The sequence below is a fragment of the Melanotaenia boesemani genome, chromosome 22 (assembly GCF_017639745.1).
Source record: "Melanotaenia boesemani isolate fMelBoe1 chromosome 22, fMelBoe1.pri, whole genome shotgun sequence".
NCBI classification, from domain to species: domain Eukaryota; kingdom Metazoa; phylum Chordata; class Actinopteri; order Atheriniformes; family Melanotaeniidae; genus Melanotaenia; species Melanotaenia boesemani.
The window spans coordinates 17,372,480-17,515,576 of NC_055703.1; the positions used below are offsets into that span (position 1 = coordinate 17,372,480).

A 143,097-nucleotide genomic window follows, 5' to 3' on the forward strand; every position below is an offset into this window, starting at 1 on the left:
GTGCCACACCACTGTGCAGCCACAAAACATTTCATCACTGAACTTTAAAAAATGTTGTATTTTACATTACAATTAGAATAACTTTCCAATGGATAGGCGTTACTTTAAGTCTAAAAAGCTGTATATTTCTCCATCTGTGTAGTAACCTTGACCACCTGAACTAACTCACCTCACAATACAAACTGAAGCCAGTTTGATTAAGTAAGAAATAAATAAGAGATATAACAAGTTATCCCCCTGGCTTGTAAATGTATAATATTCATACATAAAAATAAAAAATGCAACCTCATGTGGACAAATTAGGAATTGTAGTTACTTTAAAAAATGCAGTTAATTACTTGTATGTCATTTTCAAATTTACTATATTCATCCTGCGGGCCATATTGGAGCCTCAGGCAGACTAGTTTTGGTCCCCTGGCTGAATATTTCAAGGATCCTTGGCCTCAACTGGTGATGAACTTTTGACCGTTTACTTCCACTGCCAGACACACCCCACAAAGGACCACATTATTAAAACAATTGGGATGTGTGCTTGTTCTACTTCAGCTATCAGCTGCTCGCAATGTAATGTTTCCTTGCAGCTGTCGCACTGCCAGGTTGTCTGTGTGTGTATGCAACAAAGAGAGAGTGATGGCAGCAGGAGCTCCCATCAGGCCCGTGGGACAGTGGGAGAGGAGCAGACGGTCGTGTCGTTTCACTGCAAACATATGGTGAAACTCAAGTGTGTAATTTACCTAGGACCACGGGTGGCCTGGAGCTACACGCATACTCATAAGTAAGTGCACATGTACACACACACACACCCAACAGGGTGTAATTTACCTGGGATCTATGGGTGGCCTAGTATCCTGTTGCACTTGTCATACATGCAGACAGCTCAAACACGACTCATACAAACACTAACACAGACAAGAGAGTGAAACTAATTTCCCAAGCCTGTAGTCAGAAGAGTAAGAAATCACACCATGACAGATATGTTAGAGAAAGTTAGATACACAATAAGGTGAAGACATTACCTCCAAAATCTTAAACTGTGGGAGTTACTTCTCACTCTGCATCACATCCTCTCCAATTCATCAACCTGGCTCCTTTTCAAAGCCTGAGCCAGACCCCCTGAGAAAGGGAAAGAGATGAAGGCTACAGAAGTGCCAGAGAAAGGGAGGAAGACAGATTAGAAGAGCATGTCCCTCCCTACATTCCTGCACTGACCTTCATAGTGGTGTGGTACTGAAGCTATCATCAGCCCTCCATGCTTTACTGTTGGGTGTTATTGAGGGGTGGGATTCTAGTCGCATCAAACCTGCATGCTCCACCCACAGCAACGGTGAATGGAGCGGATCTAGTTTCACATGAGGACTGACAGACAGGTTGCCCCAGACATTTACAGTTGGCAGTGTTTGAGATGTCTGGCTGTGGTGAAGGCTGATATGATAGCCTGTCTGCACAATGTGTGTGTGTGGAAAAGTCAGAGAGAACTGGTGTTTGATCTCTTTTCCCAGCCATGGGGCTTTAACTTCACTCCAGGTGCAGAAAAGTCAACCTGAGGGCATGGGAGGCATGTACAGATGAGATGACATGCCTGAAGTACACAGACACACACACACACACACATACACACACAGTAGTAGAAAGCTTCTTTGGAACAGTAACTCAGACTGTGTAACCTTGTGGTTTAAACTGGTTTACCAGTCCAGTGGTGTTGCTGTGGAATGCCTCTGAAGACCCAGTAATGTGCTGTAGGATAAACATTTCTATTACTGCCTCCGCATGAGAACATCAATCAGTCCCAAACAGAAATTCTGAGAGTAAGAAATGAAAAGGTGAAAGGGCCAGCTGGTTCAGTGGGTAGGGTAATGACAATGTGCAGGACAGCCACTAAGAAGCAGATGGAGTTAGTTTTCTTTGCTGCAGATCAGGTAGGAGGAAGCAGGGAGTAACTTATTGAGAATAAAGTCACTGCGTTGCAACACTGTAGTGAAGCAGAAACGTATTTGTTCAACAGGTGCATTAAATTCAGCATTTATCCTAACAAAATAAAAAAAAAGAAAAACTCTGGAGTATCAAGGTTTCTTCAATTCCCTGACCCTAGATGAAGCACAAATAATCATTCATGTTATTCCTCCATATCACCACATAGGAAATCTGTGTGGTCCATAATGAGCTCAACAAACATCTGCTACTCCTGTATTAAAGACCATTTTCTCCATGTCTTATCCTGTAATATGGAGAAATTAGAGTGCAGGGACTCATTCAGCGTGTTTACATACACACACATTCACAGAGAGCAGACATAATATAAGGCGTCCAAGTGTTTTTATACTACCCAACTGACGCTCTAACATACCATCTGAACACCACAATTTTCCATCCACAACAGTAAAACACTACCGGGTGTCTTTGGTGTTCACTCCCTGAATACCAGTCTTTTCTCTTTTTTGCAGGTCTACCAAATGAAACTCCCAAAGCTCCACTGAACAAGAAATGTTTTTTTTTTTGTTTGTTTAAATCAGAAAACTAAGTTAATGTTCTCCTTTTTGTAAGAGACCTGTAATTGCTTCTGAAATAATGTTCTTTTTATTTTTTGTCATTGCAGGAGTTTCCCCTCAAACACACTAGGTTACATAACCTGTGATGGGTGAGAGATTAATAGAGGAATGCTGCCACCTAGCGTCACAACTCCTATAAATATATGACGACATACAAGCTCGTCTATTCTGCTTCAGATACCCAAGATAGTAAACTGAATAAAAAGCAATCTGTCACAAACACTTTTAGTGCTCATCTGACAGTGTAAAATAAAGTGATAGGCTGTTTGAATACAACTATGCAAGCTGTCTTAGAGCCAGTTTAAACTGATTCTTAAGCAGGAATGTCTCATTTTGTTGTTTGCCTGTTAACTTTAATCTTCAACTTGCATGAGAAATTGAAGGGAATGAATAATATGAGAGTAAAATCAATCAAGAGACAAAGAAGACAATGAAAAGTAACTTAAAGCTTGGAAATTGATTTTATTATGTAAAATCCTTTATTTCTGCATAGCAGTGCTGCATTTAGCAAAGTGTCAGAAACAACATACAGGAGACAATCTTCAGCAGAATACCGGTGTCCACACTGCTTCCTCCTCATATACAGTGATGTGGCTGCAGTCAGCCGCTGGACTTAAAACAGGCAACACATCCACAGAAACTTGGTTTTTCAATAATTTCTCGTTCCTGGAAAAGTCTGCACCGAGGGTTAAACTGAAGCTTGTTTGCAACATTGGATGATTTTCCTCACTTGCTCATCTCCTGCTGGACTTCAGTGAAGATCTTCTCTTCCAGTTCAGAGGTGTCATACTCCTTCAGCATGTCATACTCCTGCCAAGGCTGTGCAAACTTCTGCTGGACGAATTCCATCTGTCTAGGTGTCATGCAGAGGTCAAACTGAATGCCTTGGATGTTGAACTTGGGCCGTTCCCAGCGTTTGGACCACGGCTTTGGGCGCATTCGTACTTTGATCTGTTGAACAAAGGAAAATGCTTTTCGTAGTAGTTTTGATGGACGAATAATAATACAAAAAGTTGCAATAAAGGTATAAATTATTAGTCAAGAGAAGCCTCGGCTGATGAGGCTGTTTGTGTGCATCTTCAGTTTCTCTCACCTTGTTTACAGGCACCTCTCCAGTAGGAGGGATTGACACAGGCTTCATTTCGGGATCCACAGTGCTGTACTCAGGCAGAGCGTCTCTCAGGTACATTAGGTTGTCATCCAGTCTTTTCTCCAGCTTCAGCACTTCGATTCTCTGTATACGAGGGTTGTACAGCTCATAACAGAGCTCTATACCTAGACCACACACACAGACAAGTTTTACCTGATGCTCACCTGGTTTACTTCCAGTAACAGAACAATCAATTAAGCTGATTATTTGTAATGTTCCGGTAATTAAATGAGCAATAGATTATTTCACAAAGCTGGTTTTTTCTTACTTTTCTTTATATCTGTTGAAAATTACAGTAGAAGTGTGACTTAAAAATTTGAGGAAAATGTGAAGTTTGTTTTATCTGAAGACACAAACACAGTAAAATGTGAGAGGATAAGCTCTCTAAGCTCTTTTAGAATTACAGTGTTCATTTTGACATAGGAATTCATATCATGCTAACAGAAACAGCATTGTCTTAAGATATCAGTGAATTGGAGCAGCTAAAATACTGGAATATTTTCAGATGGAAAAGCCTATGATGTTTATTTTAAAATGAATCATTTAATACTACAACCTTGAATAGGACTAAGCAAGTATAATAAATGGATGGATTGAAACATCTAGCATTGTGTTCCCTGCTCTCTAAATAATCAAGATTGAGTTTTCATCACTGAAATTGCTTTATATCATTGGAAAGTTTATTTTGATCCATCACCACGAAAAATACAAATATGGTGAATAAACACAGAAACATGACGTTTGGATAAATAACTATCAGTTAACTGAAATAAAGGAGTGAGGTAAAATATCCCTACTAACCATCTTATCATAAACTGAATGAACATATAAACTCCCCACAATTCTTTAATCTTTTCAGTTGGTATTTCTACATTTATATCACCATTGCAACAAATAGAATACTTGAGACTGCATTTATGCTAAAAATATTAAACTATTATGTAAATAATAATAATAAAAAAGTTTTTGTTCAATTAATCCTAATAATCTTTCACATTCAAGTCCTGCAGCATAGACATATAACTGTGTGGAGAGATTTCGGTACACATTTTAGTGAACAAATCTCACCTTGATTATCAATGATGTTCCTCAAGATGAATGTGGCCCCTAACCCTTTTCCACCTCTTTGTACACAGATACCAACAAAGCGGTTGGTTTTCCCACTGGCACTGGGATCGGCCATAGTCACTGCAAGGATGCTCCCTGAAACAAGTCAAAATAAGCAAATGTTAAATGGTAGTGCAGTGATGTGCAACTGTATTTACAAAAAGAGTAGGCCAACCTCTTCTTTAACAACTCTATGGGTGTAGGCCTGTCACAGTTACTTTTTCACCATAACTACACCACTAAAAACAATAATAAATGTGGCCTCCAAGTGTCTGTATACACTCCCTACAATGTCTGGGCATGCTCCTGATGAGATGATGGATGTTCTCCTGATGGATGTCCTAGAGATGCTGGATTAAATTTAGGTCTGGTGAACGGGCAGGCCAGTCCGCAGCATCAATGCCTTTGTCATGCAAGATCTGCTGACACACTTTAGCCACATGAGGCCAAACATTGTGATGCATCAGAAGGAAGCCATGTCTCACGGCAACAGCATGTGGTCTGACATTGGGGCTGAAGATCTCATCACGGTACCTAATGGCAATCAGGGTGCCTCTGGCTAGCACATGGAGGTCTGTGTGATTTTCGGATTGGATATCTGGCTGAATTCGCCAATCCACCTCACCAGTCCACAGAAGAGTTTTCGTGGTCCCATGCTTACAAATTGTAAGTACAAAACATAAAAATAATTAAATATTTTCATTAGAATTCGTGTATATATTAATATTTGTACATTATTTAGTTTTTTAACTCCAAATTTCTAGTTCAGATACAGCATTACTGTACATGCACTGACAAGTCTGATGAGAAATAACCTGCTTTGGTGCTTTTGTATGTCACTAAATTGGATATATTTTAGTCTGGAAACATGAAAAAGCAAGACAACAACTTAAAATGTGCGTACAACCAAGGTTTCTGAGGTAAAACATTCAGCTAAGAAGGGAAGAGAAAATAGTGCCCCAGACACTCCTGAAATGTTCAAGTGGAGCATTAAACGTCTCTCAGACAAAGTGAAAACTGAAGGGATTATCCCACAAAAAAAGTTGCTTCAATTCATCATTCTGGCCAGTCAGTCTCTGTCAAGGAAAATTCTGAATATATTCGCTGTCTAAAACGCTATAACACTGAGTGAGAATGTAAATCACAAGAAGTAGGTGAGGAAAACCGTGGAATTCTCCAGCTTGGATTGTTCTGCTCATATGCTGCAGCTTGCTGAGTATGATGGGCTTATTTTGAAGCGCAGTGTTAGCAACACTTTAACTAATGCATGTAAACCTGTGGAACCAGCAGCTTCTATGATCAGAAGTCCTCTTCAGCACAAATGAGCTGATACTCCAGACCAAAATCTGTCTGCAACGCTGTCAGATTATCCAGTGTTCCCAGATTATTCACATACATCCTACTTCCCTTTCAACACACTCTCTTGAACCTTAAAAATAAATAAAAAAAACAGTTGTACCTTTTTCATTAAGATTTTGAAGCAGCGACACACATTTTCTTTGATTTACTTTAGGGGGTTTTTTCTTACTATTTTGGAAAACATTTAAACTAGATTAATTTAGTTTATCAGTTGCTCTCTTGATGTATGGTTTACTACAGTCTAATGAAGCCTTACACAATAATAACAGGAGCAATAATGACTAAAATCACAATAACGTTCATGTAAACAGATTTGATATCCAAAAATACTGATATCGTCCGATGTCAAAATTTCAGATATCAGAATCAGATCCCCAAAAAGTGCATATTGGTGCATCTCTACTGATACAAACACCACTATATTTCTAAAACTTTTTCCACCATTTAATATAACTTTTGACAAATTTTTGGAATAGTTTTAACATCTGATAGAGATTTACAAATGGTTGTATTCTGTTTTTAAGTACATCTTACACAACATAACTTTTTGGGAATTGGGGTTGCATTTACAACTCCTCATTCATGGATTTATATAACTGCTCATGTGGAGGCGCCTTTCTTGTAGTTTGTTTACTAATCTGCTAAATGTTCTGAACTTTTTAGTCCATGCAGAATGTGGTTTAACATTTTCTTGTAGAAATAAACAAGACATTGCCTGAAAAATTATGTGTCAGTGGTAACAGATATTGCTTTGGAAGCATTTAGTATTTTTTGTACCTTCCATATTTGAATTATTTCAAGTACCATAGGTTATGCTATCTCCACAAATATTATATATATATTTTTTTTAACTATTTGTCCATGCACAGGGTTTTCGAAGTCCTCTCCAGTTTTTTTTTTCCTGAAAGTTTTTGGCTCTTCCCAATTTGTTTGCTCAAATCCAATCAAACATTTGCCATGGTTGTGTTCAGGACAATTAACTTATTACTTGTGAAATGTTCCATTAGGTGATTTTCCAGTTTTGATATGCCTCTGGATCAACTTTTTAAAGCTGTTTTACTGTAATCGATATCTAAATAAGCGTTAATGGATATCTCAAGTGTGTCCAAACAACTGCATTTCGTTTTAATTCTGGACAAACTGACTTTGCGCTGTCTTTATTTTAAACTCCATCAACACCTTTTTGAGAATGCATTTGCATAATACTGAATTTATTTTTAATACACCGGATCATTTAGTTTCTTACCGGCATAGAACTCGGGGATATCGAGCACTTTCCTTCTGCGAATCATGTCTTTCCTCTCAATGAAAAACTTTAAAGGATTTGTCCTCTGCCTGGGAGGAATGAACTCTGGGCTCAGAAACCTGAAAGGGATATGCAGGCAGGTTGGACTTTGAAAAGCTACTTTACACAAGAGCTAAGGGAAAATAGGTATGTGTGAATATAAAAAAAGATGACCGTGTTTCTTTTACATAAAAACTTACTTTCGCAGAGATGCTACAGTCTGCGTCTTATCTGTGATGACAGGTTTGGTCGGAGGGACAAATTTAGGTTGGTCCCCGTCAGCACGACAACACAGAGATGTTGAAAGATATCCTGAAAACATAATAATAATAATAATAATAATACATTGGTTTCATTCACTGTTACACCTGTCAGGATGCTCACTATTAGCATGAAATTTGCTAGCCATATCGTTAGCTCATAATGAATGTACATTAAAAGTTAGGCGCTTTTTCACATATTATAACATTTTACAGAAAGTTAAAAGCTTCTTCCTTGTACTTACGTTCATTTTTAAACTGCAAATTTCGACATAACCTCAACGAAATTATACATTTTTCGAGTCCTTTTGTGGAGGCTGCCATGTCTGACCTTCTGTTGTCACGATGTACGGAAGCCGTGAAAGCTTACTTATTTGAGATTCGCTTTTGGCTGAACTGTTGTTTCCACTAGATGGCGCAATTGTTCTTTTGGTTGCACACGAGTAACCTTGTATTTCTCAAGTGTACAATAAATAGAAAATGTAGTCATGTGTACTTTTTCAAAAGTATACAATAAATAGAAAATGTGCTATGAAAACAAGAAATGATTGCATTTAATTTAATTATATTTAATATAACTTGAATTAGCCTGTATTAAAAACCTTTATTTGTGTACAATTAAGTATTTTTAAAGACAGTTTAAATAACAACAAAATAATTAACTTGATGCCAATTTAATTTTGCTAGTACACAGGAGAGTCAGCTTTTAGATCTGTCTTTTAATTCCGTTGTCAAAGCAAAATAATCTCTTTTTGGTCGTATAGTCCTATATGTCAATAGGTCATCAAATGTAGAGTTTATATGTCTTTCTCTTATCTGGCTGTTTGCAGACTTATGTAGGCCTATTTACTCTTACTCTATCAAAGATTTAATATGGTGGAAATAACATCCCACATAAACATTTGCACTAGACGTATTTTGCGCGTGCGTTTGTCACTCCCAGTCTGCCACCAGCAGCGGAGCGTTGCGCCTGCAGGTGGACTGCCTCTTCAATACAACACACAGATGGAAGTGTGTGTACACGGCAGCAGTCCACAGGAACCTCGATGCCAGTCTCACAGCAGCTCTGTGGGAGGATGAGGGAAGACTATAGCGACATGGGACCTCACATCTCCTGAATCTGAAACTCGGTGCTGTAGCTGTTATTGGACTTTCTAATGATTCGGAGGAAATCAAAAAGTTGGCTTCAAGGATGTTCTTCTTAGATGGGACTCTCTCAGCCGTCAGTTTTGCGCTTCTATTCGGAATAACGTGTCTAATCGTCCAAAGCGACATCACCAAGGGCTCCTCGGAATTTTCAGGTTGGGAATTTATCTGTTTTGTGATGTGAAAAAGTAAAAAGAGCTTATTTATTTATTTTTATTTGTTTATTTATTTAGGTTTTTTACTTTAAACAAATCCTCAAATGACCACCACTTCATATGCGTATTTGCACTTGGGTTTCACCCCATTTTAAACTTGAAATATAGCATTTTCCCCTTAAGAGATGATGAACGGTACAACCACTAGTTCATACTATTTACCTTATTGAGCACGACACTCAGAAAAGCTGTGAGCCGTGATTTTAGTGTTGCGTCGCATCAAGTTCTCCTCTCCAGACGACCCGTACCTCTGGCGTGCTGTAGCATGCAGCCTCAAATGTTTGCCTCATAAACACACTGGGACAACTTGAACACGCGGAAAAGACCCATATTGTGCTTATCTTTTGGCCTATTTTGACACAGTTAGTAAGGAATGACCCACATAAGGCACTTCAAACAACAGTTTCTGCTTCACTTGAGCCGTCAGCATACAGATCATGAGTTCGTTTTTATCAGAACAGACATGCAACATATTCCACTGATGATGCAGCTGAAATAAATGAAATAATGTGATTAATATGTTACTGGGTGCAAACTACTGAATTATCTAGAGAAAATGCTGCCCTTTGCTGCAGATTTACAACTCAAAAACAAAAAGTCAATGCTGTACACAAAGTAACTTGATTTTCTGTGCTTCATATAGGCTGCCATTACATCAGTGCCTTGGACAGCCTGTTACATGTGGTTAGGTAACAGGCTGTGGTTTTATGTCTGCTTCCAGTACTTAGTATATCACTATGTTGATATGTTATAACTATGAAGTTTCCCATTGGAATGAATTAGGTAGTTTTAATTTAATTAAATTCATGTCCTGTGTTGTGTTATCGTCTGTTGAGCTTTGCTGGGCCCAAGGCAAGCCTGCAGGTTTTGTTTACAGTGCTATAAAACAGGAAGGGAGCTTTGTGTCAGTGTTAATTGGCCTCTAATGGGTCTAATGGTTGGAAACGGCAGACTAACACTATAGTGAAAGGTGCTAAAGAGCAGATGTATGTAACATGCCCCCTGTGTATGATTCTGTGTGCATGTGTCCTTGATGCTGCCTAATGAGGTGCTAAAGACTGTGGTCTTGTGAAGGCTGTTGAACTTTCATAGCTGTAATTGCCATGCATGTGTGTGCGGGTGTTGTTTTTGTCACAAATAGTTCAACTGAGTAGATTATGTGGTGGTTAATTAAGCAAGACAGGAAAACTATTAATACCAGATGATTCCAGATTTCTGCTGCTTGTACCAAGCTTATGCACAATTATGCAAATAATACCTCAGAGTTGATTTCTCAACTCTGCTGCACATTCTCTTGTTCTAAACTATCAGAATACATTGCTCAGGGGAGAAAGCAATGACACACTGCTGGCCTGGGAAGATCTTTCATTAAATTGTGTGGAACTCATATTTGTTCAGGCCCTTTCAGGAACGACATTGTTTTCCTTCCTTGATGTAATTTTGTTTGCTTGCTATGTACAAGATGCTATTAGTGAGAGGCTGACCAAGCATCCTAATGCAGTGAATGAAACAAGAAAGACACTGATGCAGAATTCCTCTGGGACAAAGACAGCTTTCAGTCTTTGCATTCTTGACTGGTTGGAGTCTCCCAGGAGACTGCAAGAAGCTCTTTGATTGACAGGTGGTCCCATCCTGCTGGGTGACAGCAGTGGTAGGTTTAAATCTAACATCTGTCAGTCCAATGTAAAGCAATCTGGTTACATCAATGAACTCATTTATTGAGGGGAAATAACCTGCTGAAGTCAGCAGCGAGTTTCCAAGTGAATGTGTGAAATTTTTTTGTGTGCATTTGCACATTTAGTTAATGGCAGTTAAACTATTTCATCAGCACCTTTGAGCTAAGTGTTGAAATATAAGAAACTACATGATGGTGGATAATTTAATTCTGCCTCTGCTTTGTTATCATTTCCTACTACAGCATACGCCACAGCTGCCAAAACAGATAATTAGAGACGCATAGTGAACCACTATACTTACAGCTGAATCAGCTTATTAATGCTTTGTTCTACAAGTTGTTGACTTTGTTGATTCAGTTCATAGATGTTACTCATGTATGCTTTCCTAACAGGAGGACACCACAAAAGTGATAACCCCTCATTATCAGAAAACACATAACCATCCTCCTGTTGGCAGAAACGCTGTTTTCTTCTCCAACTGGATGCCATTATCAGAGAGAGCAGAGCAGACTGTCAACAAAGTAGTTGTGAAACTGAAGAAAAAGTGATGAATGCGGGACTGTTTTACTAAAAAAGATCTAAACAATAACAGGAACAAGCTTTTGCTTCAGCTGTACTTCTGGATTGAGTCATTTTTACTTGGAAACAAACAAGCTACAGAACCTACAGAATGTGTCAGAAGCACCACATTGTTAATCAGATGTTACCAGACAGACCGCGATGTGGCCAAAGGGTTACAGTGAGGTCACTTTCGTTCTGTTTCTCCATCATAAAACCCCACAGGCAAACCCTATTTAATTGCAGTCAATGGGATGAGAGGCTGTTTAGGGGCCAAGGGGTCAACTGAGGTTAACCCATAGTAACTGGGAGTGTGTGGTTAAGGGGAATTATCATTCATCTTGTCCTTTGTTCCCTGCTGTCATCTTCATCAAACGTTCTGTGCAGATTAGAAAGGTAGTGGGAAAGTCAACATAACTCCCTTTTTTTATCAGTCATGAGTCTGAATTTAAAAGAGTAAGAAGATGTTTGGATCACTTTACATGAAAGTTTGTAGGTAAAGTCGTTTGTTAAATTGGATTGGAATTGGGATTTTTAGGGTAATTTGAATCATCATGTCTTTTATGGTTTACCTTTTGTTGACATTGCTAATTGTTTTGATGTGCAGATTTTAATCTCTGAAACAACTAACATGGATATAGAAAAGTGCTTTTAGCTTTAGCTCATCATTGCTAAATTTAATAGTTTAGCTTTAGTTAGTCGAATGCAGGATTTGTTACTTTCCCTTTCCTGTCTGAGTTTTGGTCCATCGTGCAGACAAAACAAGAAATATATATCTAGCTCTTCTCAGACATGCACTGAAGGTTTATTACATTGAGGGTTGATATATATAAATATATATATATATATATATATATATATATATATATATATATATATATATATATATATATATGTATATATATAAACTCAGACTGCTCATGCAATTTAATAACATTAAAAAGTTTTATTACATCCACTGCTTATATGTTTAAAGAAAACTTTGACTCTGGAATTTGGTTTGTCAAATAGCATTTATGTAAATTGGACTTTTTTCTGAGTGAACATCGATCGTGCAGTTAACTTGTAAAACCGGAAGCCGGTCTAGAGACATGCATCACTTGAATAAATCAATAAAACTATATTTTTAACTGCTGTTTATGTGTTGTAAAACTTGTTTGCTTGGCTCGTGATGCTGCTTTTAAAGATTGTAGAATTTCATCCATTCTCAGTGATGGATAAGCTGAGTGCTTCTTTATTGTCTAGTGCTCTTAACTTGCATTAAACTGCAGCCAGCACATACACAAATACACACAAATCCACCTCTGTCACCCCAGAAGTAAGTCTTGGATTAGGCTACTCCTAACCCTTACTCTGCCTACCCCCACACACAAACACACCCCTCCATCTATAACTGAGCCCCGCTTACGCCCCTTAAATCTTAATCTGCTTTGATTTCTCGAGTAGCAGTGGGTAGGATATTGAACCCCAGGCTCTGCCTTCTTAGCCTCTTACCTTCGCCCCCCTCACACTCAACATCTCGCTTCTCTTCTTTCCCCACCGTCATCGCCGCTTCTCCTCCTCCCCACCTTTTTGCTGCCTCGACTCCTCCCTAGGGCTTGCCTGATCACTGTTTCTGTGTCTGCATGTGTGCCAGGTGAGCTCTGTCTAAACAAATCCTGCCTCCCACTTGTTTTGTCTACTGCGGTGAAGGCAGGCGGCTAGGCGGACAGCAAAGGCCTGGCACAAGGCTCCTTTTCTTTCAAACTGAAAAGGGGGTGTTTTTCTTTAGAGAATGCTTCTTGTGAGTTCTGCTCAGAAAGAAGTGAATGCATGGATATCACAACTGTTTGGTTTGGTTTAGACTAAACCTTTTTCTAAATTTCCACCTATTCAACTCCACTTAAATGCTCGGAGCAGACTGGTTGCAAAAGGAAACGGCTGGATTTATGGCATTTTATGTGCTTTAATTGTTGTTCTGAATCCGATTATAGTATCCAAATCATTTCAAATCCCCTTAGGCTTTGTTTTCTTAACATCAATTTCAGCAGCAAAAGTTTTCAATACATTAACATGGTGCAGGAAAATATTTTATAAGATTTGGGAACTGAAAATGTTGCCAATATCCTTTTAAAATGATCCATACCGCCAGTATTTTACTAATTGTAGGGATACTTTACCAACAGTACAAGAGAGTATGGGAACTTAAAAAAACCTTTTTTTGGGTCCAGACAGCTCAAGGATGTAATAGATAACTTCTGCCCCTGTAAGGCACAGTGTGTGGGGTGTGTGCATGTAATTTAAGGTGGAAGTCTGCCCTGGCACAATATGATGGTGATGAAAGATGTGTAGGTTCCTCCCCCAGGATACAATGAGCACATAAACAAACACCCGCATAAAGCAAAGCTTGACATCATGCTGGGAAACAACAAAGTGATGTTAGTGATGAGAGGTGAATATTTACAACAGGAAGCCATGCTCATTTTAAGGTTGTCATGAGGAAATGAAATTATCGTCTATCATGATGCAGAGACGCTATAAAAACAATTTAGTTACAAAGTGATTCAAACATTAGTTGTTGAGACGTAAGCAATGCCTTTTTCTGGTTAAAGCTTTTCATTTTAGATAAACCAGTATCTCTTTATGGGGTATTAAAAGAAACAGAACCAGAATTTATGAAAAAAAGAAAAAAGCTACAGTGTTGTGGAAAATTCTTAAACCATCTTTAACAACCCCTCATTTATTTTGTCAGTAAAAGTGAGAATGGTGTAACGACTTACTGAAATGTGCATGCAGAAATGAAAATACGGTATATAAGGCAATAAACAGTGTTTTTTTCTTTTTCAAGACAACCTAAACACTCCTAGAAAAGGTTTCTTGTAATCTCTTCAACAATCTTTAGGAAGAGTTGTCCTGCTTTCTTGAATGGAAAACCAAAGTTTCTTTTAGATTGTTGGCTGCCTTTTTTTTCTGTTCTCTGTCAAAAAGAGCTCACACTGCTTCAGAAATGCTGTGGTGTGGGGTCTGGAGGGGATTCATAACTCCAAAAGACCTGTTTCTACTCATTTTCAACAGTTCTCACCCCCACTTTGCTGGATGTTTTCCTGTTTCTTAACAACAACATCACTTTCACATACTGCACTACTGTATATTAGGTTTTAGCCCATTATTATGATTTCTTCTTCTTCTTTTTCCTCTTCATCTTCTTCTTCTTCTTCTTCTTCTTCTTTTTCTCAGTCGGTATGCTAGGGACTAGTAGGTATGCAATATGCTGCAGGCTCTGCTTGTGTTGTGTTGTTGTGGTCAGCGGTGCTTCCACACTTCAACTTTACTCTTTACTAATTTAATCCCAGTTTTTATTGTTGTAATTCTTCCTTTGCAGTTTAAGCCAGACTAAGTTCTGTAATTCTGGCATACAAGGCACATCAATAATGTGATAAGTGTTGGTGATTGTGTTGTGTATTTCCATAATAATCTCTGGTATTGATTTTTACACAAGACAATCAATTTAAATGTAAATACATCCACAATTTTAAGGTATTTTAGTCAGAATGGTAAGTGGATGGATGTTGCACTTTCATAAAATGAAGACTGTGGCCTCCAGACAACCCTGAAGAAAAACGTTGAAATGACATAGCTCAGATTTTTGGCCAAACAAGAGAAAGAAATAGAAGATATTTTACTCTGGGCTCTTTGAAAGCAGCTGTCTGTGTTATTACTATAATTTTTGTAAGTGAAACAAATTTTGTCTCATCCCTACTGACAATTGAATTTCTTTGAAGATGGTATAGGCCCATGAAACATTATAATGTACTTCATGTATGGTAATCAAACAAGGATATATGATTAGAATCGGATTTTATTGTTCAAATAAAAAATTCTGCCCAAGGAGACTTCTTTTGTTTTCCAGTTTAATATTTTTAAGGATAGTTTTCTAAGATATAGTTTTCTTTTTAAGGTATTTTCTGTGTCTTATTGTATGCAACCATAAAGTGCAGACTGTTCTACGCCACCGAACTCTCAATGGGGCAAATTTCAGTGCTCTTTGCTCTTTTGATCTCCATGTTTTTGGGACAGATTGCCTCAGGGTTCATGAAATGCCTCTGGTTTCATACAGTTTATAAACCACTTAGAAATAAATGCAGACATTATTAACATTAGCAAGAAAAGGATATTCACAATCTGGATAGAAATGGTGATGGAAACATCACATTTCAATTAGTTTCTCCTAACTTTTGACATACAGTTGAGTGGAAACATTCAAGCAAAATAACTGCTGATCTAGTTCATTCCTAAATGTTATAAATCCTTTTCATCTTCTTCATATTTAAACGGTTTGCTTTGGGTCATATAGACACTGGTGCATGTTATAAGAAAATTTAAACATCAGACTCTAAAACAAGTGAAAAATAGAATTAGATAAATAGATCTTTATATGCAAACCACAGATTTGTGTGTTGCTTGTAGGGTCATGCACATATGTACTTAAGGTCATATTAATTGTTTCAGTACTAGTTTGTTATTAATTCTAACATAATACATAAAATATAATATAAATACTAAACAAAGCTCATAGAAGATACTTATTTTCAGGCACCCATGATTTCCATATGTTTATGTCATGTTGACGATAACTGTCACCATGTGGTTTAGGAGTTTTTCATAATCTGAGTCTAAAAAGTGAAACTAATTAGCATCTCAGCAATATACTATCTAGTAATGGACTGTTATCAGTGTGTTTACTGTCTCTGTGCTTACGTAGGCTGCTGTAAAAAAGAGAAAACTCACTATAATTTGAGTGAGAGTACAGTAGGTTTCAGGTTTTCAAACAGCATCTGTCTCATGCCTGATTTTGGGGTGAAACTTCAAAATTAAACCCCGGTTTTATCTTAAATTACCAACAAAGGCTGAGAAGACGCTTTAACTATCAACTAAGGTGCAACTTGATTTTAAATCAAGGCTTATTATCAGCAGAAAACTGCTCAAAAGTTAGCCTTTAATGTGATAATTATTATTTTGCATAGATTTCGTTCAATACATGAAACCACCTAAATCACCCAGTCAGATGTTGAGCTAGATGGTTTTTTAGTAATGACTGTTATTGAGGAGAAAAGAGGGAGTCTAATTCCTAAACCATTTACCTGCAACGATGTATATACACACATATAGGTGTGTGTTTGCACTTGCCCTCGATCGCATGCGGGGGAGTTAGAAGCCCCAAAGAAAACACAAGAAAACACGTGAAGAAAATTCTCTCGTGTCAGGCTGGTATTGCTGCACGCAGCTACGATAAGAATATCTTTACATCTTGGCTGTTTCTGTTTGGCTAACTCTTGATTGGCTATTAAAGAATGTCATCTCATTTCTCATATTTTAAACACAGACTTTATCTTTACCTTGTGAACTCAAAGAATAAAATAAATTGTGTCATCTGCTAGTACAGAAGGCTGTTAAAGGAAGAAGCTGAGCTGTAAATCACCAGAAACGCGTCTTAAAACACAGATTGGCAGTAATCTGCCCATGTACAGCCTCCTTATGTGCCTGCTTGTGAATTAGATTCTAGGCAGGCCCCATGACATGCACACATGCACATGCAAAAACCGGCACACACACACCTTTTTCTGCTACTTGGAGAATGTCAACCATGCTTTGATGCCCCTCCTCCCCTCCCTCTTTTCTGTCTTTCACTCAGTTTCCTGGGAGCTGATTTATGTTTGGTTTAGGAGTTGACACGTTCGCCTTGATCTGGCTTCCTTTTTAAATTTTTCTCCACCCCTTGATCCTTTATACCCTCTTCACCTTAGCTTTCTTTGGTATAGGAAGATAAAAAAAAAAAAAGAAAACTGATGGTTTTTCCCTTGAGGCAAACAGAGACAGCAAGAGAGATGCAGAGGTAGAGAGGTGGGGCGCAGAAGGGCCAGTCTGAACAAGGAGGCATTGTGTTGCCCCCCAACTGTGTTGGACTGACAGTCTGCATTACGGCATGCTACAGCAGCCTGCTCCCCAAAGCACTGCTAATCTGTTGCTTACTGGCCAGCTCAGGTAAGGGGGGAGTGAACCAATGAGAAGAGGACACAGTTTTCCTTCTTGTTTAAGCCAAATTCAAGTCTGCCACACAAAACCAGATTTTACTTGCTCTCCTTTTATCCCATCCCAGTCTCAGCAGTTCCATACCCACATCTTTAAAATGTTTAAAAAGTGCCACGATCCATGGTCGGAAAATGTAAGATGGCAACGTGGCAGCCTCCGAATACCATGATGGGAGCTGCAACTCATTAACAGTAACCCCTAAGCATGCATATTTTTCACTTTCAAGGGTGTATATGTTCATATACAGAGAAACTTAGTGAGATGTTAAGCATCAGTTCTAATGTCAGACAAAGACTGAGTAAAGCTAAATTCAATCTATTCACTGAATTTATCACATGACAGAGGAGTGGGTGTGTCCAGATAACACCTTAATAATAATACTTTTTTTGTATAGCCCTTTTCAAGGAAAACGTTAAAATGGCTTAGCTCAATTTTGTGGCCAGACAGGAGAAACAAATTTAAGATATTTACTCTGGGCTCTTTGAGTGCAGCTGTTTATGTCATTATTGTAATTATTTTAACTGAAAGAAAGTTGGACTTATTCATACTGAGAGTGATAATTAAACTGCATGATGAAACATTAGCAAGTACTTCATGTATTGTAGTCATACAAGGGTATATGACTAGTATCTGATTGCATTGTAGAAATTAAAAATGTTCTACCCAATGAGAGCCCAGGTACATGTTGTCATAAAAAAACAAACTCCACAAAACACAGAGAAAGGTAAGCGTTCACGTTTAATCTGTTTGTTCTTGCTGATCTGTTTGAGTTTGATCTGTTTGAGTTTGCTATAAATGGAAGAGGATCTCCCTTCTAAGTCCCATTGGACATGCTACAGGCTGCTTTTCATTCTCTCAGCTCCTCAGGAGTTTTTCTGTTGCTTGTTTTCACAGAACAGCCCCCGAGATAAGCTTGTTAATTCCCCCAAAAGCCCGGCCTCTCTGTGCCCACCCATATGCTTTTTTTTTTCTTCTTCAAGGAAATATTTCTCTTTTCTTCACTGCACATGCCTTAACCCCGCTAGAGGCATGCTGTCATGCTGTTAATGCATTAAAGTTGATTCTTTGTGGGGGGGCTTTGTGGGTATTTGATGAAAACAGAGATGGGCTAAAAGTGATAGAGCAATTTTGAGGTTACTAGATCACAATGTGATGAAAGCAGTTTTGCTAAATTGTTTTTTTTTTAACTTCATATGTGGTAAATATCAAAACAATTGCTCTTCATACATAAATTACAAATTAGTGCACATGAATCTGTTTTGTAACTTATATTTTAACAATCTTTTTTCTTTGTCAAAGACCAAAATCCATTATCGTGATGGTCCAACAGTTATATGTATAGGTTTGGTGTTAAGCTTACAGTTGCTTTTAGAAGTTTCCCTCACCAATATTTAGATCATTTACTACGAGTTAATGTTTATGTGATCTTTTTTAAAGTGGGAAAATCTTTTGTTCTAGCTCTAGTGCAATAATTTCCGGATAGAGCCACAATTAATTTTAAACACTTAAATATTGGTTGAAATTAGCCACTAGCGTCTCATCCACAGGTAAACAGAAAAATGATGAGTGACACCGGTTATCAAGAAAAATAAAGGATTCATTTAAAGTGATTTAACAGAATAGACCACATATGAATGAAAACCCTGACTAATAAAAACTAGGATGATCCTCTAATCCCTGTCTGTTTAGCAGTTTCTCCCTCTGATAATCAAAAATTATGTTTAACCTTTGAGCTTGGTGTGTATTCTGACCCATTTTATATTTTCCGTTAAGTGTTCTCATACAGTTTACATATATCATACAGCATGATCATCAGCAGAAATTTATCAAAATCAGCAACAATCATTCAAAAACCTGAAATTCAGTGACTCAACTTTTTGTTAGATTCAACATTATTATTATTATTTTTTATGAAACGTTAACACAAACCAGTTATTGGTAAGCATTTCACACAGGTTTAGTTAAAGAAAAAATTAAATTAAACGAGTAAAAACACATCAAATTTCAAAGGTCCTCAGTTCTTTTAATAATTGTTCGGTGTTGCTTTAAATCAAGTTTAGCATCTGTGTGTTATGCTGACTGATTTTTTCTTTACATGGACTGTTTTTGTTAATCCTAATGAGCAGTAATAACTCGTCCCAGATTTGGACTGTTCTTAAACAATAACAGTATCAGTACACCACTGCTACAGACACCACACAATCATGCAATGATTGGCATCCATTAGCCTGGATATGTTTCTTCTGTTTATGCAAGCCTCAGGCAGACCAGTGGTGCTTGCTGCTCTGTGGTTTTGGTCAGCTATTACACAGAGTAGACACATTACAAGCTTTTATCTGTGCTTTATGGGTGTGTCAGTGCATGTGGGGAATGAAAACAACTAGGCTTGAAACGATACATCCTAGTATTTTGGTAGGCAAGGGATTTTGCTTAAATGTATTTTATATTTTATTCTACATTTCAACATGCTTTGGGAAATTCAAACGAAACTCAGGATGACGTAAAGCAGAAAACTGCCGGAGGTGAAAGCATCCTTGTCAGGAAGGTGGTCAAGTTTTGTCAGTGTTTTGTTTTGGGCACAGATTTGTGTTGCAACGGCTGTAAAGGTTAAATCCAATCAGTTGTGGTAGAGATCACTGAAGAAGTCTGCATCTGTCGTTCTCTTTGCGACAATTAAGCTCACACACTGATGCATCTGTGTTGTGTCTGGTGGACTCTGGTTAGTGAAGCGCAGTCTGGCTGCCACCCCGCTCTCCCAGGCCATAAAAAGTGACCATTAAAATGACAGATGTGCCCTCCTCTGGTCCCCACTCTTTATCTCTCTGTCTTTCTCTGTCACACACCGGTGTGTGGGCGTCTGGGCATGCATACAGACATCATCAGTAAGGGTGTTCCCGGAACCTCTTTGGCCCTCTCTCTTTCACCTTTCAACCCCCGTATCCCATCTCATAAGATAAGAAACACACATGCTCAGAAACTTTGAGAAAAAGTGTCCTTTCCCTTAGTGCCCTTTGGCCTTCTGAGGTCACCAGGAAAGACACGTGCTAACAGAGGTCGTGGGAGGGCTTGGGTGGGACCAGTGTCTGGGTTTGGGCACTCCCTTGGGGAGTCTTAGTGGCCACTGTCAAACTGTGAGGACATCTCTAAGCTGGCAGATGTTTTATAGCCACTCATCCCCTCGGGATAAGTTCAGACAACAGACCCACAGGTGGACGTCCTCCCTGCGTTGTCTCCAGGGGTCAGCTAAAGTAGATAACCTGAAGTTAGAAGCCTGGCCTTGTGCTAAGATGACTGAGATAGCCTTTGAGTGTCAATGTAAGCTTTTCCTATTGCTTCATTTTAGTTTGACCACTTAGTGGGGATTTGTTTCCTTGGCTGAGTGCAGTTGTGAACAAGAAAGAGGAATTATTGTGTTCATGTGTCTTTCCACAGCAGGAACTCCTCGTCCCTCCTGATATGTGCCTGACTTAACATGTGACATTCCTTCCTTTTTTTTTTATATTTGATCCCTTGATCCTCTCTTTTTCTTGCTGTAAACAACTAAAGATACTTGATTTGGGTTCTCACTTTTATTTGCCACCTATACAAAGTTTACTCATCAATACATACCTTTAGTATGAAGATGCTTTGTTCGTTCTCCCACTGCCATATCTTTTTTTATGTCATCATTTAAAACAGCCTATTATAAGCCTCTGAGACTACTGCTTTTGGTTTAATACATGAAAAAGTAAATGAACTGTATTTAGGAAAGCAGGAACGAGAGGTTGGTCTAGAAGTTTGTCAGGTCCAACAGGTTTTTGTGTTCTTCTGCATGACCTTGTTGGCTTAATGTATGTGTGTTTCTGCTTGCATATGTGTTTAAATAGGGAGGAAAGGACTCTGCAAGAAGAGCTTTAGTGTTTGTGTCTGCAGGTTTAAGGATTTTAGTTGCTCAGGTTCCAATCTCTGCAGTCGGTTAAGGGGAAAAAGAGGGGCCATGCTCTAGTAACTCTGCCATTCAAGTTAAGCAACCATTGCCGTTGAGTATATTGATGCATCCAAAATTGGAGAGTCTTTGAAAATAAAAGTGATATTCTTGGTAGTACAAACTCTTTTGCTTCTGGATATCACACCACAGAATTTCAGTACATCAGTGGATTAAATCACAACATGAATTTATGGCTGTTTCTGTTGATAAGCTGTAAAAAGCTGAGAATAAATGCAGAGCATTCAAGCTGCACACACGCTTTTTCCTGCAATCCATCTCTGCATGATTGTGTCAAAACAAATGGACAGTTTTACCTCAATTTTGAATGAAGGAAAAACAGAAATAGATCCAGAGGTATCTAGATGGTAAATGTCAAATTCTCAATAATCACCAGAACCATTGTCTTTCCTTCTATTCTCAGTTTACACTACCTCCTACTGTTTTTGTTGCGCACACATTTGTTGTCATTTGATCAGTCATAAAATATGCATGTATCTTAAAAGAATGACTGAATAGACTATACACTTACTGTACTTCAGTAGTTCAGATGTGTTCAAAATACCCCTTCTGATATTTTGCAAAAGATCTTCTCCATGCTCTTTTTTCCCCCATAGTGGGATTAGCTAGAAAGTAGGCTAATCCAAGTTGTGACCATAATAGCAAGACTAATGTATTGTAAGCAGAGGAATGCAATGTATTTTAGGAATGCATTTTTTTAAAACTCTCAGACCTGAATGGCTTAACAGTAAGGACTGTACTTGGCATGTGCACAGAAGCAGTTACTCGTCTCTTTACTTTGACATCATGTCCATTGTGTTGCTCCATGTGATCCTTTGTGGCATCTATAGGGAATTATGTTCACTTTTGAAATATTTTGAGGTCTAATTTCATGTCAACACACTTTGTCAACCTGTCTCATTGAGATTTTAAAACAGAATGTTCACCTCAGGTCTAAAGAGTTGAATGCAGAGTTTTGACCGCATATGATTTATAACTAGCGGTAGTTTTATCTGAAAGTCATGCCCTGCTGCAGGCTTTTGCACTGCCTCTGTGGTTTCTAGAGAAAAGTAATTACTACAAGGCCTAAAGCCACCAGCTCTGGCCTTTGGACCTCTGCTGCCACATCCTGTAAGCTATGGCTTGCTTTTGAAAAAGATTTGTCTTCACCTCCCTTCTACAGATTTAAGTTTTGCTTGTCTGCTTAAAGCTAGTATATAAACATCTGATTTTTTAGAAATTCCATTAGATTATTAATATTTTGACCACTTTGCTTCTCCATCTTGTGTCTTTATCTTTGATTTTCTCAGTCTTTTCACCCCCTTTTCCCAAGTATTTCCAGAGTGTGTCTTGTGTCTTTGTGGGAAACCTCAACTCTTCCCTTAAATTACCACTTAAAGGGAATTCCAACTCCTGCAGAAGGCTTGCAGCTCTGAGTCTTTGAACATTTGATGGTTTTTGATGGCTATAATTTGCTTAAAATAACACCAATAAAGTTATGAAGCTGTAAATACCTAAATACATAATGTGCCTAGATGAAGGATAATATAGTCTTTGATTTTATAGTCATCAAAAATGCTGTGATTTCTTTGTTGTTATAAAAATTTATTGTGGTATTGTTACTAATATGTCTTGACTGTATCTGAATTAGCTTGCCATTTATAACCACTGCATGTTGATGATTATCCAAACTGCAATGTAAATAGGAACTTTTGTGGCATTAAGCTAAGGTTTAATCTTATAATATTCAGAAATATTATACATTCTTGCTCATGCAAGAGGCTTTACAAACATAAGTTTGCAATACAACTGAGTTTAAGGGAGTAAGCAGCTGAATAAGAAACAGCACTAAGCCAACACTGTAATAACGCGTCAGTTATACTTAACGCTATAGTGCTTTGTGCTTTCTGAAGGGCTGGCCAATAGGAAGAGGTTGCATCTTTCAAAAAGAGGGGAGAGCCTTGAGTATGAATAACACAGACTCTCCACCCGAGCAGCTTGCATAGTCAAACCCTGTCATGTTTCTCCGCCCTCTTATCATAAGTACCTGCCATACTCATTATGAGCAGACACCGAACACCACAGTTTAGTGGAACATGAGGAAAATTAGCTAGAGCTGACCTGAAAGGAGAGACAAGTAAGATTGCAACAGAGGCTCCAAGTCAGAGCTCATTCCCCTGAATCTTCATACCATAAAAACATATTTTTAAGCACATTTGCCAATACCCACAAGTAAACTGGCTTTGGTATGTAATGTGCATCAGTTTCTGACTATTCAGTGATTCCAGGGAATAAACCATCCACAACAGCCTGTTTCTGTGCCTTGTTGATACAACACTGTGGCTTGTTACTAATCTCCATCATATCTGACCTCTTTCTTCACTGGGTCAGGCTTAAGGGTCATCACATGATCACAAATGTGGAGCTAATAATCACCTGGGCTACTGATTTTTTTAGCTTTATGATTTGTGAGCGTTACTCCCTGTTGACAGGTTAAGTTGCATCATATGATAAGAGCCCATCTGTGTTGGACCATAAATACTGACAGCAGGTGCAGCTCGTCTGTGTCTATTTTTACAATATATATCTGTGCTGCTTGAGAAGAGATTAAAATGGACCTTTGAAGACAATTCATGACAAGAGGGAGCTGTTTGTACAAGAACAGCATCTCAACCGCAACCTCCTGTCTTTTAATGACCGAACAAACAAACCAGCAGACAAAATAATGCAACTGCTTTTGTTAAAGCAAAAAGGCCAGAGAGCTAGTTAAAAAAAAAAAGAAAGAAAAAGAAAGAGCCCCACATGAAAAGATATGGCTTGGAAAAGGGAGGAAGAGAGACGCCTGGGTGTTTCTCCAACATTGTTCAGCCTTCTGCCTTTGAGGGACACCTGTCATTGGTTGGGCGGTCTACACAGGTGCTTTAATGCTGTCTGATTTGTTGGCCTTGAAAGGAGGCCTCAGTCAACAGGTAGGATGAAGAGAACAATAGTGATGATCCTGAAGAAGAGAGAGAGAGAGAGGGAGAGAGGGAATGGGAGGAGGATGGGATGGTGGAAAAGAAGAAATAGATTCTTTAGAAAACACCTGAGGGTTTGTGTGAGATAATCTGTTTGCTTTTTACTTGCAGCCCCCCTTTATAGGGTGGAGTAAGGAGTGTCTGAGTGTTTGTGGTGCTCAAGCTGTTGCACAAGGAAGAGTGGCAAAATCTCTGTTTCTCCTTCTTCCTCGCCTTGTCTGTTTCCATGGTTACACAACCTTAAACGAGGCCTTGCTAACTGGGCAAACATGTGGTCTCTCATGGTACCAAGTATTTGCCAAGAACCAGCTTCAGTTTATCTGATACTATTACACCTACACTACACACTCTTGCTTCAAGAGCCAAACAGGCTTGTCTCAGCCACATTGTTTGTGTTGACGTTTTGTTTGTGTGTGTGTGTGTGTGTGTGTGGTCCCACTACCAGGGGGAATGCCAAGTTCCCTCTCACCCTGTGTGGAATGTAGCAGGCAAAGCAGACGGGGGTGTGTGCTAGCGTGAGATTACTGTGGAGGGGGGAAACTAGTTATTCCACACAAAGAATCAGAATTATACTAATGATGCCACAGTGCAGCTTATAAGCAAGACAGGAGTTGCTCAAAAGTTGCATGCTGACAAATCTCTATTCATGTTAAACACACACATGCTCATATTTAACTGATCTCTGTTATTTATTGCAACAGCTTGGCAAATACTAAATTTGAATAAATAAATAAATACTGGCAATAAATACAGTTGTAATCAAAGTGGTGTGATATATTTCATATACATAACCAAGGCACGTCTTTTGGCCTTTTTTGTTTGGCCTTTTTTGGTAAAATGGTATGTAGTATTTAAATGATTTCTAAATAAAGTTGGACTCTGTTTGCACCTGTTCTACATGTTCACATAACATCCACAGGTGGAGAACGGCTAGTGTAAGAAATGGTGGTTTGATAACCATTTCTATTTAGAGTGAGGCTGACCTTTTAAAGCCCTGTGAAAGTCTCTCATTTCCTTTCCTCCTTTTAACTGTGGCCATGGTGATAAGATGAGCTAATGTGTGTGTCCGGCAGCACTGTTTCTGTGTTGTTTCCCCTTTCTTAAAAAACACTAACCAAATAAGGGTAATTGAATCAAACTGTGTCCACTTTGTGAGTTTGTGTGTGTTGACTTTTCTATAAATGTGTTTGCAAAGCACTTACTGTAGGAGGAAGTTTGAGCTCACCCTAGGCATTTCAGCTGTAGAAGAACAGATCTGTAACATACCTTGTCAAAATTTATAACAAGAAGTCTGTTTCATTTGTTACACATGACAAACTATCTAACTTTGAACTGGAGAACCATTTTTATGGATATATCTTAGCAAATTATAGACATTGTGGAAGCATGGACTTGAATCCGTGCATTTCCTCTGTTGTAGTCGGCTCTTAAGTGAGCCAGAGAAGTTCAGAAAGACAGTTTATGACAGTGGCCAACGGATCAGTTCACTCCTTTATCAGGGTTTTGTTCTTTCAGACTGGAATGTTAATGGTGGCTTTGTAATGCGTTTAGTTCTCCTGAGCTGCAGCTCTCTAATACATATAGGATAGAGGAGTCAGCAAAGAGATTCTTCTTTTTTTTTTTTAAAAAAAAAGCTTTCATTTCTATTTGACACGCTGTGGCATGTTAAAAGACAGCTCAATCCATATAATGTTTCTATTCAGTGTTTAACCTATTTGTGTGAGGCAAGTAAACAAGGTAAGAGAAAGCAAAAAAGTGATAGTAGCTGGGTTAGTAAGAGATTCAATTAATTCATATTATGCTCATTAGCTGTTCACAGTTGTGTTTTATAGGTTATAATTGGTTTACTTTTCATTTTCAAAAGCATATGTATTTTCTCACCCTCCATAGCCCATGGATCTCAAGCTCTGGTCCTCGAGGGCCACTATCCTTCAGGTTTTAGATGCTTCATTGCTTCAACACACCTGATTCATGGATTGAAATGTTTGTTGCCAAGTTACGCAAACGACTCATTCATTTGAGTCAGGTGTGTTGAAGCAGGGAAACATCTAAAACCTGCAGGACAGTGGTCTGCAAGGACTGGAGTTTTTAGATGTCTGGCATAGCACCTTTAGCCACATTCTGTTTATAATGTTCAGTTTTGGCCGTTGTCTCTAAAGCTCCTGTGTGGTCAGCTAATTGTTCAACAATAGTGGGATAATTCTTTGTTGAAGGAGAGGAAAATTAACAACATTGCGGGTGTAATTCAAATGTTTATGATGTAAAAGCAGGGAGGTGATGATTGGACTTCAAACAAGGTGTTTTAGCTGCTGTAATGGATGAATACATAAGCTAATCTTTGCACACCAGTAAAAGTATTGACTGTATCTTTGTATAAACATTGCAAAAATGTAAGGCATTATAAATCACCTTTGTTAGTTTATTAACTGTCTGTTGACAGTTTCAGGTTTTTTTTTCTGTCACGATGGGTGGGCTAACACTAAAAGCCAAAGCTTTGCTTGTTGTGCTGTTGTAGTATTCTAGGTCTTGAAGCGTCTTGAAGATGCACACAGTTATCCGCCATTCATAGTAATATGCTCCTCTAGAAAATAACCGTGAAGCCCTTCGTCATACAAATAAGATCTTGCAGGATTTTGTACTAAGTCCAAAGCTGGTCTGGAGCCAGTATCTAATCTCGACCTACGTATTATTTGGGTTTTATCTGCCCAAGAACCAGGAGACTGCCAGGAAAAACGGTTTTAGAGTGAAACACAACTCTACTCTTGTTATAAAACCAAAGTCTGCTTATGTGAGAACAATGCTGAAATTAGAACATGGAAAGGCAGGGAAAATTTGACACTCTGCCGTGGTCCTAGCCAGCAGCTGTTTATGATTAAAAGGATGTGTTAATTGTAAATTATTCCATGTGAGACAATATGTAACCCGTAGCTTTGTTCTGTCTGGTTAAGAGAAAATAGATTGATTTATACACATTAAGAGTTCTTGTGATGTGCATGTAGTGCCTGTTATGTTGAGAAGTTGTAGATCAAAAGTAGATTTTGATATTTTGTGCATTCAGTGACAAATTTTTATTCTCTTACTGTGCCATAGGATACCTGTCCAAAGTGTTAAAGAACTACAGTGAGCAAGCCTGTGACGGAGACATCCTGTCTATTCGCTGTCCACCACGAACCACCATCACCGTTCAGTCAGCTTTCTACGGAAGAAGAGGTGCCTCTGACCCCCAACAGTGCCCCCGGACCTACCAGGCCCTCCTAGGTCCTAATCACATTCAAGAGGATGATCGACATTGTTCGGTGTCCACTGCACTACAGGTAAATAACCAACTCACACATGTTTTTTTTCCAATAGCAAACCAATATTAGTCATGACTTTAATCACTTAAAATGCTAGTATCAGTTTTAGTTTCTCAAGCCTGCACCTGTCAGACTCAATAAAGACCACAAAGTATTTCTATACCAGGATCTTATCCCACCTTTGGTATTCCTGTCTGTTAGTTCACACAAACAAGCCTCTCTGTCTGTGCTGCAAATCCCCCGGGAAGAATGTGTCCTGTAATATGGTCAAATTGGCCAAGGGTTAAATTTCAGAAGACCACTGATTATGTAATGCTTTGTGGGGATGTTTTCCGGCAAATTACACTTTCTAAAGAGGAAACAGGCTTGTATGTTCCCATGACACAATGCGATTTCATGGGGTTTTTACCTTAGCATCCTCTCCTAAATTGGGATGCGGCAGGACTCGAAGCCCTGTTTTGCAGGGCCAACACAAAGACATGCACAAATGCATCCTGTTCGCAGTCACTCAGTTGTTAGGTTTATTCTTAGTCCCTTCGCCTTTTAGAGTCAAACACCCTTCATTTCTATAATAGACAAGACATCCATGAATGCACAGACACAGAGGGCACATTGTGTTGAAGTGAGAGAGTGACTGACTGCTGTACCACCCACATGAACACAACCCTGAAGAATCCCATTATACCACCTGTTCATGACTCTTGGCTTGTTGGTACAGCAACATGTCTTCTTATAAAGATGCTCAGTTTTGAGATTCTTCAACTGGAGCAGCCTTTTCTTTAAAATATATTGTTAATCCTATTAAATGTACATAGGTTTGTCCTGTCAACCATTGAACAGTAGACAGATTCTATGCCTTTCTATTATTTTTTCAGTGACTAATTTATTTATTTACTTTGGGTAAATCTTTTAGTAAATTGAAAAACATATAAGGAGGTCCTGGTCAAGTTAACCATGGAGCTATGGAGATTCTCCAAATTGTAGGAATCCTTTATTTTTGGGGATTTTTTGACAATAAGAAAGTCACTATTTTTTTAGATTTGCTCCTCGAGGCTGCACACATCATTAAATCATTTGATAATGAGATTATTTACATTTTCTCATACAATACACAGTTTATATTTTTAACTTTACTGCAGTGGTACTTCTTGACCTGCTGTAACCAAACAATATCTTTTAAAGTGGATTTTTTTTGGGAAGGCTTTGAGGTGAATCCCACCAGTCATTCCTCCAGCAACTAGGATTTCACTCTGGGATAATGTTGTGTTGGAATGCTCTCACCTGGGTTACAGCAAGCTAAAAGATGATGAAACTAGAGAAGCAGAGCAATGCCAGGAAATGAGAAGAGTGGAGTTTCTTACTTACCTCGGCTTCCCGTGGAATTAAGCAGCCTGTTTGAAGTGGTTTTAAGTTTGCAGGATGCTGGTTTCATCGTTGTTGCTTTATTGTTCTACCTCACTTTGGTCTTTTCCTCCTCTCTGTGACTCTTTCCTTCTTTAGAAAATGCTGGACGAGTGCCAAGACAGAAGGAGCTGTCAAGTCCTTGTCAACAGCCGCGTGTTTGGGATGGACCAGTGTCCTGGCAGCAGTAAATACCTCATTGTCTGGTACAAATGCAGACCTAGTAAGTCCCTTATCGCCCCATTTTCTGATACCGACACACTAAAATTTTCTCTCCCTATGCTTGGACTGTTCTTTTGATAAATTTGGTCAGAAATTTTCCACAGTGGGGTCTGTTCATCTACACAGGGCCAAGTACAGCATATAAACTACAGGGAAAAGCAAAAATCCACATTCTGTAATATTACACACTATATAAACCGTCCTTCCTTGTTAGAACTGAACTGACCGCTGCTTGCTTGATTCACTGTGCACACATGCACTATACTTCGTTCTGCAGATGCCAGTCTAATGTAGGTATCCATGCCTGCAATGTGTGTGCCCACAACTTAGTATAAAAGGACCCTCACACATTAGAAATGCTTTGATTCAGGATGATGCTGCGCTAAACTCATTACCCATGTTTATCTTGAATTTACACCTGCTTTCACTTTGACTTGATCTAGGGCATGGAGTGACTTACTCTCTTGAGTCTGAACCAAGCCACACTGATCTGTGCAAAAACTTTTCACTAGAGTGACCACAAGTGAGCGTTGAACCACTGACCCCCCCACGCACCCCTTACTTTTTCTTTTTCCACTTGGACCTCAGAGCCAATCAACAGCTCTTTGTTCAATGTCCTTTAACCAATGATTTCCCAGGGGAAGACAGAAAGGCAGTGTGGGGTGTTAGTGAGGTGCAACGGCAGGTGTCACTGCCTGTGAAAGCAGAGGTGGATGGAGGATAGAGGAAGTGAAGAAAAACTGGGAGTGTGTGTGAGAGGGAGAACAAAAGTGAATCCATCACCAGGAAATATCCTTCCCTTTTTCTCTGCTCTCTCTTTATTCCGCATTCCTGTTCTACTCCCCACATGGACGGAGAATCGACTGCTGTTGTGTTTTGATTTGCAGGCCAGTGGAGCTGCTCCTTGCTGTCACAGGTCACTTTGGCTGGATGTGTGTGAGGAATGCCTCTGCATGGCTCTACATGTCCACCCTGCCTCTGTCTTCCATTGTTTATGCTGAAAGAAGCTCTGTTTTCACATGATAAGCTGCTGTAAATGTGATCAATAAGATTAAAAGATGCACTTAAATCTGTTTTAAAACATATGTTTTCATCATAATAGTTTCACCATGTAATCCAGCATCTGTCTCTTTGTATCAACAGATGAGTATAAGAGTAAGGTGGTCTGTCAGGAGGAGAGGATGAGGCTGAGCTGCAAGGGGGGTAAGCAGATTGCCGTTTATTCCGCCATGTTTGGACGAACTCAGCAAGGCACGCTGGAGTGTCCCCCTAACTACAGGAGGACCTCAGTAGGTAAGACCCTGTCGCTCTTTATGTCACACTGCGATTTGCAAGATTATTGATCATCTAAAGAAGCTGCGTGTACACTGTTCTAAAACAAAGTTTAACACATTTCAGATCCAAAACAATGTAATGTTGAGGGCAAAGCATTAGGTAAAAAAATGCTGAGTTTGGATGTTTCTGGATAGTTCACATTGTAGAGAAAACAAGAAAACACTAGTTTTTTGGAATATCTCCTACTCCATAGGATTAATATACAAGAACAACACTTAAAACCTACAAAATGATGCAGTAGCTTTGAGAAATAGTTTAGAAAAAAATGTAGGCAGAGATTTACAGACAGCTGTTGTTAATGATGATGATAATGTAAATACTGTAAAAACAATATTAATGGTGAGAAAAGTTAGTCTGAGGTTAAAGAGGAATTAGATTTTGTACATAAAGATGCATGAAGCTGGGAATGCAAATAAGATTTGTGTACTTATGTTTTAATGAGGTTAATATGAGTCTACTTTTCCTCCTAATGACCTGATACATGTCAATAATGTCAAAGAATGAAACTCAGTTGATCTTGTTTATAATTTATTTTTTTCTTCTTGTCTTGTTTGTTTTTGGATTTTATGTAAGAACATGCCAGGCATCATTAAACCAAGCAGATGAAATAAATGAGCAGTTTTATAGATGAGTTAAACATGTCTCGGATACCTCTGAACCATAAAATGAACATCAAATGTTGCCAGGTTCCTAATTTCTGCTAAATCTCTTCTTCATCATTTTTTTTACTTGGATTATATTTCCTGAAGATGTTGTTCTGTCTTTCTAAGGCTTCATTATTTCCTCTTTAGCTCCATTGCCTCAGAGGCTATGGAGGGAACACACACCTATCCATGATGCCAGCTCTTTTCCTATTGATCATTTAACTTTACGAAGCACATCACCACAAAGAACCTCTTCATCTTGTTCTGAAAGCATGTTCAGATATATAAAACCCCCCGTTCAAGGTTGGGGAAGGAAGACACACAAACATGAACACACTGCCAGAGGAATGAATTGGGTGGAATGTAGATCAGATGTCATCCAAAGCACAGACTTTGGCCTGTAGAAAAGGGACATATTGAGTTCCTTGTAAGTATGAATGTGTACGTATGTGCATGTGTGAGTGCATGGGCTCTCCAGATGTACACTTGTCCTTCTTTAGGGGAATGTTAATGACTCTAACTTGGATCTATGAGAAGCATTAGTGCTCCGTCTAGATGTAATTCATGTGTGTGTGTATGTGTGTAGTAGTAGCATCTCTTTGATAGAGATGTCAGGATGGGGTTTAAAGACGTCAGTCGCCAGGTAATCAGACAGATATTAAGAACAGCTTTGTGCAAGTATGTCAATGTCTCTGTTTCTTATTGTACTCTACATGAGCACTGAGGGATACTTTAAAGCAGTCTCCTCCTCCTACAGGAGGATCAGGAATGTGCAACAGGTAGAGGTAACAGGTGAGACTGGGATGGACTTGTATCTGGTTTCAGACTCAGAATTAATACAGCAGGTCTTATCGGGGTTGATATCAACCGTCCATTAGATGTGCACAAGTACCATGTTGTTCCCATTCATCCAGGATATAGTAAGGATTTTCTAGCTGCTTGTGTGTGTTTGTGTGTGCACACACACTCCAGCCACCCACAACCACCTCCCCAGGCTGTTCCAGACAGTCTTGTGGTTCAGCAGTGGGATTCCCCCTGTCAGCTCTGTCTTTGATGTGGCTCCCATGTCACCAGAAGCAGGAAGCGAGGGTGTCTTGAATGACAGCTTAAACACACTATTAATTATTTTTAAATGATTTTGCCCCACCAAGGTGGTACGGTACCTCATACATTTGTACATTTGCAAACTTGCATGTCTGAATAATCTCTTGCAGTCATGTTATGCACAAGTTTGTTTTGGAACTGTTGTGATTTTTGTGTTTTCTTAAATGTGTGTTTTAATCAAGATAAGTTACAGTAATCACCTGAACCACACTTCTTTGGCATGCTCACCGCTTCACTGAGTTGTGAGATCATTGGTTTCACACTCTGGCTGCACCTGCCCAGGTGCATTGTGCATAGTTTTATGTTGAGAGATATTACAGTGGTTTGCTTGTACACTGTTTCAACACTGTTCTGTCACATCAACAGACCCGGATTGCATCTTAACACCAGGCCTGGGAACTCTTCTCCAAAAACCAAACGGTCTACGCTCCCTTAAATTTAAATTTCGATTTGTACTATCTTGCACACTTTTTGAAAGCGGCTGTCTGGTTGCTTGTTGAAACCAGAGGCGCTAGAAAAATATACCAGAAAAAAAAAAAAAAAAAAAAAAACATGTATATAAGCATGTGCTCACAAAAGTATGACCTCTTTGATCTAGTCCTTTTTTTGTTGTTTTGTGGTGGGAGTGGTGGAGTTGGGCAGCTCTTGGCGGTGATGGAAAATCCTCAAAGTGAAGAGGCCTGCCACAGCCCTCCTCTCTCATCTGCCCCATTACCATCACACACACCTCTTGACATCTAAATAGCCCCCCATACTTGGCATGCAGGATCTTAGACTTTTTTTTTCCCCCCTCCCTTTGAGAAGGCCATAGTGCTTTCACTTTTGAATGTATACTTCAAACAAGATATTTCATACTTTTTATACAGGATGGTTGTTCTTAAATGATCCCGATAGCTTTTTAGAAACTGAAAATGTGCAGCTGCAGTTGAATGCTTCACTTTTAGATGCTTGTTCTGCTTGTATCTGCTTCACTGTCATTTCTGACATTGACATTGTCAGTGCTGGTGGTTTTGATTGTTGTAGCAGATCTTAATGAAATTACATTTGGCTTCTGAAGCAGTTATAATTGTCAGGCTTTGTAAAACAAAAGTTTGTTTATTTCTTACTGGGGGCTATTTAATTTTGCTATGGTAGAGCAACATTCCTGCCATTTGTTTTGTGGTTTCTAAGAATTTCACATTGCATCCTGGTTTGTTTTTCATTAAAACAGGTTAATGCAGGCCTTCAGTGATATCCATGAATCGGGTTGACAGTTTTCCTACTAAATGCCCCTGATTCTGTGGAATGATTGTGGCATAACCTGCTATTAGATATAAACACAGCTAAGGAAAAATCTTTACATGAATGTGCACATGTTTGATTGTATAAGGGGTTTTGGACACTTTATTTGTAATGCCATACCTTAGTTAACTGTGTCACAGTAAAACATATTTCCACAGAAGGGAGAAAAACATTTACAGTAAATGTGTGCCAGGGACTGGGGGTTTCAAATTCCCTAATGGCATCCACGGACAGCATTTGGTAGTTTGTCATACAATCACAGCATCTCGGCATCACATAGCTATGACTAAGATTTAATGGCTCAAACATCCCTATCAAGTAATACATACAGTATTGCGGGTGAGTCATAGGGAAAGGAGAGATGGGAACATGTGACAAGGTTGTCCAGCCATTGTCTTTGAATTCCAGGAAAGCTGTGCGTGGGTGGAAAACCAGAAGGAGTTGTTTGGGGGTTGCCGTGGTACTATTCTGTGTGTATTTTGCTAGAAAAAAAAAACATACCAGCATATGCTACACCCGCAACACACTCATTCTTTTAGTCTAACTATAAGGTCTCTGTGACCAGTGAAACTCAATGGTAGGCATCATGAGATTCTACTGGATTTGTTATTGTTATGCTACTTCATGTGAAATGATGGAACCATTTTAAATTGTCTGTGAAAATTGAGAAACCTACACACAATCCAGCATTGATACAAGCAACAATCAGGCAGAAAGGTAGAATTTGATGATGGATGACTGATGTGACAAAAGCTGTGAGCTGAGAAGCTGCTGGTACTTGGTATCATGTCAACACACTTCAAAACCATGCAAACCAGAGCAACAAACCGCTGGAAGTGACACGTTCTCTATCTTTTTTTTTTTTTCCTCATAAAGAAATGTGTGATCAGCTACTTATTAAAGAACAATATTCTCTACAGGTTTTCTTATGTGTGGTTCTCTGCATGTGCTGCAATCAGCCATTTGTAAGAATAATTGAGTGTATGTATGTGTTTGTCCAGGAAACTCCTCCCTTTCCTTAGTTGCTGCTTCTCCGGACAGACCCTCTTTTCTGAGCTATAGGGCTGTCCTTGTTGGGAGTAGGGAGGATGGAGGGGTAACTGCTCAGGCTTGGAAAATGGTTGAGGGTAAAGGTTAGAGGTAACAAGGGTTATTCATGCCTTAATGTGCGTGTGAGTGTGTGCATGCATGTGCATGAGTGTGTAAGGCTGAGGACCCTTGCCAAAGCCACAGGACGTCAGACCCTTGGGAATTCTCTTTAAAAAAAACAGCTGTGTGTGTGGTTGACCTAGGGGATATAGACTATATGTGTGTCTTTATCTGTTTTGTTAAACCTCACAGTCCCATCAGCATCAACCAATATTATATCAACTAGTTTCATAGAGCTGACTGTCAGTAGCCTCACTTGTCAGGGATGATGTTTTCAATGTGGTGTACTGCATCAAATAATCCCTAAGGGATGAAAAAGATAGGTGGGGAGAAAATAAAAGTACATCATGAAGCGTTGGAAGTCATTCTACAAAGTGTCTACACATGGACCCAAATATTATCACATAAATAGATTCAAGGTCATGAGTTAAGTTTAGAGTTTTGAATAAATGCTGCTGTTGCAGAAACATCTGAGTGTTAATTGAAATCCATTTTAGATAACTCTCAATTAATAAAAAGAAAACATACTTTTAAGCAAATTACCAAATACTTTTCTGCCCTCTTTATAATATAAGGCCTATATCTTGACTATTTTTTTTTATATATAATTTTTCCAATTTGTTTGGGCAAGAACATGGCTTTATCAGCTAATAGAGATAACCTTTTATATTCAATACTTTCTTGGTTTAGATTATACAATGCTGCTACTTCTGCCCTGTCCTCAGGATGCAGCTCTACATGTGATACCAGGCAGGGCTCACATGCTGCAGTCACCCTGTAGATTCTCTACTGTTTTAACGACTTCTTTCTGAGTAGAAAATGTCCTTGAAAGAAGCTGGAAACAAGCAAACAAACAAACAAAAAATGTATATGCTTAATTTAAACATGTACTGTAACATAAAAAATACCCTCTTTTAACTGTAAGATTTTGCATATCAGAACATTAAAATCATCTGGTTCTTACTGGGTTTTAAAATAAGTTAATTTAACCACAGATGAGCAACCCTATGACATATTACATCATGTTATTTATGTAACAAAAACCTAGCCAAAATCATAAATAATATTAAAAAAATTAAAGTACATCCTGTATTTAAGAGGAAACAACTTTGTCTGACTATAAAAGGACTTCAGTTCATTGTTGAGTCTTTTCTTTTTTGGCCATTCTGTTGCAGATGTGCTCCTAATTTTTGGGATTATTGACTTGTTACTGGACCCAATTTGGGTCAAGCTTTAGCTTCAGTCAGTTTCACATTTGACAGGGAAGTTCGTGTTTACGTCAGTGACTGCAAGGTGTCCACGTCCTGAAGCGTCAAAAGAAGCCCAAATCATGACCTCTCCACCACTGTGCTTGACAGTTGGTATAACATGCTGATATTGTGTTTGGTTTTTATTAAATGTGGAATCATCATTTTCATTTTGTTCTCGCCTGTCCAGAAGAGATTTTTTCCAAAACTCTTCAGTCCATGTGTTTGAACTGACAGTGGGAACTGTGTAACCTTTGAGGTGTGTTGCTTATTATCTAGTTTCACCCACTGGTTCCCGCAGACTTTCACCCCTCTACATTGTAACTGGGAATTCCAGAATTTCAGCTCCAACCGGGGAGCGTTCAGGTACCTTTATGAACCATGATCAAAAAGACAGACACCGGCACAATGCTCACATTGTCAGCTGGAATTATAGAAAATGTATTACATACATTTTCTTACAAATATTAACATGGACTAAAGTTTATTCTTTAAGTTAAGCATGTTTACACAATTTGGGACCATTTAAAGAGCTCAGTGTTGACACGATGCATGACCACTGGATTGCCCTCATACTCTTTCTGACTGTGTCATTTCACCTTTGACCTGTTCCATAATTTGTTGTGGCCCGTTGACGTGTGAGCCAAGTCTTAACCAGTCTCTTCCCTTTGCTATTTTTTCTAATTTTTCTCTCGGTGAGGCCCACCCGGGGAGACTGTGTGACAGCTCAGTGTCCACTTTCAAAGGCCCATCTCTTTGTGTTGTTTTTAGGAGTTTAGATGGACCGTGGAGCCCTAAAAGGCATCCATGCAAAACCAAGGCCCATACACATTCCCATAAGACACTGCAGGAGGTCCCTCTGTCTTTATTCATACCCCTCTGTATAGTTTTACTGAAGTTCATGTTAAACATGTAACTCAAAAGTCCAGATTGGGGGTGTTTAATATTGATCATACACTCCTGCATATTTTAATATATTTGTGGAGCATTTCCGCATGAGAGGCCCAGACATGTATGAGAGGTCCATCCATTACTACACAAATACACACACATATTGGATCGGGTATCCTTTCGACAATGTAGGGCCCCAGGAGGGTTTCTCTATGTAGGTCTGATGTGGACAGAGAGCTGAGAAAGAAAGAAGTGTGTGGGTGTCGGTGTGTCTGTTGTTGTTGTGCTAAGTAAATAAGTGCTATGATCAGGAAGGTGATATTGATAGCCTTATATATATACATATATATATATATATATATATATATATACTGATTTATTGATTGATTGGCTAATTAATGAAACATCTAATCATTCTAGTTAATTTTCATAGTGTGTAAGAATTCAAAGGAAGCTGATAACTGTACATCTTGCCATTTCAATTGACCAGAAAATGTGTTAAAGGTTAGCAGGGTACACTGTTATTTAGCAACAGCTGGTTGTCTAATAAAAACGAAAATGCACATATTTTCTTTTTTTTTTTTTTTTTGTTTTTTTTTTTTTTGTCAGAATGCCAGTCATCTGTGGCCCTGCAAGTTGTCACATCCCACTGCCAGGGAAAGAAAACCTGCCAGGTTCGAGCCTCCACCAGAGAGTTTGGAGATCCATGTTATGCTGGCACCAGGAAATACCTCAGCGTCATCTACACTTGTGGTGAGTTACAAAACACCTTTTGAAGGACTTAATTTTCCTGCCACCAGGGGGTGATATCTGATAACTGATTTTATGAAAAGGCTGAACTGGTTGCATGAAAGATTGTCCTATTACGCTCAAGGAAACGTCACATTTCTATATACAAAAGTTACAATAATGAGGTGCTCATGATGGTCTTGTGCTGTGCCATAATTACTTTTAAAATATTAAATGATGTATAAAAGAAAAATTAAACGTGTGTAAAAGAATATATTCTTTTTGCAAGAATTAAAGCTTTGCTCAGTAGGGGCAGTGTTAGAAATGTGCTTTTATTGGGTAAATAACCATATTTGTACACTTCATTAGACATACAAAATGAATCTGCACACTAGTCCATGAAATCATGATCAGGATGTTGAGATCGGTCTTCAGCATAAAATCAGAAAAAAACTTAGTACTGACCACTTACAACTTTATAATTTTTGTTATTTTAGAAAAAAGTATCCAAGTTTTAAAGTCTTGTTATATCCTCTAATATTAGGATAATGGTTTTTGTTCCTGTGGTTGAAAATTTAAATTTCCAAGTATTTCAATGAGTGCTCGATAAAGGGTTAATAACTTCTCACCACACAAATTTTTGTCTGTGTTACATCTTCTATTTTGACTTTACATCTAAAGAGGAGGGAGAATGATGGGCTTCTTTTATCTGTTTCCTACCCCTGGGTTAATCCTGAACTGACAACACTGCAATTCATTAACCACATGATAAAAAGTACACACACATACATGCTATCCAGACTCCTCAAGCACCAGGAATTGATCTATCATCACCATGGCATGGAGCCTCTTAAATCCACCAGAACCACTGGCTCAGAGAAGCAGAATCAGACAAGGCCTGCTCTAAGACTTGGCATGTCCATGGGATTTTTTTAACTTTTATCATTACCTCTTCCCCCTGGGCCTGAAAATCACTCATTTTCATTACTTAGGCTTGTAGATTCGTATGTGTGGATTGCTTTTCTGCTTCTCTCCTAAACTTATTTTTAATTCTTGATTCAGTGTGTAATCTGTATCCTGTTGTTCTCATTAGTTTATGGTTTGGTGTCTAGTTTCAAGAGCCTCCACCCTTCCATCATTAATCTCCAAATACTATCAGATATTTCTCCACAAATCCATCCAGCCTTTATCTTAGTGACAACCAGCCATTGCAGACAAACATACAAAGACCTTTCAGCTGTGTTTATGCAGTCGTTTGGCCTGAATCTCTGTCTGACCCCGCTTATCTGTGACTGATAACACAACAGACTGTCCTAACAAAGTTAGGTTGGTAGGTGTGTGAGTGTTTGCTGGGTTTGTGACACAGAGCTGAACAGAAAGTGGAAGGATGAGGGAGGGGGTTCTCGCTGTGAAGAAGAAGATGGGGTGGGGGTTCACTGTGGGTTGTGGTGGGAGTTAGGAGGTCAAAATGTGAGTAAATCAGTTTTTCTGCTGTAGACATGAAGTCATTGGTTGCTCTAGGCTTTAGCGAAGTGGTAATTTTGGGGGATCCTCTTTCATTGGTGGCAGAGAGTGTTGGAACAGGGGATGGGGGGATTTCTATCTGGTAATATATATGTATGTATATAAGTGGTTTAGAGTTTATATACCACTAAATGGTTTGTATGGGTCACGCTGCTCTAGGAAATGTTAGCCCACTGTAAATTTTAAACTATCCCAAAAGGACCCGTGTTCTGTTTTAGAGTTTTGTGAAACCTGCCATGATCATAATATCTAAAGAAACTGTGTTCTGTGAGTGTATGTAGTTGCATGTGAATATTAGTACTTGCTATATTTGCAATGCGAACTTGTTATCGGCCTCGGCTTGCCTGTGATTTATAAAGCTATCAGCTGCTGAGCTCCAGCTTTTTCTCCACACTGCCTCAGGGATGGACTCATTTCTCAGGAATAACACAGGGGCAAATGGCCCGGAACCTGCCATCAGTCTCCCAGTAGATTAAACACACTCCGCACAGTCTCCACTGTCAGGCTTCATTTACATTTCAGCCCAGGAGGAAGTCCCCCGTGGTTTATTTGACAAAACAATCCTGTCAAGACTCCTTAATATTTGACTTTGAGTATTTTTTAACATTGTGTAAAATACAGTTACAGCAGTTCTATGTGAATTGCAAATTGTTCATAATCTGAAATATTTACTGTAATTATGGCTACTAGGGACAGATGAGTAGATTTGCTTGGGGCTCTTTCTTCAGAAAACAAACCTTTTTTAGTGTCTTTTCCTCTTATGTATGGTAATTGTCAGAGGTTGACCTGTGCCAGAAGTTGTTGGAATGAGAAACGATTTCTGCAGCATGTTTTCTAAATGTCCAGTATTTGATTAAACCCAGTTCCTAAAAGTTTGCAGTCCCTCTATCATATTCTGCTACGATTTATATAATTTTTTAGCATCATAACTCGATTGGGAACAAAAAACTAGAGGTTATAAACTGCAATAAAATCTCAAGGCAGTCACTGGTGGTTTATTACTTGGTTAAATATTGATGCATACTGAATCATTAGTTGATGGTTATATTTAGTAGTCACTGCTGTTGTAATGATATGGGCTTAGTAATGTGCACAGTGTTTGTTGATTTGCTTTGATTCATTATGGCTAATAATATTTATGTTTTAAGAAAAATGGGAAATTATTCAGCATTTTAATCATAAATCAGTAGTTTAAAGTCAGAAAAAATGTTTTCTTTGCCCTTGAAAATGTTAATTAGGCATGTTATTGATGCCAGATTGTGTTTTTATATATCTAAATAAATCTGTGGTTCAAACTTTTGTTTGAAATGAGAGGACTTCTGGGTTTAGTCAAAATGTATTCAGACCACAAAATATAAATAGTTTGTAAATGTAGAAAAAAATAACAGATATACATTATGATTTTGCATAAAGAGCCTCTGGCTGAGGATATTTACATGATGGGAGGTTATAAAAGGGGCCTCTCTATGCCTGTACTGCAGCTTATTCTTTCTAAAGTATTTGCCGGCGGACCTCCTTATTTTGTGTTATTCAAGAGAAGACATGTCGCTGTTGCATACATTTGACTCATAACTTTAATCTAAATTTAACAAAACATGATTTTTGGAGATCTTTGCTAATCAGATTAAAGTCAAAAATATCTTTTCTTCTTCCATCTCCTTCTCACTATGCCAGTCCCTAACTAAGGCGCCACTTCCCAGAGCACATTTTCCTCCTTAGAGTGATATTAAAACTTTTTATTAAAACTTCTGAGTTTTTCTGATGGTGGTGGTGGAAGGAGGGGGGAGAGTTTACTGAACTGGTGTGATTGCTGGGCAGGAAATTGATTAATTGTGGCATTTAGCTGGTAACCATGGAATCTGTGGCTGTATCAGGGGGCTCCATAAAACAAAACATCCAACACCGAACTCACACTGGAAATAGGATCCCCAAAATATTATTTAACAGCTTGGAATAACTTTTGACAAAAATAAAAAAACAAAAAATTCTGTTGATTTCATGCACAGTTCTGCAAAATCTAGTCTGGGTGTTTTGCGATTCTTAAATTGTGACTGTAATATTATTTTACAGTAACCCATTCAACATAAAGTATATTGCCAAATACATTATTAAGAAGCCATAATAACATAACATTTTTTTTAAATTATGCCAGTTTCATGTAATACAAACACTTTGTAATATGTAAGCCTTTTACCATTTTAAAAGACAGATGTAGGCATATAATGTTGTCAACTAAAAAGCATAGCAATTTTACAGTTAATTTGTGAAACCATCATAGTTGCAATCCTTTGTAATATTTAGTATTTAAAAGAATACTGTACTTAGCACAAAAAGCAAGGGAATTTGGGTTTGGTAGATTATTTTTCCCCCTATAATAACAGAAATTTGTGTTGTCTGATTTATTGTGAGAAAGCCCTTTAATGTGCCAGCATCCCCTGCAATATTCTCCTGCTGGTTTTCACATGATTGCACTATCTCACAGTAATAAGTAAAAAACAACCCAACAAAAGATTTTTACACTTTATTTATTTGACACTGTCCGGTATCATGTGGAAGATCATGTGGTTAAACGACAGCTTGGTCACCAGCCTGGTCACATTTTGCTGTGGGATGGCATCCCGTTCCTCAACCAGGAGTTGTTGAAGGTCAGCCGGTGTGGTTGTGTTGATCATTCTAACACAAACAGCACATCCAAGCTGATCCTACAAGTTTTCTATTCTCCACTCCTAAATTCTGGAGATAGTCTGATGATCCTGGCTATGTGGAGAACAGTGTTGTTAGGATATGTATGTTTATCAATAAGATGCACATCATTTGCCAGTCATACACCTGTGTCTGGCATTCAATCTAAAAAAAGAGTGAATACCAATAAGGGATAATGGTAGGGGACTTTGGTACAATTTTGGGGGCTCTATTCACACATATTTATGAGTTTATGATCTTTATGAGTAATACCTTATTGTAAAGGTGAATAATCATGGTTTGTAACCATGTATAAGACAACACTAACTGGTAATATAATCAGGAATAATCAACCAAACACAAGTTCCCTCACAAGATTTAACTCAGATTTTTGGGAATCTGTCTTGTAGCTCTGCTTTGTATAACACTCATTTAACATAGTCATGTTTTCTGTTGCCTCTCAAACCACCAGTCATCCTGAGATGTCTTATTTATTTACCAAGATGAATACATTTGACCAAATTTATCATACATCTTCACAAGATGAATTCACAAACTCACTTTAATGGACAACCACAAGATAAGTCTAAAAGTTGGTTTCATAGGTGGTTTTGAACCAAATTTCTCCGATATATGTTTTTAACATTTGTTGCTGCTTCATCTGCAGTGCATGAAATGAAGAGTTATGTGATGGTAGGGATTGGCAGAATTGTGGCCACTGGAGTACACTGCTGGTGTTTTTAATGGACACAGTATAGTGGAGACTGTGGTTCTCTGCATCTGGCTCAGCAGGGCTGATTTATGTGTAACAGGGGAAAAGAGAGGAAGATAAAAAAAGATGTAATTCAGAAGCTTGAAGGGTTGAATGGGCCTGACTGGTTATGCAGATGCACACATAGATATACATGAACAATTACTTTTGAGCAGCAGAAGCGACTCACACACATTCATGTCGTGTCAGCAGAGGAGACTGTGGGGAAAATGTTTGTTTTGGCCCAGTTTTGTAGAGCTGCTGTCCAACCAGGCAGCCAGTAGTTGCTGATGGGCCCCTTGATCCCCCCTTATAGCTTATCCTATAGCTGTATGACTGGCAGACACATAACTTAAACACAGAAACATATTTTATAGTCAATGAAGCAAGAATTTTTTTTTCTGAGATCTGCAATCTGTGATACTCACAAGCTTGCAAACACAACTGATCTGTGATACAGAGTTTTACACAGTTATTTGTCAGAAGAGGACTTTCAGCTCTTAAACTCTAAACCACATATTAGTTTTCTAATATTTGTTTGTCTTTCTTGGACATGACCTGGATAGGCTTGTTTAAAATGTATGATGTTGAAAAATGAATTTATACGATTAAAAGCTCAGTTTGAGCTTCAAACATTTCTATACATTTTTCCTTTCCTTTTTTTTAGCATTACTTGTTTAAAATTCTCCATATTGAGCTATCTTAATCTTTAGTGTGAAACACCAATTTTAGGACGACGTTCCACAACCTTCCTTCTCAAGAATTATTATTAGAATAAATTTTAAACATGTGTAGCTTGTATGAGGAACAAATATTGCGCCAAATTTTTGATTAAGCTAAATTAAAGATGTGCTGAAGATGATACTTATCCTTTAACGAGATGTTTTAACTTTCTACCGTGTACTGAGACAGTATCATCAATGTCAGACCTCCTTTTTTTGTATATTTCTATCTGTGCATTTTTTATTTTTCTCACAGGAAAAGATTTAAAAACAGACAAAAACAGTTTTTTCTATATTGTTTGGAAACATTAAATTATTTAATTTAATTATTTGAGTACATTGCCAAATCTTAAACCAGCTAAATTTGTAATTATCTAACTGATCCCACATGTCGGGTTGTTTATTTGTTAATAAACTAAATTAAAGGTAGCGAAAGATAGTTTTTTTTTTTTCTTTTACTTAAAACTAATGTCTTTGACCCAAATTGTGAGAATAGCAACCATAGGGGAGCAGATACACTCACATAGCCGCTCCTAATGCTCCCTGGTCCCATAACACAAACCTGCCTGCAGAAGCGCTGTGATAACAGCCCCAGCTGGCACCCTCAGGAGCACCACTGCGAGAAAACACCAAGCACATGACCTGGGCTGACCTGTGTGCTGGTGTGGTTCCTTCACACTGGTTGTTGTGGGGTCAACCAATGCTCATTAAAAGGAGTAGATTTCTGATCTAACTTCATCTTTGCTTTCCCATCTTGTCCCTTCAACCATTTCAAACTTTTGTCTTCTGCAGTTTAGTGACATTAAAACTTCAGCTCTGGAGGGAGGGAACGTGAGAGTTTTGCTGAGTTGCTGACTTTTGGGATTCTGTACCACCTCACCAATCACCCGATCTGCCTGCTCTGTGGAGCGTTCAGACAACATGAAGTACACACACTTTTAAGCAAAAATAAAAATTAGGTCTAGAACTTCAGACAACTCTAATTTTGCAATTCTGTAATACAGTATGCGATGTGGTCATATGTTACAAATCAAGTTAATAACCCAGTCAGAGTGATCATGGCCACAAGAAAGTCTGTTAGAACTTTAATCAGATTAAACTAAATCCTGAACAAGGTGAAGGTGTTATATTTCATTTTAAGTTCTCACAGCTTCTGACTTTTCCTCCTCCTTCCTTTTTTACTGCCGACTAACACAAGCATGTTTTAATCATCTTCAAGCCAAAATAATTAAGCTCTTTCATAATGCATTGATAGTGTAGAATAATTTTCTCTCTTCCACTTCACAATCCGGATGATATATTTCTTAGTGTTTAATTGTGTGTTTTTTTTTTGTTGTTTTTTTTTTGAGGGGTGGGGGGTATCTGGGTAAAGACTGGAATTTGTAAACTGAAAATGAATTTCTTTATCTTTTGTGGGGAAGGAAGCAGCATATAGGAATACATTTTAATGGCTTACTGTACAACTGTCATGTAGAAAGTAACAGGTTAAAAAGTACAGGAAGGGATTGGTGGTGAAGTTGCATAAATGGCTGCCATTCAGGCTTCATGCTTTTCTTTTTACAAGTTTCAACTTTCAGTTTTGTTGTCAGCTTCTTTACTTCTGCTTTCAGTTGCACCTTTGTAAAGTTATGCATCAAGTCAAATTTATACCACATAGAAATCTTCCGGCCCAAACTACAAATGACACAAAGTATAAAATATTAATTTCCTTGTGTACTGGCTGGCAAAAACTTTTCTAAATAATTAGAATGTCACGACTATTGAATGTGGTGCCATGAGGTTGTGTTGGTGTGTGTGGGGCTGGTTCACTCATGTTAACTAGACTTTTTAAAAACACTCAGGATAAGAGTATATGTGAAAATGTAATTTAGTCTAACCTAGGTGAAGCAGATTTATCTGTATAAATGTAATTGGTTATGCTTAATTAGCTGTAATCAAAGAATATGAATAACTGACATGAATCATGTTTTTCCTAAACACATTTAAAAGAAGTAAAGTTTTTATTAGTAAATTAACTGCTTTAAAATAAACATGTTTAAAAAAAAATCTTATTTAATCTACAAAGAATCTAAACACATACAGTAGCACAAAGCCCAAGTAAGTAAAAAAAACTTGAAAAATTGCCTTGCTTTTCTTTTGACAACTTTTTTTTTTATTATTGTACACTGAAACCAGGCCTGAACACTACACACAGATTAGAATGAAGATGCAAAGCAGAAACTGGACTATGAGCCAGACAGACGTTTTTGATTCCTCTCCTCACAGACTTTTGGTAAACATGGACAGGAAGAAACAACAAGATACAGACAGATAACACAGGTGACCTGATAAGTGAGACAGGATGAGATCTAAGTCAGCACTACCTGGCTGTGAATGTAAATTAAAACATTTCAGGCTTGCAGCTGACTCATCAGCTCTGTTTGCAAAGGTCACAATGTGCATTATTATCACCTGCTAACCAGAACACAAAATAAACCCTTGCAGTGATAAAACTGCATTGTTTTTACATGATTTGCTCCAGTGTCCAATTTTTTTCTTTTGGATAAATGAGTGGTGGTCATCAAGCTATTCGAGAGACCCCCAAAACTCAGACAGAAGTATTAGATGATTACTCTTGATACTTAAAAGAACAGGAACATTTTACCTCTGCAAACTGGAAAGGTAGGGCCAAGGTAAGGAATTAGGATTGACACTAATTGATTACTGCTTATGCAGTATTTTTCATTAGTTTAGAGTGGAAAGTGGCCATTGTAATCCAAATAGCTTAAAAAAACACAAAACAGCTTTCTTTACATGATAATTATTATTTCATTTTTCATCATCAAGTTTGTGCAACTTCAACACATTGCCCAATGAATCACTGCTCTTACTTCAGCCCTCTATTGCCCACCCTTATGTATAGTTATCCTGCAGACAGTCTCATGACTTTGTAGATAATCAACATCCATCCTTCCTCCTATTTGTTTAAATAGTGGCCACTCTGTTTAAGACCTGGCATCTTTGCTGCACTTTTATTGAGGCTGCAGGCCATTTTAACAATGATGCCTGTTGGAACTGGTGACAGAGTGCCTCTCCGGTGAGTTTTCTAAGGTCTGCTAGTCAAAGCCACTTGTGTCCCCAGTAACTCTTGCAGCCCCCAGCAAAAGAAGCCATTTCCAGAGTAGAGGAATGTGCTGCATCCTTGCCTGTCTTAGAAAGGCAGGATAATAGAAGCATGCTGTCAAGTTAGCATTAATGCAGTTACATGTGTGCATGGACATACAAACAAATAGATTGCACAAACTGAGTGTGCAGATGCTGTGCAGACTAATACACTAACACAACCCTCCCACTCTATACTGTGGTTTTTGCTTGGCTTGTTTCCCCAAATAAGCGCTGCTTCTTTGTTGGGCTGGAAACTGTAAAATAAGCAAAGCTCAGGGTGAGAACTTGCTAATTATGCCAAATTTGTCAGCTTCAAAAACTGTGTACACTACTGTTTTTGTGTCACTCTGTGCTCACGACACAAACTAGCCCCTTCTCTCTCTGCCTTTCTCGTTTTATGTTTTCGTTTGTGTGCAGTGTTGAATCAGATGGAGGCGGCAGGCTAGTGCTTTCCTATGGCTGGTTTCAGTTTTCTTCTTGCGGTGGACGAGGACAGAGGGAGAGAGAGATTATGAAAGCATGGGTAGAATTTGTGTGTGTGAGTGTCTGTGTAAGTGTGTGTGATGAGGGGTAGTCTAGGGTGGGGGTGGGAGTCCAAGTGAGAAATTCCCACAGAATCTCAAGCTGGAAAGTGACTGTACTTCTGTACAATGCATGAAACATCCCTTGGAAACTGGAGTCTTAAAGATCCCCTTCAGTGAAAATCAAGTTTTAATGTTGTGAACATGAACAAAGATGCCAAAAGATATTCAAGCAGTCAACTTGGTTGAGTATTTCTGCCTCTGAACTGCAGCATACTAACATCCCTCTCAAGCTCTTGGATTCAGGCAGCCAAATAACTAACAGAAGGAGCCAATCCCATCAACTTGCGAGGTTGAACTTGACAGAGCCATCGATCAGGACCAAGTTTTATCTGACATTTTAAATGTAGAGGTCTAGGCTTTTACACACAGTAGTTTTGTGATTACTCAGAACCTTCAGGTTGGGACTTCCATTTGTTTGTTTCCTGCTTTTGTGTCACTCATTAAATTTGATTACTTTAAGCTGTACCACAGGAATACTTGTTGCTCTTTGTTCAACACAATAGTCAGTGCAGCCATTTATGTCTGCTTCCATTAGCTGGGTAGACACTGTCCAAAATGAGTGAGGAAAGATAACTAGGCTCATGACGAGAAAGCATTGAAGGGATTTTTTTTAACTTAATGTTGTGGTTCTAGTGGTTTAGAGCCTAAGTAAAACCTAAAACCAGTTCTTTCTGTTTCGACCACTAAAGTTCATTATAAGAAAAAGGTGTTTTAAAGTGATGTGAAGCGATTATTGTGATTCTCCTTCAGTAATTCTTGATGCAGAGCGAAGGGAGGAGGGTAATATTTTAAAAAGCTGGGTATGTTTGATTAAGTGCAGTATTAAAGCAAACTCGGACCGCCTGAATGTTGTAAACCCAAACTGAGCCATTTCCTGATTGTAGTAGACAATAGGTGTTAAAACGACCTTCATATAATAAGATATAAGTAAATGCAGCTGAAATGTTCTTCCTGGTGTGCCTGCCGTACAGGCAGCTGTGTGACCAGTGTGGCTACACTCCAGCAAAGACTATCTAGTTATAATGGTCACTTTTAACTGAACTCAAACTGTACTTCTCAAAGTGAAAGTCTTCATTCATTCACTACAACCTGCTCCTTGCAAGGTCTTTGTCTTTTTTCATATTACCTGATAACCAATCAGAAAATATCTGTTATTGTTCCAAGTCTCACTTCATCTCGGACATTTTCTAAAGCCTGAAAATAGAGGAGGAAGAGGAAGTTTAGAAGTCAGCCTTTCTCTCCTACCATATGAATTACAATGTGCTTAAATGTTATTGTGGAATATTCACCCAGTATTGCCAAAATAATGGTAGCCTCACCCAGTTTTAGGTAATTATTGCCTAGAAGCTACAAATGAGCACAACAGTATAGATGTCAATGTTTTATATTGTTTCATGAAATATATCTGGAGCAGCATGCCCACCTTTTCTCCATCACATTCCCAGATTTCCAGACTGAGTTGAATGAAATTCTCTATTCATTTTCTGAAGTTACCCTCTGACTTCTCATTGCTTTCTGTCTCATTCTCTCGTACTCGCTCTCACAGACTCATGCTCACATCCCCCTCCTCTTTCTCCTCCTCTTGCTCTTCGTCCTCTCCCACTCACTCTTTCCCTCCTCTTTGTACTTCTGACTACTCACACAGCAGTGGAGGTGGACACTACACATGTCCCACTTCTCTCTCTGTCCCTCCCTCATTCTCTCTCGCGCTCTCTCCTGCTGTCACATTCCAGTTGTCTAAAGCCGGGTTTAACTTTCCCTCTTACTGAGCACAGAAAAGAGAGCAAAGCTAAAAAAGGGAAGAAGCCTTTTTCTCTCTGGTTGAAAAGAAGAAAAGAAGAGGAAACCCAATTTATATTTCATTTGGCTTAAAAAGGGGGAGTCACCATAAAGGAGCATACCTTCTTAAAGGGGCTATTCTTCTTTATCCTCCCTCCCTCCTTGTGTTTCCTTTTTGGGCAACGCACTCTCGTTCTGGTCAGATCTACGGTGAACCGTTCACGTGAACACTTGTTTTTACGGCAAAGCTGGTTCCAGCTCTCCTGGCGGGACAGAGAGGAGGAAGAGGAGGAGGAGGAGGAAGAATCCGGGGAGTGTTGTGTTTGACAAGGCAGCCAGCCGAACACGCACGCTTAAAGAGAAAGTTAATGCGTGGACCCTGGAGGATTTTCTGTTCAGCAATGTGTGTGTAAGTGTCACCTCGTCTTCTGTCTGAACACGCTGTTGAGTCTCTCTGTCTTCTTTCTGTTTTTAGAACTTAAACCCTGCTTCTCTTCCATTTTACAAACTTTAAACATTTAAAAGTTGTTTTTGTACATGTTTACCCTGAAATGAGACTTTTCCTTTACCTTCTTCTTGTTTTAGAGTCACCTAGTGTTATCCACAGGACTTTTTTCTAAGATGTGAGACTGCATGAGAGGATAAAGTGGTTTGGAAGTCTGTGTTGTACCGTTTTTGCAAAACAGGAGGAAAGAAGCGTTTCAGAGCTTAGAGGGAGATTCATAACAGGGTCTTACATGTGGAGAGTGGAGATAAAGATCATTCAGTTGTGGCATATGTTGGAGGGCATATATTGAACATGTTAGTAGTGGTACCTTTTCATAGTGGCAGTGAAACTCCTTTGTTTGCATATTCTTCATTGTGTCCCTACTCTGTCAGCAGGTTTTCCTAATGAACAGGCTCTTTTGGCAGGAGTTTAACTCCACTGTAATCAGCCACAGGGTGCGTAATATGGGAAAAGCAACAGAAGCACTGAGTTGTTCACACACAGCAAATACTGAATGCTGAGTCAGAGCAGCGAGCTCCCAGAAAATGTGTCAATTTAAATGTGAAACTCTTCACCATTCAAGAGTAAAACAAACTGAATACCGCAGCCAATATGTTTTTCATGGTTGATAAATCTAATTCAGTTCAGTCCAAATCATGATGATTTATTTGTTGCTATTCCCCAGCCTTTAGCCTTGTTCAGAATTACTGGAGGGTTTTTTTTTGTTTGTTTGTTTGTTTGCTTTTTTGCTGATGAAGTTCACTCAATCATTTTTAGCTATGATTTTTTCTCTCTCTGAGAATACCTAAACACAAGATGATAAGGTGTTGATTATTGTTTACATCTCCATACATCATCACATGTATCTGTGATGATAATTTCTCAAATAAAAATACATCAAAAGATAAGTTTTTTTTTTTTTTTTTAACAGTTTACTTTGATTTTGTGTGGATTATCTTCAGTTCAAACATTTAAGATTGGACACATAGGTTGCAGAAGAAAAATTCCTAAGATTTCCGAGGTTAAAATTGACCTCGTTCCCGTGTCTTGTGAGCTGAATACTTTGTGTGTTTTGTACTGTACATCAGACAAGGCTGGCAGCCACAGTGCCAACTTTTGTCACCTGCAGCTATAAGAAATAAATCTTTTTATTCTATGTTTTCACAATTGATTTGTTTATAAAAAATCACACTCGACATGGTAATGGATGAAGATTAAACCTTGTTTGCTTGAACTAGTTCAGAACCTGCTGTCATAAACATGTTACAGTTATCAATGGTGCCATGCAGATTGTACAATATTTGCTTTTGAAGCTATTGACTGTGTTTCCCAAACTGGTGACATCATTGTGTGGTCACAGATCGGAGGAAGGCTCACCTGCTGGAAAACATCTGAATGATTTTACATCACCTGTCAAGTGTAATATATTCCCAAATGATGAAAACTAATTTTGTCTGTTTATTTTCTCGTACTGTAAGCTTTCCATTATTTACCTTGTGTTTTCTACAGAAGCCTGCCTTTAACTCCCAGTGTTGTGGGAGTAGCTTTTAGACTTCACGTCATCCCTCATAAAGAGGCTTGAGAAACTTAGTGAACCACTGAGAACAGACAAAGGCAAAGTCAGTTCCTGAGCTCCAAAATGACAAAATTGTTTAGATGGCTTGCAAATGGGCAAAAAACATGTGCACGCTGTAGGTTTATGTTCTTGAATCATGTTTGTGCAACCAAAGGTGTGCGACTCTGTTTGCATGCGCATGCATCCACACCTACCTCTCCCTGCCAGCCAGATTTCTCTCGAAGTGACACGCAGCCGTTCCCCTTTAACACCAGTTTGCAGTGCCGACCCAGTTCCTCCCAAACCACAAGAGACTCTTTGTAATTTAGTGTGTGGTTTATGTTAGGAGAAGAGGAGGGGAGGGGGCAAGCCAGAGTTTGAAGGAACAGGACTTAGCCCAGAAGCGCACTTTTTGATTAGCTGAATGTCGACTTGTCTCTGTTTGTTATTCCAGATTAGAACTCTGGACGTCTTTTGTAAATGTTCGGAGAGATTGAGATAACAGCAGAAATGATAAATGAGTTAAGTGAATGGACTTCTCTGTTTTTCTCCTTTTCTTTGTCTCTCTTTTGCACCCTATTTCCTCTGTGACTTTGAGTTTGACAATGCTGGGATAATCTTTGCTAACTTGTGTCCGGACTTCAGATAAGACTGACGGCTCAGTAGTTAAACAAAAAAAAAAAAAAGAAAAAGAAAAAAATAGATGCAGACCTTCTCTTCATCTTCTTAGTGCCTACAGCTTCATTCCCCTCCATGCTTGCTGTTTCCACCACACATTTACTTCCCTTTGCTCTTTTTCATCAAGTGGTTTCATTTACTTTGTCTAGTCTGAATGGAACCTGGCACTGTACTAAGCTTTGGTCTGGTTCTCTCACAGAAAAGTTAAGCCCCTTCTGACCCCCCTCTTTCTTTTCTACCCTTGATTTGATTTTTATCCTTTTCTTCTCTGTTCTGTGTTTTTGAAACTCAGCATGCATTCCTAATGGCTTCAGCTCTCCTAGAGAGGTGTTTTCTTTTGCCTTCCTTCCTGTACTAACTTTCCTTACACGCTTCATTCCCTCTTTCCAGAATAACTTTTCATTAAGAAAATATTTAAGATAACAAGAGAGGATGAGGAGTTTTGCTTCCTGTCGGTCTTCAGCACTAACATGCAGGTGCTTGCAGGTTGTACTGGGGTTCCTCTGTCCTTCATATATCACCTTATAATCCCCACCCCCACCCCCACCCAGTGAGTATCTGTATAGCCTTGGCCTGAGATTCCTCTTTTTTTTTTTTTTTTTTATTACAGCTTACTTAACCAGAATAAAATTTTAAAAAGTAGAACTTAACTCTTAACAAGAATGGTATTTTTTTTACAGACTTCCATGGTCTTCTCCTAAAGGACCAATATTTACTGCTCCTCTCATGTCTGGGTTATTGCCTGGACTGGTCGAGGATAGGTGGATTTGAGGAGCCTCATAGCTTTAGGGAATAAGTTGTCTCCCAGTAAAGATGGTGGGGGTAAGTCCTCTGGATCATGATAGAATTAAAAGGTCATTGAGGTAAGAGAGGGCGGGAAAGTGGCTGAGGCTTTTGGCGCATGGACAAGGGTGAGTGGAAATCAACACTTGAGGATCTAGAAAGCACATACTTAATTCAGTGTTGTGGTACCATGAAGATTCATACAGAAAATAAGTCAGAGCATTTGTTTGAGTTGTTTTAATTTAGCCTTAGTTGAGACTTCAGTTAAAAGCCTCAGTGTGAAGAACAATGTGCCTGAAACTCTAACGAATGTGTCCGCAGTCATCTACTGAACTTCCTTTTCTTTTTAAATCTGCAAATACTTACTTTGCGCAAAAAGCATGCACACGTAAATGGAAAGTGGCAAAAAGTCATTGTCCAGGAAAACATATATGCATGCTCTTGACACATGACAGTCTTTAAGAACTTCATTCTAAACTTTATTGTTTCTGCCTTTTGAGTTCCCCTTTTGCTAAATTAATTTTCTCTCCAGGACAGCCTGGTAAAGGTGAAGGAAACTGTTCCTCTTAGAGAGTGTATGTGTTGGCTGTAGAAGACCCTTCATAAAAGTCCAGTTAATTAAACCAGGGCATTGCACCGTGTGGGAAGCAGAAAAAGACCGGAGTTGAGGCGCATACCAGCTATGTGTGTTCATGTCAGTGTTTTGCCAAAGGTGTGTATATTTGCTTACTTTCCTGACTGGATAGATTTGTATGTTATAGATTGGTATCTGCCCTTAAGTCTGAATGTTTTAACCTGCTCACAGTAAAAGATGAATACAGCTTGACACTGCAGTTTATATTTGGATATGTTGCCTTTTCTATGTTAGTGGCTAGTTTCTAAACCAGTGGTTCTTAACCTTGTTGGAGGTACTGAACCACACCAGTTTCATATGTGCATCAAACCCTTCTTTATTGAAAATTAAAATATGATTTTATTTCAAATTCAGGACACAGGTATATGTTTTACTGATACACAAAATGTGGCGTGATCACCTGCAGCCAATGATGTACAAGCAGGGCGTGTCATCACGAATCATATGAATTGGGTGAGTGTCTTGACCTCACCGAACCCCTGAGACTGACTCACCGAACCCCTGGGGTTCGATCGAACCCAGGTTAAGAACCACTGTTCTAAACAGTTAAACATATAAAAAAAAAAAATCACTTTTGCTTTCTGAAAGACAGTGGCTACTCTTGTAAGACTAACTCTTTTAAAAATGCATTTTATTGCATAAAAACCAACCAGCAGTCAGAGAACAATGCTCTCATTTTACATTTCTAATATATCTATGTTTCTGAGCCAGATAATTCCAGTATTCCTCACACCATAAAGTGGTGCTTTGTGAAGGATGTGCAGATTTCTCAAGGTTATATTTTATGCTAAACCAGATATTTTACTAACTTTAAATAAATATAAACCTAACCACTTTGTTCCCTAGAACGAAGTGAAAAGTGAGAATTAAGCCTAGAGTTTACATGTTCTCCCTGTGCCTGTGGATCTCTCTGTTGGTTCAGGTTTCCACAGTCCAAATAAGTGCATGTTTGCTGATGTTTGGTGATCCTACAGCAAATGTTTTGATGGTTTGATTGTGCATTGTTGATTGTCTCTGTGCTTGTTAGTTTGTACCAGCTATTTCTAATGAAATTTAGTTAAAGTCGGCTGAAACAGTTGTTAAACATCATACCCTTTTATGTGACTGACTAGACATCATTGCCTATTTAAACTTAAAATATTACTCAGGCAATTATGCTATGAGGCCAATGATTTGCATTCTGCTTGGTTCCAGCCTTTTACATATTTTTTCTCCTCTTCTACTCTCTGCTCTCACTTACATTGTATGTTAATATAGCTAAATTCTAATTAAAATAGTTATAATCCACAAAATTTCCTATTTTCTTTTCTGTTTTCAGAAGGTAAAAAAAGTCAGAAACTGTTACTTAAAAGTTCTTTAAGATCAAGTGTTCGCATGCAGACTATTTGAAAGCATTGCAAGGATTAACCTCTGCTCAAACAGACTAGTCATTTTGTTAGCATAGAATTTAGCTGACAAAACAACTAACCAGCTAAGTTAAAGACCATGTCTGTGCAGTGATTATGGCTGTATTTATGCTTACTAGTATAGTTAAAAGACACACTTAAAATGTCAAATGTTCTCTCTAACTTACAGATGTCTGTCAGCTCCCATGTGCCAGATGTTGCTCTTTTTTCTACTTTTTCTGTCATGCTGTTGGCACTGAGGCTGCTTGAGCACAAGTCAGCCTCCCTGCTACTTTTCTGAAACTGATGCATAAATTAAGGCGTCTGCACCGCTCACATAGAGCAGACAGCAATATTGGAAAATCGTTTTCTGTGGAGTAGCTTTGGTTTAAAGGTGCAATACAGAACTTTTGCAATTTTCTTAGTGATGTGCCCCTATTGACGGCTAATTTTGGCATCCATCTGGCATTCTACCTGTGCTGTGAGCTCTGTCCAGCCAGTAAAAGACACTCTTTTCTTGACTCTTGTAATATCTCTTGTCTCTTTCTTCCATTCTTTTCCTCTATCCCTCCGATAATGTCTTCTTGCATTTTTTTGCTTAATGTGCTTTCAAAACAGTCGGTGTATTTATGTCTATTTGCTAGTGTGTGACACAGTGCATAAGGCAAAACTCGGCTGCAACGTCGTGCAGCGTCCTGGATGAAAAGGTTGTATAATGTAGTTTCTCAGCCTCGGAACGCTGCAAAACGGCTCCAAAATGCACATATTAGATGTCTATGTGCCATCAAATGAGTCCTGAACATGGAATTTTAAGGTTGCAAAGTTATGTAGTGCATCTTTCAACTAAAAGATGCTAGATTTTGGTTACTTTTTTTGAGAAAATGCTACGGATAAAGTCTTAAAAGTATCCAGATCCAGCAGATTTTTGCACTAAATGGCTGTTGAGAATCAAGTGGGTTTTTTTTTGTTTTTGTTTGGCAGCTTTGCCACCGATGCTGATTAACTGTTAACAGACCAAAAGTTTGGGAAATCATTTCTCAGCTGGTATGTAATTTGATATGGGAAATATCAGAAAAACAAATGTGCAGCCTGTAAAAGATTTATTTAAACTTAAAATGAATCAAACAGACATGAAAAGCTGACATGTCTTTGCACTGAAATCTTCACAATATTTTATACACAAAGATTACTTATTTAAGGCAACCACAAGTTGCTTCTTGGATCATCCTTTATTGACCTCAAAGTCTTTCATTTCATTCTTTGAAACAGGAAGCTGAATTCAAGTTTTTGAAAAATCCACGAGATATCACCTGAGCCAATCTTGGCAAAGACTCATGAAAGTAAAATGGCATCCTAAGGTGCTTTTTTCTTAGTTTCATCCAAGGATGCCACCTGTATTTTTTTTTTTTTTTTTTCAAAATTAGACATATAATTGAAAGTGTATGTGCTAAAACACATGTCCAAATTAAAGCAAAGCCATTGAACCTGGTGAAAAATATCAGGTGACTGTCCCTGATGTATGTGGCTAATTTCAAACAAACTTTGTTTTCCTGGTGGCATAAGATGAAAGACAACAAAAAAAGGGGGAAAAGCTTTCCTGCTTGGAGCCTCAGTGACATCTTAGAACTGTTTTGCCTTCTGCTATAAGTATTTATGCAAATGACCACTTGTTTCTTTTGGATCTGACATATGGAGTAATGTTTGCATGGACCGGCATCAATTCTGCTGTTCTCTCCATGTTTACTGCCGTGGAATAGCATGTGGTGTGTTTTTACAGCCCTCTCTTTGACTCCCCCCTCCCTTCCTCCCCCTTGGCTCACTCTGCCTCACCCCCATTAAACTCAATTTGTTTTGAGAGACGAGGATCATTTTGAGCCCAAAAACATGTGCTGCATGAGCGAAACAAGGCAGAGAAACTTGTTTTAGACAAGGATTTGGTAACTTAGTGGAGAAAAAGAAAAGTTTGTTGGGTAACAAAGTGGAGAGACATTCACAATATAAATATAGTTTAAATATATGGATTGTGGGTATGCCTATGCTAACATGCCAACAATTACACTGCATTTTATTAATTAGCTGAATGGAGAGGGAGAAAGAAAACAAGATATTAAAAAAAGGAGTGGAGACAGAGTGCTCTTTTAAGTTCAACAAAGTATTTATGTCTTTGCTTGGTTGACTTCTTATTAGAAGTCTGGAGACTTTCAAAAAGCCCAAAACACTCCTCAACAATCTACTGAGACTTCTAATAAAGGTTGAAATGTTATGCAGCAGGATTACAGGGAGCAAATTTAATGAAGATCTCAATGAAGAGGCTTTGAGAAGAGGTTTGTATCTGAGCATGTGCTTTAATTAAGGCCACGTTTTGCAGGTTTCGGTGCACAGTAAACATGTGTTTTGGGTTGTGTTGCCTTAGTAGTTTTATCACTGCTGCCTTTCAGGTTTTAGAAATTAGCAGACATGCTTAATGATGTCTGTAGATTTTACAGCCAAAGGTTTTCTGAATGAAGCATTAAATGACTATCTACAGATGTGTGGCAGGTTTTTAGACAGTTGAAGGGAGAACATCTGTTGTAATGCAAATTTGTGCAAATAATATATAATAAAGCACTAAGCTTTATGGATAAAGTTTATTGTAGTCCTACCCTAACTTTAAAATGTTAAAAAATATTAAAAAGTATTCTAAAAATGCACTTTCTTATAGATTGCAATCATTAAATTTGAGTTTAGCTCCATAATGTGCTGATTTAGATGGGTTTGATGTCAACCTTTAAAGGCTGCTTGAACATCACATGGTCTTGAGATGAGAGGTGTATAAAGATTAAGATCTGAGAAAAGCGATTCAGGAAAACACAGAGGACACAGAGTTGAAATAAACATGTGATGAATCATGACCTCAAACAGTCAGGGTCAGTCCACTTATCTGCATGTACTCTCTGGAGGGTGGCTCTACTCAACACAATATTTATCTTAAATAGTTGTTTTCGGGGTCAGAGGTTATCTGTAATCAGAAGCCTATGGGACACATCTGTGTTTTAGGCAAAGGTTAGGAGGTTGAGATGGAGGAAGTAAACTTCACACAATGTGTTTTGTTGTGTTTAGTCATTGTGTTCTAGTGAGTGATAGGGGATGCATATTCTTCCGGTCCAGTCTTTTTTTTTTTTTTTTTTTTTTTTGATTATTTAATATTTATTTTGTTGCAAGTGGCCAAATCCGTCTCAAAAAACTCTTAATTAAACTTGTAGTGTTTAGTGTCACATCATGCTTTGCTCGACAGCAATATTATTCCCTTAAGGCTTAAAATACATTTTCGCTCATTGGGATGTGTCCAAAAATCTGTCTTAAATAGCCTGCAGGCTCAGAGCCCTGGCCTAACCCAGTACAGTAGAACCATGCTGGGTTGTTATTTAAAAATCTCCCAGTGAACTCCATCACTCTGATCTTAAGCCAAAACCCACCGATCTGTGCTCCAAACACCACCACAGCCTCACTCCTTCCTTTCCCTCCAACAGAGCAGTAAGAAATGATGGAATAAGGGATAGAAAGAGAAAAAAAAGCCTTCACCATGGCCTTCTTTGGCATTTTTTCCCCCAACAGGCCATCTGTTTCCTGTCTGTAACATGACACCAGAGCCAGATTGGGTTCTGCTAATTTTGAGGTGTGTGTGTGTGTGTGTGCTATTGTAGGGTGTATGGTTAGTTGCTATACCAATACACCTAGTTATTTATGAATGTACAAAGTGGCCCATGTGGTTACATTGGATTCAAGTGTGATACAATAGACATGCTTTACCCAAAGTGCTGATTTCTGCATTACTGATTCATAATGAGTGTGATTTCATAAGTCTTTATTCTCTCTCTCAGATGTCAAGTCATTTAACAATTTTACTTATTTCACACTTGCTTTTGTGGATCAAGTTCAATAATGATCTTTTAATTTAATTTTAAGATAATAAAAAAAGTTCAAATCTTCACACTTGAATTGTTGTTTTGACATAGTTACCAGCTGTTAGACATTGGTTTTACTCCACTAATAACAGCATTAGATCTGGCAGGATGAAGCTGGATAATCCCCGCTCTTTTCTTATACTCATTCATGTTGGCAACAAAGTAAGAGAAGTAAAACATTGTTGAATCCTTTAGTGTCTATCCAGGTAGCCAGTAAGTTTGGATCTTGGCATTAGACGGTACATCAAATGAGAAATATTATACCACTTTGTTGAATAGACAAAAGTGGCTTCACTTTTCTTCATTGTCTTTCCCTTGTTCAGTTCCTGTCTAAAGCTGTCTGATGGGTATTTTCCACCCCTGGGCCCTCACTGCCCTCACTGAAAAGCTGGACACCTCTCTCGCAGCATGTTTGCTTTTAATCACTGCACAAAAAGGCACCCGTCAGCTAAAGCTAAAGTCAGACCTCCAAGTTGTGCTTGGCGAGGCCACAGTCTGTCCAGAGCTCAGTTGGGCTGGGTTTAGCCTCAGCCAAACTGTCTAGATGTAGGGACGGTGCTCTTATATTTATCAAGATTTTAGTACATATCAGGTCTCTGTTAGATGAACAATCATTCATGGTTAGCAACCCTGTAAAAGAAGAAGCAATCCTAACATTTCTGGAAGGTAATCCAGTAAGTTGACCAATGTCATTTGAAAAATCTATGAGATGGTGCTGTATGTAGGAACACAAATAGGTGCATTAGTTTTGTGCTCAAAGTCAGCACATCTGTAACTGAGGAGTTACAGATGTGCTCTACCCAGGCGTCACTGCTCACCTGCACCACACAAGGTTTCCAGCAGTGAGAACAAGATAGACAATCCTTTGTTTTGTGCTACTGGGAAGAAAAGGGCAAATTCAGCCAATGTCTTGACCCAATTCTCCTGATTTTGTCCACCATTCAGTCTTTAAGATTATGTTTTTTAGCATTGTGAAAAATCCTGAATGCAGATCTTTTCAGTGAACAAAATGTGGTTTTCATCAGGTTTTAAAAACATGAATAGCACATAGAAACTCTATACACGTCAGAATTACGCATGTGATTCCTTTTGTTGTAAAAATATAAGACCTCATTTAAAAGACCAACGCATGCTCTTTGTTTTGATCACAACATTTCTCCTCTGCCAGTGTTAATATGATAGTTGCTCTATAAAGGTCAGTGCTGGTGAATTCGTGGGTGGTCCTCTACCTCTTTTAAGAACCATATAAATCTAAATGCTGACTCTTTACAATGCAGTCAAATCTTTGAACCTGCATTTAACAACATTCTGAAAAAAAAAATGTTTCATGAGATGCTTTTGTGATTTTATTCAGATAATATCTATACTTGCTAAAACACTTGGAGGTTTAAAACTGATCATTAACAACACTCATGTCTGCAAGCTGGATATATTTTGAAGCACTGAAAACTTATTGAAATCACTGGAATGGCACACTTACCAACAGCACTAACACATGTATACAGTAGATCTTATATTCTAGATCTGAAATAAACAGTAATTCACAGCTTTACAGGATGTTATGAGCTAGACTGGTTCATGCACAGGGGAACTTTCTGGAGTCGTTCCCAATGTGCTAAGAAAGTACAAAAATCTCAAACCCTATCTTTAAACGCTTACTCCCACGTTCTGCATCTTGTTCCTTTTCCAAGTGTTATTTTTATTCCTCATTCTCTTCTTTTTCTTTACATGTCAGCTTAAAATAGTTTAGATTGTTTGTTTTGCAGCTAACTTGCCTTCATCACTCAAAGGGAAAGCCAACTTTTTCCCCAAGCCTCCTACTCCTGCTTCCTGTGACTCAGGCGTGGATGTAGGTGCCACAGTGGTTCCTCTGTAAAATGTGTCTTTGCAATACAGTGTCAAGTGTTGACCCATGTATCAGTGTTGGCTTGCAGGAGTCTGCTTTGTGTCATATCTGCACAAAACGTTGTAAGAAAAGTTAACTGTTATAGATCAAATGGCATTTTTCTAACACTATAAGCCACATCTGGCCCGTTGTTAGAGGAACCCTGCAGTTATTAGATACTAGTAAGATTTTCAGCACAGCTGGAATGAAAATATTGGAGGATCTCATGAAAATTGAGCAGAGAGGTCCTCTCACATGTGACACAGAGTTGATTGTTTTAAGTACAAGCATTTGGATTTGTTTTAGAAGGGATAAAGATAGATAAATAAGCTACTTTTTATCAGCTTCTACGTTAATCTGTCATTTAGTCACGCCGTGTTTTTATCATCTTCAATTTATGTGCCCCAAGAGGTCTTGTATTAGCTTAAAATATAAAAGAATTCTGTCTATTATTTTGAGTCAAAACTATGTTTATCAAAAAATATAAACAACCAATTAATACAGCCTCCTTCCCCAGTTTGGAAAATGTGACACATCTATTCTTTTGATTGTAATACAGTATCCAAACATGTGTGTCACCAAAGAGATTTAGATATTTGTAAGTTGAATGTTTCCTAGTACTCTAACAGGATATCCCATACAGATACCAAGTCTTGAGAAAGAGCTTGCAACCCCAGTTTCGTTGTCTAATCAGGCATGTAGCTACACATGCAGGATCTCTGCAGTCTGCTGGGTACTTCAGCCCCAGCAGCAGGTGTTTAATTTAAAGACTGTTGTAAAAGTGTCTATATCTGCCTCTGCGTCTCGCACTCTTGGATGGTCTCCCATGCTCTGTCTCTCCCCTCTGTTAACCCTGAGGACATTCTTCTCCATCTGTTGTGCCTCAAGCTGTTTTAAGACCATGGCTGAGTTGACTGGGGGAGATGGAGACAACCTATATTGGATATGTCAGGATATATACACAGCAGCACAGACAGGTAACCAGCTGTACACAGTAAGCCTCTGCAGAGGAGAATGGAAATACTTTGAATCGACATTTGAATCCTGGTAGCTGTATATCAGTTGCACATGTGTATGTGAAGGAAACTCACTTGGATTTGCCTTTATTTGCAATGAAAATGGGAAATGTGTATAGAGGTTCTCCTCTCTTTTTCCTGTTTCATCTGTCCTCCCTTCCACTTGATTACAAACAGCTGCTGAATGTACGCTGTGCCAGCACCTGCCTTTGCCTACAGCAATGTCTAATTTTGGTGTTGCTTCTAATAATAGCACAAAGTAGAGTAATGTTAAAACTGCTTTGATGGTCTGGCCATCCATTCTCTATGCATTTGGCACCATCCAAACTGCATGCAGTATCAAAACTCGACTGAATCAAATGCTTTCTCATTTTTTGTCCTATTTCCCCCCAAAATATATTGTATATATTGCTTTTGACAGGCCATTATCAAAAAGTGCCAACTGTAAGCAAAAGTTCAGTGTTTTAGTGGGAGACTAAACAAAAGGTGTACAGTGTTAACTATTTGTATGTGCAGTGTATATTTTCAATGATTAGGCCAATGACAGACTTGGGCTGACCTAGACCTCACTGTCATTATCTCTCTGCAGGCCTGACCACTAATATAGCCCAGCACTCTGTCAACACATGGAGAAAAAAATATACCTCCCTTTCTGATAGGTATAAAAAAAAAACGAGCCAACTCCCACACAGCATTTTGAGCGTGATGACACTTAAGTTATCATTGGTTCTGTGCCTGCAGAGTACAGTAAGGCATTACTTAGTCTGAGAGCTGTTGGTTGTAATTCACTCTCACTTATGGTTTGTATAATTACCTGACAATGACAGAGTGCAGGAGTACCTATGATAAACAATTTATATAAGACCCACGTGATACCAGAAAGTCAAAGAATAGAGTAAAATGGCCTGTGCCAAATCATAAAGCACTTAATGACACACAGATGCTGAAGCAAACTGCTGTGTAATGCTGTTATGGATGTATCTCCCATTGTTAAGGACAGCAGCTTGTAATCTAATTGAGTTCTGAAAAACCAGTGTGTAACAAAGAAGGTTTTAAACACTCCATGTGACTTTGAGGCTATATTGTCACAGGGCTCTTACAGTCTGGTCCTTGTATTAACTCTGCCTAAACCTAAAGCAAATGTCATTGTCATACTAACTATAGGTGGATTTTCCTTAAATTGTACAGGTTGAGCTAAACTAAGCTAGAACTAAAGTGCAATTAAGAGATTCATATGAACTGTGACTTACAGATATTTGGTGCTGATAGGTATTGTGTGAGTACATTTAGAAAGGGTTTCATGTAAAGGATGTGAGTGATTATTCTTCTGTTCAGTTTTTAAATCTTCATTCACAATTAACTCAACCCTATAAAATATTTGTGAAACTTTTTTGTCATCCCAATCACGACTCGCTGAAAGAAAAGTGTTGAATGTTGCCAAGCGCTGATTTTATTAACTGCCTTGTGTGAGCAGCTGTTACTTCCAGCTAAAGATAGCTCCATTGTTTAGAACAACCTTGACATACGTCAGAACATGCCTGTTAAATGTTGTTGCCTTTATGTCTAATTGTGCCCGGACAAGCCCTGCCACTTTCTGCTCGCTCTCTGCTCCGTATCTTGGTTGTTTGCAGAAGATATTGTTATTTGGTGACCTCAGCAGCTCTGTCTCCCAATGAAAACATCTCATTTCCTCATAACTCTGATGTGAAGGAGTCAGTTAAGGCCGGTGGCATGGCTTGATGATTCAGTGTTGGGTACATCCTTGTTGATCCAGCAAAACATCAGATAATGATAAGATTGTACTGACTTCAGCAATGAAGCGGTTTCTCCCACATTCAGCTGATAAAGATGTGGTTGTACCCACATGAGAGCACTTAGGCAGCGCTGTTCTGACAGAGCAGTTTGTGGCACAACAGCATATAGTGAGAAAAAATCATCTACTACCACTAATGCAAGCTTGGCTTCATCTGTAACACAACCAGATACGTTCAGCACCTTCTCTTTCTGCATACTTTAAACTGAAGCTGAGCTTATGGATGTTATCAGTGTTTAAGACTTACAATAGAGCATATGTCTGTGTGGGGTTTGAAGGATAGCCCCACAAATGAGTGATTTCGTCACTGGTTGTTATGATCCCACTCTGTCAACAGCACATCTATTTCTGTCACTGCATCAATGTTAATGATGCCAACTGTGTGTGCATGGGCATGTGCTGTGTTTGAGGAGTGTTTCAATAGCTAAAACAGCTGGGATTTTGGGAGTTTTAACTAATGGTTGCATGGAATCAGAGCCCATGATGTGGCATCTGTACGTATGAATGCATGTGAGCTTGCATTTGCATTTGTGGTTGTATCAAAGAAAAGGATGTGTGTTATGCATTAAAGTAGCAAATGGGTACAAGATTTTTTTTTTTTTTTTTTTTTTTTGCTTTGCAGCTGAATATTGGGCAAGGGGGCTGAGTGGGGCAGGATGTGAGGTCAAACTATTCCCCAAGATATCTCCATGTTGGAATGTATTCCCAACCCATGATGATGGATGCTTCAATTTTAACACTATCCAGTTATATATTGGTCCACATGGATAATGCTGCATACCTCTGCTATATTAAAGAATATATATTTCATACAAGCTTGCTTAACACAAAGGCCTTGTCAGATTTAACTTCTGCAAGCTACAAGTGATATTTTTAAACTACACTGTTTCTACGGGATTTCTTGACATAGTCAACTTCTTACATAGTGAAATATGCACTTTTTTCTCTAACTGATAGAAGTAGATGCTATGCTCTACACTAACACTTGTGGCATTTTATGGGAAACAGTAATGCAGTTAATGTACTTAAAACTTCAAAAATTACTGAGATCCGACCTCAAAGCTCCTCTAAGGTTACCACATTCCCCACGTGTTGTACCTCTTACTGCATACACATTTACCACCAAACCTAACAAAGTAATAAAGTAATTTGGATTGCATAAACTAACATAAAAATTAAGCAGAACCAGAAAAAGCCCTCAGAGCAGATCACCAATCCCCTGGTGGAAATCACATTACTGATACTACATCCCATCTATTTTGTATGCACAAGCCAGGAATGAGTGTGTTAATCATGTCCTCTGACTCGTTTGCTTTCTGCCATCAAAGCACATTGACGTTAGACAGATAGACATTTAAAAAACCATTAATTCTCAAAGGCTGAGTTGGATGCACTCCATTCATTTTGTGGTAGATAAACATGTCTCAGCTTGGCAATGTGAGATACTTTCATTGACAATTGTTTTATTGTGCCATACTCATATAATTTATACAATTAAATATATAATTAAAAGCATTTTTTTTGCTTTTAAGAATGTCAAAGGCTCTCATACATACACACGGGCGTGCACACTCAAATCCAATGGGCTATTGTCAGCTGGATGCTTTTAGAGTGTTACGCTGGGGGGAGGGAGAGGAAGCATTCTCAACACCTTCAGCTTCTGCCCTATTCACCTTATATGTTATTCTACAGGAATGCCATTAGCTAAGTGAAAAATGGCTGTGTCTGTGAGTGTGGGTTTCTGGATGAGTTCAGGACTGTGTTTGTGGGGTTGTCCACATGCCTGACTGTGTCTGTTTGGGAAGCAAGACCCCCCCCCCAAAAAAAATAACATTTTTGTGAGTCTGTGTGTCCATAAACATTGATTGCAGTTTTTAAAGGTGTGTGCATCAAGCAAATGTTGAGCTTTAACCAGCACTTTAATGCTGTAGATTAAGTAGGCACTGGCTGTGTGTGCTGATTGAAACCAGATGCTTTTGCTCAGCTTTCCTGCACTTTGCCAGCCCATTGTCTCAGTAGTTGTTTTTTTTTTTCTCCAAAATGTGCTACATGTCTTTAAGAAAAACGTATTTCATAAGGTGTTAAGTATTTTGTCGGCTAAACATGTGTGTTTTCCACTTAACAACTGTAAACATCATGTTACATGCATTTTTGTAAATAGTCGCTTCAGTTATATGACAGTCCAGCTTCAGCAAAGCTGCCTTTTGACTTTAAATTCAGCTAGAATTGAGTATAATTACATTGTGGACAGCTTAAAGACTATATTACAGAAAAGTCATCATTTATTTAGGGCTAAACTTCAGAGAGCTAAAGCAGACTGGACATTAAAGCATATCCCTAAATATATATATATACTCAAAATATTTAGTAACCTGTAGCCACACTCATAAAAGCTAAAGTACATTAAAATTATTGGAAGAGGTTTGATCTCACCTCAGATAAAGTGTTGTTTAATATTTCATTATATCCTCATTGGCTTACAGGGTTTTGTCTCAACTGTGTTCTGCAGTGGTCAGCACATGGCCCACAAACACAGACACACATATGCTCATGCACTTACACACTCACTTTGGTCTGCAGAGCCCAGTGAAAACAAAGCTGGGCTCTGCCAGTGTAAACACAGACCATTGTTATGGGCACTGTTTCCCGCCTCGTATCTTCGCTCCCCGTGGCGCTCCGGGCCACTGAGAGGTACAGCTCTGGCTCTGGTCCCGCTCAGTGGAGTTATATTAAGAATTGCAAGGAATCATTTGCCCTGCATTTATATGGCCATGTCATTATAACGCAGGCCATAGGGTGTGATTTATGGGCTTGGTTTCGCTCCCTTGTGCTCATTTTTCTCTTTTTTACTGGTTTGGTTTAACTGCTTAGCTTTTAAGTGTGGTTTGTGGCCATTTAGTTGGAAAGTTTTAACTTGTTGACTGTTATTTTTAGAAGAGCAGCAGTCAATATAATATATTACACAGATTTTTCCAAACAAAGCTTATAGAAAACAGCAGGAACTGCTGATGTTAAGAAAAAACATTGGACTATCCAGTATGGCAGTGTGTGTGCTTTTGTTTGCAACGGTGTGTCAATTAATTGTCCTGTAACTGCAAAATAAAACATGTGTAAGAGAGAGTGTATGCAACATTACGGCTTCTCTCAGCTGTGACCCTGGGCCACATGTGCAGCCAATTAGGAGCAATCAGAAAGCTGTAATCAGGGCGTGGTGTGGGGATGGTGGCAGCGTGGCAGAGGGGGAGTTTTAAGACCCATGATTAGTGTGTCAGACTGATGAAGAACAAGGGGAGCTGGCAGGCAAAATCCTATTTCTTAACTTATTTAGCTGCTTTTTCCTTTTTATTCTATTATTTTTTTACCTACTCATGTAGGGGCATGTTTTTTTTTAGTTTTAGTCAAGCAGCTCTGGATAAAATTTCATATTCTTGATTATCTTTTTCAACATATTTAGTTGACAGATTGGTGTGGTTCACCACATGACCTGATGCAATTACAGAGAGGTATTTAAATGAAGGAACATACTTTTTATGGCTTTTAACGTACCTGACACTTTATTGCTTTTGAGTGAATGGCAGATTGAAACAGATTCCAAAAATCTTACTGTTACTGCTAGATTGAAGTCTGACATATACTTATGCAAAGGCAGATACAAGAGCTGGTGACCTATGTTGGTAAAATGGCATCAAAAACTTTCCAGTTGCAGTTGCACATTATCTAATTTATCTCACTCTTTTAGATTACATTTTACCTTAAATTACCTTTAAAGTCTTAAGCCTGAATAACAGTTAATTGCTTTTCCTCTCTGATTATACCATAGTTTAAGAGTTAATGTACTAATTTATGACATCTTCCACTTTTACCTATTTAAGCAAAATTAGTGATAATTGTTTCCACTTTTAAACAATTCTAGTTGCCAGTGTCACAATTAAATGAAGCAAATATTTCTTTCATAATCCTCTGGCATGCACACATTAAAATCCTAAAATCCCTGTGGGAGATTTCAGACATTGAAGTCTGCAGATTTTATTGGCTGAAGGAATTTAAATGCTTTTTTTTTAACTGAATATGAAAGGTGGAAATGTTTAACAGTTAGGAATCAGCTGTTATGTTAGTTTAGACACTACTTCTGTGCACCATTTATTAAAAAACATTTGTTATTTATTTTTCCTTCCCTGACAGTTGTAGAATTATTTCTGCAGTGTTGTGTTTACTTGTTTTTCTTCTCGGTCTAACCTAATTTCAAGCAGCATTTTTCCATCTTCAGCTATTTGTGGGTTGCTGTTTTCAAAATCTTCTCTATAGGAAATGACAGCCTCTCAGCTGAATTTTAAACATTGACAATGGCATGTTTAAATAAAGATTTGGATCATGCATTAATGCACATCTGCTTTGTTTCTGTGTGGATGGTTTTAAAAATGTGCATTGAATATGCATTCAATGTTTCTTGCAAGTTTACCCACCTTTTCAACTAAAACATATTTCTATTCAATAATTTTAATGTTGAGACAATGTTGCTGCATGTCAGACTATTGTATGAACAGACCCTGTAGTGCAAGATTTAAATGTCAGTGGTTAAACAAGCCTGTCCAGATTTTCATCATTGCTTACTGTAGGAAAAGTCTTGTAATGTGTCCAGGGTATAAGCAGTATCCAGTGACGGGAGGGAGTGTGGTCTGCGCCGCTCTTTCCTGCACTTTGATTGGCTCCTGGATCACTGCCAAAATACGGCTCTGGAAATTTGATCAGTGTGTTTATTCTCTGACTTTTAAACAAATGGTCCATTTTTACCCTTAATCACATGTCACAATTTCACTGTTAAAACCACCATTGCCAGCAATGCCAGGCAGCAGATTTTTCTTCATGACCTGTTTGTTTGTCCTGAGCGATGAACATGCGAGAACAACAGACAACTGGACAGACAGTTGAACTATAAACCGCTGTAGAGCCAACAGGGCAGACAAACATAGTGACCGGAGCGTGGCCTGGCCTCCAAAACCACATGTGAGTGGGCAGGAATGTATAGCCCACTGCACTGTGGGTTTGTATCAGAAGGAAAGACTGCAGACTCCCTGACTCACAGGACGCTGTGAGGCTGGGGGTTGTACATGGATGGGGAGGTCGGGGTAGCATAACTTTTGGGAATTGGCGTGCAACATCAGGAGGAGTTTGAGTCATGGCCACAATATTTCACAATATACGTCTCCAACTGTCTTACTCACACAGTAGCTCTTTAAGTAATGATTTCCAAAGGCAGCTTTATGTCTTCATTAACAGCACCTGCTGGTAGTTGTTTTTTTCTCAACATAATTCAGACTTTAACTTGGTCTCTAGAATTTAATGGGAGAATTTATATATGTGTGAAAAAAACTATAGTTTGGTTATGCTTAAGATTTTTGATAAGTTAAAAATGTCTCTCTTAATCAAAGTTTAGTTCAGAATAGAGCTTAAGTGGTTAGTAATGTGAATTATTAATTTCCATAATTCATGAAAGGGGTTTTTTCAGCCTCTAATTGCTGGTTTTTGAGCTGCAGCTCAATCACGTTCTGCTGTTGTTGTCACTGATGAACATGAGCACCATATATCTCTTCCAGGACTTTATAGACCCAAAACCTGGAGCCAAAAGAGGGTGAATGTCTAAATTATTTCCTTAAAGTCAAGAAAACTGCAACAAATGTTGGTCTAGGTGCTGCTGCTAAAACATCATCAAAAGTGTCTGTCTCTGCACAATGCTGTATATAAAGGATGGATTAACCCATCAATGCAACATTTCAAAACTTTGAGTGCATTATTTAGTTGTGAAGCTCTTTAGGTTTGATATCCAAACATCAGATTGTACATCCATGGGTAATAGGACAGGATCTGTGGTGGGCACAGAGCACAGAGCTGGACTGGACTCTTTGGTCTCTTTGGTCTCAGTGGCAGAAAAGAGGACCTTGGACAAGATCCTGACCATCCTGGACTCCTCCTCTCACCCTCTGCACAGAACTCTGAGCAGGCAGAGGAGTGTGTTCAGCCCCAGACTACTGTCCCTGACCTGCTCCACCAACAGACTCAGAAACTCTTTCGTATCCCGGGCCATCCGGCTGTACAACATCTCGCTGAGGGCAAAGGGGTCACAACCACAACCATAGTCTGAATAGTTTTTATGGACATGTGCCTTTTTCTCATTTGTAAGCACATTTGCTTTCGTCTCATTCTGTAAACACTGTTTCAGCAGTTTTTGCTCATCCTGCACTTTTTCATTCATGCACCTTGTTTGACTACCACCGTCAACACATGTACATACTTGATCACCTGTACAGTATATATGTACATAGACCATAATAATGACTCTTGTTCTGTCCAACTCGGAGTGTGTTTTTGCGTCACAGCACATCTAGCTGAGTAGACATTACAATGAGTGTACAATAGTTTTTACCATTTTGTCTCCTTTATCTACTGTTGCCTTTATTTAATTTTAAATTAGTCTAGTTATGCTTAAGTACTAACCCCTAATGTCAAGTACTAACCTTTAATGTATGTGGATGCTACTGGATGCTTGAATTTCCCTCGGGATCAATAAAGTATCTATCTATCTATCTATCTATCTATCTATCTATCTATCTATCTATCTATCTATCTCTCTATCTCTCTATCTCTCTATCTATCTATCTATCTATCTATCTATCTATCTATCTATCTATCTATCTATCTATATGTGTAATCTTTAAGACTTGTCAGCCATGTAAACCAAGTGAGTTTTTCAACCCTTTCAAGTTTCTCCATGTTAAGTAGATTTCAGGCTAATCTCTAATTTACTTAAGTCCATTCACATTCTCCACACCTGCACACAATTCTCCACATTATGAATCAAAAACAGGCTTTTGGAGTGGTTTTGCCTCTAATTTGTCCCCTAATCAAATTCCAGTTACTTAATTAGGAAACACACAAACCAGTTTAAATGAGGTACCACACATGATGAAGTATGACAGAGTGGAAACCAACAAATAAGGACGAGGGATTTTTTGCAGAACAGTCATGGTTCAGATCTTGGAGAGGACAGGAAAACATCTGCAGAAAGTGCTCCAGTGCACATGTACCTGAAATTGAAGAGGGAAAGTTGAAACCTCATGAGGAAGCTTGAATTACTGAGAAGACTCAATATTTCTATTGTTGCTAAATCTATTTAAAATGAGTACTAAATGAAGTTTTATGTTAATTGAATATTTTAATGTTTTATTTTCAGCAAACCAATAAAACATCCCTAAACCTGTTGCTGTTTTTGTTATACCACTGTACGGAATTGTTGATGTACTTATTGGTAAAGTTTTTCTTCTGTTTTTGGATGAGAAAACTGAAAACCTTGAAAGAGTCTGCACTGCAACAACATCAATCCTCGTGTACAGACCAAAAGTATTCTTCACCAAACACTGAAGCTGTGTATTGCTGTGGTAAAGCTGGGCATTTTGACGTCTTGGTCTAGAGAAATTTAGCCTGTTTTGGAGACAACTTCATATTTACATATAATATTTGGAATTTACAAGCATTAGTATCACATTAGATATGCAGAACTTCCTAAATTTGAATTTAGAAAGATGGGGGAGTGCACAAGAATGTAACTGATAAAGTATTTATATGCTTTTTATCCGCTTCTTTTTAATCTCTGTCAACACTGCTTATATTACTACAGTATATGTATATGATAAATGAAATATAATAAATGCAAGCTAATGCACTGGATAGGCTTTCTTAGGAAGAAGGGGGAAATAAATTACAGCTGTACATTTCCTTTTCAAATAACACATTGTCTAATCAAAATGTGATTTTTCTTTCATTTCCTCCTCCCTGAACTCCCTTCCTTTGCTCCACCTTTCCTCCTCTTTGAAGTTCCAAAGAGGTTGCTCCAGGAGCAAGACCCCAGACCACCAGTGTACCACCCACCACCCAGTGCCTATGACCCTAACATAGTGGGAGACAGCCCTCCTGAAGGGAACTCATTTAAAGGTCCTACCACAGTTCCAGGTGAGCAAAATGACAAACATACAAGTATCTACATTCTCACATATGTAGTCAGCCAAACTCTGGGAGAGCAGTAAACAGTTTCAAGGCCTATAAGGGTTTAAGAACAGCCATAATTTAGGTCTAGAGTCTAAGCATATATGTGTGTGTGTGTATAAAAAGTTCAACTGTTTCCATGTGTGTCCGAACATAGCCATTGCTTTTTGATCGTTAAGTCTTAAAAACATATCGCTTTCCAAGAACCCATGATTGGACTACTATGTAACCACAGCCTCTTATAATGTCAAACTCCAAGGGAGAGAAGGAAGAAGCAAGAACAATAAAATGACAGGATGAAAAAGAAGAGACCCCAGCAAGGAAAAAAAACTCATACAAAGTCTTATTCATGAGGGATGTTGGCCTGCATCCAACACACTAATTACTCTGCTCGACTACCGGCTAGATACTGATTGGAAAGACACTAGAATGAATGAGAAGTTAAGAGAAGGAGCGCACACAGGATGTTAGCTGCGCCACTGACAGCTTCTAATCCATGAATGGCTTCACTTCCCTGACCTCCACCTACAGCTCATCTGGAAAAACTTGTTTTCATCTCTCCTGTGACTGTGTGACAGCAGATGAAACATGAAAAAGAGACACTGAACGATGATTTTAAAGGAGAGACGTTTTAATACTGTACTGGAGTGATGGAAAGAGATTGGTTCTCTCTGCTCTTCAGCATTTTAGTAAGACTGCTATAAACATTTGAGCCTTCGATCCCAAAGTAAGATCAGTGTAATGCCTATGCATCCATATGTCATGTAAGAACAACAGTATAGCAGTGTACCAAACTCTTTATCTACCTTTAACAGTTTTATGGCCAATTGTGTGTGTGTGTGCACAGAGAGATTGTGGTTGTCTGTTAGCTGAGGTGTGCACCACAGCTGTGGGTCCAGGTGGAAGCATTTACCCCTTCAGTGAGCAACTCCAGTCTAAACTGCATTTATCAGATAAAGACAGCCTGACACACCTTAGAGACTCTGCAATTAGAGGTCATTGGTGTGTGTGGCAGTTCACCAAAGCAAGCTCACCTTCACCGACCAAAAATTCAAACAAGTAAATATGACTATGCACACACACTCACAGATCTGTTGATCTCAGGTCAATGCGCTCAGTGCTGGTATTTATTTTGACTCTGTGATTAGGTTGGTTTTCCAGTAGGGTATTACTCGTTTTCACTGTGCTAAAACTGTAGAGGTTACACCATCCCTGCTGAATAAAAAGTAGAAGAGACCGAACTCAAATGGCTAGGAATCCAAGTCAAGACAGCATTGAAAGAAAGGCCTCTGATGATGAAAACCCAGAGAAGTAAACAGTTGTTCTCTTTTATAAATAGAAACTCCTCTGAGATTTCAGGGAGCTTTAAAATTATTGTCAAAGCACAAACATTTTCCATGTGGTTCTCTTTCTTTTAATGACCTGAGTCAGAGTGAATTTGACCGAAGCGGATGTTGTGTTATCTACTGAATCACACATTTCCCCGCTTACATCTGTCCATTTTAGGGAAAATCTTCTGAGAGATTTAAGATGACTCAGGTTTCTGTCTGATGTTGTTACCATACACTCTTGTTTTACCATAAATTACTAAAGTAGTCATACACTGTTTCCTCGTTCTAAAGGTCAGGGCCACAGATTCTGACTTCATACATCCTCTCTGCATTTGAAATTATAACTTTCATCTTTGACTTCAGTTGGGTTTGTCCCTTTTTTTGTTCCTGTCATCTTTTTAGTAGATAGGATAAAGGTTCGGGAGACAAACCCCTTAAACGACAAGCCACCAGAAACTGAAGGAGAAGGAGGAACTGGAGGAGGAAGGGGAAGGGCAGGAGAAAGTCTTCTGCCACCATCAAGCATGAATCCTGTAATTAACTCCACTTCTAGTGGAAGCATGGCCCTCATCAGCAATGCTCTGGCAGCCTACACTTATATATCAGGTAGGACAACATTTGTGAAATCTGATGTGGCATCCCATAATAAAAAGACAAGGCTCTGAACATGTTTTGACGTAGAAATGTCTCTACTAGAAGGATGCAGCATTGCATTTTCATTGTCATCTCTAACAGTGAGCAGTAAAGCTGATCTTGTCTTTAAAAGTAACCTGCACTTGCTTCTTGAATTTGAGTGCAAGGTCTTGCATGTGCTACATGTGTGTGGCAATCTTTTTGTTTAGATGAAATCCCCTGTTTAGCCTTCTTCCTGGGACTCAAAGGTTGGGCATATATGGACTCAAGGAATGCAGATGTAAAGTAGAGATAACGGCTGAACACACTACACACTGTTGGTCACCTGCACCAGGCAGTTGCTGATAAAAACTCTAGAAAAGTTTCAGTCTTTCCTGTTTTACTACATCCTATTTTGAGACACAAATAAACAGTCTATTCATACTTTATATAGTGTGTGCATGCAGTCAAATAAGCATACAAGACATATGCTGTAAACTGGCTGTAGTAGTAACTCTGCTTGCCCAGCTTTGAACATTTTCTCACATATCTAATCCTCTTTAATATTTTACTGCCCATGTGCATATCTGCCTGAAAAGGCTGCCAAAAATCCTTTTAAAACATACATTTATGTTGCTTCCTTTTCTATTTGGAGCTTTGTAAAAGTCAGAGGGTCTAATGACACAAATGGAAAGAAATGTACTGAGCTGATTTCTGCTGCAGCTGAGCTAAATGTAAACAGCCAGTTAGAGCCAAACCACTGGGATGATTGTAACATGGGAATCCTGCTTAAAGACTAGCAAAACTGCTGCAGTCTGGATGACCTGTAAGGGTTTGGGTGAATACAGGCAAAGAAGCAAGGAATAACTGCAGCTATATGAAGATGAGATCAGCAGACCTCAGACTTTAGTCCTGTCAGTAGTTACACATAGATCTACATGTATCTAAAAAGAGAGGAAGATATTGAGGTGGTGATGAAAGAGACTTGTTTGTGAGAATGAAGAGAAAGAGAAGAATAAAAGCATCATTATAACTACAGTCAAATTAGATACTAAGCCAGTAAAATAAGACTGGCTAACAAGGTCAAGAAAAGAGAAAAAAAAACTCATTTACTGTCAGAAAGATGAAATCAAGTGTTTCCAGTTAGAAATCAACTAAAAGTGACATTTCCTTCCCTGACTTCCACACTCTTTTCCTCTCTACAACAGACCACCCAGAGAGGGCTGCGCTATTCTTTGTCTGTGGTGTGTGTTTGGGTCTCTTCCTCACTCTCTTCGCCCTGGTGGTCCAAATCTCCTGTCGCACCGACTGCCAACCCCGCCAGCAGTCTCCCGCCAAGAAACGACAGCGTCCCGCTGACTCGTCCTCCGACTCCAGTGACTCGGACTCAGACTGGGACACCACCTCAGACTTGTCGGCACGGAGACACAGACGCTTTGAGCGTACGCTTAACATGAACGTGTTCACATCAGCAGAGGAGCTGGAAAGAGCGCAGCGGCTTGAGGAAAGAGAGCGAATCATCCGTGAGATCTGGATGAACGGGCAGCCGGACATACCAGGAACACGGAGCCTCAATCGGTATTACTAAGGACTGCTTAGGGACATTAAGTAGAAGGCTTACTTAACTTGAACAGAATTTAGGACACACTTGGGTTAGAGGGGGAAAGAGACAAAGTCGACATGGAGCTTTATGAGCAAGCTTCCAAAAGCAACCATGGACTCTGATGCGAACAGAGGAAGTTCCCCCTTCTCTGCTGTTTTGCATGTTCCTCTGGGCATCATAAGCTGTACCCCCTTCAGTCAAACAATAAACTCCCACTCTGCATGGCAAGCTTGCCTCTTAGCTGGCTTGTACTGCCGGAAGTAAGAGGTGAAAGGCTACACTGACTTGCCGGTGACCTCAGCATTTCATTTGAAGTGGGGATTTATAGGTTTGCTGCCTTAGACATACACAGGCCTGCAGAGACTATACAGCAACTGAAGGACCAAGGCCTCACAGTGGTTTGTTTTATACAGAATGCAGGGCAGCTGGAAGAGACTGTGACACTTGGAGCTCTATGCTCACTACCCTCCAGTATTCAAGAGTGAACTTTAACAGAGGGGCTTTTAGTGCGCTTGACAATGACAGAGTAAGACAATCTTTCCACAGTGAACAGCCATGCTGCCTTTTGAGCTTTATAAAACCAAAAGATTGTGTGTGTGTGTGTGTGTGTGTGTGTGTGTGTGTGTGTGTGTGTGTGTGGGTGGGTGGGTGAAAGAGAAAGAGTGAGTGTGCAGGGTGGGGGGGTTAATCTCAACCCTCATGAAATTTATTTTATAATATTTAATAGTTTATTGATGTTGTGTATTTTTTGTTCTCAATTATGTTTTATTATGAGATATTTTTATACTTGGCGAAGGTCATTTGGCACCTCAGGGATGCAATCCTAGTGTTTCTGTGTTTGGATGGTGTGCTCTCTTCCTAAGGAGGGAATTGGCCAATTTAAATAGTTCTGTCAACATTTAAAGAAAGGAATTAGAAATATGATATAGCAAACCTCAAAGAGGTATTTTTGTGATTTAGCCTTATTTTTGAGACAGTAATTCACATTGCAGTGCCTTTTCTAGCTATAAAGTCACTGTTGTCATAATTGTGGCAGATGTGTCTTGCAGTAACCGGTCAATTTATTTAGTAATTGGAAATCCTAAATTAATCTTGTCAAGTTTATATTCCCTTTTTAAACTTTGTGGCTATGCTGAAACAGAGTTTGTGTAAAATCTAAATGTTTCTGTTGAAATATTGCACTTGCTATCTTCTCTGATGTAAATTTAAAATACCAGAATATGTCAATTATGTACTGGTGCTTTTGCAAGAAATTATTTTGCCGGTCCTCAAGTTATCAAATATTGTGTGAACTTCAGGTCTGGTGTACACTTTTCCATTATTTGAAACCAATCAGTGCTAAAAAGATGTCTGTGGTAATTGTTGCTCACTGCCATCTGAAGAAGGAACCAGCACTGCAGGAAAAAAAAAAAGTGGATATATAAAGTGCTTCTTTTTGATAACATTGCCAGTTTGATCATATAAGCTACTGTTATCCCAGTTCTGTGTGTGTTTCCTTGGATTAAAGCATTTGAGAAATTATAGTTTTTATTAAAAACAAAAAGAAAAAAACTTTGTATTTCCTTGAGTTAAAGTAAAAAAAAAATATATAGGACAGGATCATCCTCATGAAGACCATCACTCTACATAGCTTTTCCTTATTCTCAAGTGTGAAAGGAAAGGAAATGGCCAATAACTAGTAATGTGAGACCAAAATATGAATGTTGTGCTTGGAATACACTGTTAAGAAATAAACTTCCCATTGATATATATATATATATATATATATATATATATATATATATATATATATATATATATATATATATATATATATATATATATATATATGAAGACTTGCAATCTACAACAGCAAGAAAATAAATAGCTTCAATAACGAAAATATGTAAGGTAAACATACAGCACTGCTTATGAAGTAAGGGCTTAAAAGTGGTAGAAAAGATGATTTTATAGCGTCCCCTGGTGGTAGAACTCCGACTCTACAGCTTGTATGAATGGAGCGCCTATCAGCCATTCTTCACCATAAATTTTAAGTAATAATGTTGTAGTCACCTTTTAACTACACAAACTGATTACAGACATCTTTGAAAGGCTATACTAGATAATAGAGAATATTTAGATATATACAACTAATTTATGTACTGTTCCCATCTTTTTATTAATTTATTAATCAGTTTCTCGAATATTATTTTCTCGCTATTATTTTTAATATCCTTCAATTGACAGCTGGGTTTTTTTTTTCTTTCTTTTGTTTTTTTTTCTTTTGTCATTTTCGAGCAAACCAAAAAAAAAAAAAGCTGCGGTTTTATCGTTTCCATGGATACCACAAACAGACTTCCACAGTACAGCGTAGCTTCGCAAAGAAGACGAGTAGGCTATTGACAATTTCGTACAGATTTTATTTATTTATTTTAAGAAGATTTAAGATTAGACCGGAAATGTCGTTTAAGTGGAACAATGGTTTACCTTTTTTACCGGGGTACACATTTCATGATGTAGGGGTAAGATCAAAACCTCCTTACATGAAACTACTTAATCCCTCTCAGAAGACACATATTACTGCCTTGGGTACATCTTGAAGTCTATGAAATGAAATAGCATTAAGAGTTCCACCACCTCTGGACATGAGCTAATTTTAAACGACCTGGGTGCATGCAAGGCCAATCCAGCTTGTTTTTGGTGGCAAGTTCCAAAACTGGTATCTGTGGTTCAACAAGACAGTGCAAAACGCCATTTTGATTAATTAGAATAGCATGGTTTTGTTGTAAAAGTTGCAGGTGTTAAACTGGCTAGGTTTATATATTTTACAGGCTTGTCACATATTGAAAACATTTGATGCAATGTAAAAAAAAAGAAAAGAAATAAAAAACTAACTAAAAAATAAATTTAATAAAGATGGGAAAAAAGATGGAGCCAAACAAAAACTGTTCAGCAACTGAAATCTTTCATTATGCATAGTTAACTTGCCTCTCTTTCCTTTTTTCAAACAAAATACTTGCCTTAAATTTAATATAAGTAAATTATTTTTCAGAAAACAAAATTTAAAGTTTATTTAAAGATTTATTTTCTAGTTTTAGTTTTCAGTTAAATATATAGTTTTAAAAAAGGCTTTTAATAAACTGCAAATAATTGTTTCTCTGATTTTATTAAAACACAATATTGTTTAGGTCTTTGAGCAAATTACTTAATTACTGTAACTTGATGTAAAATGTTTTATGTGTTATTCATGTATGTATGTTCATATTTTTTGCTATGATTTACTTAGAAGTCTGCCTTCCATCGGCCCCAGACATTGATCTGTAAGAATGGCTGCACCCTGGCTCAGCGGCCTTCTGTGGGTATTGGCCAGGATCCACTTTTATCAGAGCAGCTACGTCAGCAGGAGATCAGTGAGCTGTCCCTTGAGGAACTAAAAATGACATATGGCCCTTCTGAACACACAGTTTATAAAGAATTTGTGCCAGCTCATGTGGCCCTTGACAAGAAGGTCTGGTAACACCAAGAATATCAGGACTAATACACAATTTATCAATTTCCAATTAAAAACCTAAGTTATTTGTTGTCCTCCACCTGGTTACTATGTAGGTACTTCGCTTTTATGCATACTTCATGGAAAATATATTGTTTTCCCCTGAAGAGGAGAACCGCGTGCGCTTTGTAGTCATTTACTACTACCTTGAGGATGATAGCATGTCCATCGTTGAGCTTTTGGTGGAGAACTCTGGGATAATCCAGGGGAACCGACTCAAACGTCATCGTCTGCCAAAGAATAAATGTGGAGATCATTATCGCTGGAGAGACCTCAACCTGGGTTTAGACATGGAGGTTTATGGGTTCAAGTACCACATCACACATTGTGATGCTTTCACAAAGGTACAGTACTCATCTGAATGATTGCTCTCTCTTCCTGACAAAACACTGCATGTGAGTTAGAATTCTACTAATGTAAATATAAATATCTATCTGTTCTTTCATTTGCTGCACAGGAATTTATGGAAAGCAACGGCATCGTTCTGAATGATCCAGAGCCAGTGCCAGAGGACTTTTACACCAAATCTCACAAAAATCCAGCTCCTTGCTACAGTCCTCCCTCCAGCTTTGACCAGAAGCACAGGTTTCTTACTATGGACGGCAAGGTAAATTAAATTCCCTCTGTTTCTAATTCACTGGGCAACCATCATCAATGCACATCTGGACGCCTACAGTATTAACAGAAAAGAGGACAACAATATAATTTGTGCAAACAAGAATAGTCTTCTTGCATAGTTCGTGTATACAGAATATGTCATGGATAATGCTGGCTTTTACAAATATTTGTCAATTTTTTTTTTTGTATCTGCAAAAGTATATCTACTGCTCCCAAAAAAAGTTTAATTCCTGATACATCATCTGGGATTTTCATCAGGTTCTTCGTTTCTATGCCTTCTGGGACAATTCAGACCCTCAGTTCAAAAATGCCTTGAAGGTTGTCATCCTCTATTACCTGGTGGATGACACAGTGGAGATCAGAGAGGTCCATGAACCCAACAGTGGCCGAGATCCCTTCCCTATTATGATGGGCAGACTGAGGATACCTAAGAAACTCAAATCAGGTAAAATGTTGTGTCTTTTTAGTTTTGTAGTTAATGCTACAGAAATTGTAGACATTTATATGTCATTTTAAAATCGTTTCTCAAAATATTTATGTAAGCTGCTAAAAAGTCATCCCATGACATACATCAACTAAAGAGGTTAGATGATGGTTTTATCCATATAGGATTCACATCAGAAAAAAAAGAAAATCTTGTTTACTTGCTACATAACTGGCTTCTTAATTTCTGTTAGAGACTTTTCCGAGCTGTCTGATGGAAATGTCCAAAGAAGATGTAGATGAGTACTTCTCCCTGAAAGACTTCCAGCTAGGTCAAACAATAAAGCTAATGGGCCATTGCTTCCTGCTGAATGACTGTGATGACTTCACAAAAAAATATTACCAGGAGAACTACCCAGACATGAATCTAGAGCTACCAAAGAAGGTGGTTGAGGTGATTCAAGAGAAGAAGGTGAGAAATTGAAAGATTTATTTACTTATTTATACAATCTATTGCCCTCTTTGATTTATATTGTATGTGTTTACAGGAGATTCCGCCCTACAATGGATTTGGTTCTCTCGAAGACTCTCTCCAGAATTGCCTTTCTCTGATTCCTAAGCGCCCCCGAAAGAATGTGTTGAAGATGTTTGAGAATGACAACAAAGTGTTGCGCTACCTCGCAAGACTGGTGAGATAGCATTTGACATGTTTCATGCTACAATGGAAAATTTCTAATTGTTAATTGCATGCAGTCACAACAGGTTATTTAACTTTCAATAATTCGATTCAAAGCTGTTTTTATACTGCATTCCAGGACTCCCCACACCCTGAAGATGAGTGCCGGCTGTTTGTACTGTACTATTTCCTTTCCAATGACATGATCAGTATTTCTGAAAAGACTCATGGAAAACACTCTGCTAGCATCGGAAGAAAGTTCTTGGAAAAGATTCGTGTTCCTAAACCAGGCTCTTCTGTGGAAAATCCAGAGTTCTACTCACCTGCAGACTTTGCTATTGGAGCCACTGTGGAAGGTAATAGACACTTTATTTTGGCCTTCAAAGACCACCATATCTTTTCCTCAAAACAGTCAATACCAAAATATTAATGCTTAACTTGTGATTTCAGTTTTCAGCCACCGTTTTGTGCTGATCGATGCAGACCACTATGTGCTTAAATACCTGGAGTCCATCTCAAGCCAAATCCCTACTCATACACTCGAGTCTTTGCGACAGAAGCTTGGCGTGGAGGTGACAGAAAATCTGCCAGGTCAACAAAACGGTAAAAATAAACTTAGACGTTTGTCATCAAACTCACTATCTTACTGTCAATAATAACTTTAATCCAGTAGGTGTCACTCTTAACAAAGATTTTTTTTTCCTCTTTGTAGGTGAAGAAAAGGAATAGTCTAAATAACAAAAGGAAATCCTGGAATTTTGTTGCGCCAAGTCTTGATTCTACAGCAAATCAACCTTTACGAAAGTGTCTCAAACTGTGAATTCTCTTCAAATAAAATGAGATTGTGTTTGTGTGTGTAAAATCTGTCAAATAAAAGAAATGCAAGCAAATCTTTTGCTCCTGGTGTAGTTTACCACAAAATGCATGTGTTGCATGCATTTCCCCAAGTCAGCTCTTGACAGAAGTACATTTTTGTCTGATCACTGCATTACTTCTTCAGTTACATGCAAACGGAAGAGAAGGCCAGTGGGCCTTAGTGGATGTTTCTGCTAGTATTAAGATGAGTACCAACATTTGTCGAGTTCTTAGCCCAACTTCACTAAAAGTCACTTAGATAAAGTAACAAACAGTGTTATCTTTAGACTTCTTTGTGATGCTTCTTCAAAATACTTTTTGACAGAAAAACAAGTAAAAAAAAAAACTTATTTACACCCGATAATTCCACAACTTTTTTCAGAAAACTGTATTATTTAATAAAGAAATTAACAAAAGGAAAAAAAAATCATGGAATGGCATGCAATAACATCCAACATACATACTGTACTTAATGCAAATCTGTTAAGGAGACAGTGACAAGATAAGATTTTTGCCATTTAGCTCATATCATACCGTATCATCAGTTACGCTTTTCTGCTCCAGTGGACCAGAATGGAAAACAAGCAAATCCAGCTCAATTGCAAGAGCTGCAACACTACAACCAGTACAGTACTAATGTCTGAAGATATGCATCAACACATTCAACACATATGCTGTACACCGTGCTCACTTTACTATTCAATCACTCCACATACACTGGTGTGCCTTAAAGTGGGACTGCAGGCTGTATGGATGTAGAATAAAAATCAAATAGAAAAAAAAAATACTGATACAATGAGAAGAGTAAATGTCTGTTGGGCTCAAGGGAATTCCTTGGATTTCATTTTCCAGCATTCAGGCTTAAGTCTGTAGCAACTGAATCTCTGTAACATCGCAGGACGTTCTCAGTCAGAAGCTGGAAGGCCAGTGGCCGTCAGCTTCACTGCTGTGCTGATGTAAAACCTTAGCCTGGGCTAAGCTTGCTGTTCAGGCCAGTCAGTGTGCCACCTTAAAGGGATTTAAGCTTCTTTGTCCGAGAAGAGACTCCATTCTCAGTTTTAAGAACTCCGTTTTCATGATGACCAACTAGAAAAACAGAAAAGACAGGAGGGAGTGGTCAGAAAATCTCCCATTACTGCACTTACAAGAGAGTGAATGACAGCAAGATGAATTAAACTCACGTGAGTCTCTCTTCAGCGGCCGTTGGGGTTGTTTGGTGGCAGACTTCTTCCGAACAGCCTGTTCATGCCTGAATTCCCTCCAGCGTCTCAGCTGGAAGCGGATAAACTTCCAGAGTAGCCAAGATTGAATCAAACACACCAGCAGTAGAACAGTCATCCTGAAAGAGCCCGAGGCAAAAAGATTTGCACTGCTGTTCTGGAACAATTTGGTATCTGTGCCAAATTAATTAAACCACCTTATTTCCTTGTTATTTGTTTGAAGTTATGTCTCAAGGGCATAAAGACTGTTTTTGCAGCTTATTTTCTCTGATTCTGTTTGAGACGCAAACACTTTAGCTGTGTTAGAAAATACCCCATGCTATTATTTCTGATTGCACTCATTCGAACAGGTGAGGAAGCTCTTACGGTTTCATGTGAAGTATCAATCAAAAAGCCAGACTTGTAACAGAGTACAAGAAAAAGTAGGCACAGCGGCTGGCTTCATGAAACCAAATGAGTTCATTGACAAGCCCAACTGAATTAAATGTGAAATGCATCGTTTTCTGTATCAACAGCTTCAAAGCTCATCACTGGTGCGATTCACTTTGAAAATGATGACACATAAATTGGCAAAGAGTGTTAATTAGGACTTGTTATAGTGTTTGTAAACTGTAATGGCAGTACTAAAACATCTAATCATTATCCACAGGTGTTGGACATTGCTCTTCTCTTTTTTTTTCTCACCACCAGGCCTCACCTTATCAGTACAGTGTTGAAGTTGCCCATCTCCAAGTCCAGCACCTGATTCTCAGCTCGAGACAAACCAAACCCCACAGAGAGGAACATGAGGGTCAGCGTGGCCATCCGTGTAAACACAAAGCTCACTGCCCACAGATCAAACCTGATACAGGAGGGTAACAGAAGTCAACTAAGGGAACATCAGGTCAAAAGCTAAAAAGACCTTATAATACAGCAAAGAGTCAAATTACTTACATTTTTTGATGGTTCTCGTCAGTAAAGTACAAGAGTCTGGCGATGTGGAAGCCTAGCTCTGACACATACTGGAGGAAGAGGAGCACCAGCCCTACACGACTCAAACTACATACGATATAAGGGTTAACAGGAAGACAGATTAGGTGACATAAAAAAAATCTTGATCAACAACTTCAGTTTAACATATATTAGAAAGGTGAGGCTGCTGCTGCAGAGGATTTCAGTCCCATGACCTGACTTAAGAGATTTCTTTATTTTTTCCATTTCATTCTTCACAACCTTTTTCATTTATTAACAAGTTATCAAAGGATCTTTCTTTTAGATGCTTACTTTAACAAATAGGCCGCAGAGATGTGCAGCAGATAAAGGCAGATGTACTGGAGCTGACGAGGAATCTCCTCCTTAAAAACAAAGAGAGTTTTTATTTGGACAAGAACCAGATTATCACATCTTGAAATGTTTTTTTTCTCCCTCTATCTAATGCATATGCAGAATTTTTTACAAGACTCCCAAAAGCAGAAATATAAACAGAGTTTATCTAGTCACACTCCAGAACTCCTCCAGTTCCCAGGGCCTCCCTACCGACCTTGCGTACTTTCTGGAAGTAGAGCTCTGGCAAGGCATGGACCCAATAGGCCAGCTGAGTGAGGTAGAAAAACTTCACCTGAAACCTAAAAGACAAACACACAAGGAATTAGGGAGAGACAAGGGAGAAAAAGTAACTATTTATTGCAATGTGATGCAACAGAGTCTTACTCTGGTCTTCTGATTATGTTGCAATGCCAAACCCGCCAACTCAGCAACATTATATGATTTCTCCAGCAAAAAAGTGTTAATCTGTGTTATATAATTATCTCCTCTGCCTTAAAAAGGGAACTCCAGGGCCTCCTAAATAGCATATATATTTCTTTAGAAGTCTTATTAGACTGTAAGCACTGTGAAAAACATTTGTCTAATTAGCATCTACGTAAATAAACTGGCTATGAATTTATGGTGTGCACACAGGACACAGTACAGGTCATGAAAAGCTGACAATTATTTTAAGAAGTCGAGTAAGATGGTATAAAGAGCAGCAAAGTCCACATATGAGTGAGATTTAAAAAAAGAAGAAAGTGTCAAACAAGAGGCTTTCAGACTGAACTTTATTACCCCTGTGAAGTCACAAGTCAGTGTTGAGTCATTGTTTTACTTCTTTTAAATTTGAATCATCATTCTCGGTATCAGAAATGATAAATGTTTTGGGAATTTTTAGCCACCTGACATCCATTAAAAGGCAGATAAACTTAAAACACGCCAGCTCCAGATCGAAGTATGTTCAGCTACATTTGGCATCAATTTAGAGAGACTATTTTTAAGAATAACAGATCCACAAAATCAAAATGAAAGAAATGCAATTAGGAAAAAGAAGAAAAAAGTACACCTCAGTATGATTAATTATTTTCTAATAAATCTTAGCTATAGAATAGTAACACCCTAACAGGAGTACAATACAAACACAAAACGACACCACATGTGGAAATTTTGGGCCCTGCTCAAGTGCACTTTTGCCTAATTCAGTGTGCTTGCATCTATTAACATGCAAACTGTTTGCCTGCAGCCATTCTAACGCTGTAAAAAATGCTCAATACAATGTTCTCTGCAACATTAAAAACAAAACATTAATAGTTCAGTTGACTTTGTGGGTTGATAAACTATTTTCCACCAGTTCTGACAAGCCCAGCCTGCAATTGAATGAAATTACCCCCTCAGGTTTGCGCATCTGCAGCTTTTCTGTACAAAAAAAATCAAAATTCACCTGAGTTGTGCATGAGGATATTTCTCCCAAAGGTTACTGGGATGTAGGATGTATCCTTCCTGTGTGGAAGAAATTAGAGAAAGCAACAAATGACAACACCGTCACTGCTCTGTGTGAATATGTGCGCCATTTTCTTTTTTAACCAGGAAGTAAGTGGTCACTTGAAAAACAGTGTGGCAGTCAAATCTCACTCACTGTTATGAGGATGTAGAAACTCCACACACTCGACACCAAGTGAAACACACATAGTTGACCAGACTCATTGAACTTGGTATTCTTGCTCTTTGAAAGGTGAAGCCGTCTGTTTACTTTCTGCAACAATGAGGAAACAACAGATCATGTGACTGCCGGTAGATCTTGTCAAATTGGGTGACAAGGATTGTGTTATTGTCACGCATAAAGAAGAAGTGTCACTGTAACACTAAAAAGTAGGACAAGACTTACTGTGTTGCTTGTGCATAGCCATGTGAGAAATATATATTAAAAAAAAAAAGACGAGAGAGCAGATACGATTTCTGCTGCTTAAAAATGTATTCTGCTCAAAACACTTTGGAAAGCATAGTGATGGTACTAAAATAAAACCTCATTCCTCCTCCCTGGCCTATTTCTAAACAATGACCTATGCGCCCATACTTGAAGGTGGACCAGATGCTACACTCTCTTTTCTTACTCAGTGGGTAAAGTCTGTCTTTTTTTTGTCTTTAAAATAAACTTCCAAGCAATTTTCTTAATGTAGCATGATTCAAACTGTCCCACTCAATTAATTTGAATGCAATGACCATGAAACTGCTCATATCCTGGTTTCAGTGCTCAGAATGCAGTTTCTTTACCATGTCAACAGCATACTTTCAGTATCCATCACGTTTAGAGCAGTTAAAAGCTAAAGATACAGTCAACATTTTAGATTTGGTTAAATTGATTTGTGTAAAAGATTAGGTGCTTACATCTAGAAGATACTCTTGTACTACTGCATGGAGGATGATGGCAATGAAGAAGTAGAAGAGGATGGTGGCACAGTCCTTCCATCCATAGTGATACTCTGTCACCTCTCCTTCTAAGCAAATATAAGAGGGGTAAAACTGACAAAGCATGAACTGGAACAAAGTGTGTTAAACATCCTGGAGCAACATCAACTGTTTGTTCATTCACAATTCAAAGACAATCGTGCAGTGATGCAAAACTCAGCAACAGCAGAACTAAACTGTAAGAACAAAAAAGGAATGGGATGACACTTAACTATCATCAGTAACAAAAGGTATAAGTGTTTAAACTTAATTTAGTAACTCGTACCTGGTGACAATGTTGTGATGTTGTATTGAGGCTGAATGAACAGTATGGCCGTCTTTGCCGTTGTCTGGAAATTGAATAAGAAATATGAAGTTCAGTGAATGTTAAAGAGAAAACTCACCAAGTATCAATAAAATACTACAAGTAGGTGTAGGATAGATTTGTACATGGGGATAGAAAAGGCAGTGAAAAGAGTTCATTCCTATAAAGGGAGCTGCTGAAAAACATCTGCCATGAATTGGTCAGTTGCAACTGCATTAAGAAGCAGTGACAGATGTTTTTGAGTAGCTTTATTTTAAGCTCAATGACATTTATTAAATGGTTATATGCTAACCTTTTCTCATTTGTGATTGCATAAACAAAGTATGGCCTGCTTATGACCACCTGTTGCTGATTGCATGTTACCACCCAACAACAATTTCTCTAAAGAGGGATTTTTACTTCTTGGACAGTTTATTCAAATCAAGATCAGAGGCCTAAAGATGTTAACCTAGCTAGGATTTTATTAAAATTTTATTAATTTACTCAATTATTACATTTTGGATTTGATAAGGGGAAAAAAAATGTTTGATCATTGGTGGGATAACTGAGCAGGCGAGGCACAGCTTGAGACACATCTTGTTAGCGGCCAACGAAACAACCACAATTATGCAAAATAGCTGCAAACAACCACAAGGAGAGGCACACGATTTACAAGATACAACAAAGCATGCAAATATAAAAAAGACCGTAAGGTTACTAAATTACTACTAAAACTACTAAACTACTAAAAGGGTTCTAAAGCAAAGCAAACAATGCAGATCTAATCTGATTACAGATTAAACTACAACTACTAACTAAAATGAGATCCAAAATGACCAGGGACAACTGATGCAGACTGTATGCAAAGCCTAATAAAATCAAACAGAATAAATAAATAAATGATTAAAATAAATAATAATAATAATAATAATAATAATAATAATAATAATAATAATAATAATGAGAGAAAGACGATCACTGCAAAATAAACACAAACTTGCTGAATGAAGCAGGAATGTTGCATTCATGTATGTATATTTTGCCACCATGATGCAACAAGTGAAAAGTTCTACTTTGTGCACTCAGACTGTCACCACAATCGTGTTTTTAACTAGAAGCATTGTTGTTCCCTTTTCCCCCCACGAAACCAGAAAAATGAAGGAAATCCCCTTCTTATTTTCAACTCGACCAGCTGTGTGATCACAGCAACAGTTCCGGACTGAAACTTTTAATGTCCTGGCAGTGACCGAGGAGTATACTGGCGCACGTGTGACTAACGATTTCTTGATTTAAAACTTCTCGTTTGTTGAAATCTCGTCTGCTCAAAGTGGTCTTGGGAGATGCTGGACCCGCAGTGGCTAGAAACAGCGGCTCAGAGATTGAGACGTGGCAGTTAACTAATAGTATAAAGTTAAACATAGAAAGACAAGGTGTTTCTGTAAAGTCTTTCAAAATAAAATCTCATTATGCCGATCGTTATTCTACACATGGAAAGCAACAGTGATGCTTTTAATTTGAATGCATAAAAGCGTTTCCTTCCTTTAGAAGTTTGGCGCTTAACTGTAGGTGACAAAGTTTGGCATTAAAACGTTGCAGAAAACTGCTAGAAACAAGATACTCTGAAATGGTCATATATATATATATAGATATATATATATATCTATATCTATATATATATATAGATATATAGATATATCTATATATATATTTATATTGTGTGTGTGTGTGTGTGTGTATAAAGTTTTACAGAAGAATCTAATGTGTATCCCAAATAATATAGCAAGGCGCCTAATATTCGTAACATGTTAAGCAACATACATGTGAAAAGAGAAGTCTGTCCCTCGCAGTTTCAAGCTGCATCTCTATGGGACAGTTTAAATCAGTGTTGCAACTTTGTGAGCAAAGCAACATTTGCTGTTAACAAAACTTGTACAACTACCGCAAGTCGCCACCATATCCTAGAAAACAGTACGGTTAAAAATGTCTGAGGTGCAAGGAAACAAACACTTGTGGAACTTAAATCGTTTCTGCCAAGTAGGATTTCATTTTATCAGTGTGTGAGCAACTGACTTGCAGTATTAAAACAGCTGAGTGAGTCGAGGGAAGAAAAAAAGAATCAGTGTCCATCTCACCTCAAACATCAATCCAATCAAAATAAAAATCACCAAACTGAAGACGATGTCGGCATGGTTTTGAATTAAGAATTCCTGGCTGAAAAATGGGTAACTCTTGTTTCTTCGGCGAAATGCCATGTCAACTCAATGGACTTTTCCCTGTGATTTTATAAAATCAGAAAATTTCTGGCTACGAAGTACAAACTTAACTTTGTCGGTGATTTGCGCATGCGCGTCGTCTTAAAGGGCAAGTGCCATAAATACCTTCCTTGAGGCCATTTGCAAGTTAGTTAGGTGAAGTGTACCGTGACGTAATCCGTAGTGGAAGGCAATTAAATACTTTTATGCTTCAAAATTTGGGAACTTGTGTTCATTTTCATATGAAATAATCAGATTTTAAAATTCCCATGTTTAAAATAAAAAAATATTTATCTTTTTATTTGGATAATTTTGATAAGTTATCATAGTGATGTTGGTTGGTCAAACTTATGACGTGGTGGCGTGACTTTGCGTGATGAGCCTGTTTTCTGAATTGATTAATCCATAATGGAAATTATCATTAGTTACAGCCTCATATGTAACAGTAAGGCTACAGCGTGAAAAGTTACAACAGCAAGACACTTCTACATTAATGCATGCATGATCATTTATAACAGCACGAGTCACAAAAGAAATGATCTACAATGTGTATTTCTAGTATTAATATTAAATGTACTGTTTTCTTAAGATACTTACATCATTTTACTCAAATGTCACAGAACAGTTACTTCTTAAAGTCTCTAACTTAACCACTGGACATAAGACATCTTGAATGTTAAAAAAATAATACACAGACACATTAACTCTGATCACCCCAACACTTAGGATGTTTATTGCTTACTTAAAGCCACCAGTGGCCTTGCACTTCACAGTTTAAAATGTATACAGTAGTCACCTGGTTGCAAAATAATACCTGGCATTATGTTACTGCTTTGTTAGTACTTTCATCCCTGTTTCAGAACAGTAATGAGCAAAAGTCTGTCCCTTGGAAAAAGCAATAAAGAATCAAGAGTACAGAAAAAAAGCCACCACAAATATCTCAAGAGGATATTTTCATTTTGTTTCCCAGTAGACATTTGAAAGCTTTTTTAAGTCAGTGCCTGAGACAGTTTTTCTTTTCCAGTGTAATAGTAATTACAAAATGACTTCAGCAATTACATGGTCAACATGTAAATAAAATTAAAACATCAAACAGTTTTCCCAAGATTATACACTAGCCCTGCTCAAAGCAATATCAGTTCACATCATACAAAAAATACAGCTATATATATGAGAATGGAGCAGATATGTTTTTTTTTTCATATTATAAATTAGATAAAAATAAATAAATAAATAATAAATATCACAGCATCACATCAATAGACATATGATACAGAAGATACTTGTGCTTTTAAGAAGCCAGAAAGCTCTGGCTTATGCAGAGATATTTAAAATTCAGAGGTCAGAGACTTCAGTCACTGTTAAATTTAGGAGTAAGTTAGTAAGTTAGGTATTGTTGTATAATTGCAAAGAAAGTAACACAAATGACCAGCTGCATCAGCATAGCTGAAAGAGACCTACAGTCTGAGATCCATAAACTTGCCCTGTGGCCAATAAGAAATTAATGTCCAGTGGCAACACGACTGAGGGTTTCACATCTGTGCGTCTGCCATCTGGGATAAGCAACACATTTAGAAAATTGTTTATGGTTTGAGAAGGGTAGATGTCTTAGTATTTGCATTTACTTTGTTGACTAAATAAATATTGGCATAAAGAGGTGAAACTACTGCCTGTGTTTATTCACACAACAGCAAGTAGATGATAAAGCTGGTGTGTTACATTAATGTTGGATAAGCTGCGGGTAACGTGTTCCCTGATTTTGTCACGAGATAGCTAGAAGTTATCGTCTTCATCTCTGCGGGACATTATGAGCTGCCTCCTTGGACCTGTAAGATAAAGGACACTGGAGGGGGAGTCCAACACTCCAGAGTCCAATTTAGGAGTGGAAATGTATCTTGGTCCGACGCGACCCATGAGTCCCCGCACGTCTCTGTGAAGGGCTGGATCACTCGGGATGGAGTTTAAACGTACACCATGTTCCAGGCCCCCAGTATCCCGGTCCAAACGTGGGTTACTGGCGCTGCTGGGAGACTGGGGATCTGCACTGAAGTATAAGGTTGAACTTGATTCTGTAGGGCAGAAATATGGCTCTGGACTGTCCCCAAACACAGATTTGCCCTCTGGTGAACTGCGTTTGAAATCTGATGTGGGTGACTCCATCGGGCTCTCCATCTCCAGACTGTCATCTTCTTCTTCTTCAGGTTGTTCAGTCGATGTGGGTTCACTTACACTCTGGAACTCATCTTTGCAGTCTGAAAGGGGTGCCAGGCCCTTCCCCTGGGACTCAGAGGTGGAGACACCCTCACAACTGCCTCCAGCTGTAATAGTGATACCCTCATTACTTTTAAACTCTTGGTTGTACTCTTCCATGTCTAGTATGGCTGCTGCTCCCCCGGCTCCATAAGCTCTGTTGATTTTACTAAGATCTCCCGTTTTTAGTGCCAGACGGATCAAGAGCCAGTGGTGGTGGTAGCAAGGGCAGGAACTGTTTGGCTGGCCCCCACAGTTTCCTGGGTGATCCAGCAGAGAGCCAGCTACACCTGAGAGGGAGAAGCTGCCATGGTTTTGAATAGCAGCTGGCAGACTTTTGTCCCCGAGAGAGAAGGAGGACTCCCCTTGTTCTATGCATGTGCTGCCCATGTGGTGGCTGTTGGTACCCTGGGAGATCTCTGTAGACTTGGGATGAAGGAAACGGTAGTACAGGACCAAAGAAGTGGCCCCTAGGCAGAACAAGGACAGGAAGAAAATAATGTTATCACACTGGAAATGTTTGTTTCACCTGTCACAAAACAATGCATTACACTATATCCATTTCAGTTTTGCTTTGTGTTCATGTCATATGAACACATATAGTTCAAGAGAAATTACTTAGAACTGACCTTACTGCTTATCTAATATTGTTTTCCTATGATCCAGTCTGATTAGTAGTAACATTACGACGTTTTAATTACTCTTTATTAGTCATCCTGTTGTTTTCAAGAGCTAGTTTTAACCTTTATTAATCCCTATTGGGGTTTTATCACTCAGATACCAAAGAAACTATTAAACAGCTTCATATTAGTCAAATTAGTATTACATTCTGACAAGTTTCTGTTTCAGTGCAGATACTGTGGACAGAATGACTCACCAAGGAGAAAGCTGCACAACACTGTGGTGGGAAGGGTCATGTTGTCCCATGATGCTTCGCTCAGGAAGTCAGAGGCGGCCAGCAGCAGAGTGGCATTCTCTACTAGCATGAACTAAAGGATGAGAGAAGGTCACACCATCAGTCATCTGTAGACAGTTTTACGTCACTGAAAGCTGAGGACATAAAGGTGAGGCTGACAGTGCAAACTATCTGCTTGTATATGTATATGTTTATGTGTGTGTGCCTGCTGCCATTCGAGTGGGCTGATGAATTAAAGCTCTATATTAAAATTCAAAACAATATTCTGAAAAAAGAAACAAGCTGGAGAGCAAGTACACTGTTTGAAAGCCATATCTTACTGCATAGAAACTAGCCATGCGAAAGCGTGAAGGTCCATCCTTGACGTTGAGGAAGAGGAAGACGTGAACAAGCCCCAGGATGCCATTAAAGGTACGCCAACACCAGGGGCCAGTGCAGATGTCTGGTTGCTGTGATACCAGCCAGAAGGAGGCTGTGAGCCAGTGGAAACCTGGAGGTCAACACAAAAATAGACTGCAAGGTGCAACACAGGATCCATACAGAGTGTATCATATTGATGCAGAGGAGCAACTCAAGACTAGATCAAGGAGATATACTGCAGTGCTCTGAGAATAATTACATGAATTATTGATTCTAAGGCATAAATAACATTAGAATCTTTGATTTTACACTTTATAAGTATTAGGGTAATCATTATACATTAAAAGCTGAGCCCATAAGCAGCAATAAACATATTCAGTGCTCACCTGCTACTCCACAGACCCACCAGTTGAAGACTCTGGCAAAAAACATGAGGCAGGTCACCCTGGCACCCAGCATGCCTGCTCTCCACACCAGCTGGCACAACAGGGCTGCTGGGGGCATAGCCAAGTGGCCCGGTCTTATTAGACAGCAGGCTCGGCTGTACAGCACCAGGGCCCAGGAAATAGACAGCACACATAAGCCGCAGCAATAGGCCACTGAGGGTAAAACAGAAGCAAAGCATTTGAAATTAGACTTTAAATCTTGTTCAAACATTGTTTGCGAATGCTAACATGTCCCAAACATCATATGGAACCAATAATCCATCTGAAGTTTACCTGGTGACATGATGCCCACATCAGTGGACACCACAACATATGCTTGCAACAGACTCTGAGGCAATGTAAGGACAAGGGCCTCCAGCAGCCAAAGGGCAGCAACATCTGCCTGCTGCATGACAGCAACTCCGAGTTCAGCCACTGAGCCCTGCACATGCAACACACACCTCATGCAGTCCCACAACCTGCCAGAGGATGGAGACAAACAGCAGAGCTGGAATAACCTCAACATACAATGACAGAATAGCGTGAAAATAAATTTTCCTCTCAACTCTGAAATGCATTAAGCACAAAATCACTTTATTTCAAGCAAAATGCTTGCATCATAAATCCTAATATACCTATCTGGAATTACAAAGATCTTACCTTTTGAAGATGCCCAAGTGTAGAATATGTATGACAGAGAGGTAACATCGCCTGTCATCACCATCATCATAGTACCATTTGACACTAAGCAGCTGAACTGCTGTCCCTGGAAGGAAGAGGCCGAGTGTGAGGCCAGCCCACTGCGTCTCTTCGTTCCAAAGGTAAAACCCTATACAGTAGATCACTAGTGTACACACAGACAAGAGACATGCAGATCAAAATTAATGTAGGTATGCATTGTTTGATTATTAAATATGGTGTTTTGGATTGGTTTGAGTTTTCAAAAAGTTATGATGTCTTTTAAGGAATGCATGAATTGATAAAACCACTAAATCTGTGAGGATATGTTCACAACAGAAGAGACCAATGGAATCTCGGGTGAATTTCATTTAAATGTAAGTCTCTTCTAATGAGATCCACCAAGAAGAGACCTGGTTTTAACAGAACCTTCATATATATATATATATATATATATATATATATATATATATATATATAGTACTGCAATTACTGTCTTGTCAAGGACCCAGAGTGTCGCATCTAAGAGGCAGCACAGTATTTTTTTATCTTCAGGCAATGGTATACCTCCAGAGGACAAAGGGACACTTTGTACACATTCATACATCTTTCTAATAGCCTGACCTTGCCCCATTGATCCACTATTTGGGGAGACATAACACTGGGCTGCACAATGTTTCTTTTAATGCAGACTCCATATATGTATTATTAATGACATCATTGCTAATAATATTCTGATACTGATTATAATGTCTTTCTTTTAGTGAGAAAGAGTGCAAGACAAATCCGAAATATCTGCATCGTTGGAGTAAGTGTCAATGTCAGCCAATAGATATCTTATCATTAAATATGGTCAGTAATTAAACTGAATAATCCTTGACTATGAAACCCAAGTGGATGACCCCTGGAGGTCTTCAGACCACAGTTCGGCCAGTTCAGCGTCCAACCGGGCTAAACATTAGTCATTATGAACTGCTATGCGTTAACAAGCGCCAACCAGATTTCCCAGTTCACTGGTAATGGCTGTGTAACAGCGTCTCTAAATTGTGTTTCTACCTGAACTACGGCTGTTGCTGACAAGAGCTCCAGCATGAAGCACATGACAGACTAACAGCATTTTCTGTTCGTTTTAGCTTAAATATCACCGATAAACCACACATTCTTACAAGCTATTTTGTCACAACATTCAGTTTTAGCACCTACACTAATAAGCTAGCATCCCGCTAGCGCGTGGAATTCTGTGCCCACTTACGAGCGCTCCGTTCGGCGATGATAACCAGCGCTGACACGCCAAGCAGAGCCGCCTGGCACCACTGTATCCAGCAGCTGCTCCGCCGGGCCACCGACGGCATCCGGCGGGCTACCGCTCCAGCAGCAGCGTTTATCATTGTGCGGATATGTAGCAGCGAGAGTAAACCGGTGACATTATAGTGGACATCCTTCACACTGGGTACATCCGCTCCATTCTTCTTCTTCTCCCGCTGCCAGTCCCTCTGTCAAAATATATGACGTCAGTGGACGGTTTAAAGAGTCATCCGTAGCAGACTGTTCGCTGTGACCGTCCAGAGCTCCCCGTCTCCCTTTTCTCCTACCTCAGCTTTTTCTTTTAATCGTTTCTTTTACTGGAGATATATAGTAATTATCTGTCTGATGACAGAGGGAATAGTTTTATTTATTTAGTTTATTTTTATTGTATTTATTTATTTATTTTCAACTGATCTTTGTGAATTCCTTAGCATCCAGAGAGGTCATAGGTCATAGGTTTACTGAGGGAATTTTGAATATACTTTTAGTCATTCTTCCTTAATTTCTTTTCATCCATTGAGGAGAAGTTCAACAACAGCTGGTAGATTCTCTGTGACCTGATCAGCACCAGAGACGTGTTCTGTAGGCGTCAAAGGATGGCCACTTTGAACCTTTTTGCCACCTGATACCCTTTAAACTTGTAATGAGAGTATCATAGAAGGATGCTGCAGTTTGTCAGGGTGCAAGTTCCATTTGAGCTGTGCACTGATAATAAGCTTGTGAGTCCATTATTTCTCAACTTTGCCTCAGTCAATCTCAAAGAATCTTGGAGATGCTGTTGGTAAAGATTTATTAATTTATTTCAATGGTACATTTTTAACTTGTGAATGTAGAAATTAACTTTAGTTTTTGTTCCCTGAGAAGTGTTTCCGCAACAGCTACTTTGCTATTTAATGCAGTGCTGAAAAAAAGTTTTCAGTCGTGTTCCAGGCAGAAAGAGATTTTTCCAATTTTCAGACTCTTTTATGATTTCATGTTGTGTAAATGACAAAATGGTGGAAAATCCTTACCCATATTATCATTTGATAGCTTCAGCATCTCTGTATTGCTCTTTACGCAACCAGTCATGTTGCTGACAGTCTCAGTGTCATCTTTTGGGGGTGGAATGTCTATCACCTGAATAATATTGAAACTGTCAAATAAACATGGAAACGTGTGTAAAATTATTCTCAGAACATTGACCTCATTGGAGCTAATTTTCATCTGGGGTATGTTTCTTCAAGGTAAATTGCTGATACTTACCAGTGATGAATATCCCAAGACTCATAACAGGATGTTTATCTGCATCACCAACTCCCCACATGAGCTGAGTACACTCACACAAAGGCAAGTATGTATGCCATGCACGAACAGTTGAGGTTTCCTCTGTGTCGTCACTTCAACACTTAGCCCACTTACACTATACACAGTCATGCTTGTACAGTCATTTTCACTTTAATCAGGGCAATATAAATATCCACATAATCAGGAACTCTTGATAACGCACAATGAAACCACAAAGTAAAATCTTTTCTGCATAATCACATGTTTAGTTTTTGTTCCATCAAGATGTTCCAGAGATACAAAACAAGATAGTTGAAAATGTTAGAATTCAATGCTTTTATGCATGTTAGATTAAAATCATCAACTTAATAAATTAACAAAGATTTAGACATAAAATCGATCAAGTCACTTTTTCCAGGCCACAGTGGCAAAGTTTTGACTCTTCATAAGTTGCAGTCCCTGTAGAGAATAGGCTAGGCAATCCATGATTGAGATAAGGCTTTACTTCAAATAGGGCAGTAACAGACAGCTGCTGAGTTGACCCGTAAGGATTATTAGGTTGGATTAGCATGCAGTCTTAAGTCGTTGAAATTCAGCCTGACTCCAGCTTGATGCTGGTTGGATTCAGACATATAGGACTGTCATGATGCAGCTTAGCGCCTGAACACTCCTTTATTGATCTGTAGATACTCAGCTCAGTCTCCTCTCAGGTACCATCCTGGTGGACTGAGACAGTATTCTCTATCTTCTGAATCAGGTCAATGACATTCCTGCTGTCCATGTCAACCTCTGCAGCCATTACTTCGAGCTCCTCTGCAGCCTCACTCATGTCAAACCTCTCTATCTTTGAGTTGATCCGATGTAGCTCCTCTGGTGTGTGTCTGAGGGAGGCTGACGGGGAGAGAGGGCAGAAGCCTTGGAGATGCACCTGCAGGCTGCAGTAGTGGAGATAAGCACAGGGACAGCAAGGACAGCGGTGAGGACGCTCTTCACTGTGCAGGCGTTTGTGAAGCTTGAGGTGGATGAACTGAGTGAACCGGGCTGGGCAGAGCTTGCATTGGTAAGGCCTCTCACCCGAGTGTAGCCTTTGGTGGGTCTTTAAGTTGCTAGTGCTACTAAATCTCTTATGGCACACCTGTTTAGAAACAAAGCAGACATCTTCAGTCCTTTTCTATAGCTTTTGTTACGTGTGTAAAAGTCTCCAACTAGCAAAGATCCAAAATGTAAAACACTTTAAAAGCTGCAGTCTTACCTTGCACTCATGGGGCTTCTCTCCTGTGTGAACCAGATAGTGTTTTTGAAGGTGTGCCAGCTGAGTGAAGTTCTTGTTGCAGGTCTGACACTTAAAAGGACGCTCACCACTGTGCACTCGCAGATGGACCTGAGAACCACATTTTGATAAAAACTTAATACCAAGCTTTTTTGTTATTCCATAAACCATCTGGTTGGCATTTTTCCTCCACCTTGCTTTAATATAATGATGAGGTACCCACCTTGAGGTTGGACAGCTGCCCAAAGACCTTGCCACAGATGTTGCACTCATACCGGATCTTTCCATTCTGCCTGGTGAGAGGGTAGGACAGGGTTTTGTAGCCAATAAGCTGCCCTACTTGCTTTGTCCTCCTGAGGTCCATTGCATCTTCACTATTGCTTTGAGTGGCCGAGGTAGGTTTGAAAGGAAGGCGGTTCGAAGAGGCGGCCATGCCCACTGGTGGTGAGTGTCCTCCAGGTACAAGAGAGGGGATGTCTCCATGGAGTTCAGTGTCGACGGGTGAGGCGCTGGCTTTGATTGGTATCATGAGGTCTGTGTGAACATTGCTGCTAGAAGAGTGTTTAAAATCTTTGAGGTCATTTGAAGGGTTCCTGAGGTAGTTTGTCCTTTGGGATATAAGGTCCTTGTTGGCTTTGTGTTCACTGGTTGGTGAAAGAATGAGGTCTTGTTTGGAATCAGATCGCACATTTGTCAAGTCTTTGCATCCACTTGCGAAAGGATGTAGATGTGCATAGTTGTCAAAAGGCAAGAAATTAGATGACAGATGCTTAAACTGATCACTGTGGAATGGGTGTGAATGAGGTAGAAAGCCAATGGAGTAGTGAGGCAGTAGATAGGGACCATACCTGAGAGCAGGCTGGAAATAATCTGGCATAGATGTCTCTTCGGAAGGTTTGACTTTAACAGAGTCCTGACTGTGCTGAAAGGTGAAGTGCAAATGTGTGGGGATAGGCTTGCTTAGTGCTGGCCTTTTGGCAGGAGGAGGGCTGCAGGATGGCAATGATAGCAGAGATTCATATTTGTGGCCATGGGTGTCTTCTGATAAGGACTGAATTGGGTAGATGACACTGGGACACAAGGGAAAAACTGTTGGAGCATTAATCTGAGATAGAGCACCATCCAGAGATCTGTGAAAGGTGGACATAGTTTTGGAAGGCTCCGCCCGGAGGATCTCAGAGACGGTGTGTCCTCGTTTTCCTGTAGTCTTCTCATGGACCTCATTCTGTTCTGTTAGACAAATAAACAGTAAGGAGATGACATCAGAAACCAGCATATAGTTCCATTCAGTGTCACATACTAATATTATTATCATTCAAATGCATTCATTGTTTAAATCTTGAAACATTTTCACTTTCAAAAGCAGCTACTCCTGTCCAACAAAATGATTTATTCTAAAAGCATTACATTTGTATTTTATCAGGTGTCTGACTCTCTCAAACCCTTGAACTCCATGAAAGAGGACTCCGGAAGCAAAACAAAGGGGTCGGATCAGGATGCAGATAGCATTAAGTCAGTGAATACAGTATGTTATCTCCATTAGACGGCAGTGCAGTTCTAAGTGTATTTTCTACCAGAGGTAGCGCAGGATACAAGAAACAACTTTTCATCTCAAAATTAATTATGCGCCATAGATTTCACCCAGACTTTAAATAGATGGAATAAAAATTTGACTAGTCGCAATTCAGAGATTAAAGAGATTTAAACTTATTTGGACAACTCCACTTGGGACAAAATGACTTAAGCTGACAAATAGATAAAGACAAAATATAATGGTATGCATGTGCATTGCACCTACTTTTGGGCACAGTTTAACATCAACCCATGTTTAACGGAGCAATCCTTATCTTCGCTTCACTCCCTTGTACCCTGCCCCTATTCTGTCTCCGGAGAGCCTAACTATCAGCAAACAAAGAACCAACACTCAATGAGATATCAGTCTGTCAACGGGTCACCTTGTCAGGAAGTTCAAGTAGTCAGTGAACCGCTTCCCACCTCTCTTCCTCTTTAAGAACCAAATAAATACATGGAGTCTTGCCAGAGTGCAGTCAGCACCTCCATCAGTTACTAGTGTGTGTGTTTGTGTGTGTGTGTGTGTGTGTAAATTAATATTTTGGTGTATGTGATTTCTCAGCTAGCACTATTTGTAAGTGCAAGCCAAATGTTTCGTTCATGAATGAGCATTCTACAGTGTTTGAAAAGTGGAAGCTGAAACATTGCAGAAAGTCCTGAAATTTGTCTCATCTTACTCTGCTATGGTGGCTGCACCTGTAGACGACCCCTCTCTACTTTCAGGACTCTACTATCCTCTTTTGTGCTCTGCTTTAACAAAGGAGCCATGGGTGTGACTGAGTAACTTCTTAAACAACCACACAAAGAGTGTAGCAGTCAGTCAGCACTTTGACAGGAAGCTTTCACACTGACAGTCCAAACCAGATATGTCTCAAAACATGGTCTTGGGGATGGTTTCCGTTAACATCAGCTATGGGTAGTTGCAGATATCACACACACTTACCATTTTTGTTAACAGCCAGTTGTCCCAGTGGAGGGTAGTTGCAGCGCTGGGCAAATTCAGAGCAGTACCACACCAGAAGCTCTTGGCCTGGCTGAAGAGGTTTAATAGTGTAGAAGAAGATTTCCAAGCCATTCTGGCATGCAACCAGGTTCTGTTCCTCCACTGCTCGTGCTGGGTTGACATATCGCATCCAGTTGCTGTGCTCCTCATCCAAACCATCCAGGATGTGGTGTAAGTGCCCGTTCAAGAAGACCTATTGTGTGAAAGCAAACCATAAAGAGATGAGAGATGAATCTGTTAATGACGACAGATCAGCTGTGTTTCTGAAGCTATGATATCTCAGTTTTTTTAATGCTCTTATGGTAAATCCTGCATATTCTTTCAGCTGACATTGTACTGTGGGTATTTGTGGCAGGCAAGTCATTCAGAGTTATGAAAGTATCACTGAACAAGAATTTCTCTGTATGACTGGATCATAGTATTGGTATCTCACCCACTCTACTTTCAGCAATCACATTTGTTTTGGAGTTGTCTTCTTCCACTCTTTTATACTGTCCAAAATTGTGAAGATAGGGGGTTTTCTTGAGTCATGGCTAACACATAGTTTGTGTTATGGCTGTTGCAAGGTTTGGTTAGGGTTGCATTATTTCAAGGCTGCTGACTCTAAACTGCAGAATTACACAGGAGCATGCGGGTAATGGAAGTTGCCCTGATGCTGCTGATTTGAAACATCACAGCTCTCGGGCTTAAAGCCACTTCCTCGCTTAGTCAGTGTGAGAGTTTGTGAATCTGGAGAAGTGCGGACATGTGTATGGTGTATTTACTGGCAGTGATACCACTGCTGAGAGAAGCGGAGAGAGATGAGAATTGCTGCGTCACTGAAACCAAACAGCTGTGTGTGTGTGTGTGTGTATTTGTGTGAACTAAGATAACGGTGCACTGAACACAGCACATGCACATTCAAGTCCATTTGCTGGAGAAATGTTATGCGACACGGAAGCATTGGCAAACAGAGCCTGTTTTAACAGGATGTCAGTCATTGACCTCAACTGCTAACCTGTGCCATGCTACAGCCACAGTAGCATATCCAGCTGGAGCTGCACAATGTGAACAGTTTTGAAACATGCAATCTTAGCATTTCACCTCCAAGTACAAAATTCCACAGTCTCACATGTTAGCTACTTACTCTCCAGAAGTACTTTCTGTTAGCGTCTTTCAGCAGTTTTTCATTGGTGTAGCGTTTCCCAATGAAAGGGCCAAAACGCGTCCCCTTGGGAATCAGCTCCTTACTGGCCACCCCGAGCACCTGTACAATAAGGAGGACACAGAAACATTAAACATCGGACTACTTCACAAATTGGAGGCCTGAAGAGGCACCCTGAGTTGAATCACATCATTAGAGGGATAAGATTATATAGCCAGACTTATCAGACTTTCCATCTTCCATCCTGCTTCTTTGTGGTAAGTACAAAGAAAGTAAAAGAATAGTGTCAATTCTATAGAAAGTTGTCTATTGAGAATTACTGAGAAGAAAAAAAAAAAAACACAATTCAGCTGTTTGCTCTCATTGTTTTTATATTATGTTGGCTGTCAGGATAAAGCTTTCCCATAAAAATGATAATTTTTTAAAGCTGTGACACAATGTGTTCTTCCTTTCACGTGCTGAATATTTTATGAGCAAGTCACTCAAGTTATCTTCAGTTTCTCTACCATATTAAAATTTTACCACTACTCTTGTTCTGTTACCTCCAGGTGTGAAACTCACCCGTCTTTATCAAGCCTCCAGGCTGAGGAAGAGTGGATAAGATGTCATGGTCACACCCGACCAGTTAACTGCACCTTTAGCTCTATGCTCAAAAATCAAAAGCCCTTAAGCAATGGCTATGTATTCTCTCTTTTATCTTAGAGTAATGCTTGCACAGTATATGTCGCTGGATTAGCTGCAAAGCAGTTTAATTCTACTTTATTAACCTAGTCTAACCCTTGTTTTTAACAGCTTTGTTGGTTAGCTTAATTTGAAGCCCCTTGTGTTGCAGATTACTGAAATAAATGCTGTTCTTTAATGTCAACCACACTTGAAACTTGTCTTATTTAAAGGTCAAAGTGGTGATGCAGGTATTTAACTGCAGACAGCAAGGCTACTCTCTGTGATCTAAATGGCATCCTTTATCTACAGACTCAACCTTCATCTTGGGTTTCCTTTTCATGAGTGGTCCCATGAGGACAATCTTCTATCATGCTTATAACACACAGTGATTTCCTAGTTCATGTCCATCTAATTGCAAGCAAACTATTGTCATTTAAAATATTATTTACAGTGGTATCAATATTATTAGCCCTCAACTTTACATTGAAGTGTAATTTTCTGTTGGAACAAAGGGATGGGAATGTAAGATAGCTGCTAATCACAGAGTCCTCACGCTGAGTTTAGAGGGGTTTGGCTATTGTCTGCATATTTGCCTCAATGCACACATAGCAAAAAGGAAAGGCTCAAATTAGACAACAAGTCAAGTACTTCCTGTCTAAGGATGGATGAGAGTGGAAGGATGTTGGAGTGACGCAAGGAGTTGGCAGTCTCTAAAGACATAAACAACTACTGCACATATGCATAGTTATTTTTGATTTTGTGATTTTACTGTGTAGTTTAAAAAGATAAAGAGGGAAAAAACTTGTTAAAACTCTTACAAATTTTGAGGGTGGGGCTTATTTACCTCTTTTGAGTTGTGGGAGTGTTTCAGGGCAAGGTTTCTGGGTAGGGATCTCTCTGCCCGCGTCTTGCCATGGTTTTCAGACTCTTCTTCCAGTGGGTAGTCCTTCACAATGTAAGTGCACTTCTCCTCAAAGTCTGCCTCGCTCCATGATGCAACATTTACATCTACATCCTGCAATTCTGACATTGCTGCAGTGGTGACTCCTATGCTTTGTGGAGACCTCTCTGAGGTTAACATGGCTGTGGTGCATTCAGACGAGGAGGCCTATAGAAAAGACGACCCGTAAAGTCAGGGAAAATGCTGTGAAATATATAAAAAACCCACGTTATTAAAAACATGGAGTGATATAGCTGCATCTTTAACATTTCTTCAGGAATTTTGTTGCTAATGGCAAACACATTTTACAACATTTTTTTAAGGGCAAACAATACTCTGAATACAAAGAACAGCTGTTGTTTAAAAGGAAGTCAAGTTTTCAATGGAACTAAAATTAGGTCCCAGAGTGTGAAAAGAGACTTATCGTAGAGGAGGCAGCGGTAAGCTGGACATGAAGAATCTAACTTTCCCATCAGCTGCTGCTACCGGACAAACAAACTTCAAAGTGGAACCTACATGCTCACTGCCCCATTGGCCTCACTGTCCCATACATCCTGTGACTCTCCCAATCACAACCCCGAGGCTATAAAGGAGGTTTCTTTGCACGTCAGCCCCAGAGCGGGACCACTTTCACAAGGAAACAAGCACTCCCAGTGAATCAACCAGACTTCCTCTGAACTGACTAAGACTTGGCTCTTGGCCAAGTCCAAACTTTCTTTCTCTTTCTCTCTGTTCCTTGTTGTCTTTCTCTCCCTTCTTACAGAGATTGTCAGGTAACTAAGCCCTTAAAAAAGCAGGATACACTGACTGATAGAATGAAATAGTAAAATATGACGGTGAGACAGTAAGAAGAAGATGCTGTGATTAAAAGACAATTCACAGCGCTTCCTTTTGGACTCATCAGTTTGCCAGTTTGACAGGGATTGATAAGCTCTGTGCTTGGTAATATTTCGTAATTATGTGACTTAACTTCCCTCTTGATCAGAGGTTAAACACAACTCAAATCAGTCAAAGACTAAGTGAAACATGGGAATTCTAAAATGATATTTCAGCGTTACAAAGAGAAGACAGTTAAATCCAAAATCTCTTGAAAGTCATACAACACTGACACTGCTCCAATAACAAATTACAGCAACTTTATTCTGTGGGAGAGCACCGAATAAAGACTAAACAAGCGCTGCAAACAAAAGTGCAGATTGGTCAAATTTATGGATTACACCCTATTTTTCTCTGAAGTGTGTCGCCACAGCTGACTCGGAATGACTGTCACAAGTGTGACAGCTCAGTCTGAAACCACTGAACCTAGAGACACACAAATTTATATTCTGAAAATCAAGACATGAGTCAAAAGTGCACAGCTGTGACTTGCAGGCAAGAATGTAACAGTTTGACTCAAGAAAGCACAGTTTACCTCAGTCTTACCATGATGCAGTAAAGATATTAATCTATTTAAAAAGAAATGTGTAGTAATAAGGAATCCAAAGCATATAATCTCTCTAATCTTTGAGATCAATGGTCTGCGATGGATATTGCACACTTACTGTGAAGCCTTGTGAAGAGCCACACATAGGATAGGCTGTCTGTACCCTCCTTAAGCTTGAGTGTCAATGAGCAACCAGTGGCTGTTTGCGGTCTCTTCTCTTCTGCCTCACCCAGCCTCAGTATCTTGTGTACCTAAGTGTGTCTGCGCAACTGAACACTAGAGTGTGGAGGAGGGAAGGTGTGTGTCTAAGAGAGACAGATACACTCCCTTTTCCTCTTGTGCCTCTCCTCCCCCATATTTTTTCCCCATGACTCCCTCTTGTGTTTGTGTGTGTCACTCTCTTGCCCCGGGGCATGAGGCTTGCTTTCTCCGGCGGGGGGGCTGTTCTGGCTGTCACACAGCTATGTCTGACGGATCACACAGATGCATCTTCATTTCCTGACAGTCACCTTCGTTGTTTGAATGCGGAAAAGAAACATACCTGTGCTGCCTTCAGAAGTCAAGGCTGCAGCAATGACATGATTTAGTGTGAAGTAAAATTTGCAAAAGTTAAGCAACAGTTTTGTGTTTTTGTTCTTTTTTTTTATAAGAAGAGAAATAACAATACAATAGTCTGGACAGGTTGTTGAAAAGGTTCTTGTTTTAAAAGCTTGAAGCACATTATTACATAGTCATTAAGTAAAGTTAAACTTCTAAAATGTAATTGAATTTAAACATTTTAATTTTCCTTCATTAACAGCAGTATGCTCAAATATTTCTTCTTAACAGTTGCGTGTTTGACTCACTCACACAGTTCCTGAATGTGAGCTTTAGGAAGAAATAAGATAAAAAGTAATTATGTAAAACTAATCAAAGTTCTTTTTTGTCATTGGAATACTTAGAATGCTGTCTTGGCACATCTGATTTGAGATAAAAATGTTGCTATCAATAAAGTTTTCTTTAAAATGAACAAATGGAGGACAGTAAGTAGGTGTTTTATGTAACCATTAAGTCACTGCAAGAAGATTAATGCTGAATTATTGTCTGGAATACTAACTAAGGTAGCTTTACGGTGTTTCATGTTTTTCCTTCTTGAATGCTCTAAGTAAGATAACTTATTAGCTTAGAGTAAGTCTTTGTCATGCACATACTAACCTAATTATGTATTACATATTTGAAATCTATATTTTTTAAGTATTTAAGTTGCTATGTGCAATTTATTGCAGTGTGAATCTGCCAAGTACCAGTTGTCCGGTGTAGTGGAGGTGAAGATGTGTATGTGTTGTTAAATGGAACAGTTCCGTGTGTGCATCTGTGACCGTTTCTTCTTTCCTTGTTTATTTCTCCAGAAGCAGCATTTGCTTTGGCAGGCTGCCAGTCAGCTCAGGTATTTTCTGAATTTTCAGCCGTGCTATCCACGTGCTTGACACGCGACTCACTTTGATAAGCTCACCATTGTGCCTTTACATCCATTCATGAGTGTTTTCATTATGTTCATTATCCATTTCACTTTCTCCACAAATTTTTTCTTCTATGTTCACAACAAACTGCTACATATCAAGTGCATTCTGTCCCTCGTGTCTCTCCTTCATCTTTGTGGTGTTTTGTCCTTCCTCTCTTGCTTCCTGTCCCACTCACCACACCTGACCAAGCTACTAATTAGAACTGCTGACATGAGCCACCATGTAATTTAAAATTTACTTCTCCTTCGCTGTTTCGTTCTTTCTTCTTGCCTTCAGTCAAATCATTCATCACCTTCTATTCAGCTCTTCTCACCCCTCTACCTCCACCTCTTCCTCTCTAATGCCTCAGTCTGGACCTTATCATCCCTCCACCTATTACTCAGAGGTGCAGTGTGAGTAATTCATAGAATGACACAGACTTTGAGTCTGAGTCGTTTAAAGGTCTTTCAACCAATATTGCTCTTTATTCATGCGTGGGTTGATGCTTTCGAGGGTGGGTTTATATACCAGTGTGTTTAGTTGGAGGTTGTTTTAGGCTGCATATTTAGAGTGGCAGGGTGCTGAATAGATTTTCAGATACAGCAGAAATGTTAAAGAATTGTAATGTGTTTAAATAAAGCTCAACATTAACAAGCTTAGTGAGGGACTTGGGTATTTTTTTTATCTGCTGTTGCACATGAAACCTACACAGATGCACAATACCACCACAGAAGCCATAGAGAGCTGTGCCACTGTTGGCTTTTAGCATTTTAACCTCTAACAGACTTATTCAAAATGCATCTGTTTTTCTAATAAAATAAGTAAATATTTTTTTTTCACATGCTGCTATGGCCTCATTACTTAGATTCAGCATGGTGGAGCTCAATCCGAAAATAACTCCCTAATTCATTAGATACTTGTCCTCAAAGATATTCCACCTTCTTGTCCAAATGTAATCATTACAGCTCTAAAAAGAACAATTCTCAAGCCAGTGACTGGCATCACAATGGATTTGTCTACGTTTTATTTGCAGTTTGGGAATGCAGTGCAGGTGATGCACATGATACAGTATGTCCATATCCACCTTAACAGAGAAATATATGGAATTTTGTTGAACATCATTCAATATGGGACTGGTTATTTAAAAAATATAACTTAAATGCTTTCTAATTTCCAATTTCTTTCAAGAATTTTTTTTAAGTACAGTACATTGAAAATAGAAAGCCAGAAGTTTATTATATGGATGAAACTTGAACGTACAAACCGCCTTGTACTCTGGCCATGAGTGGTATTTGGGGCCTCTGTAAAAGGCATAGGTAGCTTTAGCTCTGTAATTTCCATGTTTAAGTCTACACCTGCCTCAGGTCATTTCTCGCAGGAGGACTAAAGGGCGAACACTCTTTCCTTTTCACCTCCCCTTAAGAACGAAGCCAAAGATATTTATAACCCATTACAGCTTAAATGTTCAACGCAGCTTCCACTTCTCTCTTTCTTAAAGTTTAACAGCTGACTCAAAGAAAAAATGTAGAACTATCTTGTTGTCACGCTATTGTACTCTCACCATTGTACCCCAATGTTTTCCCCTTCTAGGTTGTACTGTCATCAACCTGTCAGTTTCCCCATTCATTTCATGTTTTTAAGTGATTTCCTTTGCCCTCCATTATCCAGAACAGTTTTCTTTTAAGCTTGTGGTTGAGAAATCATTCATTTGCATGTGCATTTCCTCCGGCCTTTGACAGTTTGATTGAGGTCAGATAAGCTTTATTGACATGACAGAAGCAGTGTTAACTTAATGAATGTTATGTACAATGTCTTAATCCATCTTTTTCTGCCCTCTCATTCATTTCAGGTGTGAATGTAGCTGAATGTCAGCACTGTACTACAGCCACCACCCACCGAGTCCACCAACCGTCTCCTCTCAATTGCTAGATGATCCCGTGTTGACAGGCCAAGAGTTATTATCATGGTTTCAGGGCTAAGAGGAATTCTGCTCCACTTCACAACAGATGTCTTTTTGAATCCTGAGGAAACCACCCACAGAGACGAGGAGAAAACACTATCACTACACTCAGCTGACCCACATATGGATGCTTGTAACCTGTGAATGATCACCACTGACATCACAGCAAGGATGCAGACGTGTCTGTAAACACACATGAACTCAGAAAGGACACCTGTTTTCTAACATTCAAGTCAGGTGTTCACCTGTATAAATAGTACAGTATTTCTGGGTGGGAGGGGGGATGTTAAGTATTGGATTTCAAAGAAATAATTTTCATATAAAGGGGTTCACCAAATATTTTGAGGCTCCTTCAGTTAACTTTGGTGTTTTTCTTTATTATTTTCTGATTACCACAGTTTGACTTTTGTTAATTCAAGAAAGAAAAGAAATACAACAGAAGGAACCAACACAAGCATTACATATCAGTCGCCACAGCAGACATCGTGGAAAGAGAAAGAACCTACGTTTCCTCACCAACCCAGATACAGATTAGACAGATCAGGAAATCCAGTGGTGAGTGTTTATAAGAAATCCAGGGATGTAAAATAATTTCCTTGGAAAAATACGTCCAGACACCAAGCTTATAATCGGTAGATGTTTATATACTAATGTTAATGTTCGGAAGACTTTTTAGAAAAGATACTGGATCCAGTTTAAGCTGTCTGCAGTTGACTTTTGGTTAAATGTTTTTTACAATCAATTCTTCTTATGTGTAGCTCGTATCAAAAACCTTACATCTGAAAGTAAAAGTAAAGCTTTACTTTATCTTTAGCTTCTGGGCAACTCCAGTGAAAGGTTGAGGAGCCTGCAAGAGATAACTTGTTATATGTCTTTGTGGTTAATATATCTCATGAGGTGAGTCAGTTCAGGGACTCAATATTACAACACAGATGTGGAAATGTATATTTAAAAGGAATGTGCATATAAATGTACATGTATTTAAAATGAGCAGGCATGTACATTTAAAATAACTGTAGCCTTTAAAAGTTTCTCTAATAAAAGATAAACTGAGGCAAAATAATTTTTCTGAACAAATTTCAGGTTGTTTATTATGTTATCTAAAGGGGCAGTTAATTAATTGTAAACATCTTGATAATGTACTCGTTTGCAATGATATAAAGGGATATTTCATTGAAGTTTGAGATCAAGTATTTAACCATTAACCACAGTTTCACTGCAGAAAACAAGTTTCACACTGGAAAGTTGTATATTCTGATGTCAGAAATAAAATATAATTGAATTAACTCAACTGACAAGGCCACAGTACTTGCTGGTGCTGCTGGGATTGGTAGACTCAAGTTGATAAGAGTAATGTCCATTGATTCATCACTTATCCAGAATGGCCTGGTTTTCTGACTCACACATTGCTAAGTAAGGAGATCATGGACTGACAAGAGGTTTGTCAAAGCCTATGTAGTGTTGGTCCTCATCAACCACTCCTGTTATTACCCAAAATCCTTGTAGTGGTACTAATCATGTTTGACAACAACACTGTTCACTTGATTTCACAGTTAAATTCAACATGTTGATTTTGGAGAAAAATAACATCTACTATATCACGGACAGTTTGTTACCATTAAAGTATATATATATATATATATATATATATATATATATACTGTATTTCTATGCAGACACGCATCTAAGTCTCTATTTTGTAAAAAATACACCGCCCTATAAAAAATCTAATGATTTTACTGTTACTTCTTGGTTAATCTGAGTTACAATCCTGCCTTGAGAACTTGACTCACTGTGGTTGACCAATGATTTCATCATACTTAAAAAAAAAAACATCCTTTCTGGGTATTTGGTCTCAAGTGAAGGCTTTCTTTTTTTCCCACACTTGCTTTAAGTTCTGCCTCGCCTGTTTGTCAGTCAGTCAGTCACTAATACCGATGTAAAGTGTTACCACTGTGTGGTTTTCCTTTTAATTGAGTTTAAGTAAAAAATAAAATAAATCCTGCAGATACTTCGCTCTGTAAACAGCATGTACATTTTGAGTAAAATATTTATGAGTGGCAGTACTAAATTTGATTAAACTTGAAGTATAATGTAAGAGAGAGAGAGAGAGAAAGTTAGTCTGTAGCTTTGTAACAGAGGAAGTGTGAGAACATCCACACCTGAATGTATAACAGGGCCCTGACATTGTTTTGTTTTCCTCTTGGTTACTAAGCCAGACCATAATAATGACCAACAGAGGGAAGCGTCATCCGGGAAGGATGCACACAAATTTGTTAACATGCTTGCTCACGCGAACAGGCACCTCCTATTAAGTGTCATAAACTTAAAATGTTCATCCAAACTGAAAGAAATGAACTGCTGCAGCATTTAGACATTTATTTATGCTTGTTTACAGACTGTATGTCTGGTCAGCCATCTTCAGGGCTTCCAGATTCATGCCTTATTTCTGGATGATCATTGTACATATAGAATCTGATCCATGCTGGCACTTGGTAGAGTTTTCCCTAACACTAGCTCTATCTCTCTCACACACAACCATACACACATAACTCCCTTACTAAAATCACAAATAAAGCTACACAGGAAGGCCAGCTTTGAACCCTAATCCCTGACCTAATACAATATGTTTGGGTGTATGTGTGTAGAAGAATGCATATTCCTTTATTCTGTGTGTGTGGGTGTGTGTGTGTTTTGTGCAAGTGGCATCCCTTGCACTGCAGTAACTGATACTGGCATACATCTCACCTTGACTGCTCTTTAATTATTAAAAGCCAAATGGACAAATTTTTTTTCTTTTAATATATCTGTATTTAAGTTTACCCTGTTAGCAAAGCAGCGCTACTCCATCAAACATGATGGTGTAAGGAGCCAAGTAGATTTCACTGGCAAGTAATGCTCTCATTCTCACATAGATAGGCTAGGAGACAGCTTTTCTATCCACTTCATGAGTCTATATTGTTTGAATCTGTGGGGATTTTAGTAATAAGCAGACAACTTCAATACAAACATCAAATAAAAATTGACAACTTCAATGTAAAGATAGAAACCACTGTCAGAGTTTGTAGATTTTCTATTGTTTTTAGGACATTTACTTACACTAAACAGATGCAACCGGACTTTTCTGGAGTTTAATTGGTCAGTCTTACTCTTAGCTAAACTCACTGTGCGCATTTGACATAGTTATTAGGCAATTAGGAGAAATATAAACATATTCATGTCCAGCATATATTAGCTTAGCTTAGCTGAGTAGAGTTTAGCTTAAAGATATAGCTTAAAGACAATAACAGTAAGAAACAAAATTAAAATATTAAATAGCAACATGTTGTTATTTGGATTTATTTTTTCAGTTCTGGCACAAACAGATCTAATTTGTCATCATCACAGAGAATTGGCTCACAATTCTCTCTTTTTTTTTTTAATCTACCCACTATATGTCTTATCTTTGACTTGATGCAGCTACTGCTCTGTGAACTTCACTTTTATTACTTGTGGTTGACTAATAAACCGAAATTACTCAGAATAGCGCTCACAATGGCCCATGGGGAAATCTACAATCATGTAACCATTAGGTTTTCAGAAAGCCCGTGCTTCCAATTAACCAAAACGTTGATAATGAAAAAAAAACACCTGTTTTCTAAAATCATCAGCTTCTCTGTATGTAAGAATTTAATGTTGATGAAAGAGTTAAAGCAATATTGTAATTTCCTGTTCCTAGAAAACCATCGAGATAGTGTCCATAATAAAAAGGAGAATTTTCCACCACCCAGTGACAACAGCACTGACATCACCAGGTGCCACTGTGTCTGTTGACATATCTCTGTCTGCCTCACAATTATGCAACAAACACACACACACACCAGACCTTTCCTTTATTGGACTAGTCAGACAGCCTTGTCCTCCACCTGTCTCCTGTGATACCTGCCCCAGTTATTAACAGGGTCCCTTAGCCTCACTGTAAGTGCACATGTCAACTGCAAAATTACAGGGCATGCACACACATGTATTTGTTTTGCATTTTAAAAGGGGAATATCTGTCTGCACGCAAACTGTATTCATTTTCTCTACTTCTTGCTCCTCCTCTTCTTTCTTCGACAAGCCCAGAAAACAAAGCAGATAAGGTTCAAAGTACAGAGGGATGACGGACGTTTGCTGGTTGTGTAGACAATTATAATGACTATGAGAAACTTGTTATTTCATTTCTGTATCTCAGGTCAGTGTAGGCTTTACCTCAAGTGATTACAAGTTGCTTCTGAAATGGTTGCTGAATTTTAGCTTTTTTGTTCCAACTACTTCCTTCTTGTCACAGTAATGAAAGCAAGAAGCTTAGTGTAGATGCCAGTGTTTAGGTGGGGGCATCTCTGCACCAAACAGAAACTTTGACAAAAGCTGATATTTAAGTGTAATCTGGAACAAGTGCACTGACAAGTTTGACAAGGAAGAAAACAAAGTGTAACCTGTTTTGACTGAAAGATGAATATCTATTTCCAGAGAACTATGTCAGGTTTTCTTTTTGCTTTTTACTTTTGGCAGAATAAAATATAACAAAGTGGATGCACAAAGACACCCAACACCTGAATGTATTTTTTTTTTTCTTTTATTGTTTGTTATTTTAAACAGCTCTTTTATCCACCGCTCTTTCAACAAGTTAGCTTTGGGTAACCTGAGTGCACTCTTTTCCTTTTCAACATGGTCTGCACAAACAATGACTAACTTCTGTTTTCTTTAGGATGACTAACCCAGTCTTATTGTTGCTTTTATTTATGTTTTTTTTCCACTGAATGAAATCACAGTTGTGTGTCTAAGCAGATACTGACAAAACAGTATTAATCATTGCACAGCTCTTATCCTGAAGTGACACTACTTGCAAATAACTCTGGACTTGTTTTCACAAAACAAACTAATAGCGATTACTTTTAAATATTTAACACGTGAAATGACTCTCCATATTTTGCCATAGGCTAGACCAAAGCTAGCACAGCCGAACGGGTTTAGCTTTTCTTTTATTTGTAGAGCAGTTGCATCCATCTTCCAAGTGTGCTGTAATTTCCCCACCTGGATCTTCAATAACATCCTGTTGTCTGAGGACATCAGAGGCGACAGGCCTGACTGTCCCACCCCCCAATCCCTCGCCACATCATGCACTCTTATCCTGGCCCTGGCTAATGACAGCCAGTAAGATACTGTCCCCTGTGATCTCAGTATTTAAAAGCATCCTTTTTGTTTTGTCATGTTGGAGCACTTTGGACTACTATCATTAAAATGAGTGACTGTGCTGACCTTGGTGTCCTGTGTTTGTGTCCTATTCAAGAAATTGCCACATTAAACTGAATTATCTTACAACTAACTGAATGTATAAATTCTTTTGTTGCTATTTTGTGTAAAACCATACTGTACAAGTTTAGTTACTTTGACATCACCCATTGGTTTAAATTCCCCTTTTGAGGACTACAGTTTAGTATTTAGCTTTCATCATATCAAGTCCTCCAACTAAAAATGATGACTTTTCAATGTGACTCATAATTCTGCCCTGCAAAGTATCACGTTCTCCTGTATACAGCAGAGAGACATGGTAGTTGTTTATGACATATTAAATGATTTATTCTTTAAATGTCAAGTTGCTGCTTAAAAATAGAATGCAAAGCAGACCCCAGTATGGGAGTCGGATAAAGGGGTGAGGGTTAAATATTAAAAATGTAATCAGCAAGCTGTTGGCAAATAAAATGAAATTACATAAAAGAATATTTGTGGTACAAAAGTCTGATTTATATTTTGATTTAGACAAAGAAAACTTGTATTATCAATTTTCTCCTCTCAGTATGATCCTACATGTGTACATGGTGTGACTTGTGAAAAAGGTTTTGTGTGATTTATAAGCTCGTATCAGCTCATCTTAATGTATAAAACAGGTTTATCGAGTACTTCATCTGCACACCCCCTTTGGGTCTGATCAATAGGTTTCTCAGTTACTGTTAAATCAGGTGCAAAATATAAGATCTTAACACAACCAATTAAAACCGTTGTTTCACAGGAGTGTGACCGTGGAGATTTTTGAATGGGATAACCTTGTGGTAACCCTGCGTAGTGAAACACAACAGGTGGTCATCCCTCTTTGTCTGCTGCAAAGGAGACAGGTGTTTCCGTCTATGGGGGAGAGATCACCGGTGACTCTGGACAATGGAGGAAAACAAAGGGAAAAGGAGGTGTAATTCATGCATGGACACCTCCAGCACAGTCCAGCTCTCTGGCAAATATGAGTGCACAGACACAACTTCTCTATGGGCTAAAAAGGCAACACAACACTCATTTAAACACCTTTTTTTTTTTTTTTTTTTTTTCGCCTCTGTTTGTGAAGAAAAACAATAGGACAATAGGCCTTTTACCCATATTGGAGAAAATGAGCAAACAGGAAGAGATCCCTTTTGCACATTTAAGTGTATTTCTGGAGTTGAGGAGGAAGGGAAAGAAAAAGGAACATTTTGATGCCAAAACATCTTCTCACTTCAATATTTCATCAGAGGAGGCCACAGTTCATCAGAGCAACTACATTTTAACTTGAGATTTGTGAGACAACATATGTAAAATCAGTTTATTAACAAAGAAGTTTTTGAAGGAGTTAAAGCACTTCTTGTTGCTCATCTACAAACCTCTCATTTTCTCTACATGTATTTTGTATTAATCACAGAGGAGATCTTGCCACTCAAGAACCTTTTTATTCCTCTTTGGAATATGGTTTCCAGGCATGGCAGGTCTGACATGCTTTAAGCTAAATCTAAAAAGTAACAACACTGGAATTCCCTAGAAGACATTACTGTCTGATAAGCAGCGGTATCCAAACAATGTGCTTCCTTTTCAAGAGAAATGCTGCCGTGTAATTCAACCTGTCTAAAGGATCTTATCTTCATTTCTGTTGAATGACATACAGTACATTTTAATGTGTCATTGAAGGATAAAACAGCACAGGTGGCAAGGAAAAAGACTGCTGCTTTAACTACTCAATAAGAAAGAGTACTATTGTAAATTCATATATCCCCGTTTAGCACACAAAACAGACCTAAAGTCCAAAATACTCAATTCTGAGAACACTCATTTTCTAATAATTAATTATTAACTCTTGTGGATACACCCACTTCCTCAAAGCTGTGTTCTAACTCAATAAGCCTTATCTGTGCTATTTGTCATTGTGCAAGAGTAGCTGCCGTGATAATGATGGTCGAATCAGCACTGATTGATTAAGTAAGACATGGAGGAAGGAAGGGAAGGGAGGATGATGAGCAGAAAGAAAGAAGAGTGATGAACTGACCTCTCTCCTGCACTGTCAGGCTGATAAGAGTAGTGATGGAGATCCTCAGTGTACTAAGGTGACCTTTAACAGGAGAACTTTAACACTTTTCAACATTATTTATAACTACCTTTCTTTTGTTGTTTTTTATTTATTTATTTTTTTAACAAAGCAACTTACATAACATGTGTATTTGCCCACTATTTTGTGCATTTCTTTAAGCTTTATCATTAGTTTTGAAAAAGTAAAAATGCACCTTTAATTTTGTTTTTATTTCCTGTCATGTGGTAGTGCGTAAATTTAAATATATATATATTTTTTTTATTTTTTTTTTATTTTACAAAAATAATAATACTAACCTTATTCTGAATTTCATATTAGTATCAAAAAGTATACATAACGTCTTGAGAAAATTGTAATACCGTTTTTAAGCAGTAGGGGGCAATGTAAAATTTTGGTTGAACACACAACAAGCAAAGAATTTCTTTTCCCAGTGCTCGTTGACTGTGTGTAAGCAGGGCATCTCCTCTGACAAAAAGCCTCAGCGCTTAAAGTGGATGATTTACAGGATCCAAAGAGTAATTGCAAAGCCACTGTTATACTCCCTTAGTCAACTCTGTTTGTTACGCCATTCCCGCAAATTGACCTCTAAAATGGCTTTTCAGTACCCAGAGGCTTACCGTGACGAAGCAGTTGTAAGTAGATGTGACTTGCTAATTAGCCTAGCCTACTACTTAGCAGGGATGCCTCATCATCATGCGTTTCATTCATTGAAAAGAATGAAGAACGTTTGCTTTGTTAGCATGCTAGTTAGCTTAGCCAGGTCTTGCAATCTAGACTGCTTATTAAATTGCACTGACTTTAAATAAAAAGTCATTTGTAACTTCCCACACCTGCTTATTTAAGTCTTACTAGCTAACATGTCCCCACCCTTTTTCGCTTAACTTGGTGAACCTGGCCACGCTTGCCAGCATGTTTCCCGTTTCTATTTTGCCACACCTAGCTGCCTCACATGCTACTATCATATATGTCACAGGTGGATGATTACCATGGATCTAGCGTACCGGATCCATACAGCTGGCTGGAGGATCCTGACAGTGAAAAGACACAGGTAAACCCTAATCACTTGCATTTGTTTCCCCCCTTCAATTCTATTTATGGTTTCCTTTAACACTAGGTGAAGTTGCTAGTTTAAAAAAACACAAGTTCTGTTTGTGTTATGTTACTACTTACAAGGATTAACTAAAGTGTATCTATAAATAACATTGACATTTACTAGACAACTGTCCCTGAAATTCAGCTTGAGTAGATAATGCTAGAGGAAAACCTATAACTAAATAAAAACACCTGTTTTAATTTTACAAAGCCAAGATATGTAGACCCTTCAGCACATTTCTTTTTTTCTTATTTAAATAATTGTATCTTTGTTGATATTCTTTAACCAGGCCTTTGTCAGTGCTCAGAACCAGCTGACGTTGCCATTTTTAGAGCGTTGCGAGGTACGGGACCTGTTCAAGGAGCGCATGACCGAGCTGTACGACTATCCCAAGTACAGCTGTCCCTTCAAGAGAGGAAGCAGGTGAAGCTGCAACAGAATCTGTAGTGACATATGTCATGTAAGGGCATGGGCAGCATACTACAGTGGTTCCAGTTGTGGCTGCAATGAGTTTGCATGTTTTCCATGTGCCTGCTTTTAAATTTGTGCTCTTATGTTAGCTTGTAACTCAGCCGTTCTTGTTTTATGTGTGTATGCATGGCTGTTAGTCTCTCTGTGTTTGTCCTGTGATAGACTTGCAAAATGTCCAGAGTGTACTCTGCTTGTTGCCAATTATCTGCTTTGACTATTCATGTGTAGATTGCAGAGAACATCAGGACACTCATATGGTTATCCTTATGGTCCACTTGCAGATTTTGCTTACTTTTTAAATGCACAGATTTAATGTGAAATAAAACTACTTAAGCATCTGGAGCCCATCTGTTTGTCAGTACTTGATTTTGCTCACAGTGCTTTTTATTTCTAAAGCATTTCTTGGCTGATGATGATATTATCATGCATTCCTTGTTTTATCCTTTAAGACTCAATTCTTAGGGGATAGAAACAATTATATTTGTGACCATGTTTAGTCCAGGCCAAACTATATACGATGACGGACATGCACATGACTCCTAGTTTCCTAATGCAGCGTAAATGTTGACAGTCCCTGTGCTGCTGGACGCCATACCCTTACCCTTACTGCCCAGTATAACATTACAGATCTGATTTGAAGGAGCATGCTTATGAATATGTTTTGCAACACTTTCAAAATTTCTGTTTTCTCACATTATTTGCAGGTACTTTCACTTCTACAACACAGGCCTCCAGAACCAGAGCGTGATGTATGTGCAGGAGAGTCTAGATGCAGAGCCCACAGTTTTCTTGGATCCCAACACTTTTTCTGATGACGGGACTGTTGCTCTACGAGGTATCAACATAAAACAAACTACAAATATATTTTATTACTTATATAATTAATTGATTTTAATTATTGGTGGATGTTACATTACTATTTCTTGTAAAATTAAGATCAGAAATAGTTTTCGGAATTATAAGCACATTATGAATTTCATTGCAGTGCTTTTGTTGTACCTATTAAGACAATGATTGCTTGATTTGGTAAAACTGGCTAAATATTATAATATTTATAGCCATCACACTGATTGTTAAATTAAGAAGAAACCTCTCCAGTCCTCCTTGTCAATATTCTATTTGTTTTGCTCTAAATTACTCCAAGGTTATGCATTCTCTGAGGATGGGGAGTACTTGGCTTATGGAACCAGTGCCAGTGGGTCTGACTGGGTAGAGATCCGCTTCCTTCAGGTTGAGGGTGCTATGCCTCTGGAGGATCGCTTGGAGCGGGTCAAGTTCAGTTGTATGTCCTGGACTCATGATGGGAAGGGTCTTTTCTACAACTCTTACCCTGATCAAGAGGGTAAAAGTGACGGTAAGACAGAAATGGATTAACACACTCCTGACAGAAACCTTTCTAGCTTTAGCAATTAATGGGATGATTATAAGAAAACAGTACTTAAACAAAAATATTCCTCTGCCTCTTTGATTTATTCCAAAAGATTCTTTGCTTTTTTTTTATTTATTTTTTAAGCGTCACCAGTAGATGCATGAATAAAACTAAAATGTGTTTTATATGTCAGGCACCGAGACCTCCACTAACCTGCATCAGAAGCTGTACTTTCATATTTTGGGAACTCCGCAGTCTGAGGACGTCCTGTGTGCTGAGTTTCCTGATCACCCCAAATGGATGAGTGGGGCTGAGGTATGGCGGAGGTTTTTATCTCTTCTCCCAAAACAAATGGTTGTAACAGACTGTTGTTGATTTACATTCAAGATTTTGTTTAGTGATAACATATTTATTGCAGGTGTCAGATGATGGACGTTATGTGCTTCTGTCAATTAGAGAGGGTTGTGATCCCGTCAACAGATTGTGGTATTGTGACCTCCAGAAAACACCTCAGGGTATTACAGGTGTGCCTTTTTTTAAAGTAAAAAAGTTATTGCTTGTGTATCCAGAGACTTTGTTTCTCAATTCCTGTGTTTCTGTGTTTGATAAATAAATCTCATCTTTTGGATCAACACTGTCAGATTAAAGTAGTTTCTCTTGCTTTTTGTTTTATACTCTGATTTTTGTTGTAACTTGTGCATGATCAGCGCTTATGATACATCTTGTATGTTTAGGACTTTTGCCATGGGTGAAGTTAATTGACAACTTTGACGCCGAGTATGAATACGTGACCAACGAGGGCACCCTGTTCACATTCAAGACCAACTTGGATGCCCCACGTTACAGACTCATCAACATAGATTTTGCCTCTCCTGATCAGAGCAACTGGAAGGAGCTCATCCCTCAACATGACAAGGATGTTATTGGTAGGCTGCTGAAATCTTTGTGATGTGTGTTACTAAAATTCTTATGCAGGTACAACACTTGTTGTTTTCTTTGTTACATCTTTCCTGCAGTGTTTGCCACCTGTACATACTCCAGCTATCTGTTTGTGTGTTTCCTCCACGATGTGAAGAATGTGTTGAAGATGTACCGTCTGAGCTCAGGGGAGGAGCTGAGGACTTTTCCTCTTGATGTTGGCTCAGTAGTGGGTTTCACAGGACGAAAGAGGGACTCTGAGATCTTCTATTACTTCACCTCTTTTCTATCCCCAGGTACAGATTGCTAAAAGCTGTATTATTAATTGACACATTAATTTGTGTAGATGTTTAGGCCATTTGACTTCAAAATGTTTAAAGCCGACGTCAGGCAAATTAGAGGGCACACGTTCTTGGATTTATGCTGCTCTATAATCAACACAACCAACTCAGTAATGACCAAACTAATCAATCAAGAAAAGTATAAATTGGAGCGGAATAACAACCAAGTTGACCTGTTGATGAAAGAGAGCGGTTAATTAACTAATAACTGACCTGGTTGTCTTTTTGTACAAATATGATATACAGTGACTGCTTACCACCAAGTGTTGGAGCTGCGCTGCTAGAATCATTCTGGTCTACCTCATCATGTAAATGCCCGCCTGAATTAGTAGCTTAAGACATCCATATTTAGTTAAACTGTGTTTAAATCAGATTTTTTAGTGTCGGGATCATGGAAATGTCATTAAAGAGATTTTGTATTGGAAGTGATAAAAGGTATAAAAGACAACATTTTGAAGTTGCCTTGCAGCCAGGCTTCACCTTAGCTTACTATTTCTCTTGGAATTTCTGTCCAAAGCTGAAAATACGTAGAAACATGGGACTATAAACCATGCCTTAGCCTGAAACCCTTGCATTACAGGGGTCTACTGCACTAATGGACAATGCAGACAAAGAGAGAAATTGTGCCCAAGATTTTTTGTGTTTTTATTAGAGCGAAGGATTTTACTTCTCGTGTTTTCAGAGTCATCTGTGCTAATCTTGGCACATTCCCAGCAGGCTGAGGAATGGCTGCCATCTGGCCACTTTGCCAAAATGTTCAGTATAATTTGTTTGGCAGGAGAATGGAGAAAAAACTTTGACACAAAATCCACTGTAAATTCAGTCGCAAATCTAGTAAAGCCTGTGGAATTAACTATGCTTTAAAATGTGTGTATTGCATTTTGCTGCTCTGTCTCCTGCAGTGCTTAGTACAGTGTTTGTGTAGAACGCATGAAACTACATTGTGAGCTTTTATAGATTTTAGGAAATGTATTACAGAAAAATATATTGTTGAAGCTTTTCAGAAACAAATAAAAAAATATTATTTTTTTCTCTACAACTAGCCATCATTTACCACTGTGACCTAACCAAGGAGCCACTACAGCCACACATCTTCAGAGAGGTCACAGTCAAAGGCTTCAGCCCCTCTGAATACCAGACCACTCAGGTAAGTAGATGTTTGATAGTCGATGATTTATTCACATACATACTGTAAATGACGTCTTTCTTAAGTGATCCTAGGAGTTTGAATAAAGCCAACTGGACTTGTTTTCTTGAAGATGTTTCTTATCGGTTTCAGGAACAAATCTTTCTGAGATTGCTGGTGTCTGACCGGCAGCATCTTGTATTTTTACTAATATTTTAGTCTCAAACGTTTCAACCTTTGGGTTCTGACTGATCATAACTTCACAAGTTAAATGAAATAGAAAAAATAATTTATCAATCCCGGATGGAAACTATATGATGTTTGTTCAGTTAGCTTTTTAAAAATGTTATCAAAAGGATATTTATTGCACAATTATTGGTATAAATGTATGGATTTTCAGGCCCAGTTTATACAAAGTTCTCTCTTTTTGGTAATATAAGATCTAAATTATGAAGCTGCTCTTTGCAAAGAAAATTTGTTCAGCACAACACAGCAGCCAGGCCACCGACCTGCTTGCTAAAATGCTGGACAAGACAAGTTTCTAAAAAGAAAGAAAAAGAGAGAGAGGTTAACAGCTAGGGCCACATTTTAAATGGCAAGATTTTAATCCCCATTAAATGTTTTCCAGCACATAAACACTCAGCTTTTTGGAATTTTATTTAGTGTCCATGTGCAGAGTTAGGTTTGAATCTCTTATCAGATTGCCGATGTCTGCAGAAATCAACTGCTTATACGGCTGAAATGATGAATTCTCCAACTTATAAAGGTGATTGGCAACAATTTGGAATTTAATTCTGTTTTGTGTAAACTTAATGTTAAGCAGCATTTTATAATAAATAGGAAATTTGAACTAAAAAAAAGGTTTTAAAGGAGATGGTGACACAGGGTCCCTCTGCAAAACCAAGGATGATGGAAGATCTGCAGTAAGCGGATATTGTACATCAGCGGTGCAAATTTCTGATGATTTAGCAATAAATCAAGTTACATAGAGATTTGATATGTTTATGTCTAATCGATTATTCAGCCTTTTCAAAGGTCGTGTGTCAAATTTAACAGAGCTTCTTAGAATGAAAGAAAAAAAACATTCTTTAGTAACAAAACAGGGTACTACCAATAAGTTTCATTTTACCGATTGCAGCATTTCCTATTTACTGGAAGCGTCTGAATTTTGCAATAAGACAAAGTATTTCTCATCTGTCATATCAAATATTAAAGATACTGCTAGGCACATCTTTTTTTTTTTCTTATTTCCACATAAACTAAAAGCAGGTCCAGGTCTTGAAATAGTGAAATTTCAGTCGACTGAGGAGCCCTGGCTCTGAAAACAGTCTCAGAAACAGTTTCCTGCTGAGTGAATACTGCCAGAAATAATGTAAATGTGAAAATGTGGAAGGCCCTGAGGAAAAGATTTTATCAGTGCTCCTTTATGTTTTATCATCTAACCTCGACACAAGGATGATGCAAGCTGTATTGTACTCGACCAATTCATAATTCCGTCTTCTGCTTACCTGGTTTCCATGACAATCTGTCGTTCTGTTTGTTTAGATCTTCTATCCCTCCAAGGATGGCACTCAGATACCCATGTTTATTGTTCACAAGAAGGGAATCAAATTGGACGGCTCTCATCCGGGTTTTCTGTATGGCTACGGGGGCTTTAACATCTCCATCACACCAAGCTACAGCGTTTCCCGACTCATCTTTGTCAGACATCTGGGAGGAGTTCTGGCAGTTGCTAATATCAGAGGGGGAGGAGAGTATGGGGAGACCTGGCACAAAGGTGGGAGGCTTCACATGATAATTAACAAGTGCATGCAAAACTCCCAATTTGTTCTGTCATGCAGTTTATTCATGACAGAACAAAAATTGTCAAATAGGAAAAACCAAGATAAAGCAATGCTGGATGCTGGATGAGCTTTTTTCAGTAAAAAATAAAAAGTGGTAGAAAATTAATTGTTCCTTCGGTTTGTCAAATTATGCTAATTCATTTCCACTTAATGTGGTTGTCTTGCTTTTCTCTTGTATGTTTACCTTCATTGTACAAAATCATTCAGAGTTTGATGCTCTGCTGAAAGCTTCACTAGGTGTGTGCATATGAGCAAGGTTTTAGACATCCTAAGCAGTATGGATGTCAGTTCTGGTTAAGTATGTGCAGAGGTACATTGTGTTAAAGCGAAGCCTGAATTGCGTATTTGGGATACAGTACTTATGGAAAGTTTCCTACCTTATTTAATCTGTTTGCCATCAGTCTACATAGAGTTGTCCCACATGACCAAACCAGCTGTGCATTTTAAATATCTTAGATATTTTCTCTTTGATGCCTTACTAAGTCAAATCTAGACTTTGGCTGGGTAACCTGAAGTTTCCATAATGTTTGATTTATAGTGGCACATTTGTTTCTGTATGCATCGCTGTCATTCCATGCAAAGTTAAGGATTTTTGGTATGCAACCAATGCAGACACACACGCTTGCAGGGTTCCAAGAAACCAACAGGACAACAAGGGTAGCTTGCTCTGACATGCTAATTGCTAAACTATGTCTAATAAATTATTATTCTTGTTCTTTTAAATGATATTTGCATATATTATGGATTTTTGTAATGAGTAATGTTTAAAAAAAAAAGCATATCAGACATTATTTAAGACACAATATTTCTTTATGCTTTCTAACTGTGGATCTTTAAATAGTTCCAAAACAAAATACCTGGTTTTATTTTCAGCTGGGATGCTGGCAAACAAGCAGAACTGCTTCACAGACTTCCAGTGTGCAGCTGAATATCTCATCAAGGAGGGATACACATCTCCTTCCAAACTGACAATAAATGGAGGATCTAATGGTGGGCTGCTTGTGGGTATGTATGCTCCTAAAGAATAATTTAGACTATTTAAAAGCTGAACAGTTTTAATCCAAGGACGTGTCTGACTGTGTGGTTTTTCTCTCAGCGGCTTGTGTGAATCAGCGGCCTGAGCTGTTTGGCTGTGCCGTTGCTCAGGTAGGCGTCATGGACATGCTGAAGTTTCACAAGTTCACCATCGGCCACGCTTGGACCACAGACTTTGGCTGTTCGGAAAACAAAGAGCAGTTTGAGTGGCTCATAAAGTAAGTTCTCTCTCACTAGAGTGTGAATTTTTATATTAAAATTACATCTTGCTGAATTCACACAAGATTTGTTACTTAATACTTTCATGAACTCCATAAGATATATATTTTTTTTAAGTAGATACAGTATATTCAGCAGGAATCTCAAAAAGAAGTTGTATCTTTTGGGAAAAAGTAGGTACATCCTTGGCCTTTGGTTGCCTATTTAAGCAGAAGCAGGTTGTTTGTGGGTTTTCACATATTTCAGATTGCACCACATTTCGGTCTTCAACACTAATTTTGTCTTGATCATTATTTAAATGCTTAGGATCAGTTTCCCATTGAAACACCCTCATCAAATTCACCTTCAGATTTTACATAAATGGCTTCATAATATCCTCAAGTACTCTTAGATATAATGTAAACCTCATATTTAATATCACTTCAAGCTGCACAGTCTTTGAAGCTGAGAAACCACCCAAACCATAACATTTCCACCACTGTGCCTCACAACTAATAAAGATATTTTCCATTTTCTTCATTCTACAGTAATATTTATGTCTATGCATACGGTTAAGCCCGGTACACACATGACGATATTTGGGCTGTTTTTGTCCCGATTTTGCCTTTTCCCGACCTCGGATGGCAAACGCCCGATCATCGTGAGATTTCCCTGTCCAATCATCATTTGGTCTGTGGTGTGTTATGAGCTGATTTGTCCAGGTAATCCGCTCCGAAGTGGGTCATAGCCGACAATTGGGAACATTGAACATGTTTAATATTTCAGTGCCGATTTCTGAGGAACGGCGACGACTCGTGCATTGTGACTGTGTGGATGGTGACATGGTACAGAATGTAGCCAATCAGACAGCGAGCTGGCTGGGGAGCAAGGAAGTACATAAAGTCCATGTTCACGTCGTCTCCAGTCTGTTATTTTTTTCAGTTCTGGCTTTTTCTGGTAACAGTAGTCCCAAGACCACCATCATTCCCTCGTCCTATATATCCTCTTACATGCTGTGTGTTGTTTTTCGATTGTTATTATGTTAATTCTTCGTTTTTTTGCCGGTTGTTGCTATGGTTCTTCTTCTTCATTTTTTTGCAGGTTGTTGCTATGGTTCTTCTTCTACGTTTCAACGTTTGTCAGGCTCGGAGGACTAGAATGTAGATGAGTTGCTGAACAGCATCGTAATGTGTGTATTGTTCCTTGATTACATTTTTGGAGCACACCACACACAGTATGATCAAAACTGATTTTTTATCTTAAGTGTGAGGTCTCGACCACTTAAAAAATCTCACAAGTTTAAAAAAAAAATCGTTGTGTGTGTACCAGGCTTTAGTGAATCTGAAATTCCATAATTTCAGTCCTCTTGTATATTTTATTGAATCACTGCTCTTGGACAGGATACATTCTACTATTTTCAATAATAAAAAAAGTACAGTTATGACACACAGCCATTTTAATTTAAGAGCTCAGTGCTTTTACTTTGTGAAATATACCCCCGTTTTTTATTCCAGCTCACATAGACAGGAAAGTTGCATTAAAAATGACAGAATTACTAGAACTTCTTTATTTCAGCTCTGCTGGCTTAAATCACAGCTATAATTCCTGAGAAATTGTCTTCACTACTTTAAAACCATGTTCTTCATCAGTCAGATTCCAACCTTCTCATGTAGTGGAGGTTGCACATTTAGCCTGCCATCAATCAAATGTTTGTTTAAATAAACTTATTTCAGTGTCAGTGTTTGGCAAGACAGTTAAGAGCTAATTGTTTAATCTGGTTTGATCCATTCAACTAGACTCTTCTTCTGTTGTTCCTCGGTGGCGGAAGGATCTACTGAGCTCTCTGTTGTTTTCTTGCTTGTGTTCTTACTCTCAGATATAAGTCGCTTTTGAGAAAAGCGTCTGCAAAATGACTGTAGAATAAAACTGAACAACTCATAAAAGTAGAAAACATTTCATTATGCAAAAGCTTGCGGTAACATTTCCTACACTAAATAATATATACTTTTAGGAAACAAAAAACTCTGCTAGGACAAGATCTGAATTTGTGGGTCTGCTTTATCATGGATGGAGATATTTATAAGTAAGGATTTACAACAGATTTTACTTTTGTTTGTTTTTGCTCTGAGTTTCTGCTGTTGTGTATGATGACCCCTTCGTGTTATGTTTAATCTACAGTGGCCAGCAAAATTTAAATCAGTGGGTGTTGAATAATTTTGTTAGTGAAAATTAACGTGATTTATTTATCAAGTGTTTGCTGAAGCATCATTTTATTTGAATGGAAATATTTTGGCAGGTATATCAAAGTGATAATGGTGATATGGAGAAAGTAGTACGGACCAAACATGTATACTATTGGTGCCAAACTGTTTTTAGATCAACAGAACACATTTTAAAACTCGTTGCTGCCTCATGATTGTTTACCAATTGCAGTTTTGCCCAAATGCATTTTTTTTCTAGACAACACAATCTTTCTTCTGGCATCTCAAGCGGGACAGATTTGTGTAGCAGCAGCTACTCTTATATCTTTTTTTACTGACTGATTCTTAACTGTTGATTCACGCATTTTGTTACAACTTCATGAAATTATTTCTAATTTCCAATTGCTTTCCCAGATACTCCCCGCTGCATAACATTTGTGTCCCAGAGGGCAATGGGGTCCAGTATCCTGCGGTTCTGTTGCTTACGGGGGACCACGACGACCGGGTAGTGCCTCTCCACTCCCTCAAATACATCGCCACCCTGCAGTACATTGTAGGCCGTAGCTCCAAGCAGGCAAATCCCCTCTTCATCCTTGTGGACACAAAGTCGGGTCACGGTGCCGGGAAGCCCACCAGCAAAGTCATCCAGGAGGTGGCCGACACCTACGCCTTCATCGCCCGCTGTCTCAACATCTCCTGGGTCAAATAACCTGCAACTCCAGTTAAATTCTGTGTTTTTGTTTGGTTTTTCTTCATGTCTAATTGACTTCAAAAGACTGTTCATCCCATTTGTTACCATCTTCTTTAAGGCCTCTACATAGTACAAGATGTTTAATGTCATTTCCCCCGCCACCATTACCTTTTCGGTTTGTTTGTTTTATCCCTCCTGCCCTCTTCTAGCACAAGCTTGTCAGTATCACTCCTGCACACAACTATAAAACATGCGGCTCATACAGTTAATATGTTGTAGGCCGTGTTAGTAGTTCTTTGTGAAGGAAGGTGCTATTCATGATTATAGTAAATAGCCAATCAGCTGTTAGTCATGAGGTCTAAATGGCAAGAAGTTTATCATAGGTTTGTTGTTGTGTCCTCTGGGAGCTCAGAAAATAACCTTTTTATTTATTTCTTCTTTATATGCAGAATGGAGATTGTTGTATGTCAAGTGTTGTCAACAAGTTCAATTCTGACAGTTGTGTCACTGATGGTTCTGCAAGCGGACAGTATTGCGGTTTGTCTGTAAGGAAAATTGCACAAAAAACAAAAAAACATTTTGCATTGTATGCATGTAAAAGAATGTGTGTGTGTGGATATTGGTTCCAAAATTTCTTTCAGACTAATTATTTCTACCTCTTGACTTGTGCTGATTGTTTGCCTTTTTAAAGGGAACAAAACACAATGCCATAATTACAATAAACAACTTTTTAAATAGTAATTTATTATGTTTTATTCTTAAGAAAACATTAAATGAGCTTTATTGCACAATAACAACCATGTTGAGCAGTTCTTACAAGCTTCACATGATCTGAAGTGACACAATGACGTCCAAAGCTAATAAAAGGTTTCTTAAAGTTACATTTATCTCTCAGTAATTTTGAATCACTGAAGGTTTTGTCTTATAAAAAGGGGTTTTTAGTCCATTTTATTAGCATTTAATATAAAAGCATTTCAGCCAACAGTTAAAGGTTTACAGTGGTCCGTGAGAGCGTGAGCAGCTGGAGCGGCCGTTTCTGTGCTGGTTTGTTGGTGTGTGGTCTTCCAGCAGGGGGCAGTCACTCTGCAAGCAACCAACACAAAACAGAAGCAAAACCAGGGTGGTCTGACACCGGGCCCCATTAAGACCACTGAATGCACTTTTTTCATATTTGTGAATTTCTTTCATACTTGATTGTAAAGAAGTTATTTGGCACAGCACGGTGAATTCTTCTTTTAAGTAATATTTTGGAGAGATGTTTTTCTGGTTGTCTGCACAAACATGCAAAGCAGAAACTGAATTAATAATAACAAAGACATAAACCAGCTTTAACCAAACATGTTTTATGAGTTTTGGATTTGCTTATTTGGCCATACAAAAACTTTGATTTCCATGCACTAATTGAATATCAAGACAACAGAAAGATGACATAACTTTACCTGATTTTGACATTTAAACTGCATACATTTTAAAGCAGTCAGCTGCATTTTTATTCAGGTTTATTTCCTTTGATTTAGGTTTAATTATTCTAAGATCAACATTTCAGTCACTGCGAGCTGACTGAGATGAAGTAAGAACCATGAAGCAAAACTGCTAAATCCTGACAACTCACTGTTGATTCACCTCAAGGATCTAAGGAGGTTAAATGAACATAAAAGTTTGGGTGTATTTAGAGAAGTTAAAATCTGAAATTTGTTAAACTTGCAATTTATTCCATATTATTTATTTTAAGTGTATGACATGAAAGATTAAAGTGAAATTATTTTAAAGAAAGTCACTGATGTTAAGATGTTTAATGTGCTTATGATTTTAAGGTATTCTTAGTTAAAGTAATTATAAAAGCAATCAAAGCAAAGTACCATAGCACAAAAAAGGGTGCAAGGGTTGATTTATTCACATCAGAATCTTAAAAGTTTTAGAAACTGAAGCCAGATAAAGTACAATCTAAGTACAGATGTTTAATTAACAAATACAAATTCACAAATGGCTGTAGACACAGATTACTTTAAAACTTTTCATTCTTTTTTCTTTTTTGTGCTGAAAGGAGAAAAACTTGTAAAGAATTACAATGGTTATTTTACACGTGATAAATAAAATCAAAACAAAGTTAACTGATTAAACACACCTCTGCAGGTTTTGAAAAACCACACATTGATTGAACTTTGGTGCCAGTATGCTGCAACAGAAAATCTAAATTCACACTGACTTGATTAAAACAAAAACGAAACTAAGAAAAAAGTATTATAGAAAACCTTTAATAAAGTAAATTCTAGGCTGAGACAGAAGGCCTCCTTTTAGACATAGCTTATAAACATCCCCCTCCCCCTAAGTTTACTTGCTCAATTCCTTGAGGTCATTATGACATTTGATCAGGACTCAAATATTATGTTCCATATCAATTCAGACTACTGAGCAGATCAGAAAAACATAAATCTCTATTAAGAAATGTGCAAATTTCTAACTGGAAAGTGGGAAAAATATTAATATTCCACATAAACTGGTCTATCTCTAAGCTATTTCTTGAACCAGATCTCACATATTTAACCTATTTTCTTTTTAATAGAATTTTCTTTTTAGCTATATATATATATATATATATATATATATATATATATATATCCCTGAGACTTTTCTGAGTCCCCCTGGGGGAAAGCCCACCGCCAACTACAGAAAACTGATGTCTGTAACTGGTCTGAAAACACTGACTTATCTCGTTCTGCAGCAGTTAGAGGTAAAGGGAAGACAACCATGAATTCATGCTTTGTATCCCCACTATCCGTGCGCACGAGCACGTACGCTCAGGTGTACAAACCAGTAGATGTCGCTTGGCAGCTCGGTGAAACTTGAAGGGGGCCTACACGAGTCTGTTCAACTTTTCAGCAGGGAAGTCTGTATCATTCTCTCTGTGCTGTGGAAGCTGGTGATTTTCTCAACATAAATAAAAAAGTTAATAAATGAACGCAAGCAACCCTTTATTATTATAAAACAAATGTGGAAAAAAAAAATCATCGGCTGATATCGGTTTATGGTCTTACAAAGTTGGACCATGTTTTAAAGCGACAACCAGGGTCACAATTTCTGATTGGCTGAGGTATTGGAAGACGTTATGAAACGTCCAATGAACATACACCTAGGACCTGATTGAAATATTAATGCGCCAGCCGGGGGAAAAAACAAAAACAATGAAAAAAAAAACCACACAACTACTACAACGGAACTATATTTCTTGGCGAAAGACTATTAAGTAAATAATTTCCCATCTATCTATCTATCTATCTATCTATCTATCTATCTATCTATCTATCTATCTATCTATCTATCTATCTATCTCTCTCTCTCTCTCTCTCTTTCATATACTATACTATGCACTATGCATATTGCATACTAGTACATACAGACGTATATGTAGGACAGTGAACTTAAAGGTGACTGTCTTTAGGGAACCGATGGGTGGCGCTAGTCCCCCCCCCCCCCCCCCCCCCCCCCCCCCCCCCCTTCACACACACACACACACACACACACACACACCTTCCCCACCCCATATCAATAGAAAAAGTTTGGGGCTAATATGGAGAAGATAAAAAATTAAATAGGGCTAAAAGAGGTCATGTATAATCGTTTCTCCTTATTCTGAAGCAAAATGTTTGCAGTGGTATTTCAATGAAAAAGTCATTTTCATAGCACTGAATAGATGAGTTCTCTTTGTGGACAGCCTGGGTGGGGGATGTGAAGTATGGATCTTTATCAACAAGAAGGGAAGAGAACACTGGGAGCATGTTGGGGGAGGCCACAGGCACCGCATGGTTTAAAGCTCAGAAGATCTACGAAGGGCGCATCATTATTTTTACAAGTGGAAAACTTAAACAACTTAATTTTTCTGCTGACATTGGCACTGATTGAACTTTCAGATCTTGCTTCACATCGTTGAAGACAACACTGCAATGCAATGCAATGCCCCTGAGCTTGGAGCAACCCTTTTGTGGAAGGTCGGGATTTGCCATGAAAAAATGTCCTTCATCAATATGGAGCGTTTTGGAGATGATTTTCCAGATCTATGCCACAATCTTCCAGCAATCTTTTGGTCCCCTGTAACACATTTAAAAACAAATCTTCCTGGCCCTCGCGCTGCTGCATCTTGTGTTACAGAGTCACTATAAAATATTCATCCATGGAAAAATCTCTTTGATTCCAGTCGGTCATTTGGCTTCATGCGCCGCGCAAGTTAAAGTAAGCCTAAACATGTAATTCAACCTGAAACATCGGCAGAGCTGAAGTCCAGCGCTGCAGGAGTCTCTGCATTTGGGACACATTTAGGGGAAATTTAGCGGTCTGCCTGTGCCATTTCATTCATTCACAGGGAGAAAGGGAGGATGTCCTCCACCTCTTCTACCCCTGCCTCTTCTTCAGGTGAGTCACCAAAAATAGACGTTGAGCAGAAATGCGAATATTACATTTTTTTAACCATCCCCTTCTGCCCCTTAAAAAAACGGTGTGTTATGGTATATATACTGATCACTGCAGTTGGTTGACCTGAAATGACCGATTTTTCAAACCAAAGAGGGGATCTTTATTTCCGTTTTTTGTTTTCACTTAGAAACAAAAACCAACCTACTTTATGAAATAATGTTAAATATGAGCGAACTTGCCCAAACTGGATCGTTCCAAGAGGTTCGCACAAGAACTAAACTGCACATCTTCATATAGCCTAAAGAAAAAGCGCAGACCAAAAACTAACAAACTTTAACACCACGTGATCGCCGTTTCTCGTCGTAAAATAATTCTAGAAGTAGCCTATTACATGAATGTTGAATGTGATCTTTACTAAAAGAAATTAATCGATTATTATGTTGTTGTTGCGCCCCACAATAAGGCTGCATTCATGTGATCAATAAATATTGTCAAACTAAAAAAAACGAAGTTATTTGAACCCATGAACAAAGGAAAACATAGTGGCCGACTGAGTCCCAGCTAACAAAATACTACAAAATCATCTAAAATGGAGAATTTGAGATATGCAAGAAAGATATTTTGTCCCATTGTGCCGGTTTATTTTTTCTTTCTTGGCGCACCGGGTGCAGAGGCGCTTCTCCTCCAGACGCCCCCTCTCAGTGACGTCATTGATATTTCATTCACATATTTGGAGCCTGTTTTACTCGCTGCTGCAGGAGACTTTTATGTCGAATTGCAAAACAGGCATCAACAAGTGATTTACTCATCCATAACGCTTTTATTTTTGTGTATATTTTTTCTTGCTGTTGCACCGATGTTCAATGGAAGATTCATTCATATGCTGGAATCCAGTCTGAAAACATGCAAAGCATTTGCGTGCTGATAACATTGCGTCAATTTAGAAAACAATGCAAATAAAGACCTAAACAAATAATAAATCTGTATATAAACGAGCGGTTTTATTGTATCATCATGACAAAAAGCGGCAAAATGAAGAATAAAAGTTAATCAAGTTACTAAGTTCCTTTGTAGTGACATGAAAAACACGACACGCGTGCTTTTGTGAATGAGGTGTACCTTTTTTTTCGTTGAGGCTAAATATTTCCAAACGAAATCTGTCCACGTAACAATAAAAAAAGAGTTATATATAAAGCTAAAACTATTGATTCTCATTCTTTATGGAAAGAAACAAAAACATGAAAGACTATAAACTCACATTAGTATAAATAACAAGTTTGAGGTTAATAAATGAGAAAATAATAAAGAAAATTGCTCAGCTTTGCTTTATAACGCTTCATTTGCCTGTAATGTGAAAATCTTTCTAAAAAATAACAATAACAGATGACCTGCTTGACCAGCACTGTTTACACTTAATTGTAAAAGATAGAAGAAAGTGAGGGATTGGTAGCTGGAATGCATGAAGTAAACGACAAAACACAACCCCCTCACCAAAAAAAAAAAAAAAAAAGACACGGGCTCAATGAACTCTTTGAACTGCATTGACAGCAGCGCAGGGTAAAGGCAAATTTTCCTCTGAGAGCCTACATAGTGAGGAATGGGGGTTGGGTGGGGTTAGTTGGGGTGATGGAGTACAAACTCTGCTCAGAAAGTTGGTATTCAACCAGCTCAGGAATCTGGCTTTGCTCACTATAGGTGCTCATAAATGCAGATTTTTGTTAAATCAGACTGACTTAAGTTTTATTTTCCAGAAGTTGTTGTTCAAATGAATAATGGTTTCTACGGCAGCTTTTAAAGCCACTAATCTCATACAGGAAAAAGATATAAATTGAGTGTAATGCATGACTTCTAGTTGGTGCTATCCAAACCACATCTCAAACCACAATCCAATAAATTCTAAATCCTTTTAAGGGAAAATATGTCTGTATTTTCAAGTTTATATGACACTTATTCACATCTAAATTAAATTAATTTATAATAATTTAATAACAGTTTGATTGATAGTGAAAACATTGAAAACAGCATTAAGAATAAGTCCAAATCTACATCAGATCTATTTGATATAATACATTTGGTAGCAAAGTTAATTTATTGGCGATAAACTGAAAGAAAACAAATCTCAACTCACTTAGCTGCATCTAATCTTTAAGTCTAGTATGGATTTAGATTAGCTCAAGAGGGGTTGAAAATTTGCACTAATGATAATTAGTTTCAGTGATATTTTATCAAGTGTTTTATGGATCCTGTTATATTTTTCATTATACTAAATTCTACTCAACTTTGAACAAAACTTTCCCCACAAACAACCATACATGCCATAAAACAACTATAATATAATCGAATATTTACAGCAAGTTCCAGGCAATCTCTTCACATCAAAACACAACTAATTCTGTTTGGATAACCTGGATGAACCAAGCTTATAGCCAGAAACAGAAAAGTAGAAATGAGTTGCATGCATGTTTGGAAGGTGACTTTATGAAGGCAGTTGAAGTGGTATTCCTTGAGGGGTTCAAAACCAGTGAAACAAGTTCTGCTGCGATTTTACAAACGGTTGTTCTCAGTTATTTCCCACATTAAAATTAGGAAAAACACTTGAAGTTTTCTTTTTCTGTTTCAGTAAAATGAAAAAAACAAGAGTAAAGTTTGAAACAATTCAAAAACAAAGATGGCAAAACTATGATGCCATATGCAATAAACAATGTGTTTTTGTTTCAGTTTGGATAGAGCTCAGTCTTTCACCATGATGTGAAAACATTGCCCCAAGATTTTATCAGCTATTTCCATCAAACAAACACAGTGGAAAGGGAATGAGTCTTATATCAAAACATGTTTGACAACAATCAGTGTAGAATAATGCTGACTTCATATAAATGCATTTACAGTTCATCTAGAGAAGAAATTTTATAAAAACAAGCAGGCTAATCTTTAACCTTTAGAAAACATGGAGAACAAATCTTGTTCTTGTTGTCCAGTGTGCTTCTCTTTACAAAGCAGTCAGAAAAAATTAAAAGTATTTGTGGTAAAGGTTTAAATGAAAACTATGGACTTTATGGGGATGGATTTACAAGCTAACACAACTTAGGCTCAGCTTGGTATCAGCTCAGCCAAGTTCTGTTGCTTGAGAAATCAAGGTATTATTGTTATTATTATTATTATTTGGAAAATCTCACAGGTTGCTCCTTTTTACTTTGGATCTAATTTTTTTCTGCACAAGAAGCTAAGTGGGGCTAAAAGACTGATGTAACATTTTAAAATAATTTTTAATCTCCAGCATGAAGGAGATTAAGATAATGGGAATAATAATAATAACAAAAACTTTTAAAGATAATTTTGCATAAGTAGTTAAGTGAAAATTTGAACCTGGAAATGCAGTATGTTAAAAAAAGGAAAAGGCATAGCTGGAAGATAAATACCAAACTTTGACTTGTACTTAGTTTAGACTAAAGAATAAAGAACTTTTTTACTAGTTATTTCATTTATGGTTTACAAGTAAAATATTTTCAGACTTAAAAAAAGAACCTCGGATTTGAATTTAGCTATCTTAAAATGTCCACTAATCTCTGTTTTACTGTTTAAACTACGCTTTGAGACTAAAACAGGAACACCCAAGCCTTATTTATCAAACTTATTCCCTGTCCTTCTCTTACACACATCATTGCTCTGCTCTGTGTTGATTTCCACTGACTCGTCCTAATCAGAAAGGTCCTGTCAGGATATGAGTGAGTGGATAACATCTGACACTGGTATCCAGTCCTGTGACCCAAAGCGTAATTCTGTGGCGACTGTGGAGGCCTCCACTACAAGCATCTTCAAAAACAGGCCTTTGCGCGGGGGCTGGGATGGATTGGGATTGGGGGTAGGGGCAAAGCCTGTGAATTCCGGAGGGTGGGCTCTTCAGCGATGGTGGGTGGAGAAAGTGTTGTTGTTGTATCATTCCTCCAATGTGTTTTTCCTCTTTCTCTTCAACCGGGAATAACCCCTTGAGAAACGACCTACCAGGGTTAGGTGTGAGATAAGATGGGGAGCTTCTAAATGAACGGGCTATTTTTCTGTCTTGTTGTTGTCAAGTTGTTCCATGGCCTTGAGAAACTGCTGCTATTCCTCTCTGCAGTGCTCTGCTTTTTTTGAATGCACAGAATAGCAGGAAGACTTGCTTTCAGTTTCAGCTGAAGAAAAATATCTTTTCAAGTAAGGTTAATAACTGCAAAGACTTTAAATAATACTTTCCTTTGTGAGAATCAAACAATCTTTACTGGAACTAAACAATTTCACACTCTTCTTCACAAGTTCCCACTTGCTGCATAATTTCTTCTTTTGTGATGCAGAATAAACAATTTAAAAAAAAGTAGATCAAACACTCAGGAAAATGGTCGAGCTCCAAACTTTTAAACATTTGATTATCACAACTTTACAGGAGTCTCTAAAAACTCACTGGATTCAAGTGACTCCAACCAATGAGCTGATCATTTTATGTCAACTGAGAATCACAACTGACAGTTTTCAGGTTTGTTTTCCAGACTTTTCCACTCACATTCCAAAGCTGTGACTTCAGCTCTCCTCTTGTGCCCACTACGATGCTGAGAAGTTACTGACTGTGTGTTGTAAGAACATGAGCTCAAAGACATGTCCATGCTTTGCTTTACATTATTCATAAGTTGTAGTTGGTTTTTTTTGCTTCAGGTAAAAGGGGATTTGGGTTACTGAGTGTGGCTTGGGGCTAGCTCTCTAACAAAGGCAACAGGCTATAATTTAAATCAGACTTCACTCTAGGGTTAGATATTAGTCTAGGGTAAAGGAGCAAACACGAAGTTGTCTGTCTATGTTTAATTGGAATTGTGTGTTTACACCTAATCAAGCAATTTTATACTCACACTCAGGTAGCATTTTTTTTTAATTTTTTGTTAATTGTTTCTGCTTGGATGCATGGTTATTAAAGTAAGAAAACATCTAAATAAAACTGATCTGTTTTAGAGGAGGGGTACTTCACGGGAGCACATTTCAGTTGTTTTGCAGCTGAATGTTTCCTACCTTTTTAAGAACACATGGACTGAAAAATAGCATGCATTTTCTATATGTTTTTTGAATACAACTACCCACTCAAGACATGGATGCCCAGAAGTTAATGGGGGAATATTTTAAAGAACAGACACAAATCCAGTAGGTTAGCCACTATGGTGCCTTTAGGTGTTTAACATTATCATCTTTGCTGCCAGTTGCTTGACTCGTTATTATTTCCCTGTGTTTTCGGTGTTTTTCCTGTTGCCAAGGCCACCAAATTATCCCACAGGGTTCATTAAAACGTAATTTAATCCCATCTAATCATTTAATCTAATCTTAGTTTCATAATAGTTTTATGTGGCCACGCCAGCTTCTTATTACAGAATCTCTTTCAAACACACTGGCAAGCAGCACACCATGAAACACACTGTTCTCACGACGAAATGTTGCCGATTATTTCTCTTATCACACGACTGCAATGGATGTTAGCAACGGTACGAATTGAGTTCACCTCTTCTCTGCAATCTTAGGGAAGAAATCAGTAGCAAGAAAGCATGTAATTGACAAAGTCACGTGTTCCCACTACGGGAACGGGCACAGCCAGCACAAGAGCGAATGAGAGCGAAGGAGAGAGAGAGAGCGAGAGAGAGAGAGAGTGAGAGAGAGAGCAGTACAGAGGTGGTGAGAGTAAGGAAGGGATTGAGGGGAAGAGAGAAAGACATGACAAAAATATCAAAAGGCAGAAAGCACGCCGTACCATGCGAGCGAAATTGTTGAGCGATGGGATCGAGGATGTCGGATTAATGGTGACTACCGCAGCCCGTTTTCGCAGAGGAAGCTTCTCTATTGCAACTTGGGCGCAGAGGGTCCGCGGGGAAACATGGCCGAAGGTTATTCTGCAATTATTTTCTATTTTTTGCTCTTAGTTTTTCTCTCTATCTGCTCACGCGAGAAGGGAGAAGAGGCAAGGTGCAACGTGATTATTGTTTGAAACCTCACGAGGGGGGAAAAACAAAACCAAAAAAAAAAAAAAAAAAAAAAAAAAAAAACACCTCCGACCTGAACCGCCTCTTGTCGACCACCGTATCTAACCATGTTTGGCTGCATTAATATTGCTCATTGTTAAGCGTACCTTTTATGCGATTGTGCGTAGTAGTAAAAGCTCGAGGAACCATGTGTACACCTGCCTTTTTCCTGTAGCATGCAACTCTACAGCAGGAACAGGGCTGTGGATGCACAACATAGCCTAAAAAATAAAAACAAAACAAAACAACAACAAAAAAAACTCGACAAGTTACACCGACTGTGCATACCTGTGCACGAAGCAGAGCACTAATCTGTCACGGAATAACAACTTTTTTGGGGGGCATGTTTGTAATTGCTGCACACCGGGTCATATCTCCACGCGCCCCGTTCGCTTATGATGTCGATTATGGTAGTATAGGAAATTTCTACCGGCCGTGAACTTCACATTGCAAGTAGAGGGGGTTCCCCCACGCTTCTTGGAGAAGTCTTTTTTTTCTTTTATAAAATATAACAGAACCTGTTAAACTTATACAAATCCGTGTGCGCGCAAATACCTCTCTCGTAGTGTGTGTCTCAGTCTTAAAAAAAAAAAAAAAAAAAAAAAAAAAAAACCACCTAAAATACGCTGCTTGTGTACCCGCTTGTTTCAGGAGGGCCGGGTAAAGGTGGCGGAGAAGACCTCGCCAAGTCCACCGAGCAGCAGGAGGACAGGTCTCGACCTCAGACCCTGTCCGGATCGGGCATCTGCAAATGGTTCAATGTCCGGATGGGCTTTGGATTTATCTCAATGACCAACAGTGAAGGGAGCCTCGTTGACCCCCCTCTGGATGTTTTCGTCCACCAAGTAAGTTGCCAAAACCCACAAACCACCCCGAGGAAAAAAACAAAAAAAACAACAAAAACATCTGCTTTGGGATGGTCGCCCTGGTCCGGATTTGCTTTTCAAAAGCGTGGAGAGGCGACGAGTGATCGATCGTTTTATTCCCCATGCCAAAATCTCACAGTATTACTTCAGGACCCATTTTGAAGCCCGCGGGCCCCCTTATTTCTCCACAGAGCACGAGTCGGTTGTTACATTGTATCATCCGGATGTTTTGCATTGCCCAACATGTTACTGTGTAATCACACGTTGTCCACGGGCTTGAAAAAACACGTTAAGTTTCTTTTTTGGGCCACATGCGAGCAGCTCTCCCTCCCTTGCTTCCCATGCCCTGCAAAGGGAAAGGAAGAAATGTTGTGTGGCTATGACACGGTTAGTTTCACACTTGGTCCTAATGGACAGCATAGCCAGCTAACATGTCGGCAAACGTGTTTTTAACAAGTCAAAACTTCGCTCGCTGACTTTGGCTTATGTTAAGAAGCAGCTGCTGTTTGTTTTGTGTGTTTTAAGGTGCACTTTATTGAAAAACAACATCTTCCTACATGACGCCAGGCCTGCCTTGTACCACATGTGTCTACTGTTGATTTATTGTGTATGGAGTTCATTTCAGATGCCTTGTTTTCGACTTGTTCCACAGCAAACAAAGAGCAGTGAGGTGCTCCCTTCTTTCAGCTCCCCTCTCCCTCATTAAATCGCCCCTTTTACGGTCCAATAAAGTGGTTTTAAAATCCTCAACAAGGAACCAGTGAGAGTGGCATTTTTGCCATTTCATTTGACACCCTCTCCTGTCTTTATTGTGGGTTCAGAGGATGTTGTGTTGAGCTGGTGCGTATTGGGGGTCAGATGTTAGCAGTAATGGAAAAAAGATGGCATTATTATTATTATTATTGTTGTTATGAATGTTGACAGGAGTTTTGAAAAACATGTTATAGCTTGCTGTGATGAAATTGGGTCTTGAAAGTCTTTTTAAGATCTGCCACATACACCTTACCTTTTAATTAGCCATTAGATAAAACTGAATGAAGTTAAAACTGTACTCAGATCTTTAAATGCAAATGTTTTCATGAAACACGTCTTGGTTTAATCAGTATTTTTTCTGGTAATTATTTTTTTTATTACTAATAATATAAGCAACACCTCTATTAGAAAAATCAAGTGTAGTAAAACTAGTTTCTTCCTATTGGTTGAATTAGCAGTGAATTAGTAGTGTTGCAGTTATATGTGGGACTTTAGTACATTTACTCAGTTACTTAGTATAGAAATCTGATCAGTTACATATATAATAACAAATACAGTCATTTAACAGGCAGGTGAGGCTCAGAAAATTGCATTGTTGTGGGATTGCATAATCAGTTTTTGATTGATGCCTTCTAATTAACACTCCAGCAACTGAAGGCACCACATCCATCCACATACTCCAGGCTCCTGTCTTCCTTGCTGGCCAAAGATGTTTTAGTGAGAGTGAAGGGAATTCTGGGAAAAAGCCTTAAGAGCTGAGTAAGAGTCAAATAAAGCCAGTCTGAATCAGCAGTTTGTAAACTGTTGGATGGCTGCTGTGCTGTATTGTTCCTTTTAGGGTTGCAGTGGTATGAAAACCAAAGATGATTATTTGTCACATTCAGTTCATTAGACCTTGTGGAGATTGATGCGTGCACATCCCTTTTTTGACTTGTCTGTCACAGTCTCCAGCTCATGTCACACTTCCATTTAAAACTATTCAATTATAAAAACCTGTTTTTTCAGCCAAGAAGGAGAAAGAAAAAATGACAACAAAAGGGTCATTTTAATGATTAAGTGAGACACAGGAAATAAAAGTGATCATTTGTGAGATTGTTTTGGTACCATTCTTGTGGTTTTCTACCGGGAGATGCATTTGTCTACATTCATAAAGCTCCACCTTAGTGTTTTGATAAAATTCACAGGGAGAAAAAAATGTTGCAAAAAGTCATATCATATTCTTTTTTTTTAATTGTTTTTTTTCCCCCTGAATGCATCTTGTACTTTCACACATGACAACAATGTACATTGTCTCTTTTTATAAGCACATTTACAAGAAAACAATGAATTATATGTTTACACTTGTGCATTTCCATAGCAGTGTTTCCAGCAATGTGTTTATAATAATACAACTGTCATTTAGCACAAAAGGAAGACAATATGCATTCATATGCACATCATCATACTGAATGTAAAACAGCCCATTTCTTTGCAAGGATTCGGATACACTCTCATTAAGTCAGTCACTCATTTTCTCTGCCTGCTCCTCCCTCTCCGTCTCTTCTGCCAGCAGCCCGAAGCTATTTGGATGATATTTCCAGGTGCAGAGGAAATGTTTAGATTTGGATAAATTGAATTAAAATCTGTCAGTTTATGCTCTAAACTGCAAAAGCATCTGAAATTTATATTTAGGAAACAGTCTAGAAGAAGAAATATTTGTTAGGATAAAAATATTTCATATCTGTGGCATGCTAACTAGCAGACTTACTAACAAAAAAAAGGCTAACTGTTATTTTATATAAAGAGATTTTGGCTTGACACAGATGTCTTGCAATATGTTCTGCATTTATGCTACATTGTTTCCTGCAAGTGAATTTAAAGGAAGAAGCAGCAGCAGAGGCATTGCAGATTTATTCCTGCAAACACTGACCCTATATGCATAAGAGAAAGAGGTAAGGACTGTGGGGAGGGGAAGAGGGAGCATGAGGACAAGAGGAAAGGGGGGAGAGAGGAGGAGTTTCCTCAGGAGAGGGAAAGAGGAGGGATGTGGGAAAAATAAGTGTGGGTGAGGGGTGGTGGCGCTGGATTGGGGAGGGAGGGTGCTAGCGGTGGTCGGGGAGGAAAAACATGAGTGAGAGGTTGGAAAAAGAGGAGCGGGGAGGTAAGAAAGGGAGGGTGAGTGTGTGAGTGAAGGTCCCTGCCCGACCACGAGTTCTCTTCCTGGGAGGCCTCCTCATCAGTGCTCCCATCTGATCACTTCCCTTTGGAAAGCAAGAAAGTCATTAAGCATCTTTACTTGCTGATACCTTTCATGATCTGTTTGCTAACTTCTTCTGTACCTGGGCTGAATTTTTGTGTGTGTGTGTTTATGCTGGCATATAGGGTGTGATTTCTCCTTGAGCATTTTTTTAAAAAGAGGAATTTCTTTAAAGACAAAAAGGCAGGAGGGCTGGGTGGGGTGATTGGGGTGTGGGGGGTTGCTTGCCCTTTGTCAGTGATCAGTTTAAAATCAGTTTGCTGCTGTTATTCTTCTGACGCTCCCAGAGTTTGTGTCCAATTTATGGAGCCCTTTCGAGTGGTTGTGTCCTTTCAGCTCTTAATCACCAGGTTGTTGATTTTTGCATGTAAACCGCTGCAAGACTTTTTACATTTTAAGTGTGTGAGCGTGCGCGCTGGAGAGAGTGTGTGTTTTGTGTAGTGAGGTTAAAGTGGGCCCCTAGTGAGATTAACCTCTGGTCCGTGTTACCGTTTGGCATGCAGGCCCCACCCATCTCTGCCTCCAGATAGCCGGTATCAGGCTTTGTGTCTCCTGCAGCCACACTACTCCATGCACTCACACCAACCACCAACCCACCCTTCTCTTCTGTACATCAAAAAAAGCAAGAGAAGAAGAAAGACTAGTCATGTGACTGCCTTTTATGGAGCTGGCCACATACAGCGGAGATGATTGGTAATTGGAATGGTGGCAGAGTAGAAAGCAGAGCCACAGTTCACGTAAAACACAGACAGTTGCAAGCTTGATTTGTGAAGGTAAAAGTACATTTTTGGCTGTGTTTGAAGCTTTTACATTTAATTGATCTAATTTAAAAAGAAAATCTAAATGAAAACAATTCAGCTAGGCTTTTTGTTCACTGTAATATTCTTTGGATTTCTTTTATATTTGTTAGATGAGATACTTGATGCACATTAAAAACGGAATTAGTTATTTCCAATTATTTTTGTGATAAGTTAAATGGCAGAATCATTTAGTTTTTTTTTTTAATCTTAAAAACATGCATCTAAGGATCTGTTTGGGATCAGCACTCATCAGATTTTCAGCTTAATATGGCAAAGAAATGATCAAATTTTAGAATTTTATATTAGAATTAATTTTACTTGAAAAACTACAGTATTAAAAATAAATAAGGACTTGAATAAAAGCATTAATTAACCAATTGTTTAATCTAACAATGATAACGGAAAAAATATTTTGAAGAGATTTAATCTTTTTAGTGTCCAAATGTGTTTGTAGAATTTGGAATATTAATAATTTGAAAAAAAGTCAAATTCTAAATCTCTCAGATTGGAAACATTGTTACTTTACAAGCTCAAATAAATAACCTCATAAGATTTGGTCTATAGTTGCAAAAATGCTGCAAAATCCCTTTATTTATTTTTTTTTATCACATTTTTATTAAGACAATGGCTTTTATCAATTTTTATATCTGAACAAATTACAGCTAATAATGCTTGCATATCCTGTGGGTTTAGTCAAATCTTGTGCTTAAAGAAAAAAACATTTAGCTTAATTCAAACCACATTCAGAAAAGATTTACATGAATTCTGTCACAAAAACATGATGAATCTGTGAAGAAAATAACTGTTTTAGGCAGTCATTATATGCAGTTATCATTCAGGGGGGAAATGATTTGGGGTGGCGAGTTGTCTGTCCTGAAAGGTTTCAGTTAGTAGCGGCTGTGGGTTTTATCACCAGTCACCTCACTGAGGTTCATTTCCCCTCTCATGCTGATAAATGTAGCTAGATGATCTACTGCTTCCTCCCCTAGATCAAATATTTGCCCCAGTCATAATCAGGGGTGTTGGATGTTGTTAATTTGAAGCAGGGGAAACATGAAGGCTTTTAAGTGTTTGATGGTGGTTGGGCAGGGTTCAGGGGTCAGGGCCACTAATGACAATGTGTTGAGGAAGGCTGGAGTATCAGCGTCATGAGAGCAGCTCTGTTGGTGGTTGTTCACGGGCATGTGTATGTGTGTTGTCTTTCCTTCATTTGGCTTTCTCCCTCCTTTCCTATTCTCTTTCCTTTTTATGTATTTATATAAATAATGTTGTGGATGCATCAGAGCTGATCTGACCCAGCTTTGTCCAGTTAGTGTTTCCTGTGTATAAAAAGCTACTTAGTGGCTCCCACCACATGGTGACCGCTAGTCCTCTCATGCTTACCTCAAGACAATCTCTGTTCTTTTAATCCAGTGCAAAATACCTCATGGGGCAACGATGATTTAATGCATCCCATAATTAGCCATTCCATAGCTGATGGTTGCCATGGAGATAGGCTGTTGGAGGACGGTGGGTCTTCTCATGCTTCCCCCATCCCCTCACGTTACTGCTTCCTGTATTGATTGCTGGGACTGGTGATGACGAAGGCCGCCTGATGAAAAGGAGGGCTATTTCTATCCAGGATGTCAGAGTGCATATTGATTGCTGGCTCCTTCCTACACACACACACTATCACATGTAGAACTGTAGAAGGATATTTATTCCTGGCAAGGAGGCTTGTAAGCATAACCAAACATTTAGGAGCATGTTGGTATCAGTTTTATCTTTTCCTTTTTTTTTTTTTCTTCTTATGATGACAGTAGCAGCTGGTGGCTCAGAGATTAAGTGCAGAGTGGTCTTCCAGTAAGGCAGGGGGTGGTGCTGCAATAGTTCTACCACTGACCCCAGGATTTTTACTGCTGACCTGTGAAGTTGCTGATCAAATGTGGGTTTTGTTCCCGTCCATTCCCCTCCCCTGCCCACCTCACGCACCCACTCCCTTTCCCAAATCCAGCCACTGATCAGAAGTTGCTCCTCCATTGGAGCTGAACAGAATGCGCTTTAGGCATTTCTAGATTCCCTCCCTTGTCCACCTCCCTGTGCTAAGCCACTCCCACATTCAGTATTCTCCCTCTCGCTCCGTCTCTTATGTCCTTCTTGGCGTTCTTGTGTTCCCTCTCTAGCCGGTCGTGCCCTCTCCTGACCTCTTTGGGTTAACTGAAACGGGTCAGGACACCCGCCAGGTCACTTAAGTAGAAGGAACTCCGATTCCAAGTTCTGATTTGTGTGTTGTTTTTTTTTTTTTTTTTTCTTTCTTCACACACTCACATATGCATACACCAGCTCAGAGGCACATACAGTCACACACGCTGCTCTTCATAAAGCAGTTGTTGAGACTGAGCTGTTGCGAGTGCGTGCTTCAGGACTCATCTTCGACATGAACACGGGTATGATGCCACTTCCTATATAAAGGAGATATATGTGTGTGTGTGTGTGTGTTTTCCTGCATTACTGCAGAACAAAAGAGGTTGTGTGG

General features: G+C 38.6%; 8 protein-coding genes across 13 annotated transcripts in view; 4 read left to right on the plus strand and 4 right to left on the minus strand.

The window, feature by feature from the left end:
• Positions 1-2,988: 2,988 nt before the first annotated feature.
• mrpl19 (mitochondrial ribosomal protein L19) lies at positions 2,989-8,057 on the minus strand. The gene is made up of 6 exons (XM_041976201.1): positions 7,953-8,057; positions 7,648-7,759; positions 7,409-7,527; positions 4,765-4,899; positions 3,640-3,821; positions 2,989-3,497 (listed from the first exon to the last, which is right to left on the minus strand). The coding sequence occupies exons 1-6, from the start codon at positions 8,029-8,031 to the stop codon at positions 3,273-3,275; spliced, it is 852 nt and encodes a 283-aa protein (XP_041832135.1). The 5' UTR covers positions 8,032-8,057; the 3' UTR covers positions 2,989-3,272.
• Positions 8,058-8,727: 670 nt separating this feature from the next.
• Positions 8,728-76,056, plus strand: LOC121633894 (protein eva-1 homolog A). Of its 3 annotated transcripts, none has more exons than XM_041976197.1 (8): positions 8,728-9,008; positions 27,443-27,666; positions 29,149-29,272; positions 30,415-30,564; positions 37,532-37,675; positions 70,887-71,021; positions 72,788-72,991; positions 74,206-76,056. In XM_041976197.1, the coding sequence occupies exons 1-8, from the start codon at positions 8,900-8,902 to the stop codon at positions 74,583-74,585; spliced, it is 1,470 nt and encodes a 489-aa protein (XP_041832131.1). In that variant the 5' UTR covers positions 8,728-8,899; the 3' UTR covers positions 74,586-76,056. The 3 variants fall into 3 exon arrangements, with proteins under 3 accessions (XP_041832131.1, XP_041832132.1, XP_041832133.1); XM_041976198.1 differs by having other exon boundaries at positions 72,791-72,991; XM_041976199.1 differs by lacking the exons at positions 8,728-9,008; positions 27,443-27,666; positions 29,149-29,272; positions 30,415-30,564; positions 37,532-37,675 and adding an exon at positions 48,774-49,246 and having other exon boundaries at positions 72,791-72,991.
• Positions 76,057-76,948: 892 nt separating this feature from the next.
• Positions 76,949-80,731, plus strand: efhc1 (EF-hand domain (C-terminal) containing 1). The gene is made up of 10 exons (XM_041976196.1): positions 76,949-77,101; positions 77,866-78,087; positions 78,186-78,473; positions 78,587-78,736; positions 79,006-79,192; positions 79,425-79,642; positions 79,719-79,859; positions 79,986-80,202; positions 80,297-80,449; positions 80,559-80,731. Exons 1-10 carry the CDS (start codon positions 77,039-77,041, stop codon positions 80,573-80,575), a joined length of 1,656 nt encoding a protein of 551 aa, XP_041832130.1. The 5' UTR covers positions 76,949-77,038; the 3' UTR covers positions 80,576-80,731.
• Positions 80,732-81,080: 349 nt separating this feature from the next.
• tram2 (translocation associated membrane protein 2) lies at positions 81,081-88,303 on the minus strand. Of its 2 annotated transcripts, none has more exons than XM_041976452.1 (11): positions 88,090-88,303; positions 85,940-86,003; positions 85,594-85,700; positions 84,845-84,961; positions 84,650-84,708; positions 83,441-83,525; positions 83,185-83,255; positions 82,855-82,959; positions 82,619-82,762; positions 81,883-82,040; positions 81,081-81,787 (listed from the first exon to the last, which is right to left on the minus strand). In XM_041976452.1, exons 1-11 carry the CDS (start codon positions 88,207-88,209, stop codon positions 81,711-81,713), a joined length of 1,107 nt encoding a protein of 368 aa, XP_041832386.1. In that variant the 5' UTR covers positions 88,210-88,303; the 3' UTR covers positions 81,081-81,710. The 2 variants fall into 2 exon arrangements, with proteins under 2 accessions (XP_041832386.1, XP_041832385.1); XM_041976451.1 differs by having other exon boundaries at positions 85,594-85,703; positions 88,090-88,302.
• A 614-nt stretch (positions 88,304-88,917) lies between these two features.
• xkr5a (XK related 5a) lies at positions 88,918-94,346 on the minus strand. Of its 2 annotated transcripts, none has more exons than XM_041976680.1 (7): positions 94,091-94,346; positions 92,821-93,004; positions 92,455-92,639; positions 92,122-92,334; positions 91,696-91,865; positions 91,337-91,448; positions 88,918-90,929 (listed from the first exon to the last, which is right to left on the minus strand). In XM_041976680.1, exons 1-7 carry the CDS (start codon positions 94,224-94,226, stop codon positions 89,983-89,985), a joined length of 1,947 nt encoding a protein of 648 aa, XP_041832614.1. In that variant the 5' UTR covers positions 94,227-94,346; the 3' UTR covers positions 88,918-89,982. The 2 variants fall into 2 exon arrangements, with proteins under 2 accessions (XP_041832614.1, XP_041832615.1); XM_041976681.1 differs by having other exon boundaries at positions 94,042-94,107.
• A 1,215-nt stretch (positions 94,347-95,561) lies between these two features.
• On the minus strand, positions 95,562-103,691 carry prdm1c (PR domain containing 1c, with ZNF domain). 2 transcript variants are annotated; one of them, XM_041976677.1, is made up of 7 exons: positions 103,540-103,691; positions 101,903-102,166; positions 100,378-100,497; positions 99,192-99,444; positions 96,900-97,906; positions 96,659-96,787; positions 95,562-96,541 (listed from the first exon to the last, which is right to left on the minus strand). In XM_041976677.1, exons 1-7 carry the CDS (start codon positions 103,564-103,566, stop codon positions 96,113-96,115), a joined length of 2,229 nt encoding a protein of 742 aa, XP_041832611.1. In that variant the 5' UTR covers positions 103,567-103,691; the 3' UTR covers positions 95,562-96,112. The 2 variants fall into 2 exon arrangements, with proteins under 2 accessions (XP_041832611.1, XP_041832612.1); XM_041976678.1 differs by lacking the exon at positions 103,540-103,691 and adding an exon at positions 103,410-103,512.
• A 10,941-nt stretch (positions 103,692-114,632) lies between these two features.
• Positions 114,633-126,054, plus strand: LOC121634172 (prolyl endopeptidase). Its single transcript, XM_041976679.1, has 14 exons — positions 114,633-114,839; positions 115,181-115,255; positions 115,590-115,723; positions 116,476-116,606; positions 116,916-117,125; positions 117,334-117,455; positions 117,559-117,664; positions 117,875-118,066; positions 118,157-118,354; positions 119,443-119,546; positions 121,071-121,302; positions 122,243-122,374; positions 122,466-122,622; positions 125,218-126,054. Exons 1-14 carry the CDS (start codon positions 114,702-114,704, stop codon positions 125,510-125,512), a joined length of 2,226 nt encoding a protein of 741 aa, XP_041832613.1. The 5' UTR covers positions 114,633-114,701; the 3' UTR covers positions 125,513-126,054.
• Positions 126,055-135,564: 9,510 nt separating this feature from the next.
• The window catches only part of lin28b (lin-28 homolog B (C. elegans)), a 14,387-nt gene continuing 6,854 nt past the window's right edge, over positions 135,565-143,097 (plus strand). The window contains exons 1-2 of the mRNA XM_041976691.1: positions 135,565-135,792; positions 136,579-136,772. Coding sequence (XP_041832625.1) covers positions 135,783-135,792; positions 136,579-136,772 — 204 coding nt within the window. The 5' untranslated portion in view covers positions 135,565-135,782. The remainder of the gene's footprint in view (positions 135,793-136,578; positions 136,773-143,097) is intronic.

Excerpts from the sequence above, each read along its gene's own strand:
- mrpl19 (XM_041976201.1), bottom strand. The coding sequence starts at position 8,031 with ATGGCAGCCTCCACAAAAGGACTCGAAAAATGTATAATTTCGTTGAGG. Across the intron at positions 4,900-7,408 it reads TATCCCCGAGTTCTATGCCG|GGAGCATCCTTGCAGTGACT; the intron begins GTAAGAAACTAA and ends GACTTGTTTCAG. Across the intron at positions 3,822-4,764 it reads GAACATCATTGATAATCAAG|GTATAGAGCTCTGTTATGAG; the intron begins GTGAGATTTGTT and ends TGTGTGGTCTAG.
- LOC121633894 (XM_041976197.1), top strand. The coding sequence starts at position 8,900 with ATGTTCTTCTTAGATGGGACTCTCTCAGCCGTCAGTTTTGCGCTTCTA. Across the intron at positions 29,273-30,414 it reads CTGGTACAAATGCAGACCTA|ATGAGTATAAGAGTAAGGTG; the intron begins GTAAGTCCCTTA and ends TTGTATCAACAG. Across the intron at positions 30,565-37,531 it reads CTACAGGAGGACCTCAGTAG|AATGCCAGTCATCTGTGGCC; the intron begins GTAAGACCCTGT and ends TTTTTTTGTCAG.
- efhc1 (XM_041976196.1), top strand. The coding sequence starts at position 77,039 with ATGTCGTTTAAGTGGAACAATGGTTTACCTTTTTTACCGGGGTACACA. Across the intron at positions 79,643-79,718 it reads AGGTGATTCAAGAGAAGAAG|GAGATTCCGCCCTACAATGG; the intron begins GTGAGAAATTGA and ends ATGTGTTTACAG. Across the intron at positions 80,203-80,296 it reads TATTGGAGCCACTGTGGAAG|TTTTCAGCCACCGTTTTGTG; the intron begins GTAATAGACACT and ends TTGTGATTTCAG.
- tram2 (XM_041976451.1), bottom strand. The coding sequence starts at position 88,209 with ATGGCATTTCGCCGAAGAAACAAGAGTTACCCATTTTTCAGCCAGGAA. Across the intron at positions 86,004-88,089 it reads TGATTGGATTGATGTTTGAG|ACAACGGCAAAGACGGCCAT; the intron begins GTGAGATGGACA and ends TTCAATTTCCAG. Across the intron at positions 83,526-84,649 it reads TATCCTCATGCACAACTCAG|GTTTCAGGTGAAGTTTTTCT; the intron begins GTGAATTTTGAT and ends TTTGTCTTTTAG.
- xkr5a (XM_041976680.1), bottom strand. The coding sequence starts at position 94,226 with ATGATAAACGCTGCTGCTGGAGCGGTAGCCCGCCGGATGCCGTCGGTG. Across the intron at positions 92,335-92,454 it reads TGTGGGCATCATGTCACCAG|TGGCCTATTGCTGCGGCTTA; the intron begins GTAAACTTCAGA and ends TTTTACCCTCAG. Across the intron at positions 91,449-91,695 it reads GCATGGCTAGTTTCTATGCA|TTCATGCTAGTAGAGAATGC; the intron begins GTAAGATATGGC and ends CTCATCCTTTAG.
- prdm1c (XM_041976677.1), bottom strand. The coding sequence starts at position 103,566 with ATGTGTGGCTCTTCACAAGGCTTCACA. Across the intron at positions 97,907-99,191 it reads ACTGGCTGTTAACAAAAATG|AACAGAATGAGGTCCATGAG; the intron begins GTAAGTGTGTGT and ends TTTGTCTAACAG. Across the intron at positions 96,542-96,658 it reads AGAAGCCCCATGAGTGCAAG|GTGTGCCATAAGAGATTTAG; the intron begins GTAAGACTGCAG and ends GTTTCTAAACAG.
- LOC121634172 (XM_041976679.1), top strand. The coding sequence starts at position 114,702 with ATGATTTACAGGATCCAAAGAGTAATTGCAAAGCCACTGTTATACTCC. Across the intron at positions 114,840-115,180 it reads CTTACCGTGACGAAGCAGTT|GTGGATGATTACCATGGATC; the intron begins GTAAGTAGATGT and ends TATATGTCACAG. Across the intron at positions 118,067-118,156 it reads ACATGACAAGGATGTTATTG|TGTTTGCCACCTGTACATAC; the intron begins GTAGGCTGCTGA and ends TCTTTCCTGCAG.